General features: G+C 41.1%; 9 protein-coding genes across 10 annotated transcripts in view; 8 read left to right on the forward strand and 1 right to left on the reverse strand.

The window, feature by feature from the left end:
- Positions 1-3,424, reverse strand: part of nol10 (nucleolar protein 10) — a 17,187-nt gene extending 13,763 nt beyond the window's left edge. The window contains exons 1-5 of the mRNA XM_030045056.1: positions 3,224-3,424; positions 2,131-2,176; positions 1,943-2,041; positions 128-205; positions 1-37 (exon numbers count right to left, since the gene is read on the reverse strand). The exon at positions 1-37 is cut by the window's left edge and continues 1 nt beyond it. Of these exons, the coding sequence (XP_029900916.1) occupies positions 1-37; positions 128-205; positions 1,943-2,041; positions 2,131-2,176; positions 3,224-3,289 (326 nt within the window). The 5' untranslated portion in view covers positions 3,290-3,424. The remainder of the gene's footprint in view (positions 38-127; positions 206-1,942; positions 2,042-2,130; positions 2,177-3,223) is intronic.
- Positions 3,425-5,998: 2,574 nt separating this feature from the next.
- atp6v1c2 (ATPase H+ transporting V1 subunit C2) lies at positions 5,999-14,829 on the forward strand. The gene is made up of 13 exons (XM_030044812.1): positions 5,999-6,020; positions 6,319-6,514; positions 7,131-7,198; positions 8,218-8,303; positions 9,002-9,096; positions 9,730-9,821; positions 9,939-10,034; positions 11,149-11,217; positions 12,136-12,228; positions 12,321-12,408; positions 12,497-12,594; positions 12,685-12,814; positions 14,634-14,829. Exons 2-13 carry the CDS (start codon positions 6,386-6,388, stop codon positions 14,730-14,732), a joined length of 1,143 nt encoding a protein of 380 aa, XP_029900672.1. The 5' UTR covers positions 5,999-6,020; positions 6,319-6,385; the 3' UTR covers positions 14,733-14,829.
- A 1,088-nt stretch (positions 14,830-15,917) lies between these two features.
- Positions 15,918-17,414, forward strand: kcnf1b (potassium voltage-gated channel, subfamily F, member 1b). Its single transcript, XM_030081968.1, has one exon. The coding sequence runs from the start codon at positions 16,032-16,034 to the stop codon at positions 17,412-17,414; it is 1,383 nt and encodes a 460-aa protein (XP_029937828.1). The 5' UTR covers positions 15,918-16,031.
- Positions 17,415-41,838: 24,424 nt separating this feature from the next.
- On the forward strand, positions 41,839-54,376 carry mocs1 (molybdenum cofactor synthesis 1). 2 transcript variants are annotated; one of them, XM_030044467.1, is made up of 11 exons: positions 41,839-42,139; positions 43,607-43,742; positions 45,308-45,475; positions 46,677-46,841; positions 48,218-48,279; positions 49,559-49,670; positions 49,931-50,043; positions 50,633-50,743; positions 51,000-51,120; positions 51,596-51,643; positions 51,911-54,376. In XM_030044467.1, the coding sequence occupies exons 1-11, from the start codon at positions 41,924-41,926 to the stop codon at positions 53,008-53,010; spliced, it is 2,352 nt and encodes a 783-aa protein (XP_029900327.1). In that variant the 5' UTR covers positions 41,839-41,923; the 3' UTR covers positions 53,011-54,376. The 2 variants fall into 2 exon arrangements, with proteins under 2 accessions (XP_029900327.1, XP_029900328.1); XM_030044468.1 differs by having other exon boundaries at positions 51,596-51,658; positions 51,911-52,039.
- An 8,870-nt stretch (positions 54,377-63,246) lies between these two features.
- On the forward strand, positions 63,247-65,983 carry LOC115354208 (uncharacterized). The gene is made up of 5 exons (XM_030044469.1): positions 63,247-63,455; positions 63,758-64,121; positions 64,472-64,744; positions 64,840-64,946; positions 65,282-65,983. The coding sequence occupies exons 2-5, from the start codon at positions 63,790-63,792 to the stop codon at positions 65,518-65,520; spliced, it is 951 nt and encodes a 316-aa protein (XP_029900329.1). The 5' UTR covers positions 63,247-63,455; positions 63,758-63,789; the 3' UTR covers positions 65,521-65,983.
- A 469-nt stretch (positions 65,984-66,452) lies between these two features.
- On the forward strand, positions 66,453-75,369 carry utp25 (UTP25 small subunit processor component). The gene is made up of 12 exons (XM_030045035.1): positions 66,453-66,602; positions 66,961-67,000; positions 68,144-68,315; positions 68,429-68,683; positions 68,828-68,916; positions 69,630-70,040; positions 70,358-70,574; positions 71,486-71,688; positions 72,719-72,901; positions 73,445-73,554; positions 73,766-74,011; positions 74,680-75,369. The coding sequence occupies exons 1-12, from the start codon at positions 66,502-66,504 to the stop codon at positions 74,933-74,935; spliced, it is 2,283 nt and encodes a 760-aa protein (XP_029900895.1). The 5' UTR covers positions 66,453-66,501; the 3' UTR covers positions 74,936-75,369.
- Positions 75,370-85,301: 9,932 nt separating this feature from the next.
- On the forward strand, positions 85,302-114,812 carry LOC115380762 (b(0,+)-type amino acid transporter 1-like). The gene is made up of 7 exons (XM_030081969.1): positions 85,302-85,476; positions 95,965-96,533; positions 103,604-103,737; positions 104,275-104,404; positions 111,800-111,924; positions 113,726-113,813; positions 113,997-114,812. Exons 1-7 carry the CDS (start codon positions 85,302-85,304, stop codon positions 114,225-114,227), a joined length of 1,452 nt encoding a protein of 483 aa, XP_029937829.1. The 3' UTR covers positions 114,228-114,812.
- Positions 114,813-117,710: 2,898 nt separating this feature from the next.
- On the forward strand, positions 117,711-134,606 carry LOC115380763 (b(0,+)-type amino acid transporter 1-like). The gene is made up of 7 exons (XM_030081970.1): positions 117,711-117,971; positions 124,238-124,744; positions 126,920-127,053; positions 127,589-127,718; positions 129,351-129,475; positions 134,077-134,164; positions 134,376-134,606. Exons 1-7 carry the CDS (start codon positions 117,711-117,713, stop codon positions 134,604-134,606), a joined length of 1,476 nt encoding a protein of 491 aa, XP_029937830.1.
- A 3,228-nt stretch (positions 134,607-137,834) lies between these two features.
- The window catches only part of LOC115380764 (b(0,+)-type amino acid transporter 1-like), an 8,435-nt gene continuing 2,607 nt past the window's right edge, over positions 137,835-143,662 (forward strand). Inside the window, exons 1-3 of the mRNA XM_030081971.1 lie at positions 137,835-138,578; positions 140,716-140,849; positions 141,599-141,728. Coding sequence (XP_029937831.1) covers positions 137,835-138,578; positions 140,716-140,849; positions 141,599-141,728 — 1,008 coding nt within the window. The remainder of the gene's footprint in view (positions 138,579-140,715; positions 140,850-141,598; positions 141,729-143,662) is intronic.

The raw sequence follows: 143,662 nt of genomic DNA on the forward strand, positions 1-143,662 counted from the left end.
TTAGAATAGTCGTCAGACAGGATGTCGAAGGCCACGACTTAAGAGGGAGAGAAAACAACGTTATCATACACACTGTGAGCGGCACGGTGAAGATATTCGGACGACTGCTGGATCTGTCCCGACTCACCATCTGAATCCAGGCAGCGCTCAAATTTCAGTGACAGCTGGTAGGTGTCATAACAGCGAATCCTGGGTTTGTAAGTACCTGAGATGATGGGGAAAAGGGAAAGAACGCAGAAAATGACATCTCAACGTTCTCATGGGCCCTTTCTAATGATCAAACCAAGCGCTATCATAGTGTTATTGGGACAAATACATCAGCTGACCTCATTAGTAATGAAATCCTTTGAAAGGCTAATGAAGAATGCACTTCTCCCTCACTTACATCCCTTGCTTGACCCACTTCAGTTCGCCTATAGGGCTGGTCATGGGGTGGAGGATGCCACTGCCACCCTTTTAAATTTTGTTCTTAAACACCTCGAAGGCAGTAAAACGCATGCTCGATTGCTATTTGTGGATTTTTCATTTTCTTACTAATCAACCCCATTTTTTAATCGACAAGCTTGTCAACCAGTTTAGCTTGGATTTTAATGTTGCGGGTTGGATTCTTGACTTTTTAACTGAGAGAACACAGAGAGTTAAGGTAAATGGGCACTTGGCAGATGTTTTAAGCTCATCCACTGGTTCCCCCCAAGGTTGTGTCCTTTCACCACTCCTTTATATTCTGCCAGAGTCAGTATGACAACAGGTTTATTTTAAAATTTGCCAGTGACTCTGTTATCATAAGTCTCCTTCATGACAGCGATAATAACCATGGCCCTGTGGTTAATGATTTTGTTGACTTGTGTGATAAGTCCTTTTTAGGCGGCAGCCCACATCCTCCCAGACTACCATCAAGGGACAGGTGGTAGAGTCTGTGGAGAGGCACAAGTATCTGGGGACCTTAATTGATAAGAAATTGAGTTTTAATGATGACACTGACATGTGGTGTAAGACGGGCCAGCAATATTTGTTTTGCTTACGTAAACTGGCACTCTTTCATGTGGATATGTCACTCATGACCATTTTCTATAAATCCTGTACTGAGTCTGTTCTTACGTTCTCCTTGATGTGCTGGTACGGGAACCTAAGCATTAAGTCTAAAAAGTCACTCACTAAAATTGTGAACACGTGTAGCAAGTTTCTGGGGGTACAGCAGAGCACGCTCTCTGATCTCTTTACCAGACAGGGGGGAAGGAAGGCTAAAAGCATCCTGTCAGATGCCAGTCACCCCCTGTTCACTGAATTTCAGACTCTGCCCTCTGGCTCCAGATTTAGGTTCCCACCTGTCAAAAGCAGCAGGTATAAATTCTCCTTGATTCCCACAGCCATCTCTATCTTAAATTCTGGTCAGGGGAGGAGTTAACAAGCCCTTACCTCACAGAGACTTATAGTTCCTTGTGGCCACAGGGTTTTTAAACGTATTTTATGTATTTTATACATCTTATATATATTACATTTTATATATAGCACATTTTACATTTTTGTATCTTGTATATTTATTGTAGTGTTATTTATTAACTTGCATCTTGTATATTTACTGCATTGCTATTTATTGACCTGCTGCTGTATTTAGGTGGTGTCTCCCACAGTGGTTAACCACTGTACCATTGTACCCGGGTGTGTGTTGTTTGTCTGTGTGTCTGTCATGCTGCAAAACTAATTGCCCCCTTGGGGACATAAAATAAATAAAGTTAAAGTTGAAGTTTGTCAGCAACCACCTGATTTTAGTTTTTGAGCATTAAAGAACCAAATAAGATACTGAATTACATCACAAAGCATCAGCAAGTGGAAACTTTACTCCCAAAAAATATATATCTGGTAAACCACTGTGCCACCACATAGAATTTCACTTTTGTCGTGAGATGTGATGACGTTCAGCTCTATCCACTGCTTCTCTTACCTGCTGCTAGGATGAACTGCCCATCCCGGGACACTTTGATGGAGGTGCACACAGTTGGCATCTCAAAGTCCTGGATGAGCTCAATCCTGCGCTGGATGTCTAAGAAGAAGATGAAATGGTGGAAAAAGCAGTTTTGAACAACAAAACGCTTTGGAACAAATTCACCAACCCTTATGCTGAAAACTCACCAACATCTTTCTTTTGCAGCTGTCTCTTCTTCCGATCCGAGAGCCACTGCAGGTTAAAGAGACAGGGGGTTCAAGGTGAAATCGGTGGTCTACACAGACATGGCTAATTAATGCTGCATCAACAAATTTGCATTAAGGTGGGAGTCCTCAGGCAATTTTGATGGATAAATTAACAGCACTTGATTTTCACTTTTAGAACTGCAGTGTTTCCCCTACAGTTTATGGGAGGCAATTGACGTAGGCAATGAAGTGCCTATGTCACAGTAGGCACACAGTAGGGAAAAGCTGGTGTGGCCAATTTGTTGGAGGTCCCTTGACCTCCGACCTCCAGATCTCTGAATGAAAATGAATTCTCTGGGCAGCCACAGTTCTCCTCTTTGCAGACATGCCCACCTTCTGCTAATCCCATGCAGTTTGGGCCACAAACCCTGCAGTCCACATGTGTTCTTGTGGCCTGTTGTAAAATGGTGTGTTTGTGCAGACTGGGGCCTAAACAGTCTTGGAGTTGCATGAATTGGCGTTGACTGGAAAGCTGAGACTCTTGTGGATTCAATGAGCCACATTTGATTAATGTGTGATGATGTTAGCCCTTATAGCAGCTATTTCACTGTAGTGAAGCCATTTTTTGAAACTTGACATCACTGTACAAAATTACCTATAGTGACCTTTACGATTATCACAGCCATATAAAACTTTCATCTACAAACTTGAGAATAATTTGTAAGACAAAAATCACAATAAATCTTAATATCGAATCGGCACCCAAGTATCGTGACAGTATCGAATCAGGAGATAAACACATCTTCTCAGTCCTACTGTTTAACGTCGCTCAGCTCCACTCTCTCCGGTGTAAATAATGAATTATTGACTGAATAACAAGCCCAACTGTAGAAGCTAAGTTCAAGCTGGCATTATATCGACCTAAGTGCAAAACAATGTGTGGCATGTGCGAACTTTTAATTCAAAACTAAGCTAAATGATGGTAAACGACATGACGAGCTCGAGCGAACGTTAACGTTACTCCTCGCGCGGCTCAGTTAGCTAAACTTTGAAGTTGTATCGTCAGGTCAGCTGGCCGGCTCGCGCCTCTTACCTCCGGTAGAGACTTTCCGTAGCTCAGGTTGTAAATCTTCACATCATTCACACTGGATATCTGCATTTTAGATGATGACAGAGGCTCCGGTCACACATAACACTCCACTTTGCCCAAACCTGGTGGCTACACTCTATCCACGTTGTGGCAACGGAGGTAAAAACAGGAAGCACGTGGTACCGTTCAGAAACAGGTCCGTGTAGAAACACCGACATCTAGACATCATCGGTTTGGTTCCTGACGCTATTCTGTGATTCAACAACTATAATGAAACTTTGCTATGAAATACAACGGAATAAAATGTTTGTAAATGGTAAAATAAATAAATAAATAAATAAATAAAAAATGCTTATACAGTATAGGTTATATGTACAGTAGCCAATTCAGTTGACACTGGTCATGTTTAGATAAAACGGGCCCATAAAAATTAATTAATCAAGAAAATCCTCTCCTTCCCACTCGGTCATTGTTGGTCAATATATTAGCAATACAATGTTCCCGGGATATCTGTCCCCCCCCAATGCTGAAATGGTGGTTTCGGCCCTGCTATGTACAGTACAGGCCAAAAGTTTGGACACACCTTCTCATTCAATGCATTTTCTTTATTTTCATGACTATTTACATTGTAGATTCTAACTGAAGGCATCAAAACTATGAATGAACACATGTGGAATTATGTACTTAACAAAAAAAGGTGAAATAACTGAAAACATGTTTTATATTCTAGTTTCTTCAAAATAGCCACCCTTTGCTCTGATTACTGCTTTGCACACTCTTGGCATTCTCTCGATGAGCTTCAAGAGGTAGTCACCTGAAATGGTTTTCACTTCACAGGTGTGCCTTATCAGGGTTAATTAGTGGAATTTCTTACTTTATCAATGGGGTTGGGACCATCAGTTGTGTTGTGCAGAAGTCAGGTTACTACACAGCCGACAGCCCTATTGGACAACTGTTAAAATTCATATTATGGCAAGAACCAATCAGCTAACTAAAGAAAAACGAGTGGCCATCATTACTTTAAGAAATGAAAGTCAGTCAGTCCGGAAAATTGCAAAAACTTTAAATGTGTCCCCAAGTGGAGTCGCAAAAACCATCAAGCGCTACAACGAAACTGGCACACATAAGGACTGACCCAGGAAAGGAAGACCAAGAGTCACCTCTGCTTCTGAGGACAAGTTCATCCGAGTCACCAGCCTCAGAAATCACAAGTTAACAGCAGCTCAGATCAGAGACCAGATAAATGCCACACAGAGTTCTAGCAGCAGACCCATCTCTAGAACAACTGTTAAGAGGAGACTGCACCAATCAGGCCTTCATGGTCAAATAGCTGGTAGGAAACCACTGCTAAGGAGAGGCAACAAGCAGAAGAGATTTGTTTGGGCCAAGAAACACAAGGAATGGACATTAGACCAGTGGAAATCTGTGCTTTGGTCTGATGAGTCCAAATTTGAGATCTTTGGTTCCAACCGCCGTGTCTTTGTGAGACGCAGAAAAGGTGAATGGATGGATTCCACATGCCTGGTTCCCACTGTGAAGCACGGAGGAGGAGGTGTGATGGTGTGGGGGTGTTTTGCTGGTGACACTGTTGGGGATTTATTCAAAATTGAAGGCACACTGAACCAGCATGGCTACCACAGCATCCTGCAGCGTCATGCCATCCCATGCGGTTTGCGTTTAGTTGGACCATCATTTATTTTTCAACAGGACAATGACCCCAAACACACCTCCAGGCTGTGTAAGGGCTATCTGACCAAGAAGGAGAGTGATGGAGTGCTGCGGCAGATGACCTGGCCTCCACAGTCACCGGACCTGAACCCAATCGAGATGCTTTGGGGTGAGCTGGACCGCAGAGTGAAGGCAAAGGGGCCAACAAGTGCTAAACACCTCTGGGAACTCCTTCAAGACTGTTGGAAAACCATTTCAGGTGACTACCTCTTGAAGCTCATCGAGAGAATGCCAAGAGTGTGCAAAGCAGTAATCAGAGCAAAGGGTGGCTATTTTGAAGAAACTAGAATATAAAACATGTTTTCAGTTATTTCACCTTTTTTTGTTAAGTACATAACTCCACATGTGTTCATTCATAGTTTTGTTTCCTTCAGTTAGAATCTACAATGTAAATAGTCATGAAAATAAAGAAAACGCATTGAATGAGAAGGTGTGTCCAAACTTTTGGCCTGTACTGTATATGTACATTTAGAGTCATACAAAGGAATCTGACATACAACTAGATTTCAAAACCTAAATAAATATATTTAGCTTGAGACATGTGCGTATTTTTTCTTGATAAACTTGCAAGAACACACAGCTCAATATTTTCCATGGCAGATGTATTTCAGCATGTGGTATCAAGCAAATTATAAATAGAATGAAGGTGGGCATTTTTCACTTCATTTATTTAAAAAAAAAAAAAATCATAAGTTACTGCATAAACTATATTATCTAGGCTTGTTTTTCAAGTTCTTCAGACTGCATCAATAAATCTATAAGTTGCATCTTTTAATCATTGCGTCTGTGCGCCTTTAATTACCACTGTAACATTACAAATAAAACATTTAAAACCTAAACGTGACGGGAGGCCTGATGGAAGTGGTGCGAGGTAATAACAATGTTGCAAATGATATTTTTTCCCCTCCCAGTGGCAAAGCGCTCTCAGTGATGCAATGATGCGCTGGTGTTTTGCGGAAGCCGCTCGGTCGTCAGACGCTCCTGTCAGGTGCGGCTGCGGTGTGCGCTCTCACTGCTGAGCTCCTCCAACACTGCGGGGCTGCCACAACACGGTCATGAAGATCACCTGAAGGTAAGAACCACCACATTCAACCAGTCCGGTTTCATTTCATTTCATTTTACTTTATTTTATTCTATGCAGGTATAACTAAGCCAAGGCAAACAGTATGCGGCAAATAAAGAAAGCTAAAGGTAGCCTACAGTTGATGATTTAGTGGGGAAAAATAAATAAAAGCCACCAGTCAGACTTGTTTGAACATTTATGAACATTTGTACATGCATATAAGCCTCCAGACTTCCCTGCTGCATGAGTTTGTTTGCTCTGGGTCAAGTCTGCCTCTACATTTCACACACTGCACCCTGTGCCAAAGCTCTGTTTAGGCTTGAACCAGGTGGAGTGGAGTGTGTCAGAGGTCTGTGTGTGAAGCAGTGGCCGTCATGGCAGACATATGGTTGATTTCTGTCCCACTGGACAAGACCAGTTTAACCAGTCTAGAGAAGCTAAAGCGCACCATCGCCAAAACCAACCTGGCCTCCTGCTGCAGGTTCTCCATCCCAGAGCTCAAGGTAGGCATGGCTGCCGACTTAAGTTGTGTGTTTTGCTTTCCTGAAGGAATACCGGGTGAAATGCACAGTCTGGGTGAAGCTAATTTAAGGTGAACTCCCAGTGCATGTGCAGAAAAACAGAGAACACACAGGCAAGTCAAGCAGGTTGCCCATTTAGTCCAGTGATAACTGTAATTGTAAAACAGATGGCAGAAGTATTGCCTGTGGATTGTGGTTTTACAGTGCTGCTGAGGAGGCTGAGGGTGTTTGGTGTCCTTCTCTGGTGAAGGGCTATAGGCTCAGGTTGCTCTCTACAGTTTGCGACAAAATTTCCATCTGACCCATTTCACTCAACATGATCAATGTGCGCTCAGACCGCCAGAGTTTTAACAGCAACAGCTTATGGAAAAAAATATATATATGTCAAAAACTCAGCACAAGAACAATTCAAATGTGACACTGAATGTGGTGTGTGGTCGTTTTCTACACAGGCACACTTTTTCCAAACAGTCGCTGTCTTCACAAAGTGTTATAAATGCAGCTGGTTTATGGGTTTCAGCTCTCTTCGGTCTTAGATGGATGACACTCTGATGCCAGTAACACAAAATGAACTGTATTTACTGTATTTTCCCCCGAGGTGGGAACACTGGACAATCTGCTGGGAGTGTCAGATGATCTCTCCAAGTTTGACTCACTAACTGAAAGGTAAAAAGACCAAATGAATGTACCCGTGGCTGAATGCACACTATACAGTATATGTTACCGCACGCTGTGCTAATGAACACTGCGGCCTATTTGCTTTACTGATCATTGCACAAGAGGTACACACGCACCGGCCTTTAATGTGTAGCTTTGTCCTCAATTAAGACTAGTGGCTAAGAGTGTGTGTGCGGTCTCCGCCATGATTAATTTATGTTGTGGGGCAGCTGACGGTTAGTTTTCCCTCCTGCTTTTAAATTCATTGGTCGTGTATGTGAACTGAGGAGGTTTAGCCATGGAGTGTAATCCAGTTTACACAACCAAAGAATATTGTATGAATCAGGATTTGAAAGGGACCTTGAGGGTTTGGTCCTAGGTTAGTCCAAACCAGCCTTGCTCCACCTCTGAATTTCAGCTTGGCCCACTGTTTTCGAAATCTTTCACCAACTAAAGGTCTGTTTAAAGCCACATGTGAACAGCCACATTTTTTTATCAGGATTAATAACTCTTTGCAGCTACACACTACAAAAACTCATTGTAACAATTCATTTAGTGTCATAGTCATCAATAAAATCTAGTTGTTCCCAGTGGGAGGAGATAATCCCATTTGTTTCCAACATTAATCAACTTGTTTGCAGAATATCCTTGAATCAAGTGTTTTTCCTGATATTAGTGGACCGATCCTCCTCATTTCAACATACACATGCTCCCAGGAACAAGTTAAACTACTTGTTGCCAATACTGTTCCATTTGTTCCTAGAAAAATTCCTGAAACAAGTGAAACAGCACTAAGTAAACAAAGACAAACCAGTTGTCTTTGTTTACTCAAAGACAGACTCTGGGATGGCAGAAGGCAATTTTTAAAAGAGATATAACATTATAAAATCCAATGTAAATTTTCAAAACTGGAAAAAAAAATTGCACGTTCTTACAGAGCACAGGACTGATGCTGCTCTCTGGTAAGAGGAGTGTCACCTTGTCTGCTGCTGAAACTTGCTGCTTGTCTTCTTCTTATTGCCCCCCAGTGTGATGAAGAGAACATGTCAGTGTCTGAAGGAGGTGATGGAGCAGTCCAGTGACAAAGTGCTGGAGAACACCCTAGCCAACGGAGGTGAGTCAGATACACACACTCACACACACATGCATACCCAGTTGAAGGAGTTTATCACACTGCAAACTAATTAACTAAGAGTATAGACGCCTCAGGCAGCTCACATGTTCGCACAGACACAGTCACTTTCACAAATGAGACTGAAAGCTAGACACACACACACACACACACACACACACACACACCAAGTTATGACACTTTTGTTGCTGGCTTTACCTTGTATTAATCTACTATGACAATAACTGTGCACAGAGGAGGAGATAAAGAGAGGAATACTTGCTTGTACTGGATCTTCTCTTTCATCAAGGAATATCAAGATGCTTCCAGGTGTCTTTTAGCTCAGTTTGAACCTGGAAGCATCGAGTGCTTCATTGTCAAAAAATGGCACTAACAACAGCTTCTGGTTGTTGTCCCCCCCATCAGACCACAACACGAAGCAGAGAGTCCCCCCATGTCCCCTGAAAGCCTACCTCAAGTCCCTGAGGGGTACTCATCTGCTGCTGTTTACTCTTTCATTTGCCGTGGGATGCTGTGTGACTCATTATAAACGTTGCATTTTTGCCCTTTTGTTTCCTGTCTGTTTTATTCCATTGTGTGGTGGTGCACATCTCTCATATGATGTTTGTGATTTGTGATGTCTTCATTAATTTGTGTGTGTGTGTGTGTGTGTGTGTGTGTGTGGTGTGTGCTTGCCTCAGTGGACCTGCTGAGCTACGCGACAAAGTTTCAGTGGGACAGAGCCAAGTATCCCACCGCTCTGCCTCTCCGCAGTCTGGTGGACAAAATCAGCAAGGTACTGACTGACCGACATGGGAGCGCTCATATGCTAAAGTAAAATCAGTGATGAGAGTCAGAACCATGGCGGAAAATGTGGGTCTTTTAGGGATTTTGCACCGAGACACTGATGCAGATAGGAATAACCTCAAATACGGCACATAGGGGCAGTATCTGAGCAGGCTGAGGCGAATTCATTTATTTTCCATGTAAATCAGATTGTTTGAAGATGTTTTCAGTGTAGTTTCAATAAGATGACTCAAGTAAAATAAATTCAGCCAGTCAGCAAGTTCACTGTCCACAAGTTATAGTTGCACCATGCAAAACTGCCAATGGCTGGTTTCAGTGAGAACCTTTGGACTGAAAAAAAAAAAAAAAAACATGAAATAAGCACATAATTTATCACTAAATCTGTCCTATGATGAGAACTCAACTATCAAACTATCAAAATCACATGCTTGTTCCATGTTTTTCATAAATTGAGTCTCAAATCAGCCTTTGGCAATTTTGGATAGTACAGCCAACCCATAACACCCAATTCTGACCTGAAGGACCCATTAAGATTGCATGTTGCTTTCTGACAAAGCAATTTTGAGGTTATGATGCCCAGTTTGGTTTTTTTGTGTTATGCCGGCACCTGCATATGTTCCAGCAAGTTTTGCAGGTGGAGACCGAGCTAAAATCTCGATCTGCGGCATACAACAGCTTGAAAGCCAGTTTGAAAAGTCTTGAGCGCAAAACAGAGTGAGTAACTCCTGCTACAATCACATCAATTATAAATGGAAAGTATAAAGTCGTCTGTTAAAGCGCGTGTATCAGTAACAGGCTATGATTTATAAATGTTTTTCATCATCTTTCAAGAGGGAGCCTGCAAACCCGCAACCTGAATGACATAGTGAGGAGAGAGGACCTGGTGGACTCGGAATACCTCACCACACTACTCGTAGTAGTGGCCAGGTCAGTGGCACATGTTCATTAAAGGGACACTCCACCCATTTTGAAAAATAGGACATTATTTCCTTCTGCTGTTCTGTAGTACAGTAGTGGTGCGATCTTCCTCTCTTTGTTACTGAGTGCTGGATACTGGCTGGATGCTCCAAATGCTAACTATTAGCCTTCTGACACTGAGGTGGACTTCCCCCCAGCTAACAATCAAGAGCCAAATAACTGACCATTTTTCAGTGGTGGCCATTTTGAATGCTCAATTTGGCAAACTTGAGCCAGACCAATGTAAAACTAGCATTAGTTAAACATGACAGCAAGTCCTTCAAACACTGAATGGTACTCAAATTACAGCTAGCAAGCTTGCAAGCAATTAGCCTACTTAAACAAGAAGTTAGCAGGGAGGGCTAACTTACTAGCCAGGCTCTGTATTAGTAGCTATAGCTACCAAGGTTAGATTCCTTGGGGGATGTTATGTTCCCTAGATGTTTTTTTTTGTTTTGTTTTTTTTTGTTGTTGTTGTTGTTGTTGTTGTTGTTTTGTTTTGTTTTTTTCAAACTCAAAATAGCCCCATATTCCCTCAAGTTGATGTTCCCTTAGCATAAAAAGATGATTCCCAGATCTAACAAAACCTAACAGTATGTTGCCTTTTTAGTAAATAATATCTGAAGTGATGTTTGGTCAGCCTGCATGCAAAGATACTCTCTTATTCAAACCAAGTTGTTTTTTTGTTGTTGTTGTTTTTTTTTATTACAATTACAATTCATTATTTGGCATTAACATTGACATGAATATTGCCCATATGCATAACAATCTCCAGGTTCTTTTGTTCCAGTCGTTCCTAATTGATCTTGTAGCAGGAAATCTGTGAAATGTGTCTCTCAGATTCCCAACATTTGTATCATATACATCCTCGTCTTAGATTTCCCAATGTCAGCACAAAAAGGCTGCATCACAGATTTTATGTTATTCTAATACAGTGGTATAGTACCAAAATAAATTGTTGTGAATTAACAGATTATTTCCCGAATGTTTTCCACTTTATTTTGCTCACTGTTTTTCTTTCTTTCTTTCTTTCGTTTGCTTGTATGTTTGTGTATGTCTGTGCATTGGTGCTCCGGGATCACAGGGGGAGCTATGTGCAGTGGGAGAGGTCGTATGAATCTCTCTCACAGTTTGTGGTTCCTCGCTCCAGCAAGTGAGTGTTTTAGTGTTGTGGTGGTTTTTTTTTTGTTTTTTTTGTTAAAGGTGCTGGTAGTAAGACAAGCCATTCCACTTGTTCCATGTCTAAGTGCACCAGGGAAGAGAGTCCTGTTCTCTGTATCCAATAGGTCAGACTAACCGCAAGTGTTGCATTACCAGCAGAAAGTAAGAGTCTAGTCCACCACGTGGTCTGGATCAGTAGCAGGAGGAGCAAATGTCTCTGTTACTTACATGGGGACATCAAAATGTATCAAATGGGACATAGTTTTACATTTTTGAACAGTTTGAGATACACTTGTTTTGACCTGATGGAGACTGAAACACCACATGGGCATACCATATAATAAATAAGTACATGCACTTTATAGACTAAAGATTAAAGCTACATGCAGCTGAGCTAAAGATTTAAATGCATATGTACACCATGGCACATCTACATCAAGCATCAATTAAGTTTACTTTGTGTTTTGAAACTAGAAGTAGTATTGTAATGTATAGTTCACATAGCTATAGATCAAAAACAGAGAAACTTGCTGGTACATTACTGCTTTTAAATGAGTTAATTAAGAAAAGGTTAATGAAGAAATGGATAAATAAGTAAACAGACTTTGAGACTATTTCTGTGTTGCTGGAGTGAGGGAGGAACCATTATTTTACTGTCAAATAGATACATTGTTCGAACCCTGGCAAACAGTATGTGAATTGTTAAATCAGCTGGTATTCACATGCTATGAAAGTCAATCTGAATTTACATTTTTTGATCTCCTGTCACTGTAGTTCACAAAAAAGTGAGACAGCGTATGGCAGGCTTTGTGTTTTTCTTGTTGTTGTTGTCTTTCAGCTTGACACCACTGTTGTGCCGTGTCGTTCCATGTAACTCTACTCTGCCAATGTTACTCTGTGCGACCAACAGGAGGCTGTACGAGGACAGGGAGGGAGGGGTTTTCTCCGTCACACTTTTCAAAAGAGCCGTCGGTGAATTCAAAGCCAAAGCCAGGCAGAGCAAGTAAGCAGGATGGATTGCCAGAAAATAGGATTGCCAACTCAAAGCCATGTTATCTGTGTCAATTACCATAGTGTAGCCTGTGATCCACACAGGTTCACCGTGCGCGAGTACAACTTTGATCTGGAGGAGCAGCAGCACCAGGAAATGAAACAACTTGGCGTAGCGAAGAAGGAGCAATATGTGAGTCAAACAGTGTGTGAGTTTTTTTTAACATGTTGGTGTGTATGTTGTAGTCTATTTATGTGTGTGTGTGCATGCCTGCCCTCAGGGAATCTTTGTGCGTTGGCTGAAAGTGAATTTCAGCGAGCTGTTTGTCGCCTGGATTCACCTGAAAGCGTTGAGGGTGTATGTGGAATCAGTCCTCAGGTCAGTGTTGGTAGCATTAACTGATTTGAGTGATCTCTTATTCTTCAGCATTATTCATGACAGTATTATAATTGTGATATGTTCTGCCAGGTATGGTTTACCAGTGGGCTTTCAGGCCCTTCTGCTGCAGCCGGACAAGAAGCATATGAAGAAGCTGAGAGAGGAGCTTGCCTCCCTGTTCAAGCATCTGGACCCCACTGCGGCTGCCAGCAAGACAGATGTAAGAGGCCACACTGCTCATCGTTTCCAGTGCCAATGTGACTGCGCCTGAAGAATGAGCACAAATTCATTTTTAATCAGAGAGAGACACACAGACAAACACACAAATCGCTGCAAGTCAAGCTACTGTGTAGTTGTTTGCAAATGAACTCCATTTTGCAAGAGTACTTTCTGCCATATTCATCTTGGAAGCAAATTTCAGGTCCTTCTTATTCACATTTAAATGTTAAGTATGCTTTATAGCATATATACCATGTCTACCTTAAAGGGCCATACCAGTGATTTTGCATGTTAAGCATAATATCCACAAAATGTACAAACTTCATATGTCTGCTAATCTTTTCCCAAAGCATGCAGTCGTATTTTATAACTCCAATATCATTTTCCCCACCTTTTATTCAGCCGCTGGTTTCCATTCATTCCGCTACGATGTGAAAATGAACTTTCAGAGACTTCAAACTTTCTTCACATGAATATTAAGTCATCATAATTAAGGTGTCATTTGCTTACACAACACATTTAATTATCAGTTCCATGGTTTATGGTGACAACTTTGTTCACCACAAAAGCAAAACTTTATAAGTGGAGGTTTCAAAGAAAAAATCTATTTTTAAAATTGTGGGGTTTTGATGATATGTTGTGAAATCTGTAGTACTTTCACATTATTTGCAAAAAGGTTTGTTGTAATAAAAAAACATGGGTAAATTGTAGTAAATGAGCGAAACATTCAAAATCACCGGTATGGTCTAGATATCCAGCGATCTTGCCTGCCTTCCTGGAGAGCTGATCTGATTCAGAGGTCGTTCTTCAAGTAATTTTAGGGTGTGATGGTGCACCAATCACTTTATTTCAGGACAGGGGGGCTCTTGCCAAAACATTTGCACACTCAAAAGTAAATTCCATCACGAAGGGCAAGGCAGCAACTCCCCAGAGCAGACTACAACCCTGTTGTTTTTAAAAGAATCTCATTTTCTGTCAATTAACAAGTTTAACGTGTTGTGACATGCATCTTTGTCAGAAACCTCTTGACAAAGACACATGCCAAAACACATTAAGCTTGTTTTTTTTTTTTGTTTTTTGTTTTTTTGACTGATTCAGAGGTTGTATTACTGCCCTGCATACAAAACTACAGCATGAATGCTTTCAAACTGGGATTAAAGTAATAATCTGTGACATTATCATTAAATAAAAATTCATGTTAATACTCTCTACGAGTGACAGACATAACACAACTGTGAATCAGCCTATCCAGTTCATAAAAGCTTTACACCCAAAATCTGGTAGCTCTTTCCTGATAAAAATGATTTTGTTTAATTCGGAATAAACAGAAGAACTGTGTGTTTAGCATGAGTAGTGTTAACCATCATGGGTGAACAGAAAAAGAAAACCATCAACAAAAAAATCCAAGGAAAAAGACTTCACAGTATTGGACACACTTTGATTGGCAAGTGATCCCTGGGAAGTGCAGTAAAGAAACACCACAGCAGTGAGCGCTTAGCAACAAAAGATGTTGCCAAAACAGAGAATACCAAAGTGCTGATTTTTCACTGCAAATATATGCTGTTACATCCTGCCTTCTCTCTATAGTGGGCAAGATAACCATGGCTAAAACACACAAAACATATATCTACCTGTGGCAGGACACTTAATTTAAAAATGAGCCAAAGACTCTCTTTATATTTAAATCACAGCCATTGTTGGAACCAGGATGGATTTGGACTGGTTCATGAAGTTTGTGAAATCATGCATGCATTTGTATTCCTGGAAGAAGATCTCTGTCTCACTGTTCTCTCTCTGTTTGTCTTCACTCTGCCAAGCAGGTGAGCTATGAATGTGACCCAGGATTGGCTCTCTGTCAGCAGGAGTACTTCTCCTATATCTGCTACCAAATCAACATCAACTTGCTGGAGAGCAGCTAGTAGTCGGCGGTGAGAGGACCCACACAACAGCCAAGCACATCCTGGATAGCCGACAACCCTGTGGCTCATTTTGCGATGTATTCGAGACCAAACCATGCCAGAGACGTGACAAACAGAAACATCGTCAACAGGAGTAAATGTGTGATGATGTGAATGAAACAGATGTAGTGACCTAGACCCAGTTAAAGAAACTATCCTTGCTTTTCAACATGCCTCTTGGACCAAGAGGCACATAAGAGAGTGAGACTGGCAATCCTACCAGATGGGTTTGGATTTGGGTTCTCTTCACCACAATGTCAGCTGCACATGGACAGATGTTTAAAGTCTTCATTTTATCTTTTCTGATGGGAGCAAAGATGAATTCCTTGTTGATATCAATGTACAGTTTAGTTTATGTTAATTTAATACATTCCCTGTGAATAACTTCAAAGTAATTATTGCAAAAATTGATTTCTTCATGCATAGTCACACTAGAAGTCGTCCAACATGCAGAAAAAGGGGGAAATATCAAGGCAAAATGGCATTTTTTGTAATGTGTTACTCATTCTGCAATGAAGAGCAATTTATATATGCATGATTTTTTTTCAAGATCTGTAATTTCTCTCAAATACCATCAGAAAATGACAGTAAATGTAATGCTACACGTGGTCAGCAGAGAGTGTAGTATCACTGATCTGGGTAGAAACCTGTCAGTTGTGGAGCATTTACCTTTGCCATCAAAAATGATGATATATGATAAGAAATCTAAAATTTGGAGTTTTCTACTGTTGACACTATAAATTCCAGTAAATGTTGTTTTTTTTTGCCATTAGATACTGGGTAATTTATTTTCACAGCCTAAAATTAAAACAGTATCACAACTATTGAAAATGAGTCAGTGGTGCCTGAGCAAATGGTAGTTTTAGGTTAATTTGTGCTTATGGTCAAGTGTATTCAGCTCATAATTGGCTGAGTATCAAAGATTATTTGTTATTTGTGTTTTTACAAGAAGCACACATGTATGTCGTCTGTGTGTGTGTGTGTGTGTGTGTGTGTGTGTGTGTGTGTGTGTGTGTGTGTGTGTGTGTGTGTGTGTGTGTGTGTGCGTGTGTGCGTGTGTGTGCGCGAGGGAGAGAGAGAGTGTGTTAAGTAGAGCTTGCCACTCAAGCTGCAATATTCATTCCGCCGGAGACGCAGGACCGGATGGGTGCATTTTACGCACCGCAATTATGGACTCCGGCTTTCAACCTGTCTTACTTTAGAGTGAATAAACTATTTCCCGTCACTTCTCCATGACAATATAGTCAGACATTTAGGAAAATGTGGACGATCCCGAAGCCAAGATATAGAAATGGTTTGTGCGCCGAGGGTGAGGCTGAGATTGCTGTAAACATCGGAGGCGTGAGAGTGGTGCTTTTCGGGGACGTTTTGAACCGCTACCCGGAGAGCCGACTGGCGGAGTTGGTGAACTGCTCAACTCAAAATGCTGAAGTTATCTCGTCGCTGTGCGATGACTTCGATCCGAACAGAAAAGAGTTTTACTTTGACCGAGATCCCGACGCTTTCAAATGCATCATTGACGTCTACTACTTCGACGAGATCCACATCAAACGCGGCATTTGCCCCATCTGTTTCATCAAGGAGATGGAGTTCTGGAAAATAGACCAAAGTGTTTTAGACGAATGCTGTAAAAGTTATTTAACCGAGAAGGAGGAGGAACTGAAAGAAATTGCCAGTAAGGTGAAGCTTATTTTGGAGGATCTGGAGGTCGAAGCGTCGGTTACGCGTTCCGAGCGGTGCCAGAGGTTCCTGTGGAGGCTGATGGAGAAGCCGGGTTCCTCCCTGCCGGCGCGCATCATCGCCATCGCGTCTTTCCTCTCCATCCTCATCTCCTCGGTGGTGATGTGCGTGGGGACCATCCCGGAGCTCCAGGTGACGGACGCCGAGGGGAAGCTAGTGGAGCACCCCACCCTTGAGGCGATCGAGACCGCCTGCATCTTGTGGTTCACCGCGGAGTACCTGATGCGTCTCGCCTCCTCTCCAAACAAGCTGCACTTTGCGCTCTCCTTCATGAACATCGTGGACTTTATGGCCATCATGCCTTTCTACGTGGTGTTGACCCTCACGTACCTCGGAACCACCGCCTTGATGGAGCTGGCTAATGTCCAGCAGGCGGTCCAGGCTCTCCGCATCATGCGTATTGCGCGCATCTTCAAGCTGGCGCGCCACTCCTCCGGGCTGCAGACTCTGACATACGCGCTGAAGAGGAGCCTTAAGGAGCTGGGGCTGCTCCTCATGTACATGGGAGTGGGGATCTTTGTGTTCTCGGCACTGGGCTACACCATGGAGCAAAGCCACCCGGAGACCCTCTTCAGGAGCATCCCCCAGTCCTTCTGGTGGGCCATCATCACCATGACCACGGTGGGCTACGGAGACATCTATCCAAAAACTACGCTGGGCAAGTGCAACGCCGCCGTGAGCTTTCTGTGCGGGGTGATAGCCATCGCCTTGCCCATCCACCCCATCATAAACAACTTTGTAGTGTTCTACAACAAACAGAAAGTGCTGGAGACGGCGGCGAAACACGAGGTGGAGCTGATGGAGCTGAAGTCCGGCAGGGACACCCACAGCAAAGAGAGGGACCAAGAAGTGAATGTGGGCGCTCCAGTGGGAAGAGGGTGTCACCAAGTCGCGCAGAGTTAAAATCAAGACTTTGCCAGACCTTAATTGCCATCAGAATGAAAAGCAAACACCAATGTCAGCAGTGAAATAAATGAGGATATTAAAACAACCATTCTACAGGTCTAAGATGATCTGGTCAAACTTCACACCTGAAAAAAAACTGCAACATTTGTCTAAGTGTCTAACATCATACTAAAGACTTAAAGCATTTTATTTAATTGTATTCAAGAGCCACTGGCCCAAATGATATGATTTAAGACTCAGGACTTGCAGATACTCTGGAAAAGCTCCACTGAGTCTACATAAAAGATTCATATTAAAATTACTTCTGCCGCTTCAGCTGAGTAACATGTATTGTTTTATGTCTGCTATCTCGTCTAGTTATCTCGTCCAGATTTGATATTCAGTGTAAAGGCTGCTGTCATTATCTTATTAAAACTTGCGCATGTGCATGGAGGAATCTGTCTGATTATATAATAACCTATAGCCTACTGTGTCTCAGGCAAGGTGCCACTTGCTATACCTTAAATTAGTCAAAATTTGATCTTGTAGGATTTCTTTTTTTTTTTTTTTTTTTTTTTTTTTTCAATTATTGGTGAGGAAAGATCAGCCAGAAATACCAAAAATATAATATGAAAGCCTCATCTGGGGGGTATTCAGTAAGAATGTATTTATTCATCAAACTGGCCAACACACTAATCCTAACCAAATAATATTATCTTGTCAGGCATAAGTCATTGCATCACTTTGTCTCTGGAGATTTAACTGGTAAACAGATTTCAAAGTTCAAGTGGAAAATGATGTCATTTTGGGACTTTGCTATAGTCTGGTGTAGCTACGATACAATGAACTGATGCCTCAGCATTGTGCATGGCCTCTATCTTTGTAAATAACAGCTTTGAATTTAAATAAACCAAAAGGAAATTATCTCTATTCAATTACCCCACCTGATTTGTGACTCCAAGGGGGACATAAAATCCCCAGACAACTAATGAATTACCAATGAGTTACTAAAATGGTGCATCTGTTTAACCTACAGCCCATTGTATGTTAATGTACAGTAACACAGGAGTATGGTGATCTGAGTTGTCTGACTTACTTCAGTGGAAACACAAAGAAAACACACACAGACACACACACACACACACACACACACACTCAAAACACAAGGTGCAACCAACCAAAATTTTCCAGCTTTCAAACAGTCCAAGTTAGCCAATCATTCAGTTAGAAGTCATTGTACTTTTCACTCATATGTTCAGTTTTTGCATTAGCTGGTTGAACTGAAGTGACTGCTTAGCACATGAAAACAATTGCTTATCCTCATTTTCATCCACTCTTCCAGTGATGTGACAAAATATGCTGTGCAAATACAGTACGTGTGTCTGACAAAAGCTGAAGTGAGGAGACATTTCCTTTTGTGATTTGTAAGTTGATGTCTCAGGGCAGTAAGCAAAGTGCATGTATGATTTTGAATTTGTCATTCAAGCCAGTAGCATGCTTAGGGCCACTTAGGGCTTCAAAACTGCATTTAGTCAAATGTAGTAAAACGCTGACAGAAGTCACAATGCTGTGTGTGTGTGTGTGTGTGTGTGTGTGTGTGCGTGCGTGCGTGTGTGTGTGTGTGTGTGTCTGTGTGTGTGTGTGTGTGTGTGTCTGCAGCTCATCTCACATGCTACTAGACCTATCAGCCCAATATTTGTTTGTGCACAGCTATGACTGCATGATCAAGGATCTCTCTTGGTTGTGATTTAAAACCTCACTCCTCTCAACTCTTAACGCCTTATTCCTCTGTAACCCCCCACCCCACCCCACCCCACCCCGACACACTTGGTGGAGATCTGCACTCTGCTGAGTTCACTCTGCTAGTTTAATGTCAGCAGTGACACAGGAATGATCATGCAACAAATACCTGGTTGGTCAAAATGAAGAAATAGATTTTATTCAGAATTTTACAGAAGGGGAGGCCGTGACAGTCAAAATGTTGGAATGGCATTGAGTTTTTCAAGATTTTTTTTTTTTTTTTTTGGTGGCATTTCTGCATTATGTGATAGTGACAGTAGCGAGAGACAGGAAAGACAAGGTCAAAGAGTCCGAGCTGGACTCAGGACACACTCTACCAGCTGAGCTGCCAGGGCGCCACATGAGAAGTGAGTATAGATACTGTACGTAACCATGTCGGTGTTTACCGGTCTGTCTGCCTGTCTGTCTGTGTCTGCCTCTGTGAGAGTGTGTGTGTGTGTGTGTGTGTGTGGTGGTGTATGCGTCTCTACTTCTCTGTTCAACCATGCATGCACATTGCGTGTCATACAATCCAAAGCACTGGTCTGTGAGAAAATGCCGTCCCCAGCGGGAAAACACTTCAAAGGATGGCTATACACACCCACACACGCTGAGCACTCAAAATACAGCCCACCACCCCCTCCTTCTCACCCTTCATCCTGCCCCCACCTCCTCATCCTCCACAATGATCTGCCAGCTTCATTAGATGAGAGGACAGTGATTAGATGCAACAATAAGTAACCAAAGAACTTAACATGCCCATTTTACGCCTGAGCACTGGCCAGTTCTTTTTCATAGTTTGGATAAAAGTAATGATGAATGATGATTCACTTTTAAACAAAATGGTGAAGGCGAGGAGTGAAATGAGTACCACCTTTATGGACAGGAATGGGGTTACAGGGCTGGTTATGAATGGCTTTGCTGCAGTATCTTAGCTTCAAATCTGTAGCTTTAAACGAAAATGTAAAAAAAAAACAAAAAAAAATACAGTTTATTGTGCATGAAATGGATGTCAAGAAGTGATGACCAGAGTTTTAATATTCAGTTTGTGTGAGGATGAAGACTTGTTTTGATAGACATTAACGGACCTTAACTCTGCCCAAATATAGCACTTCACACATCACATGCATCAGCAACATTTACAGATGACTCAGTCACACACCTATGTTATACCCTCATACACAGGGAGACAGGCACACAGTGAGGGCTGAAATAATTGATCAGTCTGTAATGACCCCTGAAAGAGAAAGAAAGAAGAAACAAAATGATCAGATTTGGCCACACATTCCAAGCTTATGTGTGTCCAAAGTGATTTGGACACACACTGAGTGAGTGAGCGGTTTGTTTGTGCCTCTCCTATAATGTTTGGTCGATGCTAACCCATAAAGAAAGACTACAAAGAGTTAAGACCATCCTTGTCAATACCTGAACTCCCCTAATGCACTTTGATGCTTCGTGGGAGGGATCTCCCACGATCCTTTGCTCCTCCCAGCCCATGAAACAAACGATGAGCTCTGCTGCTTAGGTGAGGGTGTATCATGTGTTGGTCAGGGGCCAGGAGGGATCTTTGATTGACAGTCAAGGCGATTCCTGCAATCCTTCCATTGAAATTTAAAGAATATGAAAATGTAGACCAGAGTTTTAGTTATCAAAACATTTCTGTTCTTTGGCAGCAGTGGCGGTTCTGCCCATGTTGCCGTCCTAGGCGAAATTACTGCCTTGCGCCCATCCATGTTACTACTCCTTCCTTCAAAGCTCATTTTACAATGCCATTTAACATCAAACATCCCAAATGGTGGACTTTCCCACCTGCAGGTGTGAACGCAGTATTTTTGCCTCAAGGGTGTCTCAAAACTAATCTGTCAGACTCAGAGCCAAGCAGAGTGATTTGAAAATGCAACCTTACGCAGCGGAAGCAAAACTGCCAAAAACTTCACTCAGTGCAAATTGGGCCACAAGCCGATATTCCTCCGAGCAAAAGCTCAACTTGTGCACATTGTTGTTTGTCAGTTATAACCATTGCATAACTCAAGTGGTAATGTATGTATCAAATCAAACATCCCCTATACCACTTATTTGATGTCATGAATAAAATTACAGCCCTCCCTCTGTGTTCCCTTTTTCTGAAAAAAGCACAACTAATTTCCCGCACCGGCAGTGGTCTTCTGTTGTCATGGTTCCAGTCTTTAAATAACAGCCCCCCTCTCATTATTCTGCCTCAACGAAGCCTTTTGGTTACAGACTGGACTCCCACATTGAATGTACTCAGCGGTTCATTGTAATGGTTTTAATAGAGCAACATGCAGTTTCTCTCTGTGCAATAACGTCATAAGAGTGAATCACAACGGATATTTTGAGGTGCTGCTGAGTTAGACAGAAAGGACGGAAAAGGATTGGATTACTGGAAATCTGAATAAGGCACAATGTAATAAGATTCCATACATATCATATTGCTATCAGCTTGTGTACTGAGCAACATAAAAATCAGAATTTTCTGCAAATTTTCATTATACTTCATCCTGTATAGTTTCTTGAGGTGAGACTGCAATCATAAACTTTGATCATATTTGGACACAGCACAAACAAACAGTAAGCTAGTGAAAAAATGCTGCAGGGCCTGGTGGTTCAGTCCACTGTAGTAATGTGACATATATTAGTCATAATAAGCAGGTTAAAGTAAAATCTTTGTTCATTAAATTGCAAAAACATGCAAAAATTAAACCAAAATATTCCATTTTTTGACTTGTAGTGTGATCAAACAGCAAGACCTGTCTGGTGTGTGAAGCTGAAGTTCCACCTGTTACATGCACAAACATGACTGGTCCATCTTAGCAACCCCTTTAATGCAAAATAAACCATGGTGACCTCAAACAAGTGAAAAACTTATTTATTATCCCTTATTTGGAGATTTTTTTTTTTTAGAAACAAGTGGCTATTTTGTGGGGGAGCACTGCATTTGTCTCAAGATAGTGTCGCTTGATTAAAAAAAAATCTGCAAACATGTTTGCATTGGAAAAAATGAAATCCTCCCAGCCTGCTGTTACACTTTTGTCATTGTTTTAGTGGAAAATTAGATTTTAAGTCTCCTTAGTGGAGAAAAGATTTTTTTTTTTTAGCTTGTGTTCTTTATCAGTCCAACTTCTCAGTTTAAACAGATTAAGCAAGTGTATATCTGGTGCCAGAGTGGCATGGTTGCTCAGTGTTTAACACCATCACCTCACAGCCAGAAGATCAGGGATTTGAATCTCAGCCCTGGTCCTCTCAGAGTGCAGTTTATATGTCCTGACTCAGTTTGTGTGGGGTTCATCCCACAGTTGCAAACACATGCATGGATGGATGAATATCTGGTGCCAAAACCGGCTATCACATTGCTGGCGTCACAGGGGGGCTAGAAGTGATTCTAGGCTACAGAGGAAAACTTGCTTAATGATGGATTACTTGTAAAGTGACTCACACCTCTAATGTATTTCTGGCAGCGGCTTCCTAGGAAACCACATGCACGCATGTTACATTTCTATCTTTTGTGGTTTTCATTTCATTTTTTTGTGGCTTGAGGTGCAGAAAGCTCAATTTCCCGACAATATCTTACTCAGTGCATGGGCATTGGTTATTCCTGTAATGCAGAACCATTCTCCATTCAACTTCTTAATTGCATCACCACAGGCCTGGCTTGTCCAGCGTCACCCCCTCTCAGCGTTCTCACTATCAGAATATTGAAAAAGCACCGCGCTTCGTCAGGGTCAACTTCATTTCACTGTTCTGAGGGAATGCCACAGCCTGGGTCTCAACTTTGGAACTGGGTTAAGGAAGCACTTCATGGGGTGAGTGAGAACTGCTCTGATGTCTCTTACTTTAGATTCAACAGTCCCCTCTGACAGTTAAATTATTGATCATGACAACTGAGCTGTAAAAGCCACCGGATGCTGACCTTTCATAGGTACTTTTTTGGTCCATCTGAGGCCTGATGCTGAGCGAGCTCTCAACCTTGGCCACTCGATGATTGCTTTGTACTCAGCCCCGTCAGCCCTCATTCACTCACAGCTGGTCACTCCATCTAGTTTTTGGGGCCACTGTGCTCTTTCAGAGAATGTGTTCTCAAGCACAGCAACTGGACTCTCTTTACGTCTTTTTTTCTTCATGTTCACTAAGAGCTTTTCTTGGTCAATAATGCATGTTTTCTGCAAAGGCCACTGCTGGCAGGAGGTGAGGAGGTTGTTGATGCACTGCCCAACATGTCACCCAGACCGGAAATATGACTAAGTCCTTGTTCATGGTAAATATAACAAAGGGACAGGGAGTTTTGTGGCGAGTCTTTAATCATGCCCTCTTGTCACTTCAGTGATTGATTCAGTGGACTGATGAAGTGATTGATTACTTGGCCTGCAACACAGTGAGTGTCTTGAACTCTTGGCCTCTTGGACTTGAATGCCATCAGAAATGTGGCAAGCGTTAAAATGACCTTAAAAAATGAACACTTGTAATACTGCTGCAGTAATTATATTGCAACCTAACCTTTTTTGACCAACTGCACATTACCCAGCATGAGCCGTACTATTCAGAAAAAAAAAATATTTGTTCCCATTTGTTTCTCTGCATGTATAGACAATGCTAGCCTTGATTGATATGTCATAGCTGTGTATGTGCTGCAGACATTTCAGAGGCACATCTGCTAGTGTGTTTTATTTTGCATTATGACTATACTGTTTGTAATTTGCTCACTTGATTGGCACCTAATGCACATCTGTCTGGCCAGGAATGGCGTCTCCTCTTTCTGAAGAATTCTTCCTTTTTTTCCCTGTTGCTGGGTTTTTTTTTTTTTCTTGCTCACTAAGATGATTAAGTCGGAAGGTGTTGTGAGCATGTGAAGACTATAAACAGTGATACGGGGCTTTATATACACTTGAACTTAAAGAAATTTTTTATCATTTTTGTGCATAAACATAGTTCAGCAAATCAAATAAGACTGTTTCTCATCCTGTCAGGAATTAACACCTCTTCAACCATAACAAATCCATAACTATGCCAGTGATTCCTGTGAAAAAGTCAGTAAAGATAATGTGTTCATTGCTCAGACAACTGTTCTGGGGTATACGCCTTTTTAAATATCGTTGAGGACATGAGGGGAACTCAATCATATGGTTGAGCTAGCCCCATATTCATTCTATTTCTTACAAATTGCTCTTTAAAATGTCACTGGCTTCAGAGCAGCCACAAGCATACAAAATCCTTCCTTAAGGGTGGGATGGGAATATTTTTGTCTGAGGTGTACTTTTGGCCATATATGCAGAGCTGCATTTCCAGCGTTGATGCACACATTCTGAAAGCCTAAGGAAAAACAACATGAAACTGAAACTGGTGATGGAGGGATCTAGGTCTGTGCTTGAGGGCAGATGGAAATTCTTTAGACTTGTGCACACTGGCCACATATGATCATCTCATATTCTCATATGCTCATTTTATCAGCGAGTGCATGCTCTGAAAGCCCGAAAAAGACACATATACCAGTCTCTCAGAAGGTGTAAGCGAGGGATGCAGGCAAAGATGACAGTAGATGATTGTGACACGTTCCTTCAAGATTATCACCGACATTTAGTTGACCGGTACAGTGATAACATCATGATAATATCATATTGTGGCAGGCAAATGTTAAAAGATGATTTCAAGTTTGGCTTTGTTATTTGAAACTGTCTTATACAGCATTTTTATACTGTGGTTGATTCTGGTGTTAATGCATTATCAAATTATATTATATTCATCTGTGATGAAAACAGTATCACTAAATAAACTGTCAAAACACAATGGCTGGGATCGGAGGCGTCCGTGTTCACCCTTTAAAAACGGCATCAAATTCAACCTCTGCTGGCATTTTAAACACAGTCCAGTGACTGTCAGAGGAGCTGTAGCTTCTGCTCATTTTCTTGCAGTGAGAGTGGATTTTAATGTGCGTGCGTGCGTGCGTGCGTGCGTGCGTGTGGTCGCGCTTGCGCGAATATCGATGTTAAATACGCACAACGGCCTCATGTTATTTATTTCATTCATTTCATTTCATTAAATTATTTATGTATTTATTTATACCATTTTACTGTATTTTTAGCTCTGGACAAGCGGGACAGTTTGACGTTTGAACTTGTAAAATTATGTTAGTAAAATCATCAGATTAATTTACTGAGTTGGGGTTATGCCTTGGATCCTGTTTCTGACTACGGTAATGTAAAATCGCCGTTGTAAAATCACTGTAACTCACGGCTTCAAGGGGTTTATTGCTTTTATAAAACGGTTACTCTACATATAGCCCGTAAAATAAACACACAAGAAAAAAATCAATAATTTAGGCCTATTGGTAATAATGCAACAATAAAACTGAGAACTATTCATTCTTCCACCAAGCAGTAGCGGTTTGAGGCACGGGTGAACCAGGCAGCCGCCCGGGGCGGCATTTTTTCATGTCACGTGGGGGGCGGCACGAGCGCCCAAAAAAAAAAAAAAAATCATCAGTGCTGCAAAGCAGTTTTCTATAACCGTATTCATCTGAATATAAGACCAGTGGTGGTTCTGCCTATGTTGCAGCCCTTGGCGAAATTACTGGCTTGCACCCTTTCATGTTATGTCATGTCATGTTTTTATCGTGCGCCCCCAAGTAGATTGCGCCCTGGGCGGTTGCCCACACTGCCTATAACAAAAACCGTCCCTGTATAAGACGATATTTTTTCCATTGAAAATGCCCTGAAAAAACACCCTCGTCTAATATTGGGGTCTAAGCAAATACACATGTATTGTTGCATATGTAAACCAGTGGGTAGACTCGCCAGATGCCGCGATTACCGGCGAATAGCCGCATTGCGCAGTCAATAATCAACCATGTTGTCAGTGTCATTGTCTGTTGTGCTGCTGCAGCCGCAACATGGAAGGGCGCAAGGCAGTAATTTCGCCCAGGGCGGCAACATGGGCAGAACCGCCACTGCCACCAAGCGAGATAGAGTGGACAGAATGGTTGCCAACCAACACAGACGCTAAGATTGCTTTTTCATCTAGCGCCATCATCATGTCATATCAGGCTGACAGAGACACGGAGACAGACAGTTATTCACACATAAACAACTAGCAGCGCGACAACGTGTCGGCCTGGACCGTTTCTTTGCCCCTAACCTCCACGATGAAGGCTTGTAAAAAGAGTGCCCAGCGCATTAGCTCTTGATTTGTGTTCCACATTTGGTTAATGAACACAAGAGGATTGTGGTCAGTATAAATGACAACTGCCGCTCAAGCAGAGCCGACATAAACCTCAAAATGCTTGAGGGCTAGAACGAGAGCGGGGCCCTCCTTTCGATCATCGAGTACGCCCGTTCATAACGCTTGAATTTTTTTTTCAAGTAATACGAGACCGGATGCTCCACCCCATCATCTCCGGCCTGAAGGAGAACAGCAACAACAACAATGTCGTCCAAATAAGCAGCGCAGCCTGATAGACCCGACAAAACCATATTAACTAAGCGCTGAAATGTCGCGCGAGCGTTACGCATACCAAACGGCATCACAGTGTACTGCAGGAAAGCATCAGGAGTCACAAAGGCAGAGATTTCTTTTGCCCGAGGACTGAGTGGCACCTCCCAATAACCCTTCAGCAAAAGGTTCGTTATATAATTTGCACTGCCAACATTATCAACACAATCCTCCACGTGAGGAAGAGGATAACAGTCTGGTTTAGTGACTGAGTCGGCACATCTGAAAAGTGAGTTTCAATCAAATTGACCACAACCTCACGTTGAGAGACAGTCATATGCAGAAAAGAAATGTCAAGTTGCGACAACATTTCAGAGTTTTTAGCAGTCCGTGTACAACAGCACTGGACGGAGCAACAACATCCTCAGCAAGCTCAGATAATGCTGACGCAACCGGTGGCTCACTAGATTCAGCACTGGACAGCGCCACGACCACGCGGCCCTGATCAATGCTTTCAGCACTGGACAGCGCCAATGCAGCCTTGACCTCTGCTCTGACAGGAGACGGAAAACCAGCATCCCTTTCTAGGCACGGCTTCAGCATGTTGATACGACAGTCTACTTTGTCGCCTTTATCACCCCTTTATCTTATTTAACACAACCTCCGAAATAGCAAACAAAGAAAACACTGCCCCAAACAGCAACACTAAACAGTGACGCCCAGTGCGTAAAACTAATCAAAAACGCACAACACAGAGCGAACGACACAGCATTTTAACGTGCGTTTATGTTTCGGCGCAGTTATCTGTTATTGCGAACTGTGTCATAGTAACTTTTGTCTTTCTATGTGTTAATTGCCGCGTAGTTTAACGCTGGTTTGTTGCTTTGGCACTTTGGGCCCTATCTTGCATCAGAGTCCCTAAACCTGTTATTTGGGGATTTAGCATTGCGTAAGAGGCGTTCCCCCGCAAAAGTTGCTATCTTGCACACCTGCAGTTATCCCTAAAACACTTGCGTTACCCGTTACATTATGCATAGGCGTGGTTTGGGCGTTACGCCAGTTAAACCAATCAGTGTGCCAGGTGCCATTGCCTTTAAGAGCAGGCTGCGCTATCCCAAATCCGCAAACCGAAACCCGTGATGGAGAGAGGAAGGTCTCGATTTAGTACTATCTCTGTCATTTTCTCAGGGGTTCAACTGAGGCTAAAGCAAAGTGGCTTTTTATAGGCGAGTTAATTCGGGAGGTGGAGCCGCATGTGCACGTCCACATGTGTCCAGGTGGACGCGCATTGAAGCCGCCTGGGCGCGCTCTTGTAAAAGCCCAAATGGGATAGCGGGTGGTTCTGAGGACCCTTTAGGGATAGTGGAAGCTGCTAAATGTGTAATTCACGGGTAGCGGGTAGTGGCAACGGGTAGCGCAGTGTATGCATCCATTGATGAGATCATCAATGGATGCATACAGGCCAAATCTGAATTCTCCAAAGAGGGGATGAACTGGGTCAGGTTTTTTTTAAATTAAATTAAATTTAATTTTATATTATTTATTTATTCATTCATTTATTCATTTAATCCCCCTTGTCTCTGTTCTGTGATTTTTTGTGTATTCTTAGACCCCAGGTGGCCATAACAAATTCAATACCCAAATTTCAAATTCTCCTTCTCATTTGTTGGAATGGGTGGTTAACAACTTGTGACAATACTTATATTTTCTTCTTCTTTTTTATTTTTATTATTATTATTATTAGTAGTAGTAGTAGTAGTAGTATTATACATGTTCTTACATGTACTGTATCTTCCCAGTGCAAATGTTCAGAAACACAGGGTGGCCGGGTCATTTCGCCTCTGGCCTCATGGCCCATTCTTGGGAGGCATGAGATCAAAGTCTGACCCGCTGCCACATCGCTGCCGCGGCCGGGGCGGCAGCAGGAGCTGTCCGCGGTGCTGGAAACCTGAAACGGCCGCGGTCCCGGAGCGGCTCGGCAGGAATCTTCAGGTGGAGCATCTTAAAACCAAACTAGAGACTGGAGAAACAAAAAGAGAAATCTGGATATTTCAAACATTGTGAGCTACTTGTTAGAATATATTTTGTTTGTACTTGAAGACATACAATTTACTACAGCTCATTACATGTTGAAAACTGAAAAGCCAAGAAAATAAAACTTATCAGTCACTGATTAACGTGTGCACTGTCGCTGTCTCATTACTTCATTAGCCTACATAGACATGATACTTATTTAAGTGTAGTAATGTCCGTTCTTACGGATTATTGGCGTAGCAACAAAGCTATCACCTGCAGATTCCCCAGGGGAGAGGTGGCAAACTTTCTTAGCTCATGTTTTAATATTTATGTGGCAGACAGACTTAGTTAGACTCGTGATTCTGTGTTTAAATAGCTGATATTGTTATACTTTGATTCAATGTAATATAATTAATTGAATAATCATAGATGTTCATCTTTATGTCTTAAATATTTGTGGGTCATTTTCAGATACAGATAATTGATTATAATCATTTTCAACAATAACTTGTCATTGAAAACGGAAATGCAGTGACACTGCACGGTACTAAATAACAATTCAAACAAGTGTTTCAGTGTCAGTTCCGCCTTAATACACATTTAAGACACACTGGCTGAGAGTTTGACGTTTGAACTTGTAAAATTATGTCAGTAAAATCATCAGATTAATTTACTGAGTTAGGGGTAATGTCTTGGATCCTGTTTCTGACTATGGTTCAGGTAATCAATAACTGCAATTAATTGCAAGACTGAGGAAACTCTGGATCTTGAGAAAGACACCCAGGAACCAGAGAAGCCCAAGCCTCCAACCAGGCCTGCCCCTCACTGCCCGCCAAGACGCCAGCAGGCAATGGCAGCTGCAACAGTGCTGCCATGGCACCGCCGGCCATCCCAGGACGACATGGAGGACACCAACATGCACGAGCAGGAGGCAACGACAACCCTGATACAAGGTCTTGACAATATGTCACCAACCGGAGTAATTCGCAATTGCCCATCTTGCAGGTCCGGTTTCATCATGTCATATGACCGACACAAAGTCTGTGAGGTGTGTCTCGGGGCAGAGCATGCCCTCAAGGCTGTCTCTGGCGAGTCATCCTGTCCCTTCTGCAACTGCCTGACCGAGATGGAGTTGCAGCGCAGGGCTAACATTGTGACTGCTTTATCAGGGGACGTTTGGATCATAAAAACTCCAAACTCTCTGGAAAAGTCCAATGACATCCTGACTCCTGTGAGCTGCAATAAGGTTTCCAGTGAGACAGTGACCCCTGCGGAGACCCTGGGAAATGCTCAGGAATTGGATGACTCTCGTGAAGAGAAGAGCAAACTTGCTGCGGAGCTCCAGGCCTGCAAAGCTGAAATGGAAAAGCTCCGTCAAGCCATGGAGCAACAGGCCACCGCCCTCAAGGCTTTAGAGACAGACAACGAGGCCCTTGCCCACCTCCTGGCGAAGTCAGATGACTCCAACAAGGGCTTCTGTGATGATGTGCAGAAGCTCCAACAGCGGCTCCACAGCGCTAACCAGCAGATTGTGGACCAAAAAAATGTTGAGAGCATGCTTCACCAAGAAAATGAGGTGAACATCAAAAAAATTGATGGGCTAAAAGCAAAAATCACCAAAGAAAAGGCCTTGAACAATGAGACTAAAGCCTCGATGAGGACGGTCAATGATGACATTCAAAAACTCAAAGAGGAGCTCCACAGTGCCAAACGACACATTGCAGCGCATGAGAACCTGGAAAAGACCCTCCGCCAGGAAAATGAGGCCCGGAAAAAACAAACAGAGGCGCTCCCAGAAGCACTCCGTAAAGAAAGGGCTAAAAACAGCCAGATGGAGGCCATGAGCCTCAAGGCTGCTGAAACTGAGAAAGCACTCCGCCAAACCATCGAGCGCCACCAGAGCAAGATGTCCTCTAGCACCAAAGAAGCCACCATTAAGCTCCAAACGATGACGTCAGAGAGAGATACTCTCCGACAGAGTAAGATGATGCTTAATGAGAATATGACGGTGCTCAAAAATCTCATTGAAAAAGAGAGGGACTTCAGCAAGCAGCAACAAACTGCTATGCTGAGGTCCTCAGAAAAGGAGAGGACATTGCGGAGGGAAATGGTGGAAAAGGATCTGGAAATCCAGAATCTCATGAGCAAGGTGACGGCAGAGGCTGAGCAGAAGGAAGCTCTTGGCCTCAAGAACACAGCTCTCCATCAAGAGATGGACGAGCTCACCGTCAAGTTTGAGGCTTGTGAAATGGAAAGGTCGGCTCTTCGCCAGCAGCTGGAAGGTCAGAGCAAAGAACCAGCAAAGAAGAAAGCTAGCTGGCTGACAAGACTCACAAGGTCCGGGAGACAAACAAAGAAAAACACCCAAGAGGACTAAGAGGAGTTCATTTCCATCACGGACTCCATACACCACCCACTCAACACTCCACACTCCCCACTCACACACTCCCCCACTCCTCCCTCACACACTCCACACTCCCCACTCCCCACCTACACACTCCTTACTCCACCACTCCCCTACTCCCCACTCACACACTCCCCTACCCCCCACTCCCCTGCACCCTCTTGCAATTCATCACATGACCCGGGGGGGGGGGTCATGTGGTGGATTGCAAAAGGTCACACTTCTATCCTCAATAAATATTACCACCTCTAAAATCATGCACTTTCCAGAAATGTTGAGATTTCTAAGTGACACTAAAGCCAGCATCATATGTATGGCTTTCAGTGCTGGAATGTAACTAACCACTATATTTCTTAGGGAAATACTGTACTTTTTACTGCACTACATTTACATTTACATCTCAGTTCTGTAAGATTAAGATTCTGAATGCAGGACTTGTACCTATAACAAAGTACTTTTGCACTGTGGTATTGTTATGGTTCTAAACAAATTTTAATATCTGAATGCTTCTTCCACCACTGATGCTATACTGAAGACAACTGGACAAGAGGTGTCAAGTCCTTGCTGCAGCTGCTTGGGTTAGAAAAATGTTAAGATAATGTATAAGCTATTTTTGATTTATAATGATGATAAGGATGATGATTTATTTTGTGTTTATGTCTTCAACATAATGGTCTCTGGTGTTGCAATTTAAATGCTGTTATCACAGTGGCACTTTTACACCACTTTATATTTACCTCATCCTGGAGTCACAATGTTACAGTTTTTTTCATTCGCTTTTTCCAGTATAATGAAACTGGGATCCACTTTGTCGTCATCTTCACCTCCAAACCACAGCAGAAGTTTGCTTTTGCAAATGTGTTCATACCTTTTCATTGGATTCACACATTTTTCAGGCTCTTTTGCACAACACTTCTCACATGTGTCATTTACACGGCCCTGACTCCATTGACTTCACTGTGGTAGTCAAAAGCAAAACATCTGCTCACAGCTGATAGAAATGAGCTGCATCACTATGAAATCACTAGTGCACCTGCATCACTGCCCTTTCCACAAATCACCATTCACCAATCAATCAGTATGCACCTACAAAAAAGGGGCCTATAAATTGTATTCTGTATTTTTTTTTTTCACAACTCCTTTGAGTTTTTCTGTGTAATACTGTATGTGACTTACCGTATTTAAGTTTTTGCCATCAATACAGTAAAATTTCACCTCAAAGTCTTTCTGAGTTTGGATGCAATTCTTTACTGTAAGTTCACATTTGAATGTGCAGCACAGGAGAACCTTGTTCAAACTGAGAGCTGTATTTTGTATTGTGTTGTCAGCTGTGTTACAGTACAGTAGAGCTGACTGAAGGAATCTACTCATTTGGGCAGAAGTTGAGTTGTTTGAGGGAAATATTGGCTTTTGCTACTTGCTTTACAATATGTAACTATGTAAATTGTCAAAAATATGACTGCAGTACACACAGGAAAAAGTAAGGTTGAACCTGCTCAGACTAAAAAGGGTATGTTGCATTTTGGTGTTGAGTATGAAGTGAGTGAGTGGCCGGATTATGTCGCTTGACTGCAAGTTGTATTGGGCGGTGACAAAATGTGCTTTTGCTGCATGTCTGAAATGTTTTGTCATGGTAAGAGCCTTTTGCAAACAAAATGTGTTATTTTGGGAAGTGCGCCTCTCATTAGGCCTATGGATTAATTGTTTTTATACCAGCGTTTCTGAGTTGACAGAGGAGGTAAAGCGATTGAAAAAAACTGTAAGTTCATGATTGTTGGTGATTTTGTAGACTCAGCGCTCTTACACAGAAATGTGCCATTTTAACAATTATAACTTTAATTAGCTATGTCTAATGTTGTCATTTAGGGCTGAAATGACATCAAATAGAGAATAGCAGAATTTGAATGCAGAGGACAGTTAGTTTTTCTCCTGTGTACCAGGAATTTGTTACACCACAGCTCTTGCCTTCCGTTGACAAGAAGACAGCATCCTTTGAGCATGTCTACCTTTACTCATTGGCACTCAGCTTTTCACCCCAGTCCATCCGCTGCTCCTGCTTGCTGTCACCCATACCCCTCCCTCTAAAAGTAAGTTATCTTAAGTCGCACTTGTCGAAAAGAAGAGACGCAAATTTGTTTGACTCCCCTATCTCATTGATCAGTGCAGGATCAGTGCTTTTGTAAATTCTTCAGTGATGTGCTAATCTTTCTTAAATACTTAAGTTCTGTGCTAGCTGAACAGACTTAAAGAGAAGAGATTGCAGGTGAAGGGAAAAGAAAGTAGAGGGTTAAGCGGGCATCTGTCTAAATTGAGTTCTGCAATGAATGAAGAGGACAAATCTAAATTATTCATATGCTCACTACCTTTTCATTAATCTATGAGAACTGGAAAGTGCTTCACCTCTGCAGTGGTTAATAATAGCTCCTTTAAGAAGAAGAAGAAGAAGAAGAAGAAGAAGCAGGAGAGGAGGGAAGAGAGCCCGAAATGCTGAGGCTCAAAGAAACATGAGTCAGTGAGTGTTTTTGAACCTGAAGGCACTTGACATGCAGCAGTGTTGCACCATGCCAGACACAATCTCATGTGGTAACCTGACTATTTATCTATTTAAAGCAGAGATTTAAACAGAGTCTGCTGCTAGGAGTAATAGTGGCAGATTGTTTTTATTATTATTTTTCCTGGTCAATGTTTTTAAGTATTATTCTGCTGAGGGAAAAAAATTCCAAAAATTTCACAACTTTTTTTTCAGTTGTCGCACAAAAGCTCTTTATTACATGGATTAAATATGACATTAAATTATGTTATTCCAAAGCCTGAAATAGTTGAAAGGAAATTTTATGGTCAGTCAGAGTCCGACACTTTAGGTTAACATCTACATTTTTTATAGATGCTTAATATAACTACATGGAAGGAGTATAAAGTGAAATTTGCAGCTATCGCAGGAAATACAATTTGCAATTCATGTTGTGGGATTGCATTTTCCTTGATCTTCACAGTTCCTAGCTCAAACCTCAAAGCAGAAGCAAAAAAAATCTTGAGAAATACCTACTTTCGCAGAAAAACAACCTAAATGTTTAATGAGTGCAATGTTTAATTGCCATGATCACACTGACCTCTCCACTCCTTGGGAAAGAGCAGGGCTGTGAAAGCTCATTATAAAATCAATGGATATAATCGATGTGCATCGGCAGCGCTGCGTTGTTACAAAAATCCTTTGTATCAAACCACTGAGGGGTTCCCTATCTTTTGATGTTCAAAGTTATTTGCAGCTGTCTCCCCCTCATTCCTCAAAACCTCTTTGTCCCTGTATTTTCTGCGCAGTCTCTTGCGAATAACACCCACTCTGGCAGAGAATTGATAAGAGCCCAAGGATTATCTTCAGAGCAACGCTGTGTATGCTGGCAGACCCCACTCCCCTGAGCTACCACATGAAGTCAGCAAAGGACAATGCCTTGTCCCCAATAATCCTGGATGTCAAAGAATCACATCACTGGAGAATATTGGTTATCGTATGGGTTGCTATCCCAGTGGATAGTGTTTAGCCTTTTTCAGAGCAGTGACAATCCTGCCAGTATTCATGAGACTATTACGCCTAACTAAGGATTAATTTGTTGCCATTTGAATATGCCCCATTAAAAGGACATGAATATCAGCTGCATATGAAAGAGAAAACATCATTAAAGGGTAACTCTGCACTTAGGTCAAGCTTGTCTCTAGCTATTGCATGATATGAAGCAAATGCAAGAAAGTCGGTGTGAAGTGCAGGGAATAGGAGAGGAGGCTGTGGTTGGGCTGGGCTGGTGAGAAAAGGAGTTGGGTGGAGTCCTCAGGTATCATGGGAAAATTGAGGCTGCAGTTGCAGGGCTGCATTTCTTGGACTTTTGCATGTGAAGCAAGACATATTGTACACGACTGAGCCTGTGTTCTTTTTCCATTTTTCGTGCCTAAACCTAACCTTTCCATAACCTTAACCAAGTGGGTTTGTTGCCTAAAACCAAAGCTAAACACGAGGGTCCTACAACTGCAGGCTTAATTTAGTCACCAATGGTAATGTTCGAGTACTGAAAGGCTTTTCTCCACAAAGGCACATCACTCATTCACTTCACCCTCTACTAGCACATGCGTGATTGATCAAGTGGTAGCAATGCCCAGATACAAATAGTAAGGTCATTGTTACATTGAAAAACACATAGCATTAAGTACTGGAATCCAATCTATAGCAGTGCAGGGTGATTCTTCATAATGGCCTTTATCTCAGACCAGCATTGTTATTGAATCATTACAGAAGGTAACGGTTGGGGGGAGTAAACATGAGAGTCACCTTCAAGCAAAGAAAACCATTCTACAGCAACAAATCACTGTATAATCATGTGTAACATGCAATTTGCTCCACTGGTTATAGTTGTAATTTCTCCTATCATATATTGCAATAGCTATTGTATGCTTTAATGCATCTGTAGAGGTCTCAGTGCCCTTGGTATATAAGACTTAAATAAGGTGGGATGCTCTAGGTGTCTGAGGGCTATGTCATATGCCATGCACTTTGCCTCTTTTTTCTATTCTCCCTTCCCTCTTCTAGTCTCCATCTTCAATAATCAATGTATGGTGAGGCAGTTCTAGGCAGAAAAAACTTGAGTGCTCTCATACCCTACTCATGTAGGGTATATATATATACATATATATATATATATATATATTTGTGTGTTGGCTGTGAGGTAGACAATTTTAAATATCTGTGGGAAGTCAGTATTTTTAAAACGTCAAAACAAGCATACCTGGCTCGCTCCACCAAGTATTGACAGCTAAATATGAAAACACTGTCGCTGTCATTTAGACATTTGGGACTGCTAGCAAGAATAGAGATGCCATGCTTTATCACTTGCTGTTTACAAACCTTAATAGCTAATTCATATCACAGGCTAGCATTTTGTTGCAATGCCTCCATCAGCACTGTAAGACACTGCAAGGTGTCTATCAGGAGAACAGGAGGACACTCAACTTCCCCCATCATAAATATTAAAGATATATATATACTTTTTTTTTTTTTTTTTTTTTTTTACAGGAGCTCTGTGCATCCCAAATGGCATGACAAATGCCATTTGGGATGCACCACTTGCCAACTGAGTATGTCTCAGTCATGCCAACACCACAATGAGTTCCTGCCTAAGGGCAGACATTATTATAACTGGCACCCTCTAGCTAGTCAGCGGGAAAACAACTTGATCTGTAGAAGATTAATGTCATGGCTAATTCCTAATTCAGGCCTGCCATAGAAAATTCATCAGTTCATCACAATATAATAAGCCAAAGTGAATCAAACCGGCTGTAAGGGTGGCCTGTACTCCTCACCAGGCACGAATCTGACCCAAAGCTTTCCATTGTATTTATTCTTTCAGGAGCATTGAGTTTATATTTGTGTGCCATTTTTTTCTGACAATAAAGCAAGAGGATGTCTGTAAATCTTCCAGCTGACCCCAAAAGCCTCTTGCTGCTCTTGTCAGCTACACTTAGAGCAAAAATGCACATTTGTTCTGGATATAAACCCCCTAAAAACATAGCAGCATCTACTTGGCAAGTTACAAGGTGATTTGGCTGGATGTCATAATATGAATAAAGTCAGTTCAGGGAGAAAGATTCCTTAGAATGCATCAAATATGTAAAGCCCATAAGAAAGGAACTCTGCTGTGGCTTACAAGTGTGAGGGCAGAGAGGTGCTCTTTGCAAAATGAGGTATGCAATCAAAGACCAAAAAGAAAGAATCCAAGGCGTGTACACTACAGGAAAAAGGTAAAAAAAAAAAAAAAAAAACTTTTTGACTTTTTTCTTTTCTTTTAGGGAGTGTGATTTGGATTCTTTTCTTATGTGTGTTCATATTAATTATGAATCTGAGATGCCTATGTGATTCTAAACTTGCTGTAGCTGCCTGTAGAAAACATAAATTGTCCCTTTAAGACAATATGGTGTTGATCATTTCAGAGCATTGTAAGCTGAGACGATTCTCAGTTCACTGTTAAATGGAAGAACTTGATGAACATAGTTAATCCCCTCCATCATACAGTACTCACAAAACAAATCCATAGACGGCAGACAATAAGCATAATTAAAGGTAGACATGAACTGCTAGAGTGTGATACCATTTGCTATCAGCCATATGCAAATTCATGTTCCCTGTATTTCAATAGACAAATTACACCCACACAGAATGGGAGAGAACACTGCTGGACAAGAGTGGGAAGTGAGCCTATCATTTGAGGAATCACTTTCAAGATAGGCGCTGGCTTTAAATACCACTGTTTAATTGCTGTGTCATGACAGGATAATTACCACTGTCATTCCAACCATTCAATGGGACTAATAGGCTTACAGACTACCTAACACAGTTTGCCTGTTGGTATACTGCTGCAGGGAATTCTGGGTGCTGACAGACAGCAAATTTGCAGTCAAAATGAACAGAGTGAATTGGGATCCATGTAGCATTTAACGATAACAAAGTGTGAACCCTCAAAGGCTGATCAAAGAACTGCTGCACATCTCTTTGATTGCAAGCTTTTGGAAAGACGTATGCCAGTTCATTAATGTACATCATTAATGCGTTCAAGACCACGGGAACAACGTGCATGTGCTAGGAGCCCAGTGGCAGAATAGTGGCATAATACTATACTATACTGTGAAAGAGGCTTTTCACATATAATACACCTGGAACTCTCTTTTTCAAAGTCCTTGGTTTGCTTAACTCAATCTGAAATTAAAGATTTGGTAAACAGTGATTTTAAGGCATCTACTGTCCTTCAATTTAACGCAATTTGTCTTTAATAAATAATTAATTCACTCAAACAAATGACTCCTCGAGATTTGAGGAACACCTCTGCATATATTGCAGATGCCGTGAGTAAGATTTGCATATTAAAATGGATTGGCGAGTCAGTGGCAGGATTCAGCATGAGCTCACACCATCATCAGCTGTCGTGGGAGTCCAGACTGTGGGACATGCAGGCTGGCAAATGAAGATGCTGGTGACTTGAGCTGGAAACGCCACGGCATGCAGAGCCAAAAAAGATTACGATCAGGTCAATGTGGCACGGTGGGGTATCAAATTTCTAAGAGAAATGTGCAGAAAAACAATCAAAGATGGACGTGAAGACGCCCAAAAACTGAGGAAATCATCATGTTTCACAGTGTTCTTGGCTGCCTGCGATTTTTTTCTGCGCATTTCAGGCGCTAAAAGGGAAAGCGGAGAAAAAGCAGGAGAACTAACAGAAGAGTTCAGTGATAGGAAAGGTCCTTCAAATGTCCAGCAGACCGTGAGCACAAAAGCTGATTGATTTCAATGCAGTCAATAACCTTTTGGCTCGATATCCACAAAAACAAAGCAGATCAATATTGCTTTTTTTCTTGGCTACAACACAGTTTTGACACATCCCATTGATCACAGCCAATGTCATGTGTTAGTATTTATCAATAAAACTAAAATATTACAGTCATCTCCTCTTGTGAAGAAGAACTTATTTTAGCTGGTCGGAGCACAGTTTCTGGAGCATTTTGAGTAAGCGTTAGTGACTCAGTAGATTATCAACACAAACTGGTCCATTTGCTTTCACTTCTCTCGCACCCTGATGCTATTATTTCCACATTGATTTCCTCATCCACCACAATTATCTGCCTCAGCAAAACAGGCCTTCAAACTTATAATCCTAAATAAAAATAACAGTAGTGTCAAAATCCATACTAGCAATACAAACTGCAGGGGAGGCACAAACTCAATGACAACCTGAGAGAGACTTTGTGGAAAGTTATAAGAAACAGAAGCAATTTGTTGATGTTCAAAGTTTGTGAATTAGAGCTTTATTTAAAATTATTAAGAGACAAATGGGTGATAGCCTACATTACATCAATAGGCTTTGGTGGTGATGTGCCATGGAGCTTCTGATCTAGGTAAACACCAGGATGCGTCCTCTGGAGCGCAGACGTCTGCAGGCTTGTCGAGGCTTGGAGACCATTCTTTTGCATTCAGCATGAATGCATTTGCCTGTTGTCAAGGCGGTTGTGATTAATAGGTGATTGCATTTTTGACAGTTATCTGAATCCGGGACTGTTGTTTGAATAACTGCATGGTCAATCAATCAATTTATGCAAAACCTGAAGCGATGGGAGTGATGTCTTTTGGTGCCTTCAAGCTGGACTTGCCGCCTGTCCTTGGATCTGCTGGCATTATGAACAGTAGACAACCCATGGGGGTCAGCTGCTTACCCGCCCTTGGGTTTGACTCCTGCATGCATTCCTAAATGGTATCAGTCCGTAACGACCCACGGGTTTATTGTTCAGAGCTGATTAATTACGGCTGAGCTGACTGTTGTGAGCAAGGAAAATCAACTAATCTCTGTTGCATATTACATGGTGAATTCATTAATCTGCACAGCAGGATGAACATGAGCAGATCTCAACCCACTGCTTGTGATGTAAGTAAAACCGGGGAATAACAAATCACAATTTTGCCAAGCTTCTGACTCTGCAGATTATCCATTTGGGGTACATGATGTCAAAAGAATTAAAAGCATTACAGGCACAAAATCCCTTAAAAGTCAAAACTGAAAATATTAAGACAAAATCCTTTAAAAAAAAAAAACAAAAAAAAAAACTCTGTATTGCAAACAAATACAGTGTGCAATGATAACATTGCCAGGTTCAACTCATTACATTCTTTTTTTTTTTAATTCTGAATAGTATTTGTACATCAAGACAAGTCTACATAATGTAGACATATAAATGTAAATATTGTAAAAACTTGGACATTCAGAGATGGTCCTGGGCACAGCACGGCAAAATGTATTATCAACAGACAAACAACTTCTCTGGAGAACGTCTTTTGATGAAATGACAGATGAGGCATCTGGCACTCCTGTTTGTTGAGAACATAGTGACATCTGTTTCCAGTAAGTGCAAACAGTTCATTTCAGTGTTAAAGCTAGTCTGTGACAGTCTTTCATGAGCTCTGGAGCCCATGTTTAGCTCATTTATCTGATGGACTAAAATCCATTTTCACTCTAATTAAAATTGCAAAATTGGTCTTGGACGCCATCTAGTGGATAAATCACAGGTTGCAACAAATATCTTCCCATCGCCATGGCAGTTATGAGTGGTCTGCAAGATTACACATGTAACACGCGAGGACCGTAGGAGTGAGTGACTCAGAGCATGACATCTGCAACTATGTGTATGTCCATGGAAAGGAGGAGAAAAGTGATGAAAAAAATTATACCGTGAAAATCTGTTTGTGATTGTTGTGCAGAAAATGTTTTACTATATCTTTTATTTCTCGATTTGAATCAAGAAGGCTCACTTATTCCTGCACTTTGACTGTATCAGGCTCTAATGAACTACCTAAACCATTACTGTGAGAGGAGGAGAGGGAAGAGAACTCATGACATCCAGATGGCTTGTGAGGTTTAGGTTATTTTGCCCAGAGGAGTAGCAGATTGTGCAGAGGATCGCTCTAAAAGAGAACAGGAGCAAGATTCCCATTTTTAGGTCTATAAATTTTTTAATGTTCTTAAAATGTAGAGCAAATTAGCCAATTTAATTTATTAAGAAGGTGGAAAGTAATAAAGCCAATGCTCAGCTTGTCATTGCACTATCAGCCTCTACAATTTTCATTTTTTAAAAAAACGTGCTTTCTCACAGTAAATAGGACAACATTGGCTCATTGACGGCACTACACTCCAACCTCAATAAGATCCTGAGTTCATCCAAGTTACACAAGAATTTAATTACTGGGCAAAAGTAAGTGAGTTCCTCCACTTCACAAACCAGCATCCCTTAAGCATCCTCAAAAACCGCTGCTCTCAATTTGAACAATACATACATCTATGACAGGAAGGGATTTCCAAACTGAATAATGAAGCAAAGCAAAATACTGATTCAAGATAAGACTTGGCTAGTGTTTGACAGCTCTTCCCTCAAATGTCCTCCCACTGGCTAAGAGGTATCTTATTTCCCAAAGTATGACATAGCCAAAGTCATAGATCTGTGTTATCTGTAACTATTTTATATTCTGAACAGTGACAAATAAAGCAAGTGTTCAAGTAAGCGTTACAGGTGAACGATTTGACAAGTAAAATAAATGTGCAGTTATACTCTATGTCAGACAGAGGGAGCTGTTCTGCTGCATAATGCCTGTGCCATGGTAGGTCCCTGCTGTGCCATGAAGAATGTGACCTGATGGCTAATTTATCACCCCTTATTATTTTCCTGCCCAGTGGTTGGACCCTTTTTATCTCTACCTTAGCCTCATATCATGAAATTATTGAGATAAATGGGCATGCCTATTGACACACACACACACGCACACACGCACATCATTTTGTCATTCCACTCTCAATCAAGCTCTCTAGGTGGAATCAAAATTATATTGGTTTTTTTTTTGTAGGCCTATTAAATTTATCCAGATTCTTGCTTTGAGTTTTGAAAAAAAAAAAAAAAAAAAAAAGACAACATTTAATCTTGATTAAAGGCTGGATTGTCTTACAAAATCCAAGTTCTGACCTTCAGGTTCAGAAACATTGTAATCTGCTTCAAAAACAAATCGGATGTAACCCAGTCGGGAAGAAAACAGCTCCAAATCCAATAGTCAGTGACTGAATTCTCTCACACACAAAATATTGGGATGACTACACTACCCAGCATGCTTCACCACTGCGTACATTAACACGATTGGTTGAGGTGACCACGCCCCCTCCCTCCCTTCAAGTTTTTTTTTTTTTTTTTTTTTTTTTTTTTTAACACCCATGCTGCGGATTGTAGCGGCCCCTCCTGACAAGGGCTAGTGCTCACCAAGTAAACACACAGACACTCACACACACAGACACACACACACAGAGCAGAGGAGCTGTTCATCATGGCTAGCCGCGGTGTCCTGTGCTGTCGGTTGTTAGACAGACACAACGGCACCGGAGGAGCGATAGCACAGTTAGGAAAACTCTTCGCACGATGCGCAAACAGGAAATTTCAACGCTACTCGAGCGCTACGCACAAGGAGAATGAACTTGAACTTGGAGACTCGACTTCAGCTGCTGCCAACTTCGCCGCTTCCCTGAAAACCGGGTCAACTCAGGTAGTGGATTCAACACAGTGTCTTCCTGCGTAACGTTACTTGTTCAGCGACGTTTCACCGTCGACATGTGTGCATAAGCTACCGTGTAGTGTAGTTACGAGCTACTGTAATGTAACACAAACAGCGAGTCAGGTGAGGCTGCGGCCAGGGTCTCCCAGAGCAGGGCCTAGTGCCAGCCTCATGGAAACTAACTTACTGTTAGCTCCACTGACTCACAGTTAGACCTGCAGCTAAACAGCTTACAACTGTGATTCCTCCAGGCAATTAGTCCCTTGTTGCTGCTAACGTCCCAATCAGAAAATGCATATTAAGTCAAATAAGTACCTACACCATTATGTTTTTGGTAACAACGTATACAAGCTGAAAATTGTTGCCAAATCAGCCCACTATAGGTGGATAACTACTGCTAGGTCTGTTGAGCATGCCAAGAAACTGGATTAATGAAGAGGTGGCCATATGCTGAACTTGATGTGTCTTGTTTTTAACCTCAGATAAATGCTATTAGTGCAGGAAGTCTTCCTTATTTGCTTTGTGTTATTGTGTTGCTTTTGTATTTGCTGCAGACTACATGAATATGCTTCCACCATGAGTGATTTAAATTAAAGTAAATGAGTGATTCAGCTCAACCTGACCTCAGGATTACACAGTGTTAATACTGTGTAATTAATCATGATAGTACAGTGCTCTATATAGCACAGAGGTTTGGTCTTGTGTTTGCTTTGACAAAATACACATTTTTCTTTTCTTTCTTTTTTTTTTTTAAAGTATGGCTTTTGCCAACTGATTTAGAGCAATACAATACTGAAGACCAGTGGGATTCATGCATAATTAAATGATTAAGTGATTCACTAACCGGCTTGGTCCTGTGAGCTAACTGTGTCTAACCTACTGATGAGCCATGTGCTTGATTTTGTACTTAACCTCTGCCATAATGGCAATCCATTATTGACGTCCAAAGTTCACAAGCCATCTACAAAAGAATGCAGCACGTGGAGAATGAGTAACGAACAACCCTGCGTCTGTATGGTTGACCCGGTGAAACCTTCTCATGTGTCTGTGTGCTCATGATCTTTAGGGCTCTGTCCATCGTGTTGTGTTCCACCCAGCAGCCTTCAGCGGTGTTTCTTATCCACCATAAGCTACGGATGAAAATAATATATATGGTCCCACAGGCTTCAGTTATGCCTTAGGCCTGAGTGGCACAGATTAAGCCCCAAACTGAGGCACCAATGCCCTTCATTGTATTGCACTAAATGGTTCCTCCTCATGCAATTTTGTTAACAGAGGAACACTATCACTGATACCCCACCAGCCGCAGCGCTTGGCAGTCTGAAGGTTTGGTGATGGCACTTTTATCATCTAGTTCCATTCCTCAGACCAGGCACTAGAAGAGCTGCAACCCCTTTTTACACTTTTCGTCTTGTTTGTTTATTTGTTTGTTTGTTTGTGTGTTTGTTTACCACCCAGGAGCTGGTTTCTCCTAGGAGTCGGAGACAAAGGTTGAATGACAGTGACATACCCTTCTCGGCATTCTTGACTGACAGCTTTGGCCGGAGGCACAGCTACTTGCGCATCTCCCTGACTGAGAAATGCAACCTGCGCTGTAAGTAGGCTTATTCCTCCCATGCAAACTATTATTTACAATTTTCTCCTGCTGATAGTCCAGTTTTTTTGTTTGTTTTTTGTTTGTTTTGTTTTTTTTTCTGGGGGGGGGTGACAGAATACTACAGTCAATAATAATTTAACATTTCATCCCTAAAGAATATTAGTCTTTCCTTTCTTCACGGAGGTCAGATCGCTACAGAATGGCTCTGGCTATAGGGATTCATTATCTTGCCAGGGTTGCTTACTGAAATAGGACTTGAAACGATATCTGCTGACAGAGGAAAGTTTTTCTTAGCATTAGGCCATCCTGCTTTCTTAAAAAAGAGGAAAGCAGTTTGATGGTTCCCATTTCCTTGAATAAAACTTTCAGTTCCCCATTTTACTCTTTGTTGTTAGTGCCCTACACCTTAAGGTTTTCCTGTTCAGGAATTACAACCAGCCATGACATAGAATTTATCAGTAATAACAGCTAAAAATAAGAGGCTGTTAAATGCCTCTTTATGGCAATCCTATTTAAGTAAGTTTTGTTTCACGTTTATAAAGTGACCTCCTGATCTCTCTCTCTTTGCAGAGGTTGGTGCTCCATTTCCATATAATGTCTAACTAGGGATGCACAATATTGGAGTTTTTGCCAATATCCAATATGCCAATATTTTCCACTTCTTTTGACCAATGCCGATATATATGCACATATTTTTTTTCCACGTAATTGCAGAGAACATCAAGTGTTTCCTGCAGTGGAATTAACATTTTAGTATGCCTGCTCTTATTGTGAAGGCCCACATAAAATACAATGCTTTACAAAATGTATACATTCCACTGGGCAAAAAGAAAATTACTTCAGCTGAGGTTAAGTAAAACATGCTATGTTTATTTTTATATAACATTTTCTTTCAAACACATCTGTAAGATTCATCCCACTGAAACAGGCTTGGATGATGCCCTTCCTGAGAAAATCCTGACAACAGCCACAACCAGAACAGATTTGACCTGTTTCACATATCGCCATGTCATATCGGCAGAACTCTTCATTTCAGGCTGATGTCAACGTCATGCCGATATTATCGTGCATCCCTATGTTTAACAATACCGTATTTGTAATGTTGCTCCTAAAGCATGCCGCATGCACATTTTAAGTCACAGTTTAAAATTTTAGTTTAAATCTCAGCTCATGGAAAAGGATATTGAGTGCTAATTTGGGCAGTGACTTTTATGGTCACAGTGAACCTAATGTGCACTGATAATAAACCTCAGTGAGTGGATGAGTTCTTACCAAATGCTAGTGTGGTCGGACTTGTGATTTGTTAAAAAAACAAAACACCATTGTTTCTGGTGATGATGAAAATGATGATGATGTTAACCTAGATGATACTATATGGCTGTATAATGAGTTTTGAAGCATTCATTTGATATTCATAGTTGCAGACATGCATTAATGTCTTGCTAATTGTGTTGTTTAAAAACGTCTGTAGTGTTTGAAACAAGACGACAGAAAACAAATGCTGGTTGAAAAAGCTGTCTGCTAAGGAACACCTCCGCATTAACTCCCTCGCCTGCTCTCAGGTCAGTACTGCATGCCGGAGGAGGGGGTGAAGCTGACGCCACGGGGACAGCTGCTGTCCACCTCAGAGGTACTGACGTTAGCCCGCCTCTTCGTCCAGGAGGGAGTGGAGAAGATCCGCCTCACTGGAGGAGAGCCGCTCATCAGACCTGATGTACTGGACATTATTGGTAAGGAGGTGGAAAAAATGGAGCTGAGCGGGAGGGGAAGAGAATTTGAAATAGTTATTTCTAGCCATTTTTTTAGTGTTTAGTAGTATGCATGCTCCATGTAGGAAACTATAGCTACACTCTTTGTGCCTGGTCTTACAATTCTTATGATTTTATATTAGAAAGACCTATGTCAAGTGTCCCAGAGTGATAATTCTCTTCCTGTCCATGAGTTTTAATGATTACAGTTTTTTTTTTTGTCACAGAACCAGAATGTAGAAACTTTTTTTTTAATCTGCTTTGAGTTGTCTTGACACTTGTGACCAACCCAAGGCAAGGACAAAAGCTTTAGAGAAGTTAACCACATGACTAAGTGGATGTGTTGAAAGCCTTTACAGAGGAATTATTCAGGGTTTGTGATCCACTGTCTCTGTGATTCCTAAAGTTAGTTCCCCTTGGTGACCAAAGCATTGGGAGGTCACAAGAGGACAACAAAAGTGCTTCTCCTCTCAGACCTTTAGTTTATGGCGGTATGCATGAGCTGGAAAATAGATTTACCACAGCTGTGTTTTAGTTTGTGTAATGTGTTAAAATACCATCTTCATTTCTAATCTGTAGATTAACCATTGCAGTTTGGGTCACAGATGATCATATTATAAAAAAAAAAAATGTCTGTATATAACAGTAAAATCTTGACTGGCAGTGTTGCACAGTGTGTGCAACACTGTTGATGTGATGGGAAGGTGGTCAGTCTGTGCAGCCTGTGAGGATCAGCCGTGATCACTTTGTCACATGACTGGCCACCACTGTGACCTGCCACGGCCCATTTTTGAATTCATTGAAGTGAAGCAGTTGTATTAAAGGACAAGTTCACTATTTTGTAACCTAGGCCCTGTTTATAGATAACTTGGCATCATCCTCAGATGTAGTAGAACCAGCAGTAGCCACACTTTGATTTTATTTAGGAAGAAGTGATATTGAAGTGTGTGTGTGTGTGTGTGTGTGTGTGTGTGTGTGTGTTTGTTGCAAGGGAGGGTTTCTTTGTCACACATTAAGGCGCTCATGCCAACCAGCATGCAGGAAATGAAGAACTTCTGTGGAACTGTTATTTTAGATGATAATTGCAACAGAATGATTCTACAGATTAAAAAAAAAAAACACAACAGTCACTCTCTCTCACTTTCGCTCTCCTTTTCTTTTCCTGTCTTCTCTCTCTGTGTAGCGGAGCTGAGGAAGTTAGAAGGCCTGAAAACCATTGCAGTAACAACCAACGGCATGAACCTGGCCAGGCTGCTGCCTAAGCTGAAGGAATCAGGCCTCGACCTAATTAACATCAGCCTGGATTCACTGGTGCCTGCAAAGTTTGAGTTCATTGTGAGGCGGAAAGGTACAGGAGAGGAGCAGTTAATAGCATGCACAAGGCTTTGCATTATAATGTCAGGAGCCATTTTGAACAGAGAAATACAGTAGATCTGAATAGAAGGGATAGAAATGGGAGAACAGTGTCAGAGAAACAAAACTGATGCTGATGAACTCCTATTCCAGTTGTAAAAAGACATTTTGAGCAGGGAAATAGGCTATCTTAGTTTGATATTTGCTGTTTTTACTAAAATTGTTATTTTTAACTGCACCTTCATCTTGTTTTTGCTCAGTTTTAAGCATAAATGGTGCATGTATGTCAAGTTAGATATAGCTGCTACTGTTGCACTTTCACCTCTCTGAACATTATATATTTGTTGCACTTGAAAGCAACCAGTTTGCTAGATGTATTATCAGGGAAAGTTACATCACCAGAGAATAATATATCACAGCATGATCTGAATCTTCTGTTATCATTCTTTGTTCAACATCGGCAACTCGTTTGAAAACCTCAGTTGATGCTCTTCATACTAGCCTCTGTTTTGTTACTCTGTGTTACAATGGGAAACCTGTGTGCTCCAGCAAACTTTAGGTGGAGGCAGGTGGAGTGGGGGTAACAGACGGTCAGAGCTCCGGGTGGTTAGTGTCTGGAGGCAGAGACAGATGGACTAACAGAGATTAGACAGAGAGTGAAAGAGCCAGAAAACAAGAGCGATGGCTCTGGCACACAGATAAAATTCATAACCTGAGCCAGTCCTCCTCCACAGCATTGGGCTCACAGGTTGTGAGGCCTCAGAATTTTGTGGAAAATTTCATTTCAAATACACAGTACATTTTAGGACTAAGAAGGTATAAAATGCCTTTTAGCTTTTTTTTTTTTAACCTTGTATAGGAGTTGACTTGCCAGGATGTGTATCATTTTGATATGTATTGTGAGAATTTGTGGTGATTGGAAATTAGCAGTATAAACCTAGGATTTTATCAGCCACTTTGCAGATTCTCACACGATTTCTGGGTTTTGTCCAGATGAAAATTCAGGAAGAGAATCTGACATTGGCAGTTTAACATTATATAGCTTTAACTGCTGCCAAGGCAGTTGTTGTAGCTGTTTGTGTAACAGGGGTTTGAGGCGTTTCATAGATCTGTGCCAAAATGCAAATCCCACAAACAGGGAAAACAATGTTTAAAAGCCTATAAACTACTTTATATAGCCACCATTTGAGTAAGTTGCTCTCACAGATTACACCAAATTTGATGGAAATAGGCTACAATTATGCCATAATTGTTTATTTATTTGATGGTAAATACTCATATTTTATATATGTATTTTAGTTTTTGGCTGTTTTATCTTTGATTTTGCATAGGTCAGACATGAAGTTTGACACTTCACTCTTCTCTTCCTAGGATTCCACAAAGTCATGGAGGGCATTGATAAAGCCATTGAGATGGGCTACAATCCTGTCAAGGTAATATTACACATGTGTAATTCATATTTTTACACACATTGCTATTGCTAACAAAAAAATGGTGCTTGATTATTTTTTTTTATTACATTATAACTTGGTTTACTGTAACACATCAGATCTGAATAGATGGATCTACATATCATAGTGATAATGACAAAAAGGCAGTGTTGGTTGTCAAAATCCTTCCACCTTGAATTATCTTCATTTTCCTCTGATGTTGTAGTCAAGGGTGTTTTTTATTCATTCATCAAGGTTTGAAAGGCCTCACTACATGAAAACACTGTTTCCTGAGAGGTGGCTGAAGTCTCTTTATCTCTGAATCATACTGGAGATGGCATGGATTTTCAGTGTTTTTTTCCAGCAGGTGAAATGGGGCTAATACAGCCTTAAATGTTTAAACACATCACATTAGAGGACACACATGCTTACTGGGAAGCTTAGCCAGTTAGCTTGATGCCATAACCTCCAGTTAAAACTTTATTTTCTACACTTCATTCTTTGGGGACTAAAAAACTAAAGTGGCCTTCAGAGAGCGAGACCAAAATTCCTGTTTGTACAAAGTTAGTATTTTTAACAATTGACAATACAAAACAACTTCAGAAAAATCAGGGTTTTCTTTCCATTAGTTTTTATTCATAATCAAACTACCTCTCTCTGTGTTGAGCATTGTGCTGCCAAGTATTTACTGACCAAGAGGCATTACATGTTCTGTTTTGTGTCTATATCAGCTGAGGTATGCTTCAGCTCCAGTAGTGGTGCACAGATTGGCTCTGACGTCATCAGAATCCATATGTATGGATAAATCATCCACCCACTGCTCACCTGAATTAATTATTTTCTCCGATTTAAAGACCCGCACCGCATGGACATTTGACAAGAAATGAAGCTTAAAATATGTTCACATTTTAGAGAATGTGATTAATATTTTCCTCATTAATAATGTCGTATTTCACCCAGCCACAACCCATTTACTATTAATCAGAGTGTTAATTTTTATGGCCTGGCCGGCCCAATCTGCGGATTATCCGCTGTGTGCACAGATATAAAAGCAATCCACATGTTACTAAGCTTCTAGCTCTGCCAGACAATTAACTGTAGATTGACTCAGGTCCAGTGAATTCCCATATGAGTTAAAATACTGGAGCTAGTGTGATTATGCCCTTGGACTTTGTGTCCTTAGAGCATAAATGTATTAAGCTACTGAAGAGGGAATACGCTTATCATTCACATGGTACTGCTCAGCTATCAGTAGCCAGTTGTTGTATGCTGCCCTCTCCAGGTCAACTGCGTAGTCATGCGGGGGCTCAATGAGGACGAGCTGCTGGACTTTGTGGCTCTGACAGAGAAGAAGCCTTTGGAAGTGCGCTTTATTGAATACATGCCCTTCGATGGTGAGTGCACACCTCCTACAGAAGCTCTCAACATAAATCTGGAGTGGCTGGAGAATTAATTTGATAATTTCCATGTCTGGAGAAGCTTGGAGATTGTGCTAAAATATCTCTAGGGTGATATAACCTAGTTAACCGTTATTGTTCAGCCACTCTTAGCATGCATCGAGGTCTAGAATAGATGATGGTAACTTGAAAGATGCTGTAGGTTGTGAATAGTTTGACACTGGACTGACCTCCTGTGCCTCTTGTCCACTCTGTAGGCAACAAGTGGAACTTCAAGAAGATGGTAAGCTACCAGGAAATGCTGGACCGCATAAGGCAACAGTGGCCGTCCCTGGAAACACTTCCTTCTGAACATGCAGACACAGCTAAGGTCAGTTCCCTCCAGCTAGACTAAATTTTCACTTATTAATTTGCCCGTCAAGTCCTGAAGTAGTGGTCAAAATAAAATATTCAAAATCCTGAGGTACAAATTAGGGTCCCATACTATCCATTCTTGTTAAGGCTAACACATCATGAGAATTCTGTTAAGGTTTGCCAGTTTGCCAGACATTGATTTGTTCTGTTCATCCACATGTCATTGAGTACTTCTTTCCTTTGCAAAATACATCATTAGAAATCAAATATTCTTAATGACATTCTTAAGGATCAGAAAAGCACTTGCTTTAGCCTAGTGGTTTTCAAAGTGGTGTCCAGTGAGCCCCAAGGACCCTTGAGGGGCTTCCAGGGAGTCCTCAGCAAAATGAGGAATAGTTTAACTTCACTGTAACATTATATTTAAATTTTCGCACTTTGAATGTATTTCTTAAAGTTCAAGAATGCCATCTAAATAATTGAATACTTAACACAAATATCAGGGGGTTCACAGCTTCTGCTTCAGGGGCCAAAATATGAAAACATTGGATTTTTTCTTAACACCTCTTCCAGAGAGAGTTTATAACTTTTTCTCTGTCCTGTACTAGACATTTAAAGTCCCAGGCTTCAAAGGCCGGGTGGGCTTCATCACCTCCATGTCTGACCATTTCTGTGGTTCCTGCAACCGGTTACGCCTCACCGCAGATGGCAACCTCAAGGTAGGTCACCACAGTTTTACTTTGTAGACTCTACAAAGTATACTGTATAAATACATGAACAGATACTGTAGAGTATCTGTTAATGTGTGTTTACAGTACATATGTGTGTGTGTATGTGTGCACAGATTTGCCGATTGGTTCTTATAAAACCATGTCACTTCTTGCCCTGGTTGTTTGGACCCTGGACCTATTTCTGTAAGCTTGATGTTCTACACGCCACTCCATACTCTTTCATACTCTATCTGTCTTGTCTCAGGTGTGTTTGTTTGGCAACTCTGAGGTTTCCCTCAGAGATGTTCTGCGCTCTGGGGCATCAGATGAAGACCTACTGCAAATCATTGGTGCTGCTGTGGGCAGGAAGAAGAAACAACATGCAGGTAGACTTCTCAGATTTATCGTTAATGCTATGCATATGTTCAGGCGGCAACCACTTTGAACATTTAGGGTGGGAAACTGTACCTGAAGACTGGCATATACAAAAATAGCAGCACTTTGACATGTATCTTAGGACTTAACATAGACCTAACAGTCAAATTAGCAACTAGAAAAACTGCTTGAATTAAGCAGGGAAGTGAAATGATAAATGTCTGTAGGATGTGCATCTTGGTATACAACAGCAGCTGTGCCCTCTCTTCCTCCTAGCACGTCCCACCCCAAGCTGTGTAAATAAAATCAGTTTAGTTATTTCTTTAATGTTGCTAATTTAATCAGGCCTTTTTGTGACAAAAATTGTTTAGAAACTGAGCAGACTTTCAGTTTTATTTATTTTGTCCTCTGGTGTGGTCTTCCAAGTCTTGCAAGTCTTGTGATGGTACACATAAAAAAACTCTTCCTCTCTCTCTCACTCCTCAGGCATGTTCAATATCTCCCAGATGAAGAACAGGCCTATGATCCTCATTGGTGGGTGATGTGGCTGTACGTACAGTGCTCTCACACACTGACATCCCTTTAACTTTTCACATCTCTGCTCTAATTATTTTGGACCCTTATGATCATCAACTGTTTATGGACAGTGTTACCAAGGTTTTTTCTGCATTTACCACCTTCTGTTATTACAAATCTGAATATATGCATCTTCATCTAATTATCAATATATTAGCTATGATTCCTCATTGCTACAGAATTGCCAAAACCACATTCCTGATTAATATTCTCCTTGTCCATTAGGCACCACATCCCAGAAGCCTCTGTCTCTGTCAGAGTCACAAGACAGCCAGAAGGTTTCCCCCCTTTTTTCCCAGCTTACACATCCCGCATTCCTCTCTCAGGCAGCAGCTGCTCAACTGTGCCACTCAAGCAGGGGGAAAGTCCTTGATAAACAGGTTGTTTTGTGCCTTCCAGGCTGCAATGTTTTAACAGGGACAGCCCATATTCACTTTCCAGGGATCTCTGTGAGTGAGGGTACCCATCGTAGGTCACATGCCAACAAAGGACAACATGGAACTAACACCCTCCATAGTTTTAAATCCCTTCATTCTTTTAAGTCTAATGATATTCTTAAGACTGTGGACTACGCTAGACGCACAAAAGTAATGAGCTACATTCATAAAGACTGTCTCAGGTACACACATGTGGTGAGTGCTAATGTATGTAAGAGACACTTCATCACGACCCCAGGAATTCCCTCTCTTTGCACACTACTTGAGAATGCCAAATTAAGTCCTAGTAAGCACTACAGTATTAGACTGTGCCACAAGCAAACTTCCAGTGAAGAAGCCAATCAGTCTGCCAACGATCAGAACAGGTCCGGCACAAATCCCTCCAACACCCCCAAATTGGACAATACCACTGCAGCCCAGCTCACACATACAGATGCCCAAGGACGAGCCACCATGGTGGATGTCGGTGGAAAACTGGCCACACGTCGAACTGCCACCGCCCGCGCCACCGTCAACTTGGGTCCCACTGCCTTCCGGCTGCTACGGGACAACCAGCTGGCGAAGGGCGATGCATTGGCCGTGGCACAGCTCGCCGGTATCATGGCTTCCAAGCAGACCTCAGCCCTCATCCCGCTTTGCCACCCGCTCCCCTTGGACCATGCCTCTGTCACCTTTGACCTTGATGAGCTGCGGAATGCTGTGGTCGTCACAGCAACCTGTCGCACTACGGGTAAGACAGGAGTAGAGATGGAGGCCCTGGTTGCTGTTACCGTGGCAGCACTGACCCTGTACGACATGAGCAAGGCAGTGAGCCATGACATCAGCATTACAGACATCCAGCTGGTCAGCAAGACTGGCGGCAAGAGGGACTTTCACCATCAGCCGTGACCAAGCACCCTTGACCCCAGGCTTCCATTATTCACTGCACATTGTCTTACCGAATGAAATCGCTGAATCAGAACACAGATTCAGTGATTTAACACTAATTCTGAACACTGTTACCATTTCAGCACCATACTGCCAGCCTCCACCTGTAGTTCTCTCAGTTTCCTAGTTCTCTTTTATTTTACACTTGCTAACATAGTCATGAATGCTTCCACTGAGCCAGTAGACCAGACACACACAACATGAATTATGTTATCTCACCTCAGTTCATGGGTATCACTTTATAATAGCCATCATAAAGAAATGGTGCACTGACAGATGATTTTACCATTAACAAACAATGAAATGAAAATTAATATTGCTTACTTATTATACAGTAATTTATCAACCATTTATTGTTGCACTTATTGTAACATTCATATTAAGTATTTGTTAATGATTCCCTAATAATTTTTAAACCTTTAAGAATTAATTTGTAAAACATCTGCAAAAAATGTTTTACAAACCATTTACGAAACCCATTCACACAAAGTGTTATAAAATATCTGGTCCATATATCTATGTGATGTTTGTAGATGTTTTACAAATGATTTCTTAAAGGTTTACAAATCATTAGGTAATCATTAATAAATGCTTACACTAGTGTATAAAACACAATGTGTGCAACAATAGACTGTTAATAAGTAATTTAATATGTAATTACTCAACATTAATTATCATTTCATTGTTTGTTAACGGTAAAAAACAAAACAAAACTATTAACTTAAGTTTAATTAACTATCAATTTACCATTCATAAATGGTTATTATGGTTATTATGAAGTGTTACATGTCAGGGCAGATGTGAGGGTGCAGTGTGTGTTTGTCTCTCAAGGTCCACTCTGGTCTGACATTCTCAAGTGTCCGGCTTCCCTTCTGGTCTTGCTCTGAAGAATGAACTGAAGACGAGCTAGATGGTCCGTAAAAATGATGTGTTGAATGTGGTATCGAATGTGTTGGCACATACCCATTGAATGAAAATTTTATATCTTTATCAGTCTACATGAACTGTGATAGAGCATTTGCCAAGTTATTTTTTATGAATCTAGTTACCTTCACCGGAAAGATGAGGCTGAAGGAAGCAGCAGCAGACTATTGAGAGCAAAAGTGCACGCTGTAATGTCCTGGTGAGTTTACCCAGGTAGCAGTCTGTACATTGCACATCATGTCTAATGCCAGGTGTAGAGGTCTTCTGGCTTGGAGTTCCTCGCTCATAAAGCTCTTAATCATTTTGTCTCTGTTGTGTTCATTGGTAAAAATTGCACTCAAAATAATACAGAAGTTATTAATCATGTGAAATGATTCATGAGTAAATAACACTTTCATATGCATTTTTGTTTGATTGTCAATTTGATTCATACTTAATTTCAGTTGTATTCCTTTAACCTCTGTTGTTTGTACCAAACATTTTATAGAGTGCAAAACTGGGAAATGCATGTTGTGTCTCAAGATGACAGGATATCAATGAGGTGACCTCCATTTTCTTAATTGCAAGTTTTGTTCTAAAAATTAAAGAACCAGTGCTAGTGCTAGCCACCATTATAGAATGGCTGAATGGTACAAACTATGACACACTGATTCTTTTATTTTATGTCCTTAGTTGACAAAATGACTATATTTTAACAGACTGGATCTCCCACTACAGCAAAATGCTAACCAGAAGTTGCAACAGCCAGCCAATAAGTAACAAATTTCTACTTTTACTTCTTTGAACTGCCTTAGTGAAATTATATCCATGCAGCCATGAAATATCATGTCACATGCATTTTGTTAAGATTAGATGGGCCTGGTTTTTGGTCACTGAGGCCAGTAGTAGTGACAGAGGTTCATTGTATCCAGTTTGCATCTTTGTCAAGAACGAAAACCAGCATTATTGTGGGTCCCAAGGAAAGGGACTGATATCCAGCTGAATTTTTCCACATACTTATTCAGCAGGTGCTCATATTCCACTGAATCAATTTCGCCCCACATCTCCACATTTATACTTAAACTTAAATCCAGTATATGTAACTGCACAACAGCAAGAATTGTAACTCTAGTGCAGTGTTAACTTTACAGAAAGTTAGTGCCAACACAGCTCCATGGTTGAGCTACTCAGACACTTTATATGAGCTGTACAGGGCATTCCGTTAAAGGAGGGCAATTTACCCCCTAAGGACATTCAATTCAGTTCAGTTCAATTCAATTTATTTAGCAGACTCAGGTCCATAAATATACACATAAAACAAGACAGATTGTACGGAAAAGGCACAGAAACTTATATGATATACAAACAGTTCAGCCAATGCACTCATTTTAGAGTCATAGCGGCAACAACTCACATTGGGATTTGAGAGAGCTACAATGATACTGTTCATAGATTCATCTAGACATTGCATAAACTTAAACATTAGGTTTCTTAAAAGTGCCTTAAATGTGCACACCCCTGTGTTAACAAACATTACACTAGCACTCCCTCCCAGGGCTGCCCCTGGCCAAATTGGGGCCCTAAGCGGCATTATGGAGGCCCCCACACCTCCGGCCGAATCAAAAATTACCGGATTTTTGGCGTGACACCTCCCGCCGACCACACAATCTCAGATGTATAATAGGAATAAAATGACAGCACAAAGACATTCCATTAAACTTGACAAGCCCTATTAGTAAGAAGAAAGTACTGTAAGTGGAATAAGCAGTACTGTATGCGTCAACTAAAAAAAATAACTTCAAACTAGAATAAATAAAAAAAAAATCTGAGTCACAAGTAGTCATCAATTAAAAAATTATTTCAACAAAAGATGTTTTTCCAAAAAAAAAAAAAAAAAAAGTACCTTTAACCTGACAAATATCTGAAGGCAGGTCAGTGAACTAAACAAGCATGTGTGTTATGAATTAAATAAATTCAATTCAAATAGCCTTAAACTGATCTTCTTTACTGATGCATAGATTGCTAGGCTATAAACTTAAGCTAATATACGACCACGAGCTGGTCAATTTACAACTCCTTTTTCAGAGGTGAATGCATATGCAGACAAATGCATTAACAAGACATTCAAGAAATGGTAAGAAGGCTGCTGGAAGATGTCATCTCCACGCCACATTTTAGACAGAGACTCATAATGAGATAGTCTCTCTTCTATCTCATTATGAGGAGCAGCTAAGGTGTTTATGCGGAGCCACAAAGTTTTACATTTATTTCAACAACATACCAACTCTTCCTCTTGTTTTGATTTTTTTTTCCCTCTTAGTTGCTCCACATTCAAAATGCCTCTTAGAAGCCATCTCTCTCCTCACCTGCAGCTGTGTCGGTGCATCTGACCACTGATTGGTCAGTTGCAGATTGCTGTCAATCTTTGCAGCTACGTGTGTGTGGGCTGTCAGATTACAGGTCTCTTTTTTTCTCTCCTCCTGGCTTGGGCTGACTTGGTGATCTAGCCTCGCGGGCATCGCGCGTGTACCGCCGGCGACGCGCGCGCCATGCCCGCGATCATGGCGCACGTACCGCGGTCGACGCGCGCACCACGCCCGCGGGCAAAATGAGGCCCCCCGTTGATCGTGAGGCCCTATACAGCTGCGTGTTCTGCGTGTAGGGAGGGGCGGCCCTGCTCCGTCCCCTAGGGATCTTAAGGAGGATTTGCATTGCACCATTGTAGGCGACTTGTAACTTCTGCATACTGGAATTTTATAAAATACCCACAGATGGGCAGTGTATAGTGGTGTACAGTAAGCTTTAAACAAGGATACTTTGACTTGAGTGGAACAACAGCTAAATTTACAAGCAATTGTGTTAGCCTGAGCATATAACTTACAACACTGTCTATATATGTCATCATCATCGGTCATATCATCAGTAATGAAGTGACCTATTGTTGTATAGTTTCAACACAGGAAATTTTAGATGTTTGTCCTGCTTAGTTCTACATATTAAAACAGCACTCTTGCTGGCATTGTATTTGATATCACATTGTAAACCATATTCAGTACATATATTAAGAAGCTGCTGCAGCCCAGCACTACTTGGACTAAAGGTTACAAGATCATCTGCATACATAAGATGATTCATACGCATACCACCAATCATACAACGAGGCATTCAGTCTCAAGGATAACTCATTTACATACAGACTGAATATGACAGGGGACAAAATTCCTCCCTGACTGACACCATTGGACATTCTAAAAGGCAGCAGATATGCTATTTCCCTGTTTGATGTGCATTTTCTGGTGAGCGTACCAATAAGCAAGAACCCTCACAATATACCTAGGCACTCCCCGTTGTTTCAGCTTAATAAACAGTTTTTTATGGTTTACTCGATCAAATGCTTTAGAGGCATTGATGAAACACATGAGAACAGTTTAATTTTTAGCCCTGTACAGGTTAACTATTTCCTTTAGTGTATATATACACGTCTGTGCCATGCTTTGATTTAAAACCAAACTGATTATCACAGGAGGTAATGTACACACTCACTCTATCGAGCAGGATTCTTTCCATAACCTTAGACAATATGCTAGCTAATGCTATTGGCCTATAATTATCCAGGCAACTAACTTTTCCAGCTTTGTCCTTAATGACTGGGACAAGCAAGATAGACAGCATTGAATCTGGTAGTATGCCATGGGTCATAAAACCAGTGAAACTAAGCGCTAAAAGAGGAGCAAGCCTCAGACTAGCATATTTCAGATGCTCAGCAGTAATTAGGTCCATGCCACAAACTCTGTTGTTAGGTAATTTTTGCATGGCATCATACACCTCATGTGACAGTATACTTAATGGTTCATCTTTCATGTTAGAGTCTTCCACATATAAATCACTTTTTAGACAGTTAAAGAGGGAACTATAATGTTGTCTCCATAGTTCAGCAACATTGTGTTCCCCAGTGACGCCTTCAACAGTACAAGGGAGAACAGGTTTACTCTTGTTTAAGGCCCTCACCTCTCTCCAAAAGTCAGTGATATTGTTACACAACATTTTGTTGGCCATGGAATCAGCCCTCGTAGCTTGTTCATTTTTAGCTATAAAGCAAACAGCATACTTAAATCTTGCATTGGTGAGTTTTTGTGCTCAAGCTCTGGGCCTTGTCTAGGTCTTCCAGCCAGGTCCCAGAGCTTATAGGCCTTGCTTCGGCATGAAACTGAGCTACATGCTCGTTCCAACCTGGTCTAATATTATGCTTCCTGTTGCACTTATACCGATTGTGAAAGGTTTTATCACCCTCAGACAATGCAGTCAGTATATCATCATACATTGAACAGAGATCACTCTTATGCTCTTCATTCTGACAATTAATATCCTTACACTGAATAGCTTCTTTAGGCAAATAGACATTACTTAAATATTGATCTGTGTTATTATAATAAGCCAAGATGTCGTCTCTGGTAAGAGCTGAAAAGTCTACTTTTGTAGTGGTAGCACTACTGGAGGCACTGATGTTACTAGCCACTGATGGCAATTCATCCACTTTAATTGTAATACGCCAAGGGTAAATGGTCTGCTAATGCTAGCCCATATTTAATACACATATTATCTAAGGCCTCATGGCCATCAGCTGTACTGAAACAATGGTCAAGCCATGAAGTAGTGTTCCAGGCTTCACTTATGTATATATAACTGTCTGCAGGCAGCAGCACTCTGCTTAACAAAATAAAGTTATTATCTTCACAAAAGTGTGTAAAATGATTTGCAAATAGAGAGTTCTTGTCGGAGAGATCAGTATTCATATCCCCCACAACATAAACACAGCAAATGCTATTGTCTTGGATGTAAGCATTAATAAATGCCAGTCTGTTGAGATATTCGTCCTCATTTTCATGTGACTCGTATGGAGTATAGACATTAAGTATGACAAAATTATTATTTTTATGTGTATATTGTAAACCAATACACCAGTCTACATCCAGCCTAATAGGCTTTAACACTGCCTCAAGGTTTCATCAAGGTTTCAGCATAGCGACCCCTCCTGGAATTCTGCCTCTGACTATTGTCTGGCTGAGATCAGTCGTTGACTCTCCCACTCCAAGGAAGTTTTGGTCAAAAGAGTTCAGTTCGTCTAGGTCTTGTTTAGCTAAAAAGGTCTCTTGTAAGCATAAAATGTCACACTCTGCCAACAGACTGTCCACAACAGAACGCTGCGCTATATCCCCTGCACTTTGCCCTGCACGCAGGCCACAGCAGTTGTATGACAGAATATGAAGCGCCATTCTCATTCTCCCACGTTATATTATATTATATCATAATTATTATTATTCTTATAATTAATGACAATGACATTTATTTATACATATTCATGCATTGCTGCTTTTGCCATTTTTCACATCTCCTGAAAATGCCCAGTGGATGGCAGTCAGTGAAAATGTCAAGCTACGAGGTGCAGAAAATCCAAACCCCTGCATGTGCACCCCTGCCACAGTGATATTTATAAAAACCATAGTTTCCAGGAAATGCAGATGAGAGGGGTCTGGGACATGAGCTGCTCTCTCACTCAAGTCAGCACTCACTCCCCCGTGTCTGAGAATGCTGTACTGTCCATAGTTCAGAAAGCAGTTTCACTGCGCGCGCGTGTGTGTGTGTGTGTGTGTGTGAGAGAGAGAGAGAGAGAGAGAGAGAGACAGAGACCTGATTCAACTCTTGACTCCAAACATTTACCCTGCTCAAGTGTGTCTATGCAAGACATTTTAAATTTGACGTGCAGGCCATGCAAGCAAAACAAGAACATCCTTTATCAACAGAACAGAGTGTACCTAATCTGAAGGGGCAAGGAAATTAGATAAATGTGTGTAGCCCTGATAATGGAATGTTATTTACACTTCATGTCATGATATATGAGTGGTTTCAGAAGTGGGTGGTTACATAATCTGAGGATGTTTTACTTTATGCATTCTGCTTCTGCCATTTCCAGCCATAGTCATACATTTGCTTTAGTCAGTGATTGTTGCTCATGATTTAAAGAACCATACCACTGATTCTGAATATCTGTCCCATTTGCTACAATTTCCCCACATTTCACATTGCCACAAACCATTTCGCAAATCGTACAGGGGTGCTAAAGATTTCACCACATATAATCAAAATTCCCCCATTTTTAAATATGAAGTTTTGTTTGGAATACCCCCCTTATAATGTTCTGCTTCTGCAGCAAACAAATTCACCACCATTCATAACAATTTGCTTTCCTGGGGACTATTTTTTGGCAGAGGGATTTTTCAGTTCCAATTTCAAGTCATCAAAACCCAACAGTGTTGCTGCTTTTAGAAAAACTAATGTGAAGGACTTAATTACAGTGATGGAATACTGCTGTAAAGAAAGTTTGACGTCTCTGAAAGTTCATTTTCATATCATAGTGGAATGAATGGAAACCAAAGGCAGGATAAATTTTATCGGCAGTGTGAAGTTTGTTTCCATTTCTGCTTCAGACTCTGATTCAGTTAAGCAGGACTTACCATAAAGCATTTAGAATTAGTCAATGTGTGGTATATTTAAAAAGGCATGGTGCATTTAAAAACATTTCAAAATCAATAAAGGGGATTAATACAATACAGGAGTAAAACAGGACTTAGAGGGCTGTATGCAGAGTTTATTCTGTTTTATGTAGACTTAAAACAGGCTGAACAATCCTATCAACAATACTGTACTGGGAAAGCTGGAGGGGAATTTAACTATCAATATCTGAAGAAATGATTGGCTACTGTAAAATATCTCTAATTTCACGGTGATGAGACATCCAGCAGAAAAATAGTTTGAAACTATCTGCACATCAATGAGTTTAACTGTTTTATGTAGGAGCAAATATACTCATAACATACATTAATGTGTAATCTCTAAAATGTAAGGCTATTGTGGACTCTTCTGATAATTTTTGTGATTTGATACTAGTATGTAAGTATGTATATATAAATATTGACCCTTTATGATTAAAATATTTAATGGTATATGTTTGTTTGTTTTGTTTTGTTTTGTTTTGTTTTGTTTTGTTTTGTTTTGTTTTGTTTTGTTTTTTGTGATAGCACTGCATGTTTACCTGACTACTATTTATAACTGATTACACCTAGGGCCTATTCCATCAAGCTGGCTAACGGGATAGCCTGGCTTATTTCGATGAGTCTCGCTAATTTAAGTGAGAGTTCCGTTCCATCAAAGTGGCTTGTATGAGTTGCAGCTCAGTAACCATGGCAACTTAGTCAGCAGAACTAGCCTGCTCCGTGGCGGCTTAGGGTCAAGCTTAGCGCAGCTGCGTGTCAGAGAATGTCCGACGGACGCAAACAGACCCCCAAATGATGGCTCCGTCACGTCTATATTGTTGCCCCGGCATCACATATTCAATTTAATTAAGTTCAAATTTAATTATGTAGCACCACGTCCGTGTTCGGAAATATAAATTCAGACTTAGCCTATTTCCCACAATGTGACCAAGCATGAATGTACGTGTTTACTTAATAAAAATAAACCTAATGAAAATCATGTGTTATCACTGTCAGTCTCCGAAATCAACCGAACAAACAATCAATTACTCAATCAAATTTTATTCATATAGCACAAGTCATACATCAAATGCAACAACAAGCGTTGAACATAAAAGGGTTGAAAAGAACATGAGGTTAAATAAAAAAGACGTCTTATTTTATTTCCCACCCGCAATTTGCGATGACCCGCCTCTATTCTGCCTGAAGCCAATAGATTAGTTGACATAGGTGAGGGACGTTTACAAGAACACATATTTCAGTTAATCCCAATTGGATTCATGGTCATCCCACTTTTTGAATGATCCCTTTATGTTTGGATTTTTACATGTAGCCTACCTATAATTTCATATGTAGGCCTAATGTAAATTCCTAAGTTTTGAAATCATTTAGCCTATTAACCATTAAAAAAACAACAACAAAACAAACTCAATCATCATCATTTTGTTCAAGCTGTGAAGACAAAGAATGAAAGCATTAAATACAGTCCAAACCATGGCTTTCTGTTGTGTTTAAATTTATAGGCTACTTAGCCTAATTCCTTCTCCAGTTTTTTGATTTCCATATCCCGACGGTGTCGCGCCGGTCAACAACCCGCTTCCGGCGCCCCTCTGGCCACTAGCGGCGCCCCTCCAGCAGATGGCGCCCTAGGCAATTGCCTATACCGCCTATGCCAAAAACCGGCCCTGTTTGTGATGATTTCTCTATATTCTTCATATAGTTCCATCAGCAGTGTCTGCTCCGCCGCTGAAAATGTCGAGGCTCTCCTTTTCCCCTCCTTTTGAGACAGTTGTACGTTCGTTTCGACAATCGACTGTTCTGGGCTGCTTATGTGCCCCGTGAACACGCGCACTTGAGGCTTGTTCAGACGTGGCTAGAATTAGCGCTGACTTGACGCGGCTGAATCGCGTTAGTGGAACGGGTTGAGGCTTTAGTGAAAGTTGACGCTAATTCAAGCCAGGCTATATCACGTAAGCGCAGCTTTCTTTAGCTGCTTTCATGGAATAGCCCCCTGCTGGCCAAAAGTTATAAACAAACCTGTTCACACCACTTTCCTCAGCGCCCTAAAGAAGGTGGAATGCCCAAAACAATATTATGGATATACCCCTTTAATAAAGGCTTTTATTAAATGAAGCATGTGGCTTAATAGTGCCCTGAACTTTAGACTTTTTTCAAGTCTCTTTCTGTGAAAATGCGCTGTGGATTACAGTCAGTACAGTGTACAGGCACACAAAGAATGGAACAAGAGAGCAGCTCGCATGCCAGCCCCCTCCTCTCTGCATTTCTGAGAAACCACATGCTTTACAGATAATACTGTAGCTCCCACATAAGGAAATAGGATGAATATTCACTGGTCATCATCCAGTGGGCTTCCTCATGTGAGTTGGCTTTAAAGGAAAATCTGCTTTCCACAAATCAACAGGGCAGGAAGAAAATAACATCCTGTCACATGTCGTATGTTACAGACCAGAGAGACACAGGCTGTTAGATTTGTATTTTTTTTATTTACAAAAAGCAAAATAAAGTGACAAAAATACTTTCGACAGCAATTCTTGGCCTATAAGTTCACAGTAACAGAAATAAACTGAAGCAGCAGAGAACGGAGCAGCTGAGTCACGGGGGAACGAAGGGGCTGATCAGGCCATTCAGACACACATGGGGGGGGGAATGAAGACATAACCATGTAAACAAACTACAATAACCCCAATAGAAAATAAAAAGAAGAAAGAAGAAAGAAAGCAAAAACATAGTGGAAAAAATAATGAAACAAGAATATGGAAACAGCCAAAGAAATAATTACAAAACTCAAACTAGAAAATAATGCCCCTGCTGGAAGAACATGGTGCAGACCAACTGGAATCATCAGATCCAGTGCAGCTCAGTAGTGGGACTTTCTTATCAGCTGCCGTCAGAGCTCAAAGAAGAAAAAGAAGAAGCCAGCCCGTCAGCTACAACAGCAAACCCAAGGACCCGGTAACACACAAAAACCGAATTAACTTCATGAAAATTAATTAACTTAATGAAAACTATTATAGCAAAGAAAGTTAATTTAAACTGTGGGTATGTTATATGAAACCAAACTCTGTGTCCAGTCACTTATCAGTTTGCAGATGTGTATTTTCCGAGTCATTTGTTAAAAAAAAAAAAAACTAAACTAAACTAAACTAAGTGAACTGATATATTGATTGAGATGAAAAGAGTTTCCACCATGAAGTGCACTCTCTTAGCACAGTGGCATTAACTTGAGGTTTTTCTCTCCTGTCTGTTTCCCACAGGACGCCTGAAGCAGCAGGGCAACACATTTGCAATGCAGTGTGGTGGAGTGGGCCTGATGGCCGGTGCGGGACTGGGTCCGGCTGCGTTCATCCCTGTTGCTGTTGTTGGTGGAGCTGCACTTGTATATGGTGCATGTAAGGTTATTGACAAGGCAGCAGATGTTGCATGTAAGGTTATTGACGAGGCAGCAGATGTTGTGGCAAAGGAAGTGGTGAACCTTACAAATGATGTGATGGGACGTTGCTGCAAAAATCTGTCATCAGAAAGTGGGAAGTCGTTCCAACAGCAGCAGCAAGATGGAGATTTGGATTCATCTGAAGTGGAAAACATGCTCTTTCTTGGACAAACTGGCACATATGCATTGTAAGCATTGATAGGCATAGATACGGGTGTGGCAGATGGGATTGTGGATTTTACTAAACATGTAACTTGCAATTTCAGACAAAGGCAAATTAGTGCCGCTTAAATGTTCAGGCGTTTTTTACATTAATCAATGTAGAGCAACTTCCCAGTTGAATGGCTTCCTCCTGTGGGTAATAATGGTTGTTCTTTGAGATCAAGATGTCATGGGAAGACCCTTGGAAACTTTTGCAAGGCACTGTTTTATGTGCGGGATGGAAGACTTGACAGTTTGGTATTAATAAGTGAGAGAGAGAGAAAGAGTGAGATTTCATGCTCGCACAGGTTATTAAATTCAGTCTTTTTCTTTTTAGTGTCAAACGTAATCTTAGGGAATTCTCCAAAGGTGAAGATGGGGATAAAGGCCTTGTTGAGGCAGATCATATCCCACCACTGGAGTCTATCAGGAGGGCAGCAGAGCAGCCCGGGTTTCAGAGTCTCCATCGTGCCAATCGAGGTCTTTACAACATGGTGATGAGCTTGAGAGCCGACCCACGTGGAGAAAACCTGTTCACCGTCCAGGTGGCCAGACATCACCACAGGGATGCCCTGTCCACTGGTGCGAGCAGGGCGTCTCGAGAAGCACGGTGCGTGTTACTGCACTCAGGTCGCTCTTAACATGTGGGTTTGGTCTGATGTGACCCTTGCTCACTGTCCTCTGAATATTGTCTTGTATTCTCAGGCTCCTGCTGTCACGCAGTATTGCCAGGGGAGACGCGCTGGTGATGCTCAAACAGGCATTTATCATCGCTCATCCTTATGCCTCCCAGCAAATCAGAGACGATGCAGGTTTGGAAGCTTGGATTTTACTTAACCCTCCTATTATCTTTGGAGTCAGTTTGACAGATGACAGTTTTGACATCTGGGAGGGAAAGACACGATTGATGTGGATGGGGGAGGTTACGTTTTATTTAGAGGGCTGTTTAGGTCGTCAACAAGACACATGAAGTACCTGACACATAGATTTGGGTAGCAGTTTTTATTATAATAATTATAATAATAAAAAGTCAGTAAATTAAGGTAATGGGAGGGTTAACATTGTGCATGTACTGCATGGACTTTTTTCTGATGGTGTATTTGATTAAGCATTTGAACTCTAATACGTATTATGCAATTTATTTCAGCGCTTGGCAACAGATCACACGAAAGGAGAGTTTTTATTTCCAGGGACAGAACAATGAGAATCTACACCACAGCCTTCCACAGCCTGCTTGTAAAGTACAGGGAGCTGGACATCATCAACGACGCAGAATTTAAACACCTCATTGAATATGTGAACAATTGTGGATATCTTGACAGACGTTCTCCTGAGTATATTGACATACTTGACATTGTCAAGCGCTATGGTAAACCTCAAAACTAGAATTTATCCACTGGCCAAAGTAGGGGACAAGTAGTGAGGACAAAATGCTTTTTTTTTCTTCCTGTTTATTTTGCAATAAGTTTGATAACTGATTTAGCCGCTTCCCATGTTGTAGTGTACTTTAAAAATCCCTGTTGTGCTGGCAACACAGTAAAGACACCTATTTCAGTATTGTTTCTGTACATATTGTTTCTTTTGGTTGCACACTTCAGGCTACTTGTCAAACTTAAGAATTTCCACCAGGCAGAAACAGGATCCCAGAGGACAGTTCCATCGAGTGTGTTTTCACATCAGGTTTTGGCATGTCCATGCTCAGAAAAGAAGTTCTGAGACAGACATGTTGATGACATTTGGCATTAATTTTACTTGTAAGCGCCCTGCTGCCCCCCGCTGGACATGTATTTATTTTGTTATTGCTTGCAATGTGAATGCGTCACAGGCTAAATAAAACTTTCTACTTCTCTATTGGGTTCTGCCTTTTCATTTCACTCTTTCATTTCACTCATATTCTGCTTAATGGGCAAGTGGGCCCAAATGCAGAGAGCAGGAGGTAAACATGAGATTAAAAATAAACAAACAAACGAAAGTGCAGTTTGGCAGCAGGCAGGTTACAGGTAGTAGTAGTAGTAGTAGTAGAAACTGGCAGACTGTTTGGTTTACATAGTAATGTGTCAAACAACAAGGCCATTGACCCTCTCCTGTTAGCAAAGTTACAAATTCAAATCACATTTATTGAACACAAACCCGTTTTGATTACTTTACTGATTTAGTGACATGACTTGCGGTCGGCGGGTAGAATTGAAGAAATAGGGTAAAATGAAATGGTGGTGCGCACTCTTGACCAGTAGGTGGCGGTAGTTGTTTGCGCACTGCCCGCCTCGTAATACCACTCCAGTGCTGTAGGTGGTAGTAAAGGGTTGGTACCGCCAAGCTAAAACCCTCAAAGAAGCCGCATAGACACACGTGTGGGACACTGTCAACATGGGTAAAAGGAGGCAGAATAAGCAGCTTTTTACGAATTTATCCAAAAAACAGAAGAAGCACCTGAAGGAATTTGGAGAGGAGCATCCTTTCCACGACATGTGAGCGTCTCAGGACTCTAGTTTGTTTTCAGCAGCGGTTCGGCTAGCGGGCTAGCTAGCGTGCTAGGTCTGATACAGGCAACAAAAACCCAGAAAAACGCCTGGTAGTCAGTATTTTCACCACGTTACACATACAGTATCAGATGTTAAACCTGAAGGTCTAAATATATACTGTCCTGTCAATGAAAAGAGCACAGTTTAGGCTAATTTAACGTGGTGTAAATGTGATGTCATTTGAAAATAGTATAGCAAATGCACTGACAAGGATCGTTGAAAGTATTGAATTATTAAATCACTTTATTGTGAATGTGTTTATGGTCGTTTAGCGTTTAGTCTGTACCTTTGTGTGTCTTCATAGAGTCAATGAAAGACCGGAGAGAACTCAGATAGTGGACCTGGTGAGTAGCAATGAACAAAAAACACCTCTTGTCATAACCCCAAAGTAGTTACACCGTTTTTACAGAGGCCAGTTTGACATGAAATAGCCCAATGTTACTAATAACAGTGAAAGTCCCGGTGTGGTCAGGAACCAGGGTTGCCAGGTCTGTGAGACAAAAGCAGCCAAACAGCAACTCAAAACCAGCCCAAAACCCGCTCAACCTGGTATAAAAAGGGCCCAAAAATCAGCCCAATACCAGAACTCAAAATATGCCCATAAAAATCCATATATGTTGCTTTTAAAGTCCAACAGCATTGCTATAATTGCAAAATGCACTAGAATATCTATAAAATAACACCATAAACATTAAAGGCAATTTCCCGAAACAGTTCTTTCACCTATTTAATTTACAGTATATCAGAACTTAAAATATAATATGGGATACCTTACTTCAGCTGACAGGCACTGGGCACGAGTGTTGCTGGTGATGTGATTGGTCATGTGCTGAGTGGCCTCACACAGCATTGACATATTATTTGTCTGTGAAGCATGTGACATATGTGGATAGTTTATATGCTGATCTGGCCCGGAGTCAGTTTGACAGGATTTGGGTATAAACATTGGTCATTCAAAATATGAATCTTTATTCATGTCTGCCCAAGCCCAACCAGCGGACAAAATTTATTACCCGCGGCAACACTTAAAAAGTAGCCCAATTTGGCGGAAAAAACGCGGACTTGGCAACCCTGAATGGAACCACAGCCCCGCTGTTGTGCATTCAGGTTCATTGGAAAGGTGGCGCTAGACTCAAATGGAAGAGAATCTTAATGAATGAATTAACACTCGTGTTTCCTCTGCTATTGCATGTAAAAGTGGCTGCTGTGAAAAAGGTCTATATAGGATCATATGAATAAAATGTAAGGATTTGTCTAGAAATGTGTTATACACTAATTGCACTAACTGCAGTAATGCCAACGCCAGACAGTCATGTGAAATTGCCAGCTCACTGGGTTCAGTGTTCTGTACAGTTTACCATATTTTCTGTAGTTGTGATACTGTAACAGTCTTTTTGAAAGGTGCGGTATGAATTAACCGTTTTATATTATCAATGAAGTTTTTTTGGGGGGGGCAAAGTAAAAGCTGAGCTCCTCATCTGCTACAGCCAGCAAGTCCAGAACAGTCTGATGCTGAGAGTGAGGAGGAGGAGGAGGAACCAGAGCAGAAAACAGCCTATCAGAAACTTCTTTCAACTCTCAGCCAACCTGCCAACAGCGGCCAGAGTGAGGAGGAAGAGAGCGATGAAGAAGAGGAGGAAGACGGGCCTCTTGATGAAGGCAGTTTGTTTATTTTCAGGAATAACAATAAAAAAAATGTACATTTTTGTGTAAGGGCAGGTGTGTGGGTCTTTCTATAACTGAAGGACAACCATTCTCGCTTGCCATTACAGGTGTGAGTGATGAAAGTGGTGACGACAGTGAGAATGGTGAAGAGGACGAGCTGGAGGATGGAGATGAAGCTCCAACTGAAGCAGCAGCAGGAGTGGAAGAGGCGGATGATGAGGCAGGAGTGGAGGATGAGCCAGTACAGGAGGAGGAATTCACAGACAAGGAGCATGAATCTCAGTTCTGCCTGGAGACAAACGTCTTGGGTGAGGGAGAGCAAGAGGACGCTGAGGACACCGCAGAGCAAGAGGACAGTCAAGGTAAGTAAGGACTGAGGATTTGTGTTTCTAAGTCCTGTGTATTCACTCTGTGTCACTGTTTTTTCAAATGTCTCAGTGTGGAACAAAATGCAAGTTATAGCTGTGAATGTGATGTGATTATGGTGTGTTTTGCTGTGTATGAAGACACGTTCTTGCAGCATTTGGACACAGAGCTGAGTGAAGAGGATGTGGAGAGACTTACATCTGGCACTAAAGCCCACACGCAGATCAAGGTATTAATTACCCGGCTTTACTCTCACTATAAACTCTTTTGTCAAGTGTCATTATAGTGTGGGCTATGTTTCCATTTCCATCAGTGTAATTACTAATAAATTGTTTTCTACTGAGGGTCAGCAAAATTGGAAAGCAAATTAACTCATCATAATCATTCAATTCTTTATTTTTTGTGCCATTTTTAATTTTGAAACGGTATGTCGTTGCATACTTGGTGATACTTCGTGTTTCTGTTACTGTGAGCGAGCCAAACAGAAAAGCAACAAAGGCAGATGCTTTGTTGCTTTCAACAGGATCAGATTAAAATTACATCAGTTTCTACATGAGGATTTATTTTGAAATGGACACTCTCATTTCAAAATAAAAGTCCTCTGTAGTGGCAGAGTGTAAAACTTTTAGTTTTTTGAATGAGAGCCTCATAATATTAATATTCAACATGCAACGACAAAAATTTAATGTATAGATTCAGTGTACATTCTGTCATTTATTATTTTGCTGTGAAATCCCCTAATGTGTTTACATTTAGATCTCTGGTTTCAGATCTACGGTCTCCCACCAGTTGTGCCACATTTGCCCCATTGAACTTGTTCAAAAACAGGAGGGGACATCACATGTCAAAGCAACTCAATATTGTGTTTTGAACTTGACATCTCTAGTAATTACATTGTAATCTCAGTTTATATACTTATGTCTGTGTTCCCCTTGTACATAGTGGCCAAAACTGGGCACTCTGCTATGCACCAGTTTCCTGGACAAGTTTGGCCCCATCGACCAGGAGAATAACGCCAGCCTGCCTGCTTTCCACAAAGTGCTAGAGGCCCGCTGGAAGTCTCTAAACCAGGCCTCCAACCCCGGGGGAGATGCAGAGGAGGTCAGCCCCTTCCAACTAGAGCTGCTGGCTCTCATGGGATCCTACAAGGACATCTACTATTCAGAGAGCAATCCTCTGAGGGAGGGCTGTCAGGCACACAGCACATACTGCCTCCATGTGCTCAACCACGTACTAAAGGCCAACTCCCGTGTCCTGGCTCACAATGGCCAGTTGAGAGAGCGGAAAACTGAGGCTAAAGCTGGAGCCGAACCACAGGATGAACCCAGAGATCAAGGTCTGACTCGGCCGAAGGTAATCAGCTGGCAGTTTAACAATTTTTCTTTGATAACGGTACTACATATAGCACGTTGAAACATCAATACTTCATTGTCAAATTCATACAAGTGTCATGTATGTGATACATGAACCAACAAGATAGACGTAAAGGTAATTGGTAGCCGCTGTATCACAACAGTGACATTATTGTGCTAATGTGTATCTAATTGACACTGTATATCAAGACATCACAGTGCACATGGAACAGTCACAGGTTCTGTCATTCCAAATGAACTTCCAACCCTTATTTTGTTCCTGTCCACGACCAACCACTTGTGTGATGGTTGTCCCAGGTGTTGATCCTTGTACCGTTTCGAGACAGAGCGCTGCGAGTCATCCAGACATTCATCGGCCTGTTGGAGACCAAGGGCAAGAAGATGGTCGTCAGCAACAAGAAGAGGTTCAAGGATGAGTTTGGAGAGGAGCCGGGGGATAAGACACCCAACCTGCAGAGACCCGACGACTACCACGCCATCTTCTCAGGCAACATAGACGATCACTTCAGAATAGGTACGCTCAAATTAAATCGTTTGTCATAAGTGATCATTTTTGATCATACTGTACATACTTTGATCATACAGACTTATACCACAATCTGGATGAATACTCATTTCTCATTGGCCAGCAGGTGTGCATTAAAACAATGTTTTGCACACCTAGTTCATCTCAGGTTTAATTGCCGTTCTGAGGTCATCCACACCCAATTTGTAACAACAGCACCTTTAAAAAAAAAAACACTGCTGTTCAAAGCTTCCTCGTTATCAGCTGCAGCAGCTGAGTTATCGGCATGATAATCTTTACAGCCAGGAAGGAAAATACACCAATGGATTTTTTTATATTGTTTCCTTCATGCTGTGGACAAATGACTATGGTACATGCGGGACAATCAACTCGTAGGAGTGTGTCAAGCTCCATTCACGTCGGGTTGTTCTTTGCTTCCAAGTCATGCCTTAAAACCGTTTAACACACATGCACTTGTTGATTATCCCTTGCATGTTCTATGGAGGTGTGTAAAGTATTCAAGTGACATTTGAAGCAGTCAAGTGGACATTTTGTTACTGGATAGTTGTCTCACAATTCAAGTGTTGTGCTGATATCTTGCTACCAGACAGACAGAGGAATGGGTGGAAAATAAATGCCTTTCAAGTTTATTGGCAGAGGTAAAAAGGCCAAATTTCTATAACTTTAGGGTTAGAGTAACTACTGAGAACCTGTGGATAAGGAGTGTATAAAAGCATAAAAACAGCTTTTTAGAGGCCATCTTTATCTATGAACAAATAAGCTAAGACCTCCTGACAGAAGATTTATAACACCATATTTTGTTAGTTTATCAGAAACAAAGCTTGAACTAATTGTCATTCTGATATACTTCATCAGTGTCATCTGTCTAAAGTTCCCTTGTTGTCCCTTCTCTCCATCAGGCGTCTCCATCCTGAGGAGTAGTATACGCCTCTACGCCCCCTTCTACTCCTCAGACATCATCATCGCGTCTCCACTGGGTCTTCGCACTGTGCTGGGAGCAGAAGGAGAGAGCAAGAGGGACTTTGACTTCCTCTCCTCCATCGAGCTGCTCGTGGTGGACCAGGCCGACATCTTCCTCATGCAAAACTGGGAACACGTTTTGGTAAAGATACTAACCTCTGTTTGGAAACAAAGCAAAGCCGCACACTCAGACTCCTTTACTGAGGTTTATTTCACCAAAGTTTTGGGCAGAGTCCACGGCCTGCACCTCCTGTTGAGGTTTGTGGCCTCAGAAATTTCCTTTTAAAGATACTAAGGTGCAAAACATGACGTGTTACTGCATGCCTTCATCTCTTCAGTACAGACTGGCTTTGCTGCTCATCATGGCTAGTGTAGAAAATTCAACCTTAATAGAAGCGCTTAAGCTTTCACAGGATTGCAGATATTTGCATTAATGCTGAATATGTTTTAAATTTGTTTATTTGCTTTGCAAAAATGAGCATCTAGTCAGTGCTTCCACCAGAATTTTTAATGTGAAAAGGCCTCTGAAACTACTTAGACCATGGGAAACTAAAATACTCCACTTAAATCTGTAATAATAATAATAATATCACATCAATAATGATATATTCATGCATATATACACTCAATGGCCACTTTATTAGGTGCTCCTGTACAGTCTAATGCAATTGAATACATCAGCTCTGCTGTGAATTCTATTTTTATGAAGTTTGTAATTTTCAGTTTTTGTTGAGAAACGTGTAAATTCATTTATATGTTTATTACTGAGGTCATAGTTAAAGCCGGTGATATTTTCTGTAAATGGGCAGTATGGATGCACCATATCCATTTAACCTTGTCTCAGCAGTCTGTACACTTCATCCCATTATCTACAGTATATATTACACTTACATTAATTACACAATTAAAATTTTTACAGTCACATACATGGGACAAGCCATTAAATGTGCCAAAATTTTGACAACAAAGATTATTGCATACTGTTGTCTGAATAAAAGACTTTTTTTCTCATCCTGTTAAGCACTTTTTAACTATGTTTGAGAAGTGCTCTATAAATATGGGTGATTATTATTTTGATCTCAGGTCCTGTCAAAAGCTGCTATAGTTGAGCATATCTGTTTACATTGTACCGCACCTAATTAACCTAATTAAACATCATGTTGTTTCCTCAGCATGTGATGAAGCATGTGAACCTGCAGCCACTGGACTCCCACGGGGTGGACTTCTCCAGGGTGAGGATGTGGAACCTGAACAACTGGGCCAGACACTACCGGCAGACCCTGGTGTTCAGCTCCGTCCAGGACCCGCAGATCAACAACATCCTCTCCAAGCACTGCACCAACTACCGTGGACAGGTACCTCACATACCATACACCATACCACATACCTAATACACTGACCATGACACTTGATCCAGGAAGGTGAGGATTCAAGAATTAAATCTAATATAGAATCAGTGTTTATAAAACTATTGATTGTTGTAACATTCCTAAGCAGCAGCTGTTGTCTTGATGATTTACTCAGTTTACTTTTATCAATATTTCATAAAAGTATTGAAAGTAAGATTTTACCTAAACACATACATAGTGCTTTATTTTTTTAACTAAAGACCCTTCTTTGCCATTCAGATTTGCCAGTTGGATAACCTGCACTAACAAGGTTGAACTTTACCAGTATTGACATTAATCTTCCTCCACAACAGCTTCCCCACACAAATGTTTGCAGTTTGCAGCTGTGGTATACACAAATAGTGGACTGCTTCATCTGAGTCTGTGTCTATCCAGGCATTGCTCGAGAAGATGAATTCTGCTCTGACACTTACATCCTTAATATTACCAACATTTAGGTTTTTCATGTGCATTCACTTGAATTAATTACTGTATGTGATTTTACACCAGGTGGCCACCAAGAACATGCCAAAAACAGGCTCAATCTGCCAGGTTCTGGTGCAGTTGCCACACGTGTTTCAGATGTTCTCTGCTGACAGCTTCATGGACCAGGATGCCCGGTATGGACCTCCTGAATTTTAGTCATGTGTTTTATGTTTATGATTATATTTTGTGCAAAGTAGTCAAACTAATTCAGAGGTAATAATGGAATATGTATGATCGATCATAGACAAGATACTAGAATGGGTAATAGGATTCGGACAAATGAATAGTTTTTGCCAATAATATTGTAAACTGTTGTATTTTCATCATTCTGCACTCTGCCTGCAGATTTAAGTTCTTTGTGGACAAAGTGCTGCCTCAGTACAAGGACTCGGTCATGTCCCATACACTGGTCTATGTCCCCTCATACTTTGACTATGTGCGTCTGCGCAACTACATGAAGAAGGAGGAGCTAAACTTTGTCAGTATCTGTGAGTACTCCAGCAAATCGGAGGTGTCCCGAGCCAGGCACTTCTTCCAGAAAGGGAATAAACAGTTTCTGCTCTTCACCGAACGCTTCCACTTCTACAAGAGGTCAGTTCCTCTTTTTAGAAAAGTTGGCCTATTTAAATTGCTTGTCATCATTTTGATCAGAGAATCCATTAGTATTCAAAGATACTATTAATTTAAGTGCAAAGAAACTATTTGCCATATTTTTTGTTTGCCTGTGTATTCGCTACAACTAAAACTACATAGTACATCAACCATCCATAAAATAAAAATGTGCTTAAAAAATATCCATAAAAATGTGTTATGCAAAAAATTGTGAGTTCACATCCACCCTGCCCTAACTAGTTTTTGAAATGGCTTCTTCACATGAATAATTTTAGTGTAACTAAGAGGTTCAAGGATGGACAATCAACTATCATAAAAATTTCACAAGTGCCGCTTTGTAACATCACACAGAGTTGTCCCACATGAGTCTTTAGCGTTAGTGTGTACAAGGTAAATGTGAATGCGATTTTAGCAGATTTCAAAATTCCAAATACTTAGATGCATCATTTATTTGTGAATAGTCAGAATTCCAAGCCTTTGGTAAACAATGACTGTTTAACCACACAGCTTTTGCCAGGTAACAAGAATGCCTACCAAACAAGAACTATATTCTACAGATTTAGACGTTTCAGAAGATCATGCAGCTGGACTTAAAGTTTATCAGATTTTTGCCACAGTCTTCTTGACCCATCCTTCCCATGTTTCAGATACACCATCAAAGGGATCCAGAATCTGATCTTTTATGGGCTCCCCACCTACTCCCACTTCTACAGCGAAGTGTGTAACATGCTGGCGGCGGGGGGGCAGGGCGAGGAGGCCAGCTGGACCTGCACTGCCCTCTACTCGCGATACGATGCCCAGAAACTGGCTGCCATCACTGGGGCCCAGCGGGCCGGACAGATGCTTCACTCCAACAAGACTGTTCACCTCTTCATTACTGGAGAGGAGGACAAAGCTTCCTGACCATGAGGGACAGTTAACAGAGGGACCACTACACAGAAACCATTACCAGTGTATGGACTACCTGTTCAACTAAGCTGTTCAGCTAGGTTGAGTGCCTGTGTGGACACCTGGATTATATGTTGGAGGAAACGCATCATATGTACTTGAGGTTGCTGAGTGACATCTGTCCACCCGTTCTGCCTGTCATACAGTAGAATGATTGGTCTGACATCAGGAAAATGTCTGTTGAAAATGCAGCTAATGCAATGCAGAATTTTAAAACCATCTATGTGTGCATGTATGCAAGAGAAGATGCATTGACACTTGCTGCATTTTACATTCAGCAACAACAAACAGCCTAGGGGCAGGATTAATGAAAGATTAAAAAAAAAAAAAAAAAAAACTCAAGCACCATTCTCCCTCAACTTTAGTGTTTTATATATATCTTGTCTTAACCTTCTTCTTATTTGTCTTCCTAGAAAAAAACTTGAAAGTAAATGGTATTCTTCACATGAATGTTCTCAGATTTGTTCTTGACTTTTATCTTACCTTAAAGACAAGCCTTCACCTTTCTCAAAATCCCTACAGTGAAAAGGTAAGCCACTAATTTGATATGTGTGACGAAGCTGTGTTCAGAGCCGTCACGTGACTACGGACAGGTGAACATGGCGTTTTAGTGTGGTTTGCACACCAGATCGGAGAGATTTATTTCAAAACAGCCCAAATCGGGCAGTAATTTGACAAGAACAGACTGGACTGGACTGGACAGCACTTGCCAAACAGATGTCTCAAGATCGGACAGCAAGACAGAGAAGCTAAGCAAATAAACCAAAGAATACAGACATGAGTGCAACGAAGACGCACCTGTCTGACACAGACACTGATGAGGAGACTCCTGTGTGGGCGAAATGTTTGACAAACGCTTTCAAAAGCCATCAAGCTTCCATGAATACTAAACTTGAAGAGATCAACTCTGCAATCAAAACCCTCTCTAAAGATTTTAATGCAGTAAAGCACAGAGTCACTAATGCAGAACAACGCATAAATGCTTTGGAGGAAGACTTTGGAAAAGAGAACACGCTGGTTAAAGAACTATCCAAGAAAGTTTCATCACTCTGCCAGCGGGTTGACGACCTAGAATCACACAGTAGGAGGAACAATATCAGAATAATAGGCATGAAAGAAGGAATTGAAACAGATGATCTGATTGGGCTGCTGGGCCACGTATTTCAACATATACTGGGGGAGAATGAGCATCTGAAGTGGACCGGGCCCACCGAGCTCTTTGGCCTCGTCCGGACCCGGGGGATCCACCTCGCAACATCATTGTGCGCCTGTTGAGATGGGGTGACAAGCAGAAGATCCTGGCTGCAGTGAGGAAGGGGAAATCTCTCTCCTGGCAAGGACAGCCTTTTTTTAATTCGACAAGATCTATCGGCGGAGGTGCAGAGGCAACGCGCTGAATACAATGACTTAATTGAAGAAGAGGAAAATAAGGGTTGGAATATTGCACCCTGCCCACCTGGTACTCACCATTGATGGAGAAAAGATCATTTACAACAAACCTGAGGTGGCACGGAAGGAGCTGCAGAAGTGGCTGGGTGAGAGCCCTCCCGGTGCCAGCGCACCCGAGACCGGCCCGGGGTGACTTTGTGAGTCCATGATACTGAGAACGATGGTCCTTTCAGTCCTCCTTTTTTTTTTTTTTGGTTTAGACTGATGTAACAATATAGGCTTCTGTGACCTCGGTCAGTTAACAAATATTTTAGGCCGAATTATGGTTAGCCTACATGCTGCAAATAATTTACTGGGGGGATGTTTCGTTTTTTTTTTTTTTTTTTTTTTTTGTCTCTTTGTTTGTTATAAGTCAAGAAAATGTTTATGAACCAAAGAATAAAACCTAATCTAAATAGGTCCTTTTTCAGTATTTTGGCTGTTTTAGAAAATAAGTTTGTAGTAGTGATTTCCACCTTACGCATACTTAGCCTACTTTTTAGGGGTTTCCCATGAATGAAATCCTACTAATCGAAATTATGATCTGGTTATCAATCATACTACGCCTACACCCGACTATCACGGGCTGAAATGAGATGGACTTTCATTTTATTGTTAATGTTTAATCTGCTTATTGTGAGTTATCTGTGTTGTCAGTGTGTTATTTGTTATGTTTTATGGGTCTTTGTGTTCTCCCTTTCCCTCCTGTAGTGCATGCTCCCTAGATACATCAAAGGGGAAAAAAGAGCCTATGTAGGTTCTTTTTCTCTTATTAAATATTCTTAAAGGCCATGAATAAAATTAAAGTAATTTCTTGGAATATAAATGAAATCCAAAATCCGGTGAAAAGATTTAAAGTTTTATCTCACTTAAAATCTCTTGATTGTGACATAGCATTGTTACAAGAAACACATCTCTCCAAAGAAGAATCTTTAAAGTTAAAACAACACTGGGTGGGACAAATTTTCTTTTCTCCAGGCACAAGTGCCTCAAGAGGGGTTTTCATTCTCATTTCTAAGAAAATATTATTTACAGTGTTGGATGTGATCACAGATGAAGAAGGAAGATGGGTGATAGTCTCAGGAGAACTGGAGAATAACAAAATTATTTTGATGAACTTATATGCTCCAAATCTGGCACAGGCCAGCTTTTTGTCCTCAATTAATGTTTTGCTAACTCAGTTTAAAAATATTCCACTACTAGTGGGAGGGGATTTTAACTTTGGTAAGTATTGCATCAATGGACCGCTCAAGTCCACCCCTACCAGCTGATAAATCTCTCTCTCAAGCCTTTAAAGAGCTACTAGAGACACAGTCAATAACTGATGTATGGCACTTTTTTAATACAAAATGAAGAGAATATACATTTTATTCAAAGACACAATTCTTATTCTCGAATTGACTATCTCCTTTTGTCCAACTCTTTAATGGCAAATGTTTCAGACTCTACAATTCATAGTCTCCTCATTTCAGATCACACCCCAATTTCAATAACTTTTTGTCCTACCAGTGAAAGGAAATCCAAACCTAAACAATGGAGTTTTAACAACTCGTTAAAAGATGATACTTTTGTTACATTAATTAAAAAGAACATTCAAGAATTTATTGAAATAAATATGAACCCAATAATTCCTATTTAAACAATCTGGGAGGCATTTAAAGCAACCTGTCGGGGCTGGATTATCAGTTATGCATAATATAAAAATAAGGACAAACTAAGGAGGAAAAACGAAACTATATCTAAGCTTAAAGATCAGAATTACTTCTGACAAGGGCTGAGGCACAAGCAATGTTACATGAGGGGATGCTTGCTTACCAATTGAAAAAACACTCCATTATTTCTTTAAGGGATAGTAATGGTATGATTATTAGAGATCAGGGGGCTATTAATGATACCTTTAGAAGTTATTTTACATCTCTGTATAAATCTGAATATAAGGCAGAACAGCAAGATTTAAATAATTTCTTCAATAATTTAATTTTGCCAAAGCTGAAGGAAGAAAATAAAGGGAAACTGGAGGCACCTATTTCAGAGGAAGAAATTTACCACACCATTAAATTTCTAACCAACAGTAAAGCACCTGGTAATGATGGGTACACTGCTGAATTTTTTAAAATGTTTTTCAAGAGAAATCATGCCTATGCTGCTTTGCTTGTATAATCAGGCTGTGGAGGAGGAGATCATGCCACCAACAATGCAGACAGCCATCATATCATTGCTGCCAAAACCAGGAAAAGACCACTTAGATGTGAAAAACTATAGGCCGATAAGTTTGCTTAATACTGATTATAAAATTTTTGCAAAAATGTTAGCAAATCGGTTAGAGGAAGTCGTTACAAATTTAATCCATGTAGATCAAGTTGGCTTTATCCGTGGGTGGCTTCTATCTGATAATATGTGAAGGCTCCTGCAAACTATGCAGATGGCGAGCTCTCTTCAGCATCCAGTGATAGCAATATCACCAATTACAGGCATTACAGGCATTTCAATTAGTGGTCATGATTTTAAATTAAATATGTATGCGGATGATATTTTGTTGACTCTGTCTAAACCCACACACTCTATACCAAGAGTGTGTGGAAGAGTCAAAGGAAGTTGAGATTGGCTGGAAGAACATCTCGTAAAGGAGAAGAACAAATATGTGTCATCTTCACTTTGGTACTCCCCTGCTCCACCTAAAAAGATGTTATCAAGTTCTCATATGACATAAGCAGAGAAATACATAAAAGAATGGACATTGCAAATTCAGTTCTCCCATCCTCCCCGATATGGTATAACGATGATTTTAATTATTTTAAAGCTGCAGGGAGTCCACTGGCCAAAATGGTATGGTGCAAGCACAGTATCACAGAAATTTCTCAAATTGTAGAGAACAGAGAGATCCTGCCCTTGGAGGAACTTATAAAAAGACACAACTTGAATACAAATAGTTTTTTACAGTATTCCCAGTTAAAGTCAATTGTTTCCAAATTTCCTTAAGAATATTTTGATTATAATTATGAGATTGACAAAAAAATTCAGGTTATTATCTTCAAACAGAGGAGCAGTCTCAGGTTTATATAAATTGCTACTTCATTCCTTTTCAAACCCGAACTCAAAGACAGAGTCTGATTTAGGGGTCAAATTTACTTCTGAAGAGTGGGGAAACATTTGGCGTGACATTAAAACAACCTCCAAATCAGTCAGAGGCAGAGTAATACAGCTGAAAATTTTCCATAGAGCTTATATTACTCCCTCTAGACTTAAAAAAAAAAAATAGAGCCAAATGCCTCAAATCGTTGCTGGCATAGATATAGACTAGTGGGAAATTTGTTTAATATGTTTTGGCTTTGCCCTGCAGTCCAGTTATTTTGGACAGAAGTCTGTAAATTAATTTCAGTGATCATTAATGTAAACATTGCTCCATGTCCATCTGTGTGTCTGTTGAGTCTGTTGAAGAAAATCACTGTAGTCCAATCTAGGAGTTTGCTGTAATGGTGTGAGTTTATTAAAGTATACCGGCACACTGGTGAACTGACCGACACAGAGGGTATCTGGTACGGTGAGCTGACCAAGAGCAATGTCAGGGGGAGACCTTTATACAGTGAGTACAGACAGTATGTAAATAGGCGGAGAACAAAAGGTGAGGGAAGGTATTGTAAGACAATGATCAAGGTACTGTAAGGCAGTGATCAGGTAGGGTGCGGTTCCAAATGGGAACAAAGACATGGTAAGTGTTCATGTGCATGCCTAAAGGATTGAATGCCGGGCCCATCCTGTCGTCTGGGCCCGTCAATTAGCTGAATCAATCAGACTTCCTGAATCAATCAGGAAGTCTGAGCCACCCGAAATGTGTATTTTGCTTCCACAAGTCACAGGGCTGTACAATTAAAAACAAGATGAGAAAGGAAGACAGTTGGTTTAGCCTTTTTGGCTGCCAAAAGAATGATTTGTCATAGAATGATTTGTCAATCTTGTCATAGTTGAACATGGTGTACACAGACGCAGCAGCTCAGTGTTCCCTGAATCTTTGTGTGTGGTTGCTAGTTGTATGTTTTTGTGAATGAGAAACTAGTTCTACAACACATCGAATCCTATCTCCCTGCTAACCTTGACCAGCACCAGTAAGCATACCGAGCTCACCGTTCCAAAGACGATGCCATTGCCACTGCCCTCCACATAGCACTCACACATCTGGACCAGTGGGGAACATACATGAGGATGCTTTTCATTGACTACTCCTCTGCATTTAACACCATCGTTCCCAGTAGACTGGTTACCAAACTGGTAGGCTTGGGTCTCAATAGCACTCTGTGTATGTGGATTAAAGACTTTCTCACCAAACGCCCACAGACAGTCAGACTTGGCGCTCACCTCTCTCCCACTCTGACACTCAGCACAGGGGCACCGCAAGGCTGCGTACTAAGTCCCATACTGTATTCACTGTACACATCAGACTGCACTCCCACATGCTCCACAAACAGAATCATTAAATTCGCAGACGACACAACAGTGGTGGGACTGATCTCGGATAAGAATGAAACACTACAGAGAGGAAACAGACAGGCTGTCGGAATGGTGCATGGACAATAACCTCACATTAAACATCAAAAAGACCAAGGAAATCATCTTTGGCTTCTGGAAACACCATGAGGACCACGCCCCCCTTACCATCAAGGGACAAGAAGTAGAACGGGTCACCAGCTTCAAGTTCCTGGGGACCCACATCAGCAAGGACCTCACATGGTCACTGAACTCCTCCACTCTGGTAAAAAAGGCTCAGCAGCGGCTCTATTTCCTGCGGACACTGAAGAAGAACAACTTGTCTGCTGAGCTGCTTAGAACCTTTTATCTGTGCTCCATCCAGAGTGTCCTGACATACTGCCTAACATGCTGGTATGTGAACTGTACAGAGGCAGACCGAAAAAGTCTGCAAAGGGTCATAAGAACTTCTGAGAAGATCATCGGACTCAGTCTGCCCTCACTGGAAGACCTCTTCAGAACACGCTGCCTCCGTTCCACTACCAACATCCTCAAAGATGCAAGTCACCCCAGTCATCACCTGTTCTCTCTGCTACCCTCTGGGAGGCGCTACAGGGCACTCAGAGCCCGCACCTCCAGACTCAAGAACAGTTTCTTCCACAGAGCCATAACAGAACTGAATAACTCCAGCCATACAATGCAATAAATGGGACATTTGGGACATTTGAGACCATCAGTGCAATATAGGGATGCACATGGCTAACCGTTTAACCGTTAACCGATAACAGTAACTCTAACCGATTAATACTAACGGTCAATTTTGTTTTTAAGCTACGTAATTCAATCAACCCTAACCCTAACCCGTGTCGACAGGTGCAACACATGCCATCACGTGCTTTCCATCACAGCCCACTTTACAGCGAAGATGAAGAGAGCAAAAAGGTGTACGCAGTGCTGTTTGAGATGAGAAAAATCCTGATATTTTGTTGTTTTGTTTTTGTTTTTGGTTGATGTTTATTTGGCTGTTTTTGCACATTTAAAAATAAATAAATAAAGCCCATGAGAATTTTTTTGTCACGGCACTTTTGAATGGGTCACAGTACTCAAAAAAATAAAAATAAAATAATAGGGGAGGCAACCGCCATTCCGACATCCCTCCAATCTATTATTAAAAACTCCTGAAACGGGAAATATAATATGTCTAGTAGGCTACACGTATTAATGTAACTCGGGCTAGTGTGAAACATGTTAGATTCATGTCTGAATCTCAGGGATCACTGACTGTAAGCAGAAACACAGTGTCAGTGACCTGTCACAGCAGCCAGCTGGAGCGCAGCTCTCCATTGAGCCCGTGTGTCTCCATGCACGCTGGCATCATATGCAACATTAATATTACAGATATCAATGACGGCTCTGCAGATGACACCTGAAGTCACTGACTAATTCCAGTCTCCTTCGTGTTGTACAGTAGGGGAGGGTGTGTATCCTTGTATGCAATTACTCACAAAACACACATTACATTGAATTTTTTTTTTTTTTTTTTTTTTTTTATCTCCAGACACGTCGCGGGTCGTCCAGGTTTACAGTAAAATTGTTCGGAATGAAGCCGCATCATCCAGATAAACATTGAGCTCCATCAGAACTGTTTAAAAATCAGATTTCAGAAGCTCAAACTTTATTTTGGAAATGAAGCAGAACACACAATTAAAGAAATCACCAGCGCGCTCGCTCTCGACATAATTTAAAAAGCAATAGCAGACGATTGAAGCCTACAGTACTGTTAATTATATCTAAAGCTTGTAGCTTTTTTTTTTTTTTACATTTTAGATGAGTAATTTGCCGTCATTGTAAATCTGCAGTTCAGCACCGGACAGCGCCGAGTCAGTGACTCTCTGGGCCCTATCTTGTGCCACCCGCTATCCGCTGCCACTACCCTCTACCCGCAAATTGCGGATTTAGGAACTTCCGCTATCCCTAAACGGTATCTTGCGCCACCCGCTACCCGCTGTCCGTTATGCCGACTCGTCATTTGCGCCTGGAGGTGTGTCCGTGGGTGTGTTTCATGCGCTATCCCTAAACTTGCTATCTTGCGCACACACTTTAGGGATAGCGGATAGTGGGTGGTCAGGACCACCCGCTATCCGCTTTCCCTAAAGTTTGGGCTGTTACGAGAGCGCGCCCAGGCGGCTTCAATGCGCGCCCCGACGGAGCCTCGCCACGCACACGGTCGGACTGATACCGGGACGCCGCCGGAATGGACTGAGTATATTACTCATATAGACTGTTTGGAGGAAAGACTGTTTTAATTGGACACTATCGCCAGCACGTTTTATTGTTTTATCATAAGCCAGCAGCTGTGCTATAGCCTATTTTTATTTTTAATATTTTATTTGCCCAATCTACCTTGTCAATAAATTAGTTTACACATAGTTCCACCTCTGCCTCTTGTGTGTGTGTGGTGTGTCCCGGGGATTTTACTCAATCAGTACAACCTTGTGACACGTCCACTTGGACACATGCGGCTCCACCTCCCGAATTAACTCGCCTATAATATAATATATAATATGTATATAAAGCCAACTTGCTTTAGCCTCAGTAGAAGCCCTGAGAAAATCTACCTCCCTCTCTCCATCGCGGGTTTAGGATTTAGGATTTAGGATAGCACAGCCTGCCCTTAAAGGCAATGGCACCTGGCACACTGATTGGTTTAACTGGCGTAATGCCCAAAACACGCCTATGCATAATATAGCGGGTAGCGGAGGTGTTTTGCGGATAGCGGGAGGTGCACAAGATAGCAACTTTTACGGGGGAACGCCTCTTCCTAAATCCTAAATCCGCAAATAGCGGGTTTAGGGAGTCTGGCGCAAGATAGGGCCCTCTGATTCCAACCTTTTCTTACATGGAAAGCCTTGTCGGAATGGTGGGACGTTTGTGTGTCGGAATAGCGGTATTTCGGGATGGTGATATGTCTAAATGGTGGTATGTCGGAATGGCAGCATGTCGGAATGACGGAATGTCGGAATGGCAGCATGGAAGGGCATTTAAATCTTATCGGTTAACGGTTATTAATCGTTAAAGGGCGTCGGTTAACGGTCATAAAAAAAATCCAAAATGTGCATCCCTAGTGCAATACTGGGACAAAATGTGCAATACCACTAGTACTAGCACTAGTATAGCTTTTTTATGGCTTTTTATGTTCTTTTTAATGTTCTTTAATCTGTATATGATTGTGTATATCGTATGCATGTGTTGTGCACTTGTTTTTTTTTTTTTTTGTGTTGTTGTTGCTGTTAAGGCATGGCACAGCGGAATTTCGTTGCACTTCGTGTAATGACAATAAAGTCTATTCAATTTTGTCAAACTGGAAAATTCACAAACCAAATTGTTTCTCTATAGAAACATGGATATTTGAGTTTTTTAATCTTCTAGGTATGGAGCAAATCACAGATTCATTAAACGATACAAAGTTTAGGTCTGAAACCATTTGGAAGCAGGTGAGGGAGCATATACTATCGTCGCCAGTATTGATGTGATTCAATTTGATTTGATTGACTGTGAAACTGGGTTAATATGAGAAATGTTTGTATCTGCTTATGTCCTGATTTTGAAACCTACCCCTGTATAAGACAACCTTTACAATGAATTGAATATTCAAATATGAGCTCGCACTGATTTCCCCTTTATGTGGTGTTGTTGTGAATGTCAGTGTTATGTGTTTGTATTTGTCAAGGTCTGGATCTGTGTGTATTGTTGTTATGTATAAATAGTTAAAATATGACTTTAAAAAAATATATATAAACATATTTTAGAGAATTAGGTCATTTTTAAAAGTCTTCATAGGCTTCCCTACTCCTAACCTTGCTGTTAACACATGTAAATCTAAACGTTATCAACCATAATTATTTCAGGTCTTAATGGGAGAAAAACTAAAGAAATCCTAATCCTTCCTAAAAATTTCTCATGATATTTCTTAAAATCTATTTTGGAGCACATTTGTGAATCTGGCTACAGGAGTGTTAAGTCATTAAATGAAGACTTCAGTACTGTACTACTCTCAAGTTATATCTTTGGTCATAAATGTTATCACTGAGATAAGATGATTTGAGTTAATTTGAGTTCTGCTTGAAGTTGTTATCATGACTCCCTTGCTGATAATCACATACAGTGTCTCTCCTATCAGTTCATAAAAGTTTTTCATGAAGTATTCCTGGTTGGGAAGTGATATGTATTTCACAATGCATGCCTTTGTTTACTGAAATCAGTGTCACTCTTTCATGATCCGTAGTCAAATGACTTCACAAATATGAAAATGCTTCAACTTGTACCCTGAATACCATCCAGGTACTAAACCTGTGCTACCCATGTTTCACAGTTTTACACAGTTTAACAGTGACTTTGGACACAGAATTAACACATCTCTTGTACTGAGAACATGGAAAAGGTGTCAGACAACAGGCAGTCTGTAACCAGTGTGACTATGGACAGCAAAGGACAGAAGCTCAACCTGAAACGGGAAGTCGGGCTGGTTGGAGCAGTGTCCCTCATCGCAGGGACCATGATTGGCTCTGGCATCTTCATGTCCCCCCAGTCGGTGCTCTTCAACATCGGCAGTCCTGGAGCGAGTTTGGTGGTGTGGGCATGCTGTGGTCTGCTGGCAGTACTGGCATCACTCTGCTACACTGAACCGGGCACTGTCATACAAGAATCAGGGGGAGACTACATCTATATCCTTAAGACCTCAGGCCCAGTCATTGTTTTCATGTTAATCTTCAGCTCTGTGCTCCGCCCTGTGATCGTGCAAAACAATTAGATTATATAAGCAATCACTGCCATTTTATTCTAATTGTTGAGAATCTTATCATGAGAAATAGCCCCAAAGCTTTTTGAGTTTTGATTGTGAGTTCAAGTCATGTTGGAACTCTGCATCTACATGATGTCCATGAACTGCTGGGAAATTGTAGGGCTATACATTTCCAACCAGAATATGTAGTCTTAGAATACTTATTATGGTACTTTCATAAGTAGCTACTTCTTACAGTACTGTTGTCCTCCCACGTATTTCTGTCTTGTTTCTGCCAAAGGAAAATACAAGGCAAGCTGACCACGACCACTAGAATAACATTTGACTTTGTCAGTATGGGGTTATTTGCCTTCACAGACATCTTTGACCTGGCTGGAACCATGTCGTAAACTAGATATCATAGGAGTAGGCTTTATCCAGAAGCTGGATAAACCTTTGTAGTCAGCATGCCAGGTTGTGGTGACATTTTCTGCTCTGTGAGATCCTGTGATTATGTACTTCTTGTTAATCAATAATCTCCCCTAACAAAAGATTGCACTGTTTCAATGACATTGTGCATGATGAGGGTAAAAAATATACCATTGTGATAGGAGAATTTCCAAGATGACCATTTATGGTTTGAGCATTTTTTAAATAGCAGCCACCAATGCAAAATTTCTTTGCAGGATTGGGGTGGATGATGCCCAAGTTTTAATGCCATTTTCAAGGATTCATAGTCTAAATGTCAAAGTTTGTCTGACAAGTTGATGATCTGTCCTTTCAGGTGTTTTACAAAAACCTACCAATTCTTAGTACAACTGGAGGAGAACTCCAAGAGAACCTCCTTGAGATTATAAATATATTTTACAGGGGTGTCTTCAATATGTCTCTAAATATGTCTGGAACATTAGTTCCTGTCAGTGCTCCCTAAATCTAACCTCTTGTCTCACACGCATTTAGAGTAAACTTTTACAAATGTGACCACCATGGCATTGAATGGTTACATGAGGGGTTTTATTTTTCAAAGCTTCACAGTTTATAAAACAACTATTCACAGTGCAAAGCCTGAGCTATATAGTTTTTGCACTTTGCATTTGATTTTGGTGATTAGTTTTGGAAAAAGTCTGAAAATGAATGAGGCATCTGTGGTAAACAAGGAATGAGCCAAAGAAGTTCCCTTATCACATCATAAAAGGTATTATGTGTGTTGTTGTTGTTGTTGTTGTTGTTTTAATCAAGGATGATTCTAATCCCTGCTGTTTGTTATAGATGTGTCTACAACAAGAACTTTACCTTTCATTGTTCTTGTCCTGGAACAGCAGTTTCCTTTTAATCTAACACAGAAGCTTCAAACAGCCATGTGCACACTGGAGTGACACTAGTGCAGCAGGAATCTAGACCCAAAGCAGAGATCATCTACAAGCATTTTCTTTAGGTGTTTTCCAGATCAGACAAACCTGAGCCAGTGTCTGCTCAAACACCTGGCCGCTGAGTGATGCTTGATCACTGGCAGCACATCTGAACAAACAAAAACAGCTCATCTTTTAATGTTTTACAGCACAATTTACAGCACATTTTATAGCACATGTAGGCTAGCTATAATGTGGTGCTGTAATAATTACTAGACATAATCTTAAAGTATTGATTAACTGCTGAAATCCAGTAATCATTAATCATTCTCAGAGGAGTGATGATGTTTTTCAAGGGACACTGAGAATTCTTGGAAGCCCTTTGAGGGGACAGATGTCCGCTTCAGCTCCATTGGGATTGCTTTCTATCAGGTCTTGTGGTCCTATGATGGATGGAAAACTTTGAACTACATAACTGAGGAGCTGAAATGTCCAGAGGCATGGGTTTCATGGGTAATTTTCTCACAGATCAGGTCATTTTTTAACCAGCCAACACATTTAAACATTGTAGAGGGCATAGACCTTTGCTATCTAAAAAATTAAAGATTAATAATGTCCACTACATCATTACTACTAAGTACTTGGACTTTAGGTGACAGTTTAACATTTCTCTTAATATTAACCTTAAGTAGCAGTAATAGTAGTAGCAGTAACCTGAAGTACCTTTCTATGCCAATTTTGTTTTCAAGATATTTCTTTCCTTGTTGCACTTTTTTTCATTCCACACCTCCTCAACAGTACTCAGATGTGTGAGTACTTCATCCTGCTCTGTGCTCTGTAAGACTGGATATCATCAACCAGAAACAAGAACCGCTATCTGGCCATGGCTGACATGAAACCTGGCACCCTGAAATTGAAGCGAGAAATGGGTGTGATTGGTGGTGTAGCACTTCCTGCAGTTAAGATTTCAGTCTTTAATTAAGGCTGTATGAAATGTTTATCAATTAGGAATAGAACATTGAACATTTTTAATTAACTTCATCAATCTTCATCTGTGCAACCAGATGTTCCCGAAAATCTCTTGGTAGACATTCAGACCACATGCACGTGAACATGCATGCACACATACGCACGCATGCACACACACATGTAGCTTTTTATATTTGTTTTTTACAGGAGTTTTTCTTGTCATATGAGGTAGTTTTCAGCATTTGCACACATAGGCCTAAACATATAATGATGCTTTTTTTGTTTTTTTGTTTTGTTTTGCCATATTTACAAATTGAAAACAGCCATTTGATTTGTATTCCTCTGAAATCATGAGATCAACGGCATGAATTACCAATTAGGAGCACAGTGTGACAGAGGCTTAAAAATTGGGAGTGTTGGCATATCTCACAGTTACACTAATATTGTTTATGTGAAGCAGCCATTTGCAGTTGGTGTTGTTGCAGAAGTGTCAAATCACTGCAAAAAGTCAAATCTTACCAAGATTATTTGTCTTATTTCAAGTCAAAATGTCTTATTTCTAGTCAAAATATCTCATTACACTTAAAATAAGACATGATCAGCTCAGAAATAACTTGTCTTTAGACAATTTTCACCTGTTTCAAGTGAAAATTTACTTGAAACAAGTTAAAATTTGCTAGAAACAAGAAACAAATTCTGCCAATGGAACAAGCAAATTTTTACTTGTTCACTTGTGTCACAAGTAAAAATTTGCTTGTTCCATTGGCAGAATATGTTTCTAAAGGTTCAAGGAAGCACACGATAAAATCTGAGTTATGGTCCGCATTGTTTGATAAAGGGGTTTTGCCCTGTGGCCCCAGTGCGCCAGAATCAAAGTCACCTTGAAATGCGTCGTCTAGACATAAAAGAGAAAGAAGTCAGTCATGAATTGGAGTTGCATAAAATGGAGGAGGAGGGGGCCACCCTGGTGGCTCACCGGCCAAGAGCGCGCACCATGCACCAGGGCCCAGTCCCAATCGCAGCGACAGGGGCTCAAATCCAACCTCAGGTCCCTTGCTGCTTGTCATCCCCACCCCCCACTCCACCACCCCCATCCATCTCCACCATGACTGTCAAATAAAGCAGAAAATGGAGGAGGAAACAAAAAGGCAGCTTCGTTTAAAGGAGCTTGAATTGAGGCAGCTTTCCTCGCCCACTATGTCTGAACCTCAGTCTGGCGAATTTGATAATTGAATTTGATTTGAATAAATGTATTTGCCTCATTCCTCCATTCAGTGCCAAAGATGTTGATAAACATTTTGTCCTGTTTGAGCATGTCGCAACCTCTTTGAAACAGCCTAAAAATGTTTGGCCTGTGCTTGTCCAGTGTGCGTTTACTGGCAAACCTCAGGAGGCGTATGCATCTGAGCTAAGTCTCGATTATGACAAAGTTAAAGCTGCGGTGCTTTGCATATGAATTGATACTGAAGCATACCATCAAAACTTTCACCTGTTTCGGAAAACTGACAGTCAGACTTATGGTGAATCTGGTCACAACATAGACGATGCTGTATGTCTCCTCACAGGAAGATTGGAGTGTGGCAAAACAAATTATAGTTCCAAAGTGTATCAGGCCCATGACAATCCACTTGCTGGTCATTTGGGCATTGTGAGGGACCAAGCAGGCAGGCCCAAGGACTCGCAAGTTAACTTAGAAAAAGAGGCATTTATTTAGCCAAAATATAAAGAAAAATCCAGAATTGGTTCAAAACCCCCCAAAAAACTTCACAAAACGTTCTGGGCCTAAAATGAGGTCAACTAAACAGAACTCAACAGAATGGCAACTCAACCTGAACTGAACAAAAGAGAAAACTGACCTAACAATAGACACACAAAGGGAATTTAAATACTGGCTGATCAGACCAATAACACAAAGGTGAGTACACCAAGACAAACTAACTGAACAAAAGTACATTAAACAAATGTTCAGGCTTTAGGAAAATGATGCAGAAAATAATTAGTAAGAAATCATACTAAGCTAAACTAAGATCAACTTAAAGCAATAAATGTAAATCAAAATAGAAATAAGGGGTTCTCCTTCCCTGGATGAATCTACTGGTGGTTCCTCTCAAGGCAATCAAGGGGATTTAATGCAGCTGCACACACAGGCTCCTCTTTTCCTGCCTGGACCACACACCAAGAAGTAAAAGGTAACTCAAAGACAATAGGATACATAAACAGAACAAATGCTTTAACACACTGACATTCAAAGTAACTACGATGTGCGCGCTAACAAAATAGAAACTGTGTAATGTCAAATATTAATACAGCTATGAGTGTGATGTATGAACAAAATATTATGTGTCCTGTCATTTATCTGTTTACTGTATGTACACTCCTGAGTGTGGATACCTGACAGAAAATGACACTGAATCCACATTTTTGCGAAGATTTGGGCTTTTAAAGGATGTGGTCTTAAACTTTTGATCAGCTGATGAACAGCCTATTTCAGTTTAATGGTTGTTTGCTATAAATTGCTTACTCACATTTTTTTTTGTCTCACTCCCATTTCTTCTTTTTGCATTTTGAAGCTCTACTTAAAACCTTCTTAAGATCCAACAGTGCAAAATGTAAATTCTTGCAGTTTCTCAACTGGTCTTAAAATTTTGATCAGGAGTATATGTGCATGGTGACTGCAAAAATGTGCATAAGCTAAATGAAACAGAAATGAGGTGATCAAAAAGTGTGTGGAACAGGCAGTGTGGTGTAGGGATGCTTGGAATCGTTGTGGCAGCGCGGCCATCACAGGTGTAAACAAAACATGATAATCGTATTTTGCAATGCTTCTTCTGGCCAGGATTAAGACGAGATGTGCAGCTGCACTGTAAAACATGTCACGTTTGCCATATCTCTGGTAAAGAGATGGTCAGACCTTCTCTCCATACCTCCTACCAGCTGTTGGCGAGCCGTTCAAGCACATTATTGTTGACTGTGTTGGTCAGTGTGTGAAATAAGGGGCAGCAAAGGGCAGCACAACTCCCCTAGTGGTGACATGAGCTCCCCTGGCTGGAAACATTGTGAAATTTTGGGGGAGCGGTGCCTGCTCGGTGCTGGCCAGCACGGTGTGCATGGCCACCTGGTCAGGTCTGCCGGATCTGGTTGATTATTATCAGTTGATTATTGATTGTGCAATGCCGCGATTCGCAGTTAATCGCGTTGCGCGCATTAAACAATTTTGTGGAAGCAGGAGAACAGCATGATTTACGTCGTATCCACGTTCGCGCGCTGCGTGCGTGACCGTGTGCTCGTGCATGAGCGCCCATACCGTACTGGAGCACACCCCCTCCAACGTGCCAGAGTAATTTTAAGTTGATTTAATTAAACAGTCAAACGTTACTTTGGTGGTCCATGGATTAATTTTTATCATGTGGATTGAAGTTTGCATAGCCCATATAAATGCTCGGGAAATCTGTTGTTCAAATGAAATTAACCTGATCCATCAGGGCATTTTATGTAAATATCCTACATTAAGATATTAATGGTATCACCTGTGTGCAACAAATTTTCTCTTTATAATAATCCTATGTCTGTTCTGTTGTAGGATATTAATGCATCGACCAGCAGTTATACAGGGTTAGTAAGAGGTGTAGGCTATTAATTCAGGCATAGGACTGTGTGCAGTACTATTGTTAAGGTGTGCATATGAATCGTGATGCTTAAAAATCCCCATCCCCCCGGGCGGAAGGCGATCGAACGTTTTCACCAGACTCTAAAGTCTGTGCTTCAGACTTACTGCCTGGAGCTCAACGACTGGGATGAGGGTGTTCATCTCCTCCTCTTTGCTGCTCGTAACGCTGTGCAAGAGTCCTTAGGCTTCAGTTTGGCAGAGCTGGAGTTTGCACATGCGGTATGAGGTCCCCTCAAAAACTTACAGGAAAAATGGCTTGGCGATAGCAAACCACAAAACTTGTTTGACTATGTTGTAATTTCCATTTCAAACTTCACCGTGCTTGTGAATTGGCAAAGCAAAACATGTCCGTTGCGCAGTCAAAAATGAAGAGATGGTTTGAAAAGGATGCAAAAAGCAGAATATTTTGTCCAAGGGAAAAAGTTTCAGTGTTGCTTCCTATTCCCAGCTCGACTCTGCAGGCATGGTATTGCGGTCACTATGTAGTCAAGGAGAAAATCAGTGACCAGGACTACATCGTCACCACTCCAGAACGCAGGCAACAAAGTAGACTGTGTCATATTAACATGCTTAAACGATTGATCAGGTCTGTGCGGTCATGGTGCTGCCCAGTGCTGATTCTAGTGAGCCGCTGGTGGTGTCAGCGTTGTCTGATGAGCTTGCTCAAGATGTTGTTGCTCCGTCTGGTGCAGATGTACAAGGACAGCTAAAAAAACTCTGAAATGTTGTCGAAACTTGACATTTGTTTTCGGCGTTTGATTTGGCCCCAACGTGAGCATGTAGTCAATTTAATTAAATCTCACTTGTCTCTGTTTTCAGATACACCCACTCAGATGTGGGAAATTCTCTGACAATAAAACAACATGCATACCGAGTAAATCCTGATAAACGTCTCCAGCTGCAAAAGCAGGTAAACTACATGCTGGAGGATGGCATTGCCATAGATTTTAGGAAAGTGAATGGGGTCACAAAACCAGACTGTTATCCTCTTCCTCGTGTAGAGGATTGTGTTGACAATGTTGGCAGTGCAAACTATGTCACAAAACTTGATCTACTTAAGGGTTACTGGCAGGTGCCACTCAGTCCTCGGGCAAAAGAAATCTCTGCCTTTGTGACTCCTGATGCTTTCCTGCAGTACATGGTGATGCCATTTGGCATGCCTAACGCTCCTGCAACATTTTGGCGCTTGGCAAATACGGTTTTCTCGGGTTTACCAGCCTTCGAAGCGTATTTGGGCGACACTGTCATCTATTCCAGTACAAGGGACGACCACATTCAGCAGCTGTATGCAGTGTTCGGGCGGTTGCGTGATGCCACTCTCACACTTAATCTTGCAAAGTCCAAATCTGGCCAAGTACGGTGACCTACTTGGGGAAAATTGTAGTTCGGGGGCAAGTAAAACCAGTGAACTCGAAGATTGATGCTATCCTGTCGTTCCCCATTCCTGCTACTTGACATGAGCTTCACCGTTTTCTGGGGATGGCGGGGGACTATAGGAGCGTCTGTAAAAATTTCTCAGATGTCGCGGGTCCACTCATGGACTTGTTCAGTCCGAAAAATACGTTTCCATTGGTCTTCTTGTTACCAATGTGCTTTTGAGAATTTAAAAGCTGTTAACTAATGCCCCTGTCCTTGCTGCTCCTGTGTACGCCCAGCCGTTTAAAATTGGAGTTCATGCAAGTAATGTGGGGGTGGGTGCTGTTCTCCTACAGGAGGGAGATGATGGGGTGGAGCAACTGGTCTCGTATTACTCTAAGAAATTCAAGCATTATGAACAGGCATATTCGACTATTGAAAAGGAGGGCCTCACTCTTAGCCCTTAAGCATTTCGAAGTTTATGTTGGCTCTGCTTGTGCGGCAGTTGTCATTTATACTGACCACAATCCTCTTGTGTTCATCAACCAAATGCAGAACTCAAATCAATGGCTCATGCGCTGGGCACTCTTTTTAGAAGCCTTCAGCGTGAAGGTCTGGCATGTAGGGGCAAAGAAAATGTCCTATCTGACACGTTGTCGCACTAGTAGTTGTTTACGTGTGAATGATTGTTTCAGTTGTTCACCCATCTTAGGGTGGTTGTGTTACGGGTGCTGTGCTCTTCCTCTCCCCTGCTCTTCTCTCCAGTGTTTGTGCCTCTCTCCTACTAGCCTTCACCCTTAGGGGGTGGAGCTACTGACACCTGCAGGCAATTCCATAGAGCAGTGTTTCCCAACCTTTTTTGTCTTGTGTACCCCCTGAGCCTTTTTGTCAGACCACGAGTACCCCCTCACTCATACGTGGCTACGGGGGGCGGGGGGGTAAACAGCAAAATTTCAGAGAGTAATTGCTGTCTGGCACGATTGTACATCTCTCTCTGAACTCTCTTATGCTCCTTTGAAATTTGCCATTAAGTGCTGAGCCCTCAGCATGTTCATAGGTTTTAAATAATGCTATTAAAAGCAATAATCCTAATTTCTTTACTCACTGTTCTATTTCCACTACAGTCTGTCAAAGTAGCTTTACAAGAACTAGAAACTCAAAATAAGCTCTAAAACTACAGGAAATACCTTGAATAATCCAACTACATCAAACTATTCTTCAAAAAAATTTATTGTAGTGTCTACAAAAAACAAAGCAAGATATGGCATCAAATAGTGACATACAGTCGCTACAATGTTTGAGCTGTACACTGTCCCTTTTAGATCAAATAAGAAAATGAAATGAAACTATGCTACAAAATAATGCAGTTTAAAATGCAAAAAAATAGATATCTATCTAGAGACAAACTCAAAATATCAGTAAAATATGAACTATTTCTGACATTAATATCCTGACAGACTTTTTGAAAGAATAAAAAGCTCAGTATTTGCTCCTCCTGTGGTCTGTCCTCTCTCTCCCTCACTGTCTCATTAGCTATTAGCTTAAACAGTGAGCTGAAAGAGGCAGGTTTTGGACCAAGCAGGGGAAAAATATCACTTTTTATATTCCAGCCTTGTGCTTGGTGAACAAGTGGTGTGATAAATGACTCACTGGCTTTCACTTGAGGAGGTTTTCTTGCTAATTATCATCAGGCTGCTGCCTCTCAGGCTGACGGACTGACTGAAAGTTACCGAGCTGCCGCTCTGCCGGCAGCAGGATGCGGACCAAACCACTTTAAGGCATGGGGGGGTCATAACTTTTAAACACTTAAAAACCCACTATTTTACATTTATAATTAGCACCGCTTGCATTGCACTTTCATTGAATATTACTATATTATTCAAAATTTATGGATGGAGGGGTCTTGTCCCCCCGACACCCCCGGGATTTCCGCCTATGTTTTCACGTACCCCCTGCAATGTGCTCGCGTACCCCTAGGGGTACGCGTACCCCCGGTTGGGAAACACTGCCATAGAGGATAAAAGGAAGTGCGAGAAGAAGCTCTTGTCTCTGATACATAGACACTCACCTGCCCCGCAGTCAGCAGCCTTGTTTTTTTTTCCTTTGTTTACCTTTTGTTCTTCCCTCAGCACACCCTCGTGGTGTTGGGTATTGTTGTTTTAGTTTGGGTTGGAGGTTTCCAGTGGTCTAGTTATCGGGTTCTATTTTTCCTCTTTCTGTTTTGGTAGTTTAGGGGGAGGCACTGGGTTCACACGACCCATTGCGTGGCCGGCCCAGGTGCACCCCCTCCCTTTTGTTTTTCTTCTTTTGGTTCGTTTCTTTTGGTATTTATTCTTAATATGGTTTATTGTTAAATGGTATTTTTGGTTTTAGTGTTCTTCTTTATGTTAGGTCCTCTCTGAGCCTTCTGTGTTTATGCTGAGAGGCTGTAACAATCAGAAGCGCATTTCTTAGCATCGGTAACTCTGTTTCTCTGTCTCTCTGTCTCTCTATCTCTTTCTCAGTCTTCTGCCTGTGTGTTCATGAATGTGGAATGAGCTGCAGTGCACCGTTTCATTTTGAAAGAGCAACAGCCAATAGGGAAAGTTGAACACGTAGCCAACAGTCAAAGCCAATATCTTATCAATCATGTAACTGCACTCTCTCACTCACTCACTTAGAGATACAGCGGTCTCGCACACTGAGCCAACCTTTGGCTCAGCCAAATACAAAAATAGCTCACCTTGTAACCACGCCCAGCTAGAATTTGGTGTTGTAGAAATTAACAGACATCGTCCTAAATTTTCCTGAAAGACAGAAATCCAGTACCTGTCAGCATTTTTGAGGATACATCTTGGCCACACAATGGCCAGTGCCAAACAGAGCTTCAATCTGAAGAGGGAAGTAGGGGTTACTGGAGGTGTGTCCTTCATTGCTGGCACCATGATGGGATCCGGGATCTTCATATCACCCCAGACTGCAATGTCCATCATAGGCAGCCCCGGAGCCAGCCTTGTGATTTGGGCCTGCTGTGGGCTGATAGCCTTGCTGGGGTCCCTCTCCTATGCAGAATTAGGAACTATCATCCCTGAGTCTGGTGGAGAGTACATCTACATGCTGCGGACATATGGAAAAGTTGTAGCCTTCATGTTTGTCTTCAGCTTCATTATTGTGATGAGGCCTGCCAGTACTACAGGAATCGCGCTAAGCTTTGCTGAATATATTGTGGCCCCATTCTATGATGGCTGCACCCCTCCTGAGCTGGTAGTGAAGCTGGTGGCTGCTGGAGCTCTGCTGGTTTTGGCTGTAATCAACTGTATGAACGTGCGCTTGGCCATGCACATTCAGATGTTGACCATGGTGGTCAAAGTGCTCACTCTGGCAGTGATAATACTTGGAGGCATGGTGATGCTTTTCAAGGGCCACACTGAGAATTTTCAGGAGCCCTTTGAGGGAACAGATGTCCGCATCAGCTCCATTGGGATTGCTTTCTATCAGGTCTTGTGGTCCTATGACGGGTGGAACACTTTGAACTACATAACTGAGGAGCTGAAATGTCCAGAGGTAGGGATTTCATGTGTAAATTTTCACAGATCAGATCATCTTTTAACCAGCCAACACATTTAAACATTGTAGAGGCAATAAAATTATGCTATCTACTAATTTACAGAGATAAGATTAAAGTCGGAAACTACAGAATCTTGGACTTTCACCATTTATCAGTCAGTTTAACATGTCTCAGTTACTATTAACTTTAATTAGCCTTCTTTACGACATCTCAAGGAGACTGAATCAGGTCAACTGGATATGTCTAGAAGACATTTTGCTCCTTATCCAAGAGGCTTCATCAGTTCATGCATGAACTGGACTACTGGCCTAATTTAACAGACCAGCATGAACTGATGACTCCACATTTTGTTACATTACAGATTTATTCTAAAACCGATTTTAGTATAGTTTTCTTTTTAAAAATCTACACAAAATAGTCCATAATGACAAAGTGAAAACATTTTGTTTAAATGTTTACATTTTTAATAAATTTACAAAAATGTCTGAAAACATGTTTTCACTTTGTCTTTATGGGCTATTTTGTGTAGATTTTTGAAAAGACAACTATACTCAAATCAGATTTAGAATAAGTCTGTAACGTAACAAAATGTGGAAAAAGTGAAGGGGTGTGAATACTTTCTGGTGGCACTGTAACTAAGACCAGCTGACCTGATTAAATTTCCTTGAGATGTCTATGAACTGGACGAATGAGAATATGCACAGACTTCTTTACGACCCTTTTTTTTTTTTTTTTTTTAAATTCCAATACACTTCTGTCCTTGATCCACTATTTTTTTTATTCTACAACCCTTAAGCAGTTCCCAGATGTGCAAACACTTCATCTTGGTCAGTGCTCTGTGAGATTCAAATATCATCTATCATTCCTCTGTATTGTTGAAACAAGAACTGCTATGGCCATAGCTGACATGAAACCTGAAATTGAAGCGGAAAGTATAATTTATTGGGCCTATGCACTGTTCATTCTGCCAAAAAAATATTAGGCCTATATATGAATTTACTATTTTTAAAATGAAATTGTTCTGTTTTGTTTACAATGTACTACATCATGCATAAATTTCAAACCTTTACAATTAAACAAAATGTGTGAAAATTGGAAAGTGATCAAGGTGTGTATTTCTAATAGACAGGCATTTGTCTACATCTGTTTGACTCTTCTACTATGCCAGGCGTATCATGGCAAATAGAAACTGTTACAGCCATATTGTACATTAGTATTATCCACATACTGAGTCTTTATTGAAAATTGTGCAATTTCAGTAATTCAATTTTTTGTGAATATTCCAATTCATTTTGTAATTTAAATGTTCTATTTTGTTTACATTGTTAGGTGAAGAAACAGCATTTATTTTCAAATGAGGCTATTATTTTACTTGTTCTTGCCCTTGTCAAATTGTAAAGGGTATTATGTGTGTTAGTTTTGTATCAAGGATGATTCTAATCCCTGCTGTTTGTTATAGATGTGTCTACAACAAGAACTTTACCTTTCATTGTTCTTGTCCTGGAACAGCAGTTTCCTTTTAATCTAACGCAGAAGCTTCAAACAGGCATGTGCACACTGGAGTGACACTAGTGCAGCAGGAATCTAGACCCAAAGCAGAGATCATCTACAAGCATTTTCTTTAGGTGTTTTCCAGATCAGACAAACCTGAGCCAGTGTCTGCTCAAACGCCTGGCCGCTGAGTGATGCTTGATCACTGGCAGCACATCTGAACAAACAAAAACAGCTCATCTTTTAATGTTTTACAGCACAATTTACAGCACATTTTATAGCACATGTAGGCTAGCTATAATGTGGTGCTGTAATAATTACTAGACATAATCTTAAAGTATTGATTAACTGCTGAAATCCAGTAATCATTAATCATTCTCAGAGGAGTGATGATGTTTTTCAAGGGCCACACTGAGAATTCTTGGAAGCCCTTTGAGGGGACAGATGTCCGCTTCAGCTCCATTGGGATTGCTTTCTATCAGGTCTTGTGGTCCTATGATGGATGGAAAACTTTGAACTACATAACTGAGGAGCTGAAATGTCCAGAGGCATGGGTTTCATGGGTAATTTTCTCACAGATCAGGTCATTTTTTAACCAGTCAACACATTTAAACATTGTAAAGGGCATAGACTTATGCTATCTAAAAAATTAAAGATTAATGATGTACAGTTAATAATCTTGGACTTTGACCAGAAATGTATTGGTCAGTTTAACATTTCTCTGTTAATATTAACCTTGAGTAGCAGTAATAGTAGTAGCAGTAACCTGAAGTACCTTTCTATGCCAATTTTGTTTCCAAGACATTTCTTTCCTTGTTCCATTTTTTTTCATTCCACACCTCCTCAACAGTACTCAGATGTGTGAGTACTTCATCCTGCTCTGTGTTCTGTAAGACTGGATATCATCAACCAGAAACAAGAACCGCTATCTGGCCATGGCTGACATGAAACCTGGCACCCTGAAATTGAAGCGAGAAATGGGTGTGATTGGTGGTGTAGCACTAACTGCAGGAACCATAATTGGATCTGGTATATTCATGTCACCACAGTTTGTACTGGCCAATGCAGGAAGCCCTGGAGCAAGTTTGGTCATTTGGGCTCTCTCAGGTCTTATATCTTTGTGTGGGGCACTGTCGTATGCAGAGATCGGGACACTCATTCCAGAATCTGGTGGGGATTTTATCTACATACTACGGATCTATGGCCCATTTCCTGCTTTCTTTGCGGCATACAACTATATTTTGCTCACAAGGACAACAAGCAATACAGCAGCATCTATCAGCGTTGCACAATATGCGCTTGCACCCTTCTACGGTGACTGCCACCCTCCCCAGCTGATGGTGAAGTGTGCTGCTGCTGCAGCTCTACTGGTTGCTGGCATACTCAACAGCTTAAGTGTTCGCCTTGTCATTAGAATCCAAGTGGTGTTCCTGGTGGCCAAGGTGGTTTCGTTGTTAGTGATTGTCATTGGAGGGCTGGTGGCTGTCATACAGGACAGCAGTGTCCTTGAGGGAAATTTAAAAGTTGAAAATGCATTTGAAGGCACTCAGTACTCTGTGAGTGCTCTAGGGATGGCTTTCTATCATGGCCTCTGGTCTTTCGCCGGATGGTACAATTTGAACTATGTGATCGAGGAGCTGAAAAAACCAGAGGTAAGTAAGTTAGTAAACCTTTATTTATATAGCATTTTTTTAAATGCACAGTTACAAAGTGCTTCATTTATGCGGAAAATAAAAACAAATGCATGGAAAAACAAACATGAAAAATATGCATAAAACGTGTACAGATGGAGAAGACATACATCATTCTTCAGCCATTCTTAAGAACAAATTTGTCAACAAATTTAATCTACTTAAGCAGTTTTCAAGAAGATTTTTTATAGAATCCACGCACACTCAAGAGCACTGACACACATTTGAGGGCTGACATCTTTGTGCAAAATAATTGTTTGCTCCATTTTCTTCAGTTCCACTGTATAATAATGATTTAATTGCAATGATATTCATGTAATTCATAATATTTTTGATAATTACTTTCATTTTACAAAGCATTATGGTCTTAAAGTAACACTAACACTTGGGGCTCTAGTTTCGCAGACCAGGCGAGGCGGGGGCGTAGCGCAGATGCGCTTCACCAACTGGGTGTGGCCAGGCGGATTTTCCAAGTTTGGCACGCCGTGCTCGGTGGCGCAAGTACTCCGCCGTCCCTCCTACCGGCGGAGGGGAGGAGAGAAGGCATGGAGTGGGTTTGATTCACATTTAACCAATCAAATGAGCCCCTGTCCTCGCCTTTAAAATGCGCTGCGTGAAGGCGTAATGAAAGTTTACACAGCTGACATGGAGGTCTATTGCCACAGGCGGAGCGGAGCTCAGGAGACCGGCGCGGAGCGGAGACCGGCGAGCTGTGCGGACACGTCACCAAAACCTCACAGGCAGGCTTCCAGAATGTCAGACACATGAACAATGCAATAAATACAGAAAAAAATCACTATTCAATGCTACGATCACAATCAGCACATACATATATCTCCATATCAACTGTCCCATGACAGCTGATGTCAGATCAAAGGAGATTGGCACCGTTGGTGCTGATTGTGAGGTTTTGGTGATGTGCGCCAGGCAGCCAAACTTCCACTGCGCCAGCTCCGCTGCGCCTTGCGCTGAAAGTAGACGTGGTTTCAGATGGCGAGCTTTTGGCGCACCTCGGCGAAGCCTTTTGGCACGAAACTGTCACTGCGCCAAGCCGAATCTGTCGGCACCTCCCCCCGCTGCGCCGCCACTCCCATCTCGGCGAACCTCCGCCTGCGAAACTTGGAAACTGTCCGCCTCTGCCGCTTCGCCGGTCGAAACTAGCTCTGCGCGGGGTTCGCCTCACTGCGCCACCCCGCGCTGCGCCGGGAAACTAGAGCCCAAATTGTTTTTTTTTTAACTTCATCAGTTGTGTGTTCTCCAGATACTATGTTCACAGAACGAGTAGTAGCATCCCATGCATCTTATTTTCTGTTACTTTATATCCACTATTGGCCCTAATTATGGCACCTGTGGGCTCTGCACCCTGGAGGATTTAATCTCCGTTGTGCTATTGTCACCTGTCACACTCTCTCTTGTTGTGTCATCTTTCATGCACAATAAAAAAATATACAGTGCATTCAAAAACTATTCAGACCCCCTTCACTTTTTTCAGTGTTTTATGTTGCAGCCTGATGCTACAATCATTTAAATTCATTTCTTTCTCTCAGTAATCTACACTCAGTACCACATAATGTATTCAGACCCTTTGTAACAACACTTGAAATTTAGCTGAAGTGGCTCCCATTTCTCTTGATCGTTGCTGAGATGTTTCTACACCTTGGTTAGAGTTCCACCTGTGGTAAATTAAATTGATTGGACATGATTTGGAAAGGCACACACCTCTTTACAGTAGGCCTCACAGCTGACAATGAATATCAGAGCAAAAACCAAGCCATGAGGTCAAAGGAACTGCCTGCAGAGCTCAGGTACAGGACTGTTGCAAGGCACAGATCTGGGGAAGGCTACAAAAAATTTCTGCTGCATTGAAGATTCCCAAGAGCACAGTGGCCTCCATAATTCTCAAATGGAGGAAGTCTGGCACAACCAGGACTCTTCCAAGATCTGTCCGCCCGACCAAACAGAGCAATGGTGGGAAAAGGGCCTAAATAAGAAAGGTTATCAAGAACCCAATGGTCGCTCCAGAGATCCTTGTGTGGAGATGGGACAAAGTTCCAGAAGGACAAACATCACTGCAACACAGAAGCCTCTCCTCAGTGCAAAACACATGAAAGTGAAATTTCCCCACCGTGGGACTAATAAAGGAATATCTTATCTTATCTTATCTTATCTTATCTTAAAGCCTGCTCGGAGTTTTCAAAAAAGCACCCGAGAGTCTCTCAGACCGTGAAAAACAACATTCTCTGGTCTGATCAACCAAGATTGATCTGTTTGGCCTCAATTCCAAACATTATGTCTGGAGGAGCTCAGGCACTGCTCATCACCTGCCCAATACCATCCCAAAAGTGAAGCATGGTGGTGGCAACATGGGGGTGTTTTTCAGCAGCAGGGACTGGGAGACTGGTCAGAGTTGATGGAAAGCTGAATGGAGCAAAGTACAGAGATATCCTCAATGAAAACCTCCTCCACAGCGCTCAGGACCTCAGACTAGGCCAAAGGTTCACCTTCCAACATGGCAATGACCCTAAGCACACAGCCAAGACAACACAGGAGTGGCTTAGGGACAACTCTGTGAATGTCCTAGAGCGGCCCAGCCAGAACCCTGACTTGAACCCTATCCAACATCTCTGGAGAAACCTGGAAATGGCCATCAACCGACGGTCCACATCCAACCTGACTGAGCTTGAGAGGATTTGCAAAGAAGAACGGCAGAAAATCCCCAAATCCAGTTGTGCAAAGCTTGTTGTGTCATACCCAAAAAGACTCAAGGCTGTAATTGCTGCCAAAGGTGATTCAACTAAGTACTGAGTAAAGGGTCTGAATAGTTATGTCATTGTCATATTTCAGTTCTTTCTTTGTAATACATTTATAAAAACTTCTAAAATTATGTTTTCACTTCGTCATTCTTGGGTACTTAGTGTAGATTAATTAGAGAAAAAATGAATTTAAATGATTGTAGCATCAGGCTGCCACATAGCAAAATTTTTAAAAAATGAAGGGGGTCTGAATACTTTCTGAATGCACTGTACATATGACAGGTCATTTGGTGTTCACTTCCTGCAGCAGTACATCCGCCTCAGAGCTACAGAAGTTTTTTTTTTTTTTTTTTTTTGGTTGGTGTCTTTTAATGACTGGCATCCGGTACTTCACCATCTTTACACTTTCATTTGGACATCCTTGACATCTCTCAACTTGATCAGTTTCTGTGTTTGATCCTGTGTGTGCGCACAGCCCTGCAGTCTCATGCCATTTTATGGAGACTTTCAGGGCATTTACCTATGCTAAATAGGGTCAACTGGCACAGATTTTCAACTGGGATAAGAAGTGGCATAAGAAGACAGGTCCCAAAAACCAATGCTAATATGCCAACTCCATGTTCTCACCTGTCAAGCAAGATGACATGACTGATGGTATTTAAGGCAGCGATTAAATCAAGTAAAATAAGGATTGAGAATTCACCTTTACCAGTGTGCTTAAGAATGTCTTTAAGAGGTGACTTGCTTCATATTGTTGTTATTTGTGTGTGTGTGTGTGTGTGTGTGTGTTTCAGTGAATGATCAACATAAAACTTTAAAATGAATAAAAAAAAAATAAATATGAAATATAAATTCATGCAACTTCGTGAAATGACAGTTCAAGAAAGGGAAGATATTGAGATTGTGTTAAACCCACTGAAACCCGTTGAAAACCCATTCTTGAAGCCTTATTACAACCTAGCAATGGTGAACAAAATCTAAAGTCACCAAAAAAAAAACTTTTCTTTTTCTCTGTAATACTTTGGCATTGTATGATGAAGTCTAACTTCGTTACATTTCATTATAATGACCCGTCATGCCAGATTGTACATGGTATTAATGGTGCTGTGTTTCTTGTCATCTCTTGGTCAGGTGAATCTTCCCAGAGCTGTTTTGATCGCCATTTCCATGGTGACTGTGTTGTACCTGCTGGTGAACGTGAGCTACTTTGTAGTACTGACACCAAGAGAGCTGATTACCTCCAGTGCTGTAGCAGTAACCTGGGGGTAAGACAGCACCTGTCTTTGTTGGAGGTATTAAGAATACCAGATTCAGATGGTTACTTCCAAAACAGGATGCTTTGATGATTTGCAGTTTCAGCAACAGAAATGGCAAATCAGAGTTGCAATGTGTAATTTATACATTTTATCAGCCTCTAAAAGAGACTAGGGGGAGTTGCCACAACTTCTGGTGCAATGGGTTTTTTCAGATATGGGCTGGAAAGTGAGTTTTGAAAGCCAGAAATCTCATCAGTAATTGTTCATTCATTGTTAGTATTGATTAACAACCATAGCCTCCCTCTAAGATTTGCTGTAGTAAGGAGATTTATTGCTACAGTGTATGAGGCGGTAAAAATGTTACTTATTGCTCCTTTACACTGCTATGACAGTATAATATATGACCTCAAAAGTTCTCTGTGCAGTATGTAAGATGCTGAAGAGTTATAAATACCTACACCTACTTCACCTGTAATTGCATGGGGAAAATGTTTTGGCAGCCATTGTGTGAACTCTTAACTTCTGTTTTTTGTTATTTTTCCACAGGAATAAGGTGCTGGGAGACTGGGGATGGATCATGTCTGTGGCTGCAGCATTATCTGCTTTCGGTTCTCTGAATGGATCATTTTTCAGTGGTGGCCGTGTGTGCTTTGTTGCTGCAAGGGAGGGACACATGGTAAGAAACACATCAACTTATATCCAAAATTATTAAGTTAACACTGATTATACAAGTAGGTGTAAGCAAGGTATTGCTGCCTGACGCACATCCTCTAGTGCCCTGGTTAACTGCAGAGATGTCAGCCAGGTACCACCGATCTACATCTTTTCACCGCCTTAAACCCAGAACATCTCCTGGTTGTGGGGAAGTGGCAGGGAAGTCTTCCTACCACCTGCTGCAGCTGGCCCTCATGTTAGGTGCCCCAACACTTGTCTTTCCTTCCCAACCAAGGCCAAAAGTTGCTTTTCTCAGTCTCTTCAGCCAGGTCTTCCAGGGCCCTCTGCTGGTTTCCTCCAGTAACTCCAATATCCTTCAAGAGGTGAGCAGCTTAAGTGCTGGCAAAGCCTCCTTGCACTCTGTGGTGACAACTGAGTACTTCCTCTTCCATCCTTCCTTCTTGGAGCACAATTCTACTCCCTCCTCGCATAGGACGGTTAGTTCAGTGGGAGCAGCATTCTCTCTGGCCAAACCAAAGTGTGTTGTAAGTTACCTTGATGAGGAAACTGAGCCTTGCCTGTGGAGTCTTCCATAGGTCCACCATGCTCTGTTAATGATGCTCTGTTAACAGCACCAAGATCAAGTCTATGGCCGTTATCTTGAAGCGCTCGATCCTTGTCACTTCCGACACCACCAGTTCCTTCCTCTCCTATCTGCTGGTGTTGGACCAGAACCGCAGGGCCTCTCCCCATCCCAGACCTGTCCTTCCTGTCTGAATTCTGCTAATGCTCTCTGTGTGCTGCAGTCTGCTATCACTTCATCATGGGCTTTCTACAGCCAGTGCAGATCAGGACATTTATATTCCTCACTGACTGGTCAGTTGACTCCATCATCTCAAGATTGAGCTTTCAAGATGTTGGCAGCTTGGTTATTGAACTGCTTACTGTTGTGCAAAACGGACAAACAAGGCAACCCAAATGAAAATAATTTTCCTTTTCTGTTCTGAGGAAGGACACCAAAATCTTGCTAGATCTCATCGCTATGGCTCCTATGATTTGAGAAATGGTCAAAATACACACAAAAATGTAAGGCTAACTTTGATTCGGTGCTCCATTGGGTGCTGTAGTGGGAGGTTGTCAGTTTATACAAAGTTATTTTCCTGTTGCATTTGATGTAGTTGTAGTTTATATTGTTTGTTTTCTGCTCGGTGCTCTCAGCTAGAACAAAGCAACATAATTTCAGTTATTACTAACAGTAGCAGTTGCAGTCATAGTAGTAAGTAACAACAGTAGCAGTAATAGCAGCAGTGGTAGTAGTAATTTTAATGGTACTTGAGCATGTAGTAGAAATAGCAATGGTAATAGCAGTAACATTAATAGTGGCGGTGTTGAAGAGATGCTCGACTTCCAGATGGCGCACTGCTGACAAGGCGCAACAAACTTGGCTTGACGCCAGCTTTTTGAAATAACACCTGAAAAACGACTGATGGCTCATATAACTCCTTTTTTAAGTGTGGAAAAGCTATGTCAGAAACTATGCCACCAAAAAATCCCAAGCATGGATAACAGCATCCGTCCAAAAAGCCACAAAACGAAAAGACTAACATCGCTGTAGGCAGCGCTAGCAACAATGCTAATGAGGACGAGGATGAAGCTAACGCTAGCCGACCGTCAAACAGCGTTATACTGGATGCGATTTGCTCACTGAAGGGAGATTTAACCAAACAATCCAGCGACATATTTTCACAGAGGCGGTGAAACAGGCGTGCATTAAGTGGCCTTGACTTAATGAAGCTGATCACTTTGATGCTGTCATTCAAAACGTCATGTAACACACGACTCATTTTCTTGGACGCCAATGCCTCCCTATGTATGACACAGTGAGTCCACTTCACGTCGGGGTTTTCTTTTTTGATGCGCACTATAAGGCCTCTCGTGCTGCCAGTCATTGATGCTGCGGCGTCCGTGCAGATGCTGCTGCAGGATTTCCAGCTCAGACCATTTTCACAGAAGAATGCGTTGACAACATTAAAAATGTCCTCTCCTGTTGTTTTCCCCTCCAAACTTTTGCAGAATAGTACGTGCTCATAAATGTCGTCAGTATCAACGTATCTCACAAAAGCAACAAGTTGTGCATTTCCACTGACATCTGTGGATTCATCCAGCTGGAGTGAAAAAGAGTCGCCAAGTTTCTCCACAATTTGCTCGACAATGTCTGTTCCCATTTGATCTATTCTGCGGCAAACAGAGTCATTTGACAAGGGTACAGTTTTTAATTTCTCCGCTGCGTTTTTGTCCAGCATGGTCTCAGCCAATACAACAGCGGCTGGAAGGAGCAGCTCTTCAGCTATAGTGAACGGTTTTTTTTTTTTTGCTTTAGCTATGAGCAAAGACACCGCATAAGGGGCCTGGAGGGCTTTGGCTGACGTCGTGGAGGCTTTTCGCATCGTGTCTTGTGATGACCTGAATTCAGAGAGTTTCCTCTTAAAAAACTCAGGTGGCTTACCAACATGACATCCATGTTTTGTGTTCAGATGCCGCTGGAGATGTGCTGGCTTCATGCAACTGTTGGCTAATTTCTCCCCGCAGAAAAAAACACAATGCCTCTGCTGGATTGCAACTTGTGTACGTAAATCCCATTAAAACATACTCCTCAAGATACTGACGGACCTTTGCTGGCTCTGGTTTCACCTTCTTTGGCACTTCTCTCTCCGTGTTGTCCGCAGCATTACTGCTACGCTTTAACCACGACTCCATTGTTCAGGTTTTGACAGTGACATGTAATGATTGACATTTGGCATGTGCCAGGTTAGGTCAAACCATCCTGGAGGGGAGGGTCAGGATGATGAAATTGAATACTGAATATAAAATTCCGTTTATGAACTTCTACTTATATTTAAATGAATATTTATTTGCCTTAATAATGTTTTTTAAGGAACATTGTATGGATTAATTTTTTAAAAAATATATATATATATATTTTGAAATATCTCAAGTACCCCCTGGAGTTCCTCCAAGTACCCCCAGGGGTACTTCTCAGGGTACGCATACCCCCAGGGGTATGCGTACCCTGAGAAACACTGATCTACATGGTACAGGTCAGTTGTCCAAGTTTTATAATATATTATTATCAGGCTCAAAAGAGAACTCTAGTTCATATCTGTCTGCATGGAAGAATGATCTTCAACTAGACATATCTGTAAAAGACTGGGAGAGGGCATGTTTCCAGGCCCAAACCCAAACTATAGGTACCAGATGCAAACTGTTGCAATACAAATGGTTACTCAGGACTTATATTAGGCTACTCCTGTTAAACTGCACCATTTTAATCCTGGTATTCCCAACACTTGCATTAAGTGTACTGAAGAAATTGGTACCCTCTATCATTGTATGTGGAGATGTCAAAAGCTCCAGATGTTCTGGAAGGAGGTCTTAGAGCTCATTTCTAAACTGAGAGAAAGTGTCTTTGTTGCAAGCCAAACATGTAATCTCTCTGAACTGGAAGGAAACTCAGAGACCCAACTCTTGTCACAGACCCCTATCCAGAAAGAAATGACAGGGGGGGCACTAAAGATCCCAGGGGAGGCAGTACCCACGATGGCGGAAAATTTAAGACATTTTTTCAGCCAGATTTAGAGGGATATCTCATTTCTCATTGTTTTTCTAAGTTCTAAGGGTCAATTAACGCAGCAGAACTCAAATTGCATAGCACATGCATATGAAATATCTATTATACAAAACGTAGATCCGACCAAGCAATGTGATTGGTCAATCAGACGTTTAGAATGTGCTCAAATGAGCATGACAGCACGGCTAGTCGTGCTCAAATGAAAAATACCTCATCACTGAAAATATTACTCCGCCTGCATCTTATTGCCAGAGTCTGTGTGGTTTCCATGGCAAGACGAAACGTTTCACTGAAACCCACATCAAAAGCCGCTGTCGACTTTGTTCGCCTGCATAATGGACCGCTTTGTTGTCAATTTTGATTTATTTGGCGATCTAAGTTTGGATGAATGGCTGAACGAGGAAGACAAGACAGAACAGAAAAAGGAGAGATACACGAGAGTGACAGGTCAAGAGCTGGATCACCTGGAGAGGTCAGGAAATGAAGCCAGTACAGCCCAGTCAACGTCTTGGGCTGTCAAATGTCTACAAGACTACCGGACAAACACCAGGCAAACAGCTAATTTCTCAGCTGTAAGTAAAGAAGAGCTAAACCAGATCCTCCGTGAATTTTATGGAGCTTTAATTTCTATAATAAAGAGAATGAAATGCCTCAGAAGATTCAGCACCGCGGACAGTACCCGCTGAGCCAGAGTTAGCACCACGGACAGTACGTGTAAGTTTTTCCACAGATATGTGCAAGCTATAACTTTGTTCTTGTTATTAATGCGTTAATGTTATCAGTTATTAATTTGTTTAGTCTTTATGAGTTTCCTAAGCCACTGATTTAATTAAATTGTCAATTTGTTTGCATCTGTTCATTGAAATGAACATTTAAAAAATTAACACATCTGTGAAAACTGTCGTCTTTATTTCAGAGGTAAATTGAAAATAGCCTGAAAGGGTGAATAGCAAAAGCCCCTTAAAGGTGGGGTTGAAATTATATAACTGTTCAGCCTTAATGTTACTGCTTACTGTCATTACTGTTGCTGCTTAGCCACATTAATCGGAGCTGACGTTAAATTTGAGTGACAATTTGAGTGACTATGTTTAAATATAACTGTAATATAAGTTCGTTGTAGATAAAAATCAGCTGTGTTGGTGAGTCGTTGTCACGGCACCTGTTAGCTTAAAATGACTGAGAAGTCGGCAGAAGTATAACTACCACTCCATGAAAATTTTTTTTTTTTTTTCCAGCAGATATTCTAGTTACAACATGATTGAGCTAGCAGAGCAGTTTTGTGTTGCTATGTGTGGTATGTATTCAGTTTTGGGGCATCACGATGTCGAGAAAACATGATAAGCTCAAGTTGGCTGGCTGACAAGGACTAGTCAACGTCAGATCTCATGTATTTCCACTGAAACGGAGAGAATGCTGGCAAAAAACTTCTACATTTTGAGAGCGAAATGCCCACAGTATGAATACATTTTGATTATACATTTTATTTTGTTGGTAATAGTTGTAAAATCACATTATTACACTCAAGGGTGTGCTTGACCGTCTCGTGTAATAATGCTTAATAAAAACAGTGATTACACCAACATGGCGTGTATCATGTATGACATAGTGGTTCACATTCCCCTGCTGCATCTCAACAGGATTTACTCAACAGTCTCAACAGGGTTTACTCAACAGTCACGTCATGCCAACCAATAGATTAACCCATACCTCTCGAAGACACAGGATTTGCAGTATTTGAAAAATAAAGAACAATAATGAATATCCATTTCCAAACTTGCACACAACCAGTTATTTCTATCCTCTGTATTCCACCGTTTGAGAGAGAGAGAGAGTAGAGAGAGAGAGAGAGAGAGAGAGAGACTCTCAGTCAGTGCACTCTGTAACAAAGTAGGTAAATGTAGCCTACCTTCTGCCTGGAAGCTAGCAGGTCAGGTCAGGGTATGAAGAAGCTTTGTAATCCCACCCACCTCGAGCTTCATTGTCTTTTCAGCCTCACAGTCATTTTATAGCTAACGTTAGACATAAGCTGTGTCCGAAATCACTCCCTAATCACTATATAGTGCACTATATAGTGATTACGCCATTTTGTAGGGGTGTCCGAATGTCTAGTGATTATTTATGTTCACTATATAGTCCACTAGATGTATCCCACAATCCACCGCGAAATGTAGTGGACATCCGATGGTCACTAACCAGGCAATATATCCCGTCATGCATTGCGGAACGGCGCCGAACAACGGGCGAAGTAGTGTCCGAAACGGTCCACTATTGAGTTCACTATATAGTCCACTACATTGAATTCCCTATATAGTGAGTAGGGAGTAGTGAGTGAGTGAGTGATTTCGGACACAGCCATAGTGTAGCTTTGTGGAGTCTGTAGCTATTAGCTAGCTAGCAGACAGAAAACTAAAGTCCAGACCATCACCGTAATCTTGCGTTACAGCCAACCGACGTCAAATGTTTATTCCCTGCCTTTTTAGGGCTCACTCACAGCTAAGCGGCAGGCATTGTTCTTGCTAAAATAATTTAAAAATTGTTTGGCATCCATATTTGTAATTAATTCACTCCGATCAAGGTTTTTAACAGACTAACGTTGAGCTCTCCCTCACTCGCTCCCCTCCCTCGCGCGGCAAGCGAACTTAACGGTGCATTCCTTGGTTGGGATTGGTCAGGTTTTAGGCAAGAGGAGTTCGATTGGTTAAAGTAATATCACGTAAGCCAGTAAGATGCAGAATAGCCCGGGAGTCATCACAGAGATTTAATGTGATGGAGATTTAACTTAGAGAGAGAGAGAGACAGAGAGAGAGAAGATTTAACATAGAGAGAGAGAGAGAGAGAGAGAGAGAGAGAGAGAGAGATTTAACTTTAAGAGACAGTAGTACAACGTTTCGTGTCAAAAAAAAAAAAAAAAAGCTTTTCATCGCTTTCCGTTCAGGGTGGGCCCAGCTGCTGATCAGGGCGGGCACATCCCCCTAAAGCCCGCCTTTGAACACGGGTCTGTCTTGTCAAGGGATTCGGGAAATCTCTTATAATCCATATAATAAGAGAGAAAGTTGATGATTTTTTATGAGATGTGGAGGCCCTTCTTTCATTTTATGAATATGAATGTGTAAATGCCTGGAATTAGATTTAGAATTAGACAGGGGTGGGACCTGTACCAGTCCAGTCCAAATGGCTTGTAATTTGTAACTCAGCTGGAGCACTGTGGTTTAAAGAGGAGGAGAGAATAGGATAATGATCAGATTATAATATTTTTTTTAATTATTTTATTTACTTCTGTATTTATTTTTGTTTTTTATGTCTGTTTTGTGATAGGCTTGATTCACTATGTATTATATGTATACCTGTATGGGTGTAGATGTGTGGGGTGTGTGTATGGGTACACATTTGTAATCTCTCTGTTTGTGAATTTGTGTTTGTGTAAACTAATTCATAATTTAATACATTTTTGTTTTTGTTATTATTGTTGTTGTTGTTGTTATTAGTAGTAGCAGTATTAGTTATTATCACTATTACTGTTATAATTATTTAATTATTTGTTTTCCGAGTGTGTTGTCTGTTGAGGGGCGGATGTTTTGTTGTTGAGAGTGTTTGTCTGTTGTCTATTCAAATTATCAAAAACCAATAAAAAATAAAAGTGATGAGAAAATATTGTGGCGGTGTTAATTGTAGTAGTAGTAGCAGAGGTAAAAGAAGAAGTAGAATTATTTACCCAGTTTCCACTTGGGGATCAATAAATAATTTCTGATTCGGATTCTGATAACATTTCATTTTGTCTTTTCTTTGTAGCCAGATATTCTGTCCATGGCTCATGTCCACAGATTGACTCCGTCCCCAGCGCTGATCTTCACAACTATCATCTCCCTTGTAGTACTGATTCCTGGAGACTTTGAGTCCATTGTCAACTTTTTCAGGTAAAAACTTTGTCCATAACGTATACTGAACTGAGAGAAAAAAACAACCCCAACTTTGTAAGGCTGTTGTTGACAGCGGGATTTACCAGCACAGTGATTATACAGCTGAAAGGGCCAGAAGACATCTTTTATGGGATGCAGGGGTTGGCTTTAGGGGTTAATCCAGTGCAAGATAGGCTGAAGACTGGTTGCCCACTAGTATCACAGTACATTCAGCAGTGCCATGCCACCCAGAGACTCTGCCTTTTGAAATTTGTCTTTCTGGTGCTGCAGGTTCTTTTCATCCCAGATACATTTTTAACCTCCAACAACCAGGACTGTGCTTGCCATTGCTGACTGTCCATAGCAATGTTTAGTTGTCACCACTAGGAGGGACCCTTAGATCTGTTCTGTACTGTCACTTGCAATGTGTAGTTGTCACCACTAGGAGGTTCTGTTATCTTATTTCTGAAAAGGTCAGTGAGTCACATGCCAATTTCTGAGCCTTCCCCCCACTTGTTAAGGCTGAGTTGTGATTGCAGCATCCTGGGTTCAAATCCAACCTCAGGCCCTTTACTGCATGTTACCCCCTCTCTCTCCCCCGCCTTTCCTGTCTCTCTCTACTGTGACTGACAAACAAAGCACAAATTCCAAAAAAATAAATTAAAAAAGGAAGGAGAAATGGTTCATGATGAAAAGAGTAAGAGAAGAGATATGCAATGTCAGATGAAACACAACATACTGCGATCAAAGAGTGGGGGGTTCCACTTTTAAACATTTTTCTAGTAGAGCTCAGTGGAGCTATGATTAGAATTTTGTTGTAGCAACAGTATGTTCATTTTGTCATTGATGAAAACTCTTTGGTTTTGAATGTGCAACTAAGGTGCAAAGCTCATGGTGCACAATGGGGAAGTTTCAAATTCCCTGATACAACACTGAAAAACTACAAAACTGGCATTGAAAATCAAGCTTTTGCAATAATATCTGGTATTTGGAGTTGTATTGTAAATCTTTGTTGTCCCCAAAGGGCAATTCAGGTGCAGCACATAAAACCCACATGGAAACACAAAAATACACAAATACACAATACTGACAAATGAAAACACCACAGGTCCACAATGCAAGCCTACTGCAGAAAAATTGGGTTGTGCAAGCAGCATAATCAATGATACAAAGATTAAGAATATACATTAAAAAAATGCAAAGATTAAAAGTGCAGGTAGAATCTACCAAGTGAAAGGAAGGAAATCCAACCTATCTGAGTTGGTTCATGGCCGCAGTGGCCTTAGGAATAAAAGAACGCTGAGCTCTGGAACTCCTGAGCCCAGGCACCCTATAGCGCCGCCCAGAGGGCAGAAGATGAAACTCCTGGTGTAAAGGGTGCAGTGGGTCAGCAAGAATAGAGGAGGCCTTTCTGACTGACTGTCTATTGTATAGTGCAGACAGGCTATGCTGGGGCACCCCTGTAATCTTAGAACAGGTATTCACCACTCTCTGTAATTTGGCTTTACACCTTTCTTTAAGGTTACCAAACCAGCAAATTAAAGCAAAAGTTAAAACGGATTCAACAAAGGATCTGTAAAACAAGGTCAGAACTGGTTTGTCCACATTAAAAGAATTAAATTCCTTCAATAAGAACAGTCTTTGCTGTGCTTTGGAGTGGATGGAGTTAGAATTTTCCTCCCACTGCAATTTGTCATCAATAACTGTGCCCAGATATTTATAGGTGCTAACAATGTCGACAGAGTTGCATTGTTTCCTGTGTGTACAAAAAATATACAACCTGTTTTTGTCTGATGTTTGTCTTCACTGATATTGTCAGTTTCACTTCCTGGTTTTTCTACGGAGTCACCCTTTCTGGACTACTCTACCTCAAGATCAAGAAGCCAGAACTCCACAGGCCATACAAGGTCATTTTCTCGTTAGTTACATAGAAGTCAGCAAACACTCCTCGTTATTTATCAAGGAAGAATATGTTCATTTACTGTATCATTTGAGCAGAGGATTCATCCACAGCATTTACATGCACAGATGTTCCAGCTGGTATCCTCTTGTTGTGATGCTTCTTTCTTCCTCTCACCTCTCTCTCACAGGTGCCCATTGTAATCCCCATATTGATCCTCATCGCAGCAGTCGGCCTTGTGCTGGCTCCCATCGTGGACAATCCCCAGATAGAATACCTCTATGTGACTTTATTCATCTTCAGTGGAGTTTTAGTCTATGTGCCCTTCATCCATTACAAGCTCTGCCCTGGCCTGTTGAGGAAGGTAACAATAATCCTGCAGCTTTTCTTGGAGGTTGCACCAGCAGAGAAAAACCTCTGATTCAAGCAAAGTTTACCAGACAGTTTGGCAAAACATAACATCTACCTGTTCACTACATCTGCAAAGAATGCATTTAGGTTAATCTAAGTCAACCTTTTCCACATCCTTTTTATTTTCATAATGTGTCTTGGCCAGTACCATTATGTAAACAGTGAAACACAGTAGTACTCTGTGCCTCTCCCTCCCACACCACTCCCACCCCCCTCACCGATAAATAAAACGACTAAGACAACAAATACACATACATGAGGAAAATAAGAGAGTAAATCATAATCATAAATTTTCAGCTTGAGAAAATATACGTGCATGTACACATCAAAATTCCTACATATCAATGTATAAACAAATAAATAAAACACCAAACACAAAAACAGTGGAAGAGTCATAAAAAACAGTATTATAATATGTTCATGACTTATGCTATCTTTCCATACAGGCTCAGGTTCCTCACTTTTCCAAGTCTGTTATTGACTTTTCAAAGTAGCTTCACTATGTTCTTATGCAGGAATGAGATTCAGATGCCACATATTAAGTTGAATATCCCATTCTGTGCTCTAGCAATTCTTAATAAACTTTTTTTTTTATGACATTAAGTCCTATTGCAATAAAACACGCACTAACACACTGAGAAGAAATGTAAATTTGCAACATTTGTGAAAAGATGTAAGTAAGACAGTGTAAGTAAGTAATTTATGGTCTGCAGAACCACAAATCGGCCTTCACTCTGACTCAAGAGAGTCTTTCATGCACTCATTGTTAATGACAACAATAACAGACTACATTGCACTTACACTGATGCCAGGGTGGGAAATAAACACCAATCACAAAGAAAAGCCAGCAACATTTTGGTTGTGGCTGATTTGTTCAAATGAATGGGAAAAAATTTTTTAAAAACTCTGGTCCACCAGTTATTGTTGTTGGCTGACATTAACTTCACTAATGCAATTTCCAACACATTTTTACATGTTTTATTGTTGTTTTAAACACAGCAATGTTTTGTTGGTTCTTTTACTCCTTGTAAAACAATTACTTGATGTGTGGTATGGGTTTACAGATATATGATGTGACCTGATTAGAATAAAATGGTGATATTTTAATGAATGTGCACTGAAACATCAAATAAAAACAAACAGTTTCATCTGTAACTTCTACTGTGTGTTTGTTCTAATTACAATTCACAAGGTTTCCAACATTCTCAGAAACATCAGATTCAAGGACTTTTCAGTGACTGGTGAGTCACTGTTTGGTGAAGTCCTTCAAGTCAAACCTGGACTTTCCAGATTCATTATTTATGACTTTGACATGTTTTTTAATACCTACCACCAGAGGCATTGCTAGGCCCTGAAGACATCAGGGGCTTTGCCCAGTGAACCACAGGGTATTAGAAACAACCTTGTGATGCAATATGTATAACAATACAGAGGCCATGGCAAGAGACAACACTGACAGACAGAGCTCACCACTCTGAGGAAGAGACAGAGAACAGGTGACCACAAACACACCACCTGGACAATTTTGGCCAGATCATGGGGAACCACGACAATTGCACTTTGGTGGACGGCCAGAGAGTGGGGAGCCGAGGTGGTGGTGCTCCTGTGTGCGGCTAGAGCACTTCTGGCCGGCCGGGAAGGGATGCCACAGGGAAATAGGAGCCAGACACTTCCAGCAGACGGGAAGCCTGAAGTTCAGGTTCTGGTTGACGTTTAGGGTCAGGTTCACAAGAGGCCGATACTGCTGCAGCACAGCCTTGGGAAGCCAGAATGACTGTAGCATTGCGTTGGGGACTTGGACTGGGGCTGCCACAAGCGCTTTGGGAACTGGGGTTGGGGCAGCCACTTGGGCTCTGGGAACTGGAACTGGGGCTGCAACATGAGCACTGGGAATGCAGACTGGAAGCTGTGGTGTCACTGATGGCTGATTGGCTGCTGTACACAAAAAAATTAATAATTTCTTTATCATCAGAGTCCATAGGGTGGATGTGTGACTGGACTGTGGAAATCTGAGGCTGCTGTAACACAGGAAATGAGGGCTGGTAGCCAGACTGCTGGCAGCTGGAGTAGGCATTGATCCAGCAGGGACTGGATATTGGTGCAGGTTGTAAGAAGGGTAGGCGGTTTTGATGTGATTGGGATTTAGGAAAAGGTGTGTAGGGAGTGAGAGAGGAGAGAGTGTGAGACAGAAGTGGGTGTACTGTAAAGTAATTAATGTACTGTGAAGCTTTATTTGTTGTGGGTCCATGTGGGTCTATCTCTGAATGGAAAATTGAAAATGTAGCACAATCCATGAACTGGATTGAATTAGTGTTGCAAAGCAAAGGGCTTTTGGCTAAGATTTCAAATCAACTTTTCTACCTGAAAAGCAGCATAAATATTGACAGGATTACTGAGACATCTCACTCAGAATCCTAGGTTCTGATTTTCTGTGTTTACTATTTCATTCATTCATTCATGGATTTATTATTTCATACTCGCCCTCCCGCTCGTTTCAGACAACTTTCTTCCTGTGTGTTCCAGCCACTGTGATTGTGCAGCCACGCCCCAATTATTTTCACATGTCTCATTAGTCTGTTTATACAGTCTCTTTGTTTTTCCCCGCCTCAGTGCCAGGCATAGCGTTCCCTCCCACCATTATTATTATTCTCTTAGTGTGTACCAGACCTAAGAGAAGTAAATATTTAGATTAATTTTATCCTTGGTCAGAGTTGTGCTATTGAAGCTCTGCCTTTCTCCATCAGACATAACTCACTTTCAAATTTCAATTTCAGGCTCCTGGCTATAATGGAAGTAAGTCTAAACTTTATTAACTGTAATTATTTCAGGTCCTATTCTGAGAGGTTCATAAGTAAAAAATAAATTAATAAAATAAAAAAAAATTCTAAGAATGCACCTAGGAAAAAACTGAAGAACAAAAGCAAACAAATGGATTTGTGAATCAGGCTCCAGGAGTGTTAAGCCAACAAGTGAAGACATAAAAAAGCAATTCTGATCTCAGGTTGAAACTTGGGCCATAAATATTATCACTGAGATAAGCTGCTTTGACTTGAGCTCTGTTTGAGGTTGTTAACATATTGCCCTTGTTGACTGTCACAGTCAATGATTCCCTGTGCCATTAGTTGACAAGAGTTTCTATTTAGTATTTCTGGTTTAAAGTGACATGTATTTCATAATACATGCTTTGGTTTATTGAAATCAGTGCAGCCCTTAGTCCAGTGAGATTTCTGATATAAAAATGCTTCAACTTAAGGTATGCACCCTGACTTGGAACATTTGGAACTTGGAACTCATTTTCATCAAATTGTTTCACACTTTGTATCTTCTGATCCCTCAAAGAAAACTGGATGAAGGGAGAAGAAGTCATAAACCAAATAAATGCATGATGTTTGTAAACCCATGTAATTATTCCCACCCATGTAATTATTAACTTCCTGGGCTGCAGCAACAGTGACTTTGGACACAGAATTAACACATCTCTTGTACTGAGAACATGGAAAAGGTGTCGGACAACAGGCAGTCTGTAACCAGTGTGACTATGGACTGCAAAGGACAGAAGCTCAACCTGAAACGGGAAGTCGGGCTGGTTGGAGCAGTGTCCCTCATCGCAGGGACCATGATTGGCTCTGGCATCTTCATGTCCCCCCAGTCGGTGCTCTTCAACATCAGCAGTCCTGGAGCGAGTTTGGTGGTGTGGGCATGCTGTGGTCTGCTGGCAGTACTGGCATCTCTCTGCTATGCCGAACTGGGCACTGTCATACAAGAATCAGGGGGAGAGTACATCTATATCCTTAAGACTCAGGCTCAGTCATTGTTCTCATGTTAAGCTTCAGCTCTGTGCCGTTTGTGAGTCCTGCGAGTGTTGCTGGCATGGCACTAAGTTTTTCTGAATATGTTATGGCCCCTTTGTATTTGGATTGCAAACCTCCTGTGCAGGTGGTGAAATGCGTGGCTGCAATCATTGTGCTAGCCACAGTGAACTGCCTCAGTGTTTGCTTTTCAGTGTCGGTCCAAGTGTATTTTATGGTGGCCAAGGTCCTGGCACTAGTAGTAATTGTTACAGGAGGTCTGGTATTTCTTATCATTGACTCCTTTGAAAACAAACTGGGGCATCAGTCCAACTGGCATTGCCTTCTACCAGGGGCTGTGGTCCTGTGATGGTTGGAACAAATTGAATGCTGTGACAGAAGAGCTGAAACAGCCAGAGGTAAGAAAAAGTGGGCAATGTCTTTCAGCAAGTGTACCATGCAAAACAATTAGATTATATAAGCAATCACTGCCATGTGTATACTCATCTTCTATTAGTGGAAAAGGGGAATACTGGTGAAAAAAAGCATTCCTTACTTTTATTGTTGAGAATCTTATCATGAGAAATAGCCCCAAAGCTTTTTGAATTTTAATTGTGAATTCAAGTCATGTTGGAACTCTTGCATCTACATGATGTACATGAACTTCTGGTAAATTGTAGGGCTATACATTTCCAACCAGAATATGTAGTCTTAGAATACTTATTGTGGTACTCTCATAAGTAGCTACATCTTACAGTACTTTTGTCCTTAGAAAATCTTGCTATGTATTTCTGTCAAGGCAAGCTGACCACGACCACTAGAATAACATTTGACTTTGTCAGTATGAGGTTATTTGCCTTTACAGACATCTTTAACCTGGCTTGAACCTTGTCATAGACTAGGAGTAGGCTTTATCCAGAAGCTAGGTCATCTCTGTCAAATTTTGACTTGTGGACAATACTCGCTGGCATGTGATCATTTGTGGTCAGCATACCAGGTTGCACTGACATTTTCTGCTCTGTGAGATCCTGTGATTATGTACTTCTTGTTAATCAGTAATCTCCCCTAACAAAAGATTTCACTGTTTCAATGACATTGTGCATGATGAGGGTAAAAAATATACCATTGTGATAGGAGAATTTCCAAGATGACCATTTATGGTTTGGGCATTTTTTTAAATAGCTGCCACCAATGCAAACTTTCTTTGCAGGACTGGGGTGGATGATGCCCAAGTTAATACCATTTTCAAGGATTCAAAGTCTAAATGTCAAAGTTTGTCTGACAAGTTGATGATCTATCCTTTCAGGTGTTTTACAAAAATCTACCAATTCTTAGCACAACTGCCTTGGCTCCTCAGTAAATGTATGCATGACATGTTGTGAGGGGATTGTACAATTAGGAATGAATATGCTATTTATTTATATTACTTTTATTTATCCAGGACAACCTCATTGAGATTATAAATATATTTTACAGGAGTGTCTTCAATATGTCTCTAAATATGTCTGGGACATATTTATTTCCTTATGACTTTTATTTTATTTTATTTACACCTCTATTTTGCTACCTCATTCAACATCCCTTATTGCAATTACTTGATTGTATGTATGCCGGTTTATGCCTATATGTGTATGATAATATGTGTTGCTCTAAGTTATGTGAGAATATATGTGTGTATTTTCTCTTTGGTAGATGTTGACTTTAAATTCACTTTGTGTGTCATATTTACTTCTTAGGTGCCTGTTTTCCTTCCTATATATCACTGACCCTTTGTGTGATTTAGTGCTTTACCATTTTTGACTAACACTGTGCTGTTGAATGTATGAAGATGCCTTAAAATTCAATAAAAACATTTTATCACAAAATATATATATATATATGTCTGGGACATGAATTCCTGTCAGTGCTCCCTAAATCTGACCTCGTCTCACACACATTTAGAGTCATTTAGAGTAAACTTTTACAAATGTGACCACCATGGCATTGAATGGTTACATGAGGAGTTTTATTTTTCAAGGTTTCACAGTTTATAAAACAACTCACAGTGCAAAGCCTGAGCTATATAGTTTTTGCACTTTGCATTTGATTTTGGTGATTAATTTTGGAAAAACTCTGAGAATGAATGAGTCACCTGTAGTAAACAAGGAATGAGCCAAAGAAGTTCCCTTATCACATCGTAAAGGGTATTATGTGTTTCTTTCTTTCTTTCTTTTTTTCTTTTTTTCTTTTTTTTAATCAAGGATGATTCTAATCCCTGCTGTTTGTTATAGATGTGTCTAGAACAAGACGTTTACCTTTCATTGTTCTTGTCCTGGAACAGCAGTTTCCTTTTAATCTAACGCAGAAGCTTCAAACAGCCATGTGCACACTGGAATGACACTAGGGCAGCAGGAATCTAGACTCAAAGCAGAGATTGTCTATTTAGCAGCATAGAAATATCTTTTTATTTCTCTATGTGCTGTGCTGCGGCTCATTATGGAGCACCACTGGTGGCCGATCACTGAGTGGGAATGGAGTATATAAGCAGTGGCTCTCTCCCTGCCTCTTCCTTTGCACGCCCATGTATGTCTGCTTCTGCTGTATCTCCCTGGATGCTAACGCTATTTCTGTCAGGTGAAATGGAATCAGCTGATCATATTTACGCTGCTGTCACTATCAGCTGACTGGGACCGCTGCTGTTTTGTCTCCGGCTGTTTTGTCTCCCACCCTGCATTCCAATACCCATACTACCATAATATTTAGTAGGGAAAAAAAAGAATTAGTATGTCCCAATACATACTATGTCAGATACAGTATGCCAATACCAGGATGTTCTACTAAATCCGGTCAGATTTCGCAGTATGCATTTCAGCATGCTTCTCTGGCCATTCTGACCCACAATCTTTTGGGCAGCGGACATTACATTGCACTGACTGAGCTGCGTGTACAAGCCACGCCGACATATGGACGACAACAAAACACACATATCGCACAAAACTTGCTCAGTGACAGCAGCAGCGACAGGAAGACAGAAGATATATGACAGACAGAGCAGTATGAAACAGCACCGGCATTTTGACAGCAACATTCAAATTTGCCGCTACAGACGGCGGCGGAAGTGAGCAAGAGGGTCGGACTTCAGGGATGATGTATGTAGTGTGTCTCAATAGTATGCATTCGCATGCATATTGCATACTACACTGCATACTTTGCAAGGGCAGCTGCAGTAGAAGAATGCGTTTTGGAACGCAGGACCGTTGTCTCCTGCTGTTGTCTCCTGCTTTGTCTTCCGAAGCTGAATGTTTAACTTGTTTTTTTTTAATGTGTGGCTAAGTGGAAGTTATATTTCGTTAGTTTGGATTAATTGTATCAGCTTATTCTTTTTGTTTTGTTTTGTTTCATTTGTGTATTTATTATATTGTATAATTTGTGTAGTTTAATTTGAAATCTGCTATCATTTCATATATTCTGTTCAATTAGTAGATTTTGTTGCATTTATTTGCTTTGTTTCTTCCCCATTAATTTGTGTTATCCTTTTCAGTTGCTGAAGGCCGGTGGTGGTGGTGCTGGTGATTTGGGTGGCGGTATCCCCCCCTTTGTGTGTGCTGTGCTTCCCTGGGATTTGGTTTATTTCATAACCGAGTGTGTGTCACGTGTGCCTGGGTGATTTTTGGTTTGTTTTGGTGGATCCCTCTCCCTTTCACTAGCCTCTGTCCAACTAGTAAGCCTCAGCGCCTGGTTAGGTTCCCTTTCCCCTCCTTGTGTGAATTTTAAAAATTATCTTAAATAAAACATTTTGTACACTTTGAACCCACGTCTCCAGCCTTTAAGTATAACGAACCTGTGTGTCCTAAGTGTGTGGGCCTTTTACTGTGTAAATGCCTTTTATTCACGTTTTGATATTTATGATTTTTCAGATGAAGTTGATAAATTATGGAAAGGACCAGCTAGGTCTGAGCCAACCCCCCTTTCATTTACTCAGGATGATGTTAGGGTTGTGTGCAGTATGGAAAGTATCCATTATTGTTCTGGTACCAAAAAACAATACACCCAGGAACCTAAATGACCTTAGGCCAGTAGCTCTGACCTCACTAGTTATGAAGTCTTTTGAAAGGTTGGTTAAGGTTGCACTGCTAGCAAGAGTGGGGAACAAACTAGATCCTATGTAGTTTGCATATAGGGCAGGGAGGGGGGTTGAGGATGCTCAAATCACACTGCTCAATCTTTTATTTAGTCACCTAGAAGGAACAGGCAAACATGCCAGGCTTTTATTTTTAAATTTTTCATCTGCTTTTAATACTATTCAGCCGCATGTTTTGGCCAAGAAATTAATAATGAATTCTTACTTGGAAAGACTGTTTGTAGCCTGGATCATTGATTTTTATAACACCGAAGTCACAGAGGATAAAGGTTAACGGCTATCTGTCAGAACGAATCCACTGGTTCTCCACAGGGCTGTGTCCTGTCCACAGCTCTACATCCTCTACACAAATGACTGTAGAAGCCAGCATGGGGATAAGCACATTCTCAAATTCGCTGATGACACTGTTATTGTCAGTCTTCTCCATAAAATTGTATCTAAGCATGGGCCAGTGGTAGATGAGTTTGTCCAGTGGTGTGATGAGTCCTTCCTCCTTCTTAATCCCTTTAAGACTAAGGACATGGTCACTGACCTTAGAAGAGCCCAAACCTGCTTACCTCTACCCACATACATTAAAGGGAAGCAAATAGAATTCATTGACCAGTACAAGTATCTGGGAACAATGATTAATAACAGACTAAAATTTGAACACGGAACAAGGGACAACAACGTTTGTACTTCTTGAGAAAGTCGAACTCTTTTAATGTGGACATTGGACAGTGTCTCTTTTTTATAAGTCCTTTATTCAATCTGTACTCACCTTTTCCTGTATTGCCTGGTTTGACAGCATTTGTGTCTGGGACAAAAAACAAATGGGCCACATTGTGAAGGTAGCTGGTGAGCTGATTGAAACCCCGCAGACTTTCTGACAGCCATCTTAGAGAAGCAGGTTCTTCATAAAGCTATGTTTATATTACACTGTGAAAGCCACCCCCTCCACTGCAATTTGAGGTTCTCCCCTCAGGCTGGAGATTTAGAGTTCCATTTTATAAGACCAGAAACTTCTTTGTCCCCAGAGCAATAACCCTGCTTAATTTGCACTATGCTAAATCACAGCTTTAATCTGTTCCTAGTGGTACCATTTCAGCCAGACTTGACTGTTGCTTGTGAGTTGTCTGTCTTGTTTTATATGTGATTATGTTTTGATATTTGTCTTTTTTTTTTTTTTTTTTTTACCTGTCTGCAAGCCAAGTTTCCCTTGTGGGACAATAAAAGCAGCTGAACTGAACTGAACTGAACTGAACTAACCTGAGCCAGTTTCTGCTGAAAAGCCTGGCCTCTGAGTGACGCTTGATCATTGGCAGCACATTTGAACAAACAAAAACGGCTGACCTTGTAATTTTTTACAGCACATGTAGCTATAATGTAGTGCTGTAATAAGTACTAGATATAATTTTAAAGTATTCATTAAACACTGAAATCCAAGAATCATTAATCATACTTGGAGGAGTAATGATGTTTTTCAAGGGCCACACTGAGAATTCTGGGAAGCCCTTTGAGGGGACAGATGTCCGGTGTTGTGGTCCTATGATGGATTGAAAACTTTAAACTACATAACTGAGGAGGTGAAATGTCCAGAGGCAAGGGTTTCATGGGTAATTTTCTCACAGATCAGGTCATTTTTTAACCAGTCAACACATTTAAACATTGTAGAGGGCATAGACTTATGCTATCTAAAAAATTAAAGATTAATGATGTACACTACAAAATATTAACCTTGAGTAGCACTAATAGTAGTAGCAGTAACCTTAAGTGCTTTTCTATGCCAATTTTGTTCTTTCCTTGTTCCCCTTTTTTCACTCACACCTCTTCAGCAGTTCTCAGATGTGTGAGTACTTCATCCTGCTCTGTGCGCTGTAAGACTGGATATCATCGACCAGAAACAAGAACCGCTATCTGGCCATGGCTGACATGAAACCTGGCACCCTGAAATTGAAGCGAGAAATGGGTGTGATTGGTGGTGTAGCACTAATTGCAGGAACCATAATTGGATCTGGTATATTCATGTCACCACAGTTTGTACTGGCCAATGCAGGAAGCCCTGGAGCAAGTTTGGTCATTTGGGCTCTCTCAGGTCTTATATCTTTGTGTGGGGCACTGTCATATGCAGAGATCGGGACACTCATTCCAGAATCTGGTGGGGATTTTATCTACATACTACGGATCTGTGGCCCATTTCCTGCTTTCTTTACGGCATATAATTATGTTTTGCTCGCAAGGACAACAAGCAATACAGCAGTATCTATCAGCATTGCACAATATGCACTTGCACCCTTCTACGCTGACTGCCACCCTCCCCAGCTGATGGTGAAGTGTGCTGCTGCTGCAGCTCTACTGGTTGCTAGCATACTCAACAGCTTAAGTGTTCGCCTTGTCATTAGAATCCAAGTGGTGTTCCTGGTGGCCAAGGTGGGTTCGTTGTTAGTGATTGTCATTGGAGGGCTGGTGGCTGTCATACAGGACAGCAGTGTCCTTGAGGGAAATTTAAAAGTTGAAAATGCATTTGAAGGCACTCAGTACTCTGTGAGTGCTCTAGGGATGGCTTTCTACCATGGCCTCTGGTCTTTCGCCGGATGGTACAATTTGAACTACGTGATCGAGGAGCTGAAAAAACCAGAGGTAAGTAAGTTAGTAAACCTTTATTTATATAGCATTTTTTTAAATGCACAGTTACAAAGTGCTTCACTTATGTGGAAAATAAAAACAAATGCATGGAAAAACAAACATGAAAAATATGCATAAAAAGAGTACAGATGGAGAAGACATAAGGCTTCATTCTCCAGCTGTTCTTAAGAACAATTTTGTTCTTAAAACCCACTTAATCAGTTTTTAAGAAGATTCTTAATAGAATCTATGCACACTCAAGAGCACTGACAGAGTGCTGACATCTTTGTGCAAAATAATGGTTTACGTTTCTTCAGTTCAACTGTTGTATAATATTAAAGGATTTAATTGCAAGAGTATTTATGTAATTTATAATATTTTTGATAATTAATTGGATTGGATCAAATCTTGAAAATGGGTTGTTCAAAAGGGAAAGAAGGATTCTGAAATTGGATTAGATCACGTAATCCTATCCTGTTTTTTTCTGGATCAAATATTCAGTTTGTGTTGTTCAAAACTTTTCAGTAGGATTTGGACTCAAAAGGACCCAATTTCACTGTTGCAGAGACCCACACACTGCTAGAGGGTGTTAAGTGCCATTATGCCTCAATAGTAGGAAGTTCTGTTTCAGGTGGGCTGGTGACTAACAAAAGGAAAAAAGACATTTGGGTTGAAATCACCCAGAATGTGAATGCAATGGGGTCTGGCCAGAAGAGGTCCTTGGAGCAGGTCAAATTTCGATGGAAGAATTTGAGGTCCAGAGCAACAAAGGAGCTTGCTGAAGCAAAAAATGCCCAAACAGGCAACAAACCCTTTAAGAAAGGTGAATACACGGATGTGGTTCTAGATATTAGGGTTAGGGTTAGGGTTAGCCCTCTTATTGAAGAACAACCTGGACACTCACTGGTAGAGCCAGCAGTCACAGGAGCTCAGAAAAGAGGTTTGAAGTGTCTTTTGCCAAATAATAATGATGATGCCTATAAATCACTTATTGAACAAGAAACTGAAAGATCAGAAACACAGACACTCCTGGCACAGGAACAAATCAAGCTGACAAAACTGCTGCAAAACAAAGCAAAACTTCAGATCCAGCTCCTAAAAGCAGGGCTTTTAGGAGCTTTTAGGATGCTGGTCTCTCCTCAGAGAGACGTCTCTACTGCTTCTCCTCCAATGCTGACAGGGAGAGAGGGAGCGGGCTGGCGCCTGAAATCAAGAACCATCTCCTTGGTCTTCAATGTGTTCAGGTGCAGTTGGTTCTTTTGATACCACTCCTCGAAGTCACATACCAGCTCTTCCTGTATTCCTCCTCCTCGCTCTCCTTAATACACGCAACAACTACTGTGTCATCTGAGAATTTTTTCATGTGACAGAGCACAGAGTTGTGATGGAAATCTGCAGTGTACAGGGTAAAGAGGACGGAGGACAATACTGTCCCCTGAGGGCAGAGCTGGCCCTACGACTTTGGTGGCCCTAAACAAAATTCTGTTTGTGGCCCCAAAACACATCCAGCACAACCATCAAATCACGCACACACTGCTCATAGCTGCATGAATACGAACACACACACACACACTCTCCTCCTTCCTTTGTGTCTATTACCGGTGCCCCCCAGTGTCTCAGTGGCAGATTGCCTTGTCTCGTTGTAGCAACAGTCCAGTCGAATGAGTAAGATTCCCCATGTATGACCTGTTTGTTCCGAGTTTTCCGAGTTTCGTCCTTGTTCGTTGTGCCTTCACCTGAGATATAGTCTGCCTGGTTTTGACCCCTTCTGCCTGACATTTTGGTACCTCCGCCTGTCTGTTTGCCTCTCTGGATTTTTGACCTGGACTGAAATAAACAACCTTGAGAACTGTGATTGTTCTTGACAAATTCATGCAACTTCATAATATGACAGTTCAGATACAAAGTAATGCAAGGCCAATGTGAAGGTCTTGATGACAAGAAAGGGAAGATATTGAGATTGTGTTAAACCCACTGAAACCCGTTGAAAACCCATTCTTGAAGCCTTATTACAACCTAGCAATGGTGAACAAAATCTAAAGTCACCAAACAAAAAACTTTTCTTTTTCTCTGGAATACTTTGGCATTGTATGATAAAGTCTAATTTCGTTACATTTCATTATAATGACCCGTCATGCCAGATTGTACATGGTATTAATGGTGCTGTGTTTCTTGTCATCTCTTGGTCAGGTGAATCTTCCCAGAGCTGTTTTGATCACCATGTCCATGGTGACTGTGTTGTATCTGCTGGTGAACGTGAGCTACTTTGTAGTACTGACACCAAGAGAGCTGATTACCTCCAGTGCTGTAGCAGTAACCTGGGGGTAAGACAGCACCTGTCTTTGTTGGAGGTATTAAGAATACCAGATTCAGATGGTTACTTCCAAAACAGGATGCTTTGACAATTTGCAGTTTCGGCAACAGAAATGGCAAATCAGAGTTGCAATGTGTAATTTATACGTTTTATCAGCCTCTAAAAGAGACTAGGGGGAGTTGCCACAACTTCTGGTGCAATGGGTTTTTTCAGATATGGGCTGGAAAGTGAGTTTTGAAAGCCAGAAATCTCATCAGTAATTGTTCATTCATTGTTGGTATTGACTGACAACCATAGCCTCCCTCTAAGATTTGCTGTAGTATGGAGATTTAATTCTAGTGTATGAGGCAGTAAAAATGTTACTTATTGCCCCTTTACACTGCTATGACAGTATAATATATGACTTCAAAAGTTCTCTGTGCAGTATGTAAGATGCTGAAGAGTTATAAATACCTACACCTACTTCACCTGTAATTGCATGGGGGAAATGTTTTGGCAGCCATTGTGGGAACTCTTAACTTTTGCTTTTTGTTATTTTTCCACAGGAATAAGGTCCTGGGAGACTGGGGATGGATCATGTCTGTGGCTGCAGCATTATCTGCTTTTGGTTCTCTGAATGCGTCATTTTTCAGTGGTGGCCGTGTGTGCTTTGTTGCTGCAAGGGAGGGACACATGGTAAGAATCACATTAATTACTAAATATATCCAAAATTATTAAGTTAACATTGATTATACAGGTAGGTGTAAGTAAGGCATTGCTGCCTGACGCACATCCTCTACTGCCCAGGTTAACTGCAGAGACGTCAGCCAGGTACCACCGATCTACATCTTTCTCATCCCCTGGTTGTGGGGCAGTGGCAGGGAAGTCTTCCTACCACCTGTTGCAGCTGGCCTTCATGTTAAGTGTTGCCCCAACACTTGTCTTTCCTTCCAAACCAAGGCCAAAAGTTGCTTTTCTCAGTCTCTTCAGCCAGGTCTTACAGGGCCCTCTGCTGGTTTCCTCCAGTAACGCTGATGTCCTTCAAGAGGCGAACATCTGGAAAAGGCTCCTTGCACTCTGTGGTGACATCTGAGTACTTCCTCTTTCATCCTTCCTCTTGGAGCACGATTCTACTCCCTCCTCGCATGGGACAGTTAGTTCAGTGGGGAGCACAGTCTTGGTATTGCTGGACCACATTACAATGTACAGGCATGACCTTGCAGCCTACCAAGATGTGCTGGATGGTAGCATTTGGACTGCTGCAGAGGGAGCAACATCCTCTCTGGCCAAACCACAGGGGAGTGTGTTGTAAGTTGCCTTGATGTCGAAACTGAGTCTTGCCTGTGGAGTCTTCCATAGGTCCACCATGCTCTGTTAACGATGCTCTGTTAATGATGCTCTGTTAACAGCACCAAGATCAAGTCTATGGCCGTTATTTGAAGCGTTTGTTATCCATCCTTGTCACTTCCGACACCACCATTTCCTTCTTCTCCTCTCTGCTGGTGTTGGACCAGAACCGCAGGGCCTCTCCCCATCCCAGACCTGTCCTTCCTGTCTGAATTCTGCTAATGCTCTCTGTGTACTGCAGTGCTGCTATCATCATGGGCTTTCTACAGTCAGTGCAGATCAGGACATTTATATTCCTCACTGACTGGTGAGTTGACTCCATCATCTCAAGACTAAGCTTTCAAGATATTGGCAGCTTGGTTATGTGAACGGCTTACTGTTGTGCAAAACGGACAAACAAGGCAGGGGTGGCAACCCAAATGTGAAAATAATTTTCCTTTTCTGTGTTTCTGAGGAAGTACACCATAATCTTGCTAGAACTCATCGCTATGGCTCCTATGATTTGGGAAATGGTCAAATTACACACAAAAATGTAAGGGTAACTGGGTGCTCCATTGGGTGCTGTAGTGGGAAGTTGTTGCTCTATACAAAGTTGTTTTCCTGTTTCATTTGATGTAGTTGTAGTTTATATTGTTTTTTTTTTAATTGTTTGTTTGTTTTCTGAGGAAAGTAATTGGTGCTCTCAGCTAGAACAAAGCAACATAATTTCAGTTATTGCTAACAGTAGCAGTTGCAGTCATAGTAGTAAGTAACAACAGTAGCAGTAATAGCAGCAGTGGTATTAGTAATTATAATGGTTCTTGAACCTGTAGTAGAAATAGCAGTGACCTGCAGCAACATTAATAGTGGGGGTGGTAACTGTAGTAGTAGTAGCAGAGGTAGAAGAAGAAGTAGAATTATTTACCCAGTTTCCCCTTGGGGATCAATGAATAATTTCTGATTCTAATTCTGATATCATTTCATTTTGTCTTTTCTTTGTAGCCAGATATTCTGGCCATGGCTCATGTCCACAGATTGACTCCATCCCCAGCGCTGATTTTCACCACCATCATCTCCCTTGTAGTACTGATTCCTGGAGACTTTGAGTCCATTGTCAACTTCATCAGGTAAAAACTTTGTCCATTCTTTCAGTGCAGTTTGAAAAAAAAACATATATGAGAAAACTGAAGTGTTACTAATGAGTGATCAGTCATTCATGTCAATAATCAATTGAATTGCTAGTTCAAGGATGACAAGTGCATGTTGAAGAGTGCTAACATAAAGTTGTAGGTTTTACACAGCATTGTACAGCATCAGCAAAACAATATAGAATTGTGTCATCTGCATAAAGATAGACAAAAAATGGAGCCATTAGATCTGTTCTGTACTGTCACTTGCATTGTGTACTTGTCAGCTCTGTTATCTTATTTCTGAAAAGGTCAGTGAGTCACATGCCAATTTCTGAGCCTTCCCCCCAAATGGAGCTCCGCCAAATACACATTTTTAAATACTACATCTAAACATTGCACAAAAAGTAAGGAAATTTGTGTTTGGTAGATTATTTCTTTGTTGTAACAGTGCTTTTTGGCAATAAATCTTATACCATTGGAAAGCCTGTTCATTTCCCTTTAAAATGGTGCCACATTTGTAAGGAACATGCATTTGTGGGATGAGCAGCAGAGCTGAGTATGTGGGTTGCACCCATGAAAAAATTTGCTAAATCTTCTCTGCCAATGCCTAACAGCTTATTTTCCTGTTGCTATTGACTCTTGTTTTGAGCTTCTGGTACCCCCAGGTGCTGCCAATCAGGTGCCTGATTGGCACCTGATTGGCAGCACCTTTGAGCATTGGCCCTGCTACAGTGGTCAGTAGGTATCTGCTCCAGGAATTGGCATGCCACGTTTGACTGATCTGGATTGGGCCCGTGCGATAGGGCAACTTCAAACCGGTGTTCCGCAAAACCAAGTTGCATCATTATTTGGAGTGAGCCCTAGTACCATCTCCAAAGTGAAGGCCAAGTTCCATATAATGGGGGATGTCAGAGACAAGCCGCGAAGCGGTGAGTCCAGATTCTGCCTAGGGCATTTGGATCATAGGGTCAAAGTGTGGAGAAGAATGCTATCCTGAGTGCTGCACCAATAGAGTAACATCTTTTGGTGGAGGCAGTGTGATGGTGTGGGGCAGTATCTCCCTCACTGGAAAAACGAGGCTTGTCACCATTGGAGGTGATCTCAATGCAGAGAGATATTGAGATGAGATTCTGCAACCAGCCACCCACAGGAGGGGTTTATCAGAGACTACCTCCAGAATTTGGGAGTGGAGAGGATGGAATGGCCTGCCAGCAGTCCTGACCTCAACCCCACTGAACACTTGTGGGATCAGCTTGGGCGTGCTGTTCGTTCTAGACTAGAGTGACCAACACATTGGCTGACTTGCGACAAATGCTGGTTGAAGAATGGGATGCCATCCCACAGCGGTGTGTGACCACGCTGGTTACCAGCATGAGGAGTAGGTGCCAGGCTGTTGTGGCTGTGTATGGTTCTTCCACACACTACTGAGGCTCCTGTTTGTTAAATGAATTAATTGTTAAATTGCCAATATGTCTTGTTTCTTCAAACTTCAATCATCCAATACACCAAACAAGAGTCAATGGCAAAATAAGCTGTTTGGCATTGGCAGAGAAGATTTGGCAAATTTTTCATGGGCGCAACCCACATACTCAGTTCTGCTGCTCATCCCACAAATGCATGTTTCTTACAGTTTAGTTTAGTTTAGTTTTTATTTTTCTCAAAGAGTGTCATGCACCATTAATGGTGCCCAGCCCTATGGGCTTACAAGACACTGCAAAAGGGCAAATAAAAAATCAAAGAGAAAAAGATGGCAGAACAAAACAAGTTACATGAGATATAAAGGCAAGCTACCTCGCAACAAAGAGAGTAGTCTTGCGTAGATGAAGTGCGTCTGACAGATATTTAGCAAGTGGAAACACTTCTTTGGTAAACAAATATTGCAACATTGATTCATCGGAAAATGGATCACAGTCAGAAACCTTACAAAAGAGACTGAATCTAAGAGTATGGTACAATGGACAATAAAGCAAAAAGTGCATTTCATTTTCAACTTTCAACTTTCAATTTTAGGTCACATAGACAACATTTTCTGTCCTCTTCCGGAATAGAGTGGAAGTGATCTGTTTCCAGAGCCAGGGGCAAAATGCCACACCGGAACTGGGCACAGACAGACCGCTGGTTTCTGGTCAGGTTAAGGGTGACATAGGGTTCAGACTGGTAGCTGTTTTTTATCAGACAATAGGTTCTTATCTTTGGTTTCCTCCATATTTCTTTGGTCCATTTCTGTTTGTAGCTATCAAACAATATAGATTTAATTTGCCTAACACTACACCTCAATTTATTTCTGAATACGTGTTGTAAACCAGTTTCAACCAAAACCCTTTCCAGCTCCTTGGTCCAGGATCTGCCTGTAGAAAGATCCCATTAGAAAATTTGTTTGAGTCCGGACTCGGGCATGGCAATTAATGTATTTCATAACCTCACCATGTCAGCCTTATGCCGCACTACAGGTGGCGCCCACCCCATGTCGCCCCTCACAGCAAGCTTAGGGGCCAGTTTATGCACCCCTAAGAAACAGCGCATTGCTCTGTCCTGTGTCACATCCCTTTCGACATGTTTACTATAGCACCAGACTCCAGCAGCATAGTCAAAAACGGGGCAGACACAGGAGTTAAAGAGCTGTGTGTAGGTTTTAAACCTGAGGTCCCGACAGAATTCGATTTTATTAAGGACGGCTCCTAGCGTGATCTTTGTTTTATCATTATTTATCTTCATTCTCCATTTGTTGCACCAATGATAAACAATGTTCAGAAGAATTTGGAGATCTATCTCAGATTCTGCGAGGAGGACCAAATCATCTGCATAACAAAGGGTACTGACCACTATATCCCCCAATCTGATCCTAACATCTGCTTGCTTAATTTCAGTTATTAAATCATTTATGAACATAGCAAACAGTGTCGGGTACAGAATGTCGCCCTGCTTGACTCCAAAAGGGGTCAGAAACCATCCGGTCTTAAGGTCATTGACCTGGACACACGCCATTGGACTCTGGTACATTGCTTTTATTGCCCTATAAAAATTCCCATCCCCCCCAATTTTTAACAACTTAAAACAAAGTAAATCATGCTTTAAACAATCAAAAGCTTTTTGAAAATCGATAAAACAGCAGAAAGTTGGCTTCCTGTTCTGGATTCTAGCATAAGTTATAGTACATAAAGAATATATGTGGTCAACACAGGATGTGTATTTTCGAAATCCATTTTGTTCATCGGCTAAGAGCCCAGATGTTTCTAAATAATTTAGCAGCCGTTCATTAAGGATACTAGAATAAAGTTTGTAAACACAACTGAGTTTACTTATACCTCTATAATTCATGGGTTGTATTGGTCAACTTTGATAGTTTTTGATCAGTCGTTGTTGAAGAATCATCCTCAATTTAGAGAGGTTTTTCGGTTTTTAATGGGAGGTAGCATCACATGTGCACACTAACATGCCCACCCACAGACACACATATTCCTGTCTTTATATCCTTGTAAGGACATTTATTGATATAATGCACACTCTACACAATCTTACACACATACACAATACAACTGAATGCAGTTCACTTTGTTCATTGATCACGGTTCATACTTTTTAGTGACACAGACACACACACCCACGCAGATACACACTCTTCCACGCACATACACTACATAGCTGAATGTAATTCACTATTCTGTTTTGGCATGATGTCTTGCCCTGAGCTCTACAATTTCAAATAGAAAGCAGAACAATAAATACAAAACAAATCAGTGTCTTAAATATGTTAGTTTGCTTAAAAGAGATTACTGACATAAATATTTAGAACACACATTTCAAAATGATGGGGTTTAACTACTAATCATTCTATTTTGTCACAACCAAAACATTACCAGATGTTTCGGTTGTGACCGTTTCAGTTGAAGACTTGTTCTCACAGAAAAACATAATATGTTGATAAAACTCCAAGATATTTACGCAAATTCAAGTAAATATATGTCCAGTCTTGACATGTTTTAATGTAACACACTGATTTTCAGACTTTAGAAGTCATTTATTTCAGAAAATGATGGGAATCAGCAACTTATCATGCATTCATGAGCTAAATGGCTGCAGAGTGCTTTCCCTTCTCAAAGATTCAGGGGTGTGTCTATAATCCAGACTCAACCAATGGATTAAAAGTCTTGTGTTTCGGTTGTGACATAAAATAAAAAATTTTCAGCATATTAAAACTAATTTATAACTTATTCCCACAATAGATCTAAATCTTTCAACTTCTGTTTAGCCTTAATCACAAATATCTGTTAAACTACACTTTTGAAAAAAAAATCGAAAAAATGTTTTTGGTGTTATTTACATGAATTGAATTTTAGAGGTCGGGGCTGGGGACAGCTACTTCCCAATAGAAAGAAGGCCTACCCTAACTATTAATGATGATTTTGTATGTCTTTAGCTTATCACTATCCCGTTTAATGGTTTGGATTTAAAGACCTTTGTAACCATATATGACTGAATACATAATTTTTTTGCTTTTTTTGTTTTTTTGTCAGGGGACAGCATTTTGGACATGTTTGATAGAATGCCCCATATACAGCCTGTTTTTGTCTGATGTTTGTCTTCACTGATATTGTCAGTTTCACTGCCTGGTTTTTCCGTGGAATCACTCTTTCTGGACTACTCTACCTCAAGATCAAGAAGCCAGAACTCCACAGGCCATACAAGGTCATTTTCTCTTGTTAGTCACATAGAAGTCAGCAAACACTCCTTGTTATTTATCAAAGAGGAATATGTTCATTTACTGTATCTTTTGAGCAGAGGCTTCATCCACAGCACACTGGATGAGAATAGGAGCTGTAGATTTACATGCACAGGCGTTCCAGCTGGTATCCTCTTGTCGTGACGCTTCTTTCTTCCTCTCACCTCTCTCTCACAGGTGCCCATTGTAATCCCCATATTGATCCTTATCGCATCGGTCGGCCTTGTGCTGGCTCCCATCGTGGACAGTCCCCAGATAGAATACCTCTATGTGACTTTATTCATCTTCAGTGGAGTTTTAGTCTATGTGCCCTTCATCCATTACAAGCTCTGCCCCGGCCTGTTGAAGAAGGTCACAATATTCCTGCAGCTTTTCTTGGAGGTTGCACCAGCAGAGAAAAACCTCTGATTCAAGCAAAGTTTACCAGACAGTTTATAACATCCACCTGTCAAACATAACATCTACCTGTTCACTACATCTGCAAAGAATGCATTCAGGTTAATCTCACTCAATACAGTTTTCATTGTACAGTGCATTTACAGTGATTTTTGCTGTGCATTGTTTTTTTCTACATCCTTTTTATTTTCATAATGTGCACAATGGCCAGCGCTATTATGTAAACAGTGAAACACAGTAGTACTCTGTGCCTCTCCCTCCCACACCACTCCCACCCCCCTCACCGATAAATAAAACGACTAAGACAACAAATACACATACATGAGGAAAATAAGAGAGTAAATCATAATCATAAATTTTCAGCTCGAGAAAATGTACCTGCATGTACACATCAAAATTCCTACATATTAGTGTATAAACAAATAAAATAAAACACCAAACACAAAAAAACAGTGGAAGAGTCATAAAAAACATAGGAACATAATATGTTCATGACTTATGCTATCTTTCCATACAGGCTCAGGTTCCTCACTTTTCCAAGTCTGTTATTGACTTTTCAAAGTAGCTTCACTATGTTCTTAAGCAGGAATGAGATTCAGATGCCACATATTAAGTTGAATATCCCATTCTGTGCTCTAGCAATTCTTAATAAACTTATTTTTTATGACATTAAGTCCTATTCCAATAAAACACACACTAACACACTGAGAAGAAATGTAAATTTGCAACATTTGTGAAAAAATATAAGTAAGACAGTGTAAGTAAGTAATTTCTGGTCTGCAGAACCACAAATCGGCCTTCACTCTGCTCTGCATGGCATGTAAATATTCAAGAAAGTCTTTCATGCACTCATTGTTAATGACAACAATAACAGACTACATTGCACTTACACTGATGCCAGGGTGGGAAATAAACACCTATCACAATGAAATGCCGGCAACATTTTGGTTGTGGCTGATTTGTTCAAATGAATGGAAAAAAAAATTAAAAACTCTGGTCCACCAGCTATTGTTGTTCGCTGACATTAACTTCACTAATGCAATTTCCAACACATTTTTTACATGTTTTATTGTTGTTTTAAACACAGCAATGTTTTGTTGGTTCTTTTACTCCTTGTAAAACAATTCCTTGATGTGTGGTATGGGTTTACAGATATATGATGTGACCTGATTAGAATAAAATGGTGATATTTTAATGAATGTGCACTGAAACATCAAATAAAAACAAACAGTTTCATCTGTAACTTCTACTGTGTGTTTGTTCTAATTACAATTCACAAGGTTTCCAACATTCTCAGAAACATCAGATTCAAGGACTTTTCAGTGACTGGTGAGTCACTGTTTGGTGAAGTCCTTCAAGTCTGGAAGGGTTTGGTCCAAGAGCTTAGGCATGGTGATGAATTGGGCTGCTCAGGTTGAATAAACTACTAGGGATTTTTAAGGCCATGCACTCATTTTTAAAATATTTCAAGGCCTCATTAAAGTCATGTTATCTGGATTAAAAAAGGTGATCTGTCCAGGGCTAAATAACCATACTGTGAGTGTTGCTGCCATGGCATAATATTCCTACAATACAATTTGTATGCAGTAATGGTAGACTTTCCAGATTCATTATTTATGACTTTGACATGTTTTTTAATACCTACCACCAGAGGCATTGCTAGGCCCTGAAGACATCAGGGGCTTTGCCCAGTGAACCACGGGGTATTAGAAACAAACTTGTGATGCAATATGTATAACAATACAGAGGCCATGGCAAGAGACAACACTGAGAGACAGAGCTCACCACTCTGAGGAAGAGCCGGAGAACAGGTGACCACAAACACACCACCTGGACAATTTTGGCCAGAGCATGGGGAACCAGGACAATTGCACTCTGGTGGACGGCCAGAGAGTGGGGAGCCAACGTGGTGGTGCTCCTGTGTGCGGCTAGAGCACTTCTGGCCGGCCGGGAAGGGATGCCTCAGGGAAATAGGAGCCAGACACTTCCAGCAGACGGGAAGCCTGAAGTTCAGGTTCTGGTTGACGTTTAGGGTCACGATCACAAGAAGCCAATACTGCTGCAGCACAGCCTTGGGAAGCCAGAATGACTGTAGCATGGCCTTTGGGACTTGGACTAGGGCTGCCACAAGGGCTTTGGGAACTGGGATTGGGGCAACCACTTTGGCTCTGGGAACTGGAACTGGGGATGCAACATGAGCACTGGGAACGCAGGTTCAGCCACACAGGTTCTGGGGACCAGGACTGGGGCATTAACATGAGCACTGGGAACACAGACTGGAAGCTGGGGTCAATTTCAGGCTCCTGGCTATGGAAGTAAGTCTAAACTTTATGGACTGTAATTATTTCCAGCCCTATTTTTAGAGGTTTAAGTAAAGGTTTTAAGTAAAAATAAATTAATTTATAAAAAAAAAAAAAAAAAAACTGTAAGAATGTGCCTAGGAAGAAAACTGAAGAACACAAGCAAATGAACGGATTTGTGAATCAGGCTCCAGGAGTATTAAGCCAACAAGTGAAGACATCAAAACAATTCTGATCTCAGGTTGAAACTTGGGCCATAAATATTATCACTGAGATAAGATGACTGACTTAGCCTGAGTTCTGCTTGAAGTTGTTAACATATTGCCCTTGTTTACTGTCACGGTCAATGATTCCCTGTGCCATTAGTTGACAAGAGTTTCTATTTAGTATTTCTGGTTTAAAGTGACATGTATTTCATAATACATGCTTTGGTTTATTGAAATCAGTGCGGCCCTTAGTCCAGTGAGATTTCCGATATTAAAATGCTTCAACTTCACGTATGCACCCTGACTTGGAACACCAGTAATGCCAATAGTACTTGTATTACTCATTTTCATCAAATTGTTTCACACTCGGCGCACCAGTGGCTCACCGGTTAAGAGCGCATACCATGTACCAGGGCTTAGTCCTGATTGCAGCGACCGGGGTTCGAATCCGACCTCAGGTCCTTTGTTGTATGTCATCCCCTCTCTCTCCCCTGCCTTTCCTGTCTATCTCTACTGTGACTGTCCAATAAAGCAGAAATGCCAAAAAAAAAAAGGTTTCACACTTTGTATCTCCTGATCATTCAAAGAAAACAGGATGAAAGGACAAGAAGTCATAAACCAAATAAATGCATGACAATGGTAAAACCCATTCCCACCCATGTAATTATTAACTTCCTGGGCTGCAGCAAGAGTGACTTTGGACACAGAATTAACACATCTGTTGTACTGAGAACATGGAAAAGGTGTCGGACAACAGGCAGTCTGTAACCAGTGTGACTATGGATAGCAAAGGACAGAAGCTCAACCTGAAACGGGAAGTCGGGCTGGTTGGAGCAGTGTCCCTCATCGCAGGGACCATGATTGGCTCTGGCATCTTCATGTCCCCCCAGTCGGTGCTCTTCAACATCGGCAGTCCTGGAGCGAGTTTGGTGGTGTGGGCATGCTGTGGTCTGCTGGCAATACTGGCATCTCTCTGCTACGCCGAACTGGGCACTGTTATACAAGAATCAGGGGGAGAGTACATCTATATCCTTAAGACCTCAGGCCCAGTCGTTGCCTTCATGTTAATCTTCAGCTCTGTGCTGTTTGTGAGACCTGCGGGTGTTGCTGGCATGGCACTTAGTTTTTCAGAATATGTTGTGGCCCCTTTCTATTTGGACTGCAAACCTCCTGTGCAGGTGGTGAAATGCGTAGCTGCAACTGCAATCATTGTGCTAGCCACAGTGAACTGCCTCAATGTTCGCTTTTCAATGTCGGTCCAAGTGTTTTTCATGGTGGCCAAGGTCCTGGCACTGGTAGTAATTGTTATAGGAGGTGTGGTATTTCTTATCACAGGCCAAGCTAATACCTTTGAAGACTCCTTTGAAAACACAAACTGGGGCATCAGTCCAATTGGAATTGCTTTCTACCAGGGGCTGTGGTCCTATGATGGTTGGAACAACTTGAATTCTGTGACAGAAGAGCTGAAACGGCCAGAGGTAAGAAAAAGTAGAGAATGTCTTTCAGCAAGTGTATGATGCAAGGCAAATTTTAATTAGATTACAGAAAGCAATCCATGCCATGTAGAAACTGATCTTTGAGTAGAGAAAAAGGGAATAAGGAAATACCTATCAACAAATACCCTACCAACTGGCTGCCACTGTGTACCCGGTTCCGGAGACTAGGACTAAAAGGGTGCCTCAACTTGGGTTTTTGTCTGACTTAAGGATAATTTAAAGACCACTGCCAGAGGAGGGTTTTCATGGGTTCATAGGCTCAAATAAAAGGATCTTAAAATCAATCCAGAAGCAGCCAATGCAGAGACTTTAAAATTGGTGTGATGTATGCTGTCTGTGGGGTCCTGAGGCCTGTATCTATCTCTGTTTTCCCTGGATTTCTCAGACCTATCAAATCAGCATCAGCCTCTGTGATTTAAAACGATAGTGCTCCATTGTGGCTATCTCAGTTGCTAAATCAGTGTAGCCAGTGTTTAAAATGTTACCCATCATTTGAAGATGTAAAAGCACATGTATGTGGCAGTGATGTCAAAGGTCTTTTGCATTACCCCCATTATTAATGATCCATTGAAAGTAATGTCCTGCTCAGACAGTTCTTCGGCTACAATCGCAAGGAGAATTGCCCTCTCGGCTTCCATGATTGCAATGCTTGTGTAATGCAACAGGTTGTTCAGAGCTTTATCGTTTCTGTTAGCTTGACGTTACGTACTGGTACGTCTACATTGAATACAGCCCTGCTTTGTGATACAGAAAATCCGGAGTTGAACCTGAAGTTATCTCACTAACGCCTTAATCCCGCTTTGTGATACAGGCCTCTGGCCAACACATGAGGAGCTGAGTTTTGTAGTAAATGTAACTGACCTATTGTGATTTTAGATAGACCAGAAAGGAGAGTATTACAGTAGTCAGTCCTACAAGGAATAAAGGCATGCATTATGTGGTGGTTCTGGGTTTTCTCATGCACTTCTTTGTTTTATGACTTTATGTTTTGTGGCTTTATTTTTGTACACTGTTTACGTTCTGTTTCTCCCCGTGATTCCTTGTGTTTTTGGTGTTGGTTTCCTGTGCCCTCTTATTGGACTTTGACAATATATTGGTCAGTTTTTGGTTAAAATTAATGTTAAGCAGCCTATGTATTTCTCTCCTTGATCCAATATTTTCCATTCCACACCTCTTCAGCAGTTCTCAGATGTGTGAGCACTTCATCCTGCTCTGTGTTCTGTAAGACTGGATATCATCGACCAGAAACAAGAACCGCTATCTGGCCATGGCTGACATGAAACCTGGCACCCTGAAATTGAAGCGAGAAATGGGTGTGATTGGTGGTGTAGCACTAACTGCAGGAACCATAATTGGATCTGGTATATTCATGTCACCACAGTTTGTACTGGCCAATGCAGGAAGCCCTGGAGCAAGTTTGGTCATTTGGGCTCTCTCAGGTCTTATATCTTTGTGTGGGGCACTGTCGTATGCAGAGATCGGGACACTCATTCCAGAATCTGGTGGGAATTTTATCTACATACTGCAGATCTATGGCCCATTTCCTGCTTTCTTTACGGCATACTTATATGTTTTTTTCTCTCAAAGACAATGATCAGTGCAGAATCTATCAACATTGCACAATATGCACTTGCACCCTTCTATGGTGACTGCCACCCTCCCCAGCTGATGATGATGTGTGGTGCTGCTGCAGCTCTACTGGTTTCTGCCATAGTCAATGCCATACTGTTCCAATGAATAATTACCATTGATTACTTTTAGAATGAGTAAAAAATGATGCAACTACATGGCATGTGACAGCTCAAGTGTAGATGCAAGGTAATGCAAGTCTAATGTGAAGATCTTGATGATGACAGAGAAGGAAGATATTCAGACTGTGACCATTTTGTAACATCAGGGCTGAACAGCATTATTTTTTCAATTACTATTTTCATGAGCTTTTGATAATGTAATCATTTTAAGACATTTTGAGAAGTCATCCGTGAAGGTATTGATTGTACACCCTTGCAATAATGACCAAAAGGGAAAGTTGCAAATAAATAAATAAATAATCTATTCTCAAACTCGTATACCTTGGAGTTGTATGATGAAGTCTAATTTCATGTTGTCCCCTGGTCAGGTGACTCTTCCCAGGGCTCTTTTGATCGCCATTTCCATGGTGACTGTGTTGTATCTGCTGGTGAATGTGAGCTACTTTGCAGTGCTGACACCAAGAGAGCTGATGACCTCCAGTGCAGTAGCAGTAACCTGGGGGTAAGACAGCACCTGTCTTTGTTGGAGGTATTAACCCCTTACTGCCTGAATTTATTTTCAATTATCTAAAAAAGTTTTTGCCTTTAAGCAGATGCTAAATTATTGGTGGTAGAGTGCTTCCAATACAATTCTTGGTATGTGTGAAATATGCATCAACAGGCATCAGTGATACATACACCACCTCGGCTGCATTAAGACTGGAAGTGGTTTGAGGCGAATTCGAGACAATAGTCTACAAGGGGTTAAGAATACCAGATTCAGATGGTTACGTCCAAAACAGAATGTTTTGATTTGCGATTTCTGTTGCTGAAACTGCAAATTGTCAAAGTTGCAATGGGTCATTTATAAGGTTAATCAGCCTCTAAAAGAGACCAGGGGGAGCTGCCACAACTTCTGGTGCAATGGGTTTTTTCAGATATGGGCTGGAAAGTGAGTTTTGAAAGCCAGAAATCTCATCAGTAATTGTTCATTCATTGTTGGTATTGATTAACAAACATAGCCTCCCTCTAAGATTTGCAGTAGTAAGGAGATTTATTGCTACAGTGTATGAGGCAGTAAAAATGTTACTTATTTCCCCTTTACACTGCTATGACAGTATAATATATGACCTCAAAAGTTCTCTGTGCAGTATGTAAGATTTTGAAGAGTTATCAACACCTACACCTACCTTACCCGTAATTGCATGGGGAAAATGTTTTGGCAGCCATTGTATAAACTCTTAACTTCTGTTTTTTGTTATTTTTCCACAGGAATAAGGTGCTGGGAGGCTGGGGATGGATCATGTCTGTGGCTGCAGCATTATCTGCTTTCGGTTCTCTGAATGGATCATTTTTCAGTGGTGGCCGTGTGTGCTTTGTTGCTGCAAGGGAGGGACACATGGTAAGAATCGTATTATCCTCTAAATTTATGCAAAATTGTTTCAATGATGAAACAGATTCCTTTTTTTAGTCTTTGAATCTTCCCTCGATCACTGCTGATAAAACTGACACTTTTCAGTAAAAAATAACAGAATGAGCTATGTATTTCTCTGTTAAGAAAAATTTAACTCGAGCTCCTGACACTTTAGTGAAAAGTGAAAGGATGAATGTTCAACAATTTAAGTATTTAGGTGTAATTGTCAATAATAATTTAACTTTAGACAGACACTCACACTCCCTAGGGAATTTGGACAGATTTTTAATCCATTTTTCACTATCCACACCTGAAATTCAAACCAAACATACACACATGTACCAACGAAACACTAAACGTATTATGGTGAATCCAGCCATACCAAGTGTAAAGCAAACTCATGCATACTTTTGACATAACACCAGTCAGAAACCAGGGAGCCCCTTCACACAATACAAAGTGACTGGAGAGGGATTAAGTGCCCTGAATTGCTTTCACAACTGACAACAGTAAATAAGTGACTTATGTTAATTTTTGGTCACATCACTTGTAAATTTCTCAGGAATGACTCTGGCTCTGACAAAGAAGGCTTTTTTCCCCCTACATGTCTCTTCAGTTTGTAGCCACAGTTTGTTACATCTTTCCTTGTGTTTTGTAGTTAGGTCTTCTCTCACATCCCAGGTCCCAGCTCTTGACGGCCGATTGCTGCAACCATGTATGTTCACTACATGCATAGAGTGTCTTTTCAAAATAAACTTAAGACTTCCATGTTCATAGGAAATAACAAATTAACAATGATATAACAATAACATTACAAACACAACTTACATATGGTGGTTCATATGTGTAAACCATGTATACTGCAATTCATTTTCAGTTGCATTTTATTTGTATAAAAAAAAAACCTGTAGAGTAACCTGGAGCACTGTGTTATTTTGAGATTTGTTTGAGTGAGCAAAGGTCCTGTAACCCAGTGCAGTTTTGGAGAAAATATAACAGTTATTCAATAGTCAATGTTTTATTATGAACATACAAAGAAATTTTCTATTAAAGAAAAGTTAAAATATGTTTGTGTATACTGTCAATTATAGTTCTTAGAAAGACAGAAAATTGGAATCAGCCAAAATTGGAGTCAGCAGGTCAGGCTTTTTTTTTTTTTTTTTTTTTTTAAATCTGAAAATGGAATTGTCCCATAAAATTGCAATTGATGCATCTTTAGTGCCATCAGCGGTGTGTCTCCCCTCCATTTGTCTGAGGATTGCTCATCGAATCACTCAGACAATGAATTCAACAGACTGATAGCATTAAAGAAATAAGCATAGCAGTGTTCAAACATAAAATTGCCCTTTTTGCTAATGATGTCCTGGTTTATTTGAGTGACCCCTCTACCTCTCTTCCCAATTTAATGAATTTGCTTCTAGTTTTGGACTGTTGTCAGAGTGTACAGTAAGTGTATAGAAGATCCAAGTACAAGTCTATAACTATAACCCTCCAATTATATATACATGGAATATAATCTTGATTGGCAGGGAGAATCAATTAAATATCTTGGGGTGCAGCTGCCTAAAGATTTGGGTAGATTTAGACCCATCATTATGACCCCCTGAACTCAAAAATGAAAGTAGACAAAGCCAGAACCTATTTCCATTGGCTTACCATCCAGAGTGAAGTTGGTGAAAAATGAACCTATCACTAAGACTTTTGCATCTACACTACTCACAAAAAGTTAGGGATATTCGGCTTTCGGGTAAAATTTCAGGATGAACCTAAAATGCATTATAACCTTTACAGGTGAACTTAATGTGACCTTCTGTAAACTTTTGAATGCACATGTCCAACTGTTCAGTGTTTCAGTACTTTTTGCACAAGTTGCTGTTCTCTAACAAGGAGTTTAACGGCAAAATTCACATCAGGTGTTTGAT

The sequence above is a fragment of the Myripristis murdjan genome, chromosome 22, assembly GCF_902150065.1.
Source record: "Myripristis murdjan chromosome 22, fMyrMur1.1, whole genome shotgun sequence".
In the NCBI taxonomy this organism is placed as follows: Eukaryota; Metazoa; Chordata; class Actinopteri; order Holocentriformes; family Holocentridae; genus Myripristis; species Myripristis murdjan.

What these genes read in the sequence shown, in the direction of transcription:
- atp6v1c2 (XM_030044812.1), top strand. Translation starts at nt 6,386, where the DNA reads ATGGCAGACATATGGTTGATTTCTGTCCCACTGGACAAGACCAGTTTA. An exon ending in GTGGTTCCTCGCTCCAGCAA is followed by an intron (nt 11,218 to 12,135) that starts GTGAGTGTTTTA and finishes TGCGACCAACAG; the next exon opens with GAGGCTGTACGAGGACAGGG. An exon ending in GCCAAAGCCAGGCAGAGCAA is followed by an intron (nt 12,229 to 12,320) that starts GTAAGCAGGATG and finishes TGATCCACACAG; the next exon opens with GTTCACCGTGCGCGAGTACA.
- mocs1 (XM_030044467.1), top strand. Translation starts at nt 41,924, where the DNA reads ATGGCTAGCCGCGGTGTCCTGTGCTGTCGGTTGTTAGACAGACACAAC. An exon ending in TGAGAAATGCAACCTGCGCT is followed by an intron (nt 43,743 to 45,307) that starts GTAAGTAGGCTT and finishes GCCTGCTCTCAG; the next exon opens with GTCAGTACTGCATGCCGGAG. An exon ending in AACATGCAGACACAGCTAAG is followed by an intron (nt 50,044 to 50,632) that starts GTCAGTTCCCTC and finishes GTCCTGTACTAG; the next exon opens with ACATTTAAAGTCCCAGGCTT.
- LOC115354208 (XM_030044469.1), top strand. Translation starts at nt 63,790, where the DNA reads ATGCAGTGTGGTGGAGTGGGCCTGATGGCCGGTGCGGGACTGGGTCCG. An exon ending in AGGGCGTCTCGAGAAGCACG is followed by an intron (nt 64,745 to 64,839) that starts GTGCGTGTTACT and finishes TTGTATTCTCAG; the next exon opens with GCTCCTGCTGTCACGCAGTA. An exon ending in GCAAATCAGAGACGATGCAG is followed by an intron (nt 64,947 to 65,281) that starts GTTTGGAAGCTT and finishes AATTTATTTCAG; the next exon opens with CGCTTGGCAACAGATCACAC.
- LOC115380762 (XM_030081969.1), top strand. Translation starts at nt 85,302, where the DNA reads ATGGAAAAGGTGTCAGACAACAGGCAGTCTGTAACCAGTGTGACTATG. An exon ending in CTGCAAGGGAGGGACACATG is followed by an intron (nt 104,405 to 111,799) that starts GTAAGAAACACA and finishes TTTTCTTTGTAG; the next exon opens with CCAGATATTCTGTCCATGGC. An exon ending in TCCATTGTCAACTTTTTCAG is followed by an intron (nt 111,925 to 113,725) that starts GTAAAAACTTTG and finishes TGATATTGTCAG; the next exon opens with TTTCACTTCCTGGTTTTTCT.
- utp25 (XM_030045035.1), top strand. Translation starts at nt 66,502, where the DNA reads ATGGGTAAAAGGAGGCAGAATAAGCAGCTTTTTACGAATTTATCCAAA. An exon ending in GAACTCAGATAGTGGACCTG is followed by an intron (nt 67,001 to 68,143) that starts GTGAGTAGCAAT and finishes CATCTGCTACAG; the next exon opens with CCAGCAAGTCCAGAACAGTC. An exon ending in AAGCCCACACGCAGATCAAG is followed by an intron (nt 68,917 to 69,629) that starts GTATTAATTACC and finishes CCTTGTACATAG; the next exon opens with TGGCCAAAACTGGGCACTCT.
- kcnf1b (XM_030081968.1), top strand. Translation starts at nt 16,032, where the DNA reads ATGTGGACGATCCCGAAGCCAAGATATAGAAATGGTTTGTGCGCCGAG.
- LOC115380763 (XM_030081970.1), top strand. Translation starts at nt 117,711, where the DNA reads ATGGAAAAGGTGTCGGACAACAGGCAGTCTGTAACCAGTGTGACTATG. An exon ending in TCCATTGTCAACTTCATCAG is followed by an intron (nt 129,476 to 134,076) that starts GTAAAAACTTTG and finishes TGATATTGTCAG; the next exon opens with TTTCACTGCCTGGTTTTTCC. An exon ending in AACTCCACAGGCCATACAAG is followed by an intron (nt 134,165 to 134,375) that starts GTCATTTTCTCT and finishes TCTCTCTCACAG; the next exon opens with GTGCCCATTGTAATCCCCAT.